This window comes from Martes martes (assembly GCF_963455335.1).
Source record: "Martes martes genome assembly, chromosome: 15".
NCBI classification, from domain to species: domain Eukaryota; kingdom Metazoa; phylum Chordata; class Mammalia; order Carnivora; family Mustelidae; genus Martes; species Martes martes.
In genome coordinates this window covers 53,715,208-53,830,611 of record NC_137903.1, presented here as the reverse complement: position 1 = coordinate 53,830,611, position 115,404 = coordinate 53,715,208, and the positions used below count along the sequence as shown (strand labels likewise).

The window sequence follows — 115,404 nt, the reverse complement described above, 5'->3', positions numbered from 1 at the left end:
TGGTGCTGAGCTATTGTTTTAGGATCTCTTTCTCCGACTTAACAAGATGGACCTCTTCGCACTCCAGCCTTTGCAGATTAGCCAGAGTCAGAACATGGCACTGACTGGGTCATAATTTACTCCTTCTGTTTATGGACACGTGGTTGTTCCAGGTTGCTGTTACGAGGAACAGTGCCACGAGGCACAGTGGTCAACGCAGAAGTTTGCTTTGGGGGCTAGATTCCTAGACGTGGAATTCCAGGATCCGGGCATGAAAACTTTTAAAATCTGATTAATTCTGGCCACATTTCCTTTTTAAAAAACTGCATCGGGTACCAAGAAGATACAATGTTTGCAGTATTTGTTTTCCTCTACTGTCGTAACAATGCACTGTTTGAAATGGTTTTGCCGGTCTACCGTGTGAATTACTGTTTGCTATGCATGTACCGATGAGATGGGACACTGTCCCCTATACTTAGGAATTCCCGCTTTTCTTCCACAACTCGATATTCACAGTCGTTGCCTATCTTGCTAATCATGTCTCTCATAATATTTTATTTTTTAAAGACTTTTTCTTAGCGGGGGGAGGGGCAGAGGGAGACTCTGAAGCAGACTCCCCACTGAACACAGGGCTGGCCACAGGGTTTGATCTCACGACCCTGCGATCAAAATCAAGGGTCTGGTGCTTAACCGACTGAGCCACCCAGGCACCCCGTCATATTAATTTATAAGAGCTCAATATATTTTGGAATCTTAGCTCTTTGCCGTGTCCTGTAAATGTTTTTTCCCTGGTTGGCCATTCACTTTATTTTTCACGACACTTGCTATAGAAAGTTTTCATCGTTAAGTGAAGAAAAGGAAATGTTTTCATCTTTAAATGAAGAAAGGAAATAACACAATTTTTAAAGTCTTTGCTTTGCCTGGAATTTAATAGGAAGAGATCCAGTCGTACTCTTTAAAATTTTTAATTTCCAGAGTGGCTAGCCGCTTACGGCAGCAGCATGGATGGACTGATTTTCCTCTGCTGATCTGAAACAGTCCCATTATCGGCCCTTAAAGAGTTAGGTTTGTTTCTGTAGTCTCAATTATTGCGGCACTGAGAAACTTTTAGTATCTAGTAGGGCTTGTCCTCCGTGTTCTCTTGGCTTGTTCTGACCGTTCTCCCATGTGTAGCCTCCGTAGTCCTTGAGCATCATTGGGCCAAGCCGCCCTTGGTCTTTCCCTCCTTCCCCGAGAAAGTGCTGTTCGGTATTTAGACCTGCACTGAGAGTGAGTGATGCGCAGGCGCCAGCTTCTCTGGAATGTGAGTCTTTCTATCCAAGAATGCGGTGAGTTTATCAGTTTGTTTTGCCTCTAAACGGTTAGGCTTTGTTTTGTTTTTTTAAAGATTTTATTTATTTATTTGACAGACAGAGATCACAAGTAGGCAGAGAGGCAGGCAGAGAGAGAGGAGGAAGCAGGCTCCCTGCTGAGCAGAGAGCCCGACGCGGGGCTCGATCCCAGGACCTGGGGACCATGGCCGGAGCTGAAGGCAGAGGCTTTAACCCACTGAGCCACCCAGGCGCCCCTAGGCTTTGTTTATATAGGTCCTACCCACGGATCTTCATTCCTAGAGTCTGTGTTTTCCACAGCTGTTACGAATGAGCTCTTTTCTTCCATCATGCTTAACTGGTAAGTCAGATAACGTTTTCCCATTTGTTTTTATCAAGATGTAAAATCTCAAAATCGACATATCTGACCCTGCTTTTGTCATTTCATTGCATGGCTGTGAATGTTTTCCTTACACTTATCTTTTGCTCTCTGGGTTTTCTTCTTTCTTAAAAAATTTCCTTCCTCAGCTCCGCTAACAGTCTGGAGATAAAACAGGAACCACCAGTAGACCTGTTTATCTCAAAATTATATGATAAGACTCTTTCTGTTGTTATCCAAAGAAAATATACCGAGTCCGTGTACTCAGTCCATGAAAGAGAAAACAAACTAGTGTATGTACCTCTTTTCATTCTGCTTCTCTCCATTTCCACCAGCACTTTGTCTCTTATCATTTTTTTTTTTTTAACGTTATGGAGTTTTTCTTTCAAGAACTGTTCATTGCTTTGCTGCCCCCGTCAACATACACACAGAACTATTTCTATGTTTGAGGAGGCGACACCCGGAGGGGCTCACGGTATTCTCACTTACGCGGCCTGGAATACGCTGCGGCCTCCGTGAGGGGACTCCTTGTGGAGCGACGAGGGGAAGTGACTGTAGTGTCCTGTTTCTCCTCAAAGGACACATACATAGCGGCCCCCGTCCTCACCAGGGCTTCACTGTGGATGTCTCCGGCAGTTGACGGGGCAAAAACATGGGCAGCGCAGCCTTTTCAAAACCTAGACAGGAGCTATTGAAGGACAAACTAAGAATATGGGTGTCCCAGAGCAGCCGGGGCCCTGCCGTTTCCATGTGGACAGTCTGGGGTCTGAGGAAGTGACAGCTGGGGGAGGGGACTTGGTGCTTGATCAGGGTTATCACGGCGCTGGGGGGAAAGATCCCTTTCTGTGTATTTGTCATTCCAAGTGATGGCCCTGGGCAGGTGCTTTTTTTTTTTTTTTTTTTTTTTTTTTTAGATAACTGACAACTTTGGAAATTTCAAACGAATTCTTCAGTATGATTGAGTTATACAGGAATGAAAAGTGGGTAGAGATAAACAGGTTTTAAAACAGTGAAAAAGATTTTACCAGATACTTTTGCCTATGAAAACAATCCTAAATGTAAAGGATGTAGGTGCTTTCATCTAATGCAAACATGTATGACACAGAAGAGAGAAGATTCAACTATTTTCTCTGGAGAAAAAAAAAAAAGTTTATTGCATATGGAAGTCAATAGATATCTTTTACAAAAAAAGTTAGAATAAAGATCTCACATTTGTAAAGGCACATATGAAACATTTTACAGCAATGACAAGGGTCGTGAGAACAAACAATATCCAACTAGGACCACTATCGAAAGACTTTATAAAAACAGATAACAGTGCAAAAAATACTGTCAAAAGTCAGTTTTACACACCTCATAATTGTGTACAAAACTGGCAAGCATAAGCTTATTTACTGATATAAAAAAGCACATAGAATAGCATGCATAGTTTAAGGCTTTCAATATTATTAAATTGAGAGAGAGACTATACCAAATTAAAGTTGTCACGAATATTAATAAATCACTCCCTGACTTAGGGAATGTCCTATAACTTTTTCACGCCCCCTCTCCCCTTACAGCCCGTTTGACTGGACTTGTATCTTGCCAGGTAGCCAGTGGCCACCAAGGGGAGAAACAGGTGGTGTCGGGACCCCCAGTCCCGGCCTGGAATGCTCCCAGCAACAGCAATCCTAGACGGCTACATTTCCAGGTCAGCTCACGGCAGCCAGCCCCGCTGGACTGACCCACCCCTAGGAGTCCCGAAGGCTTCTAGGCCTTCAGAAAAAACTGATGTCTAAGCTGGGGAGTTGTCCGCACATGGTTTCAAAAGGAAACCTATGAAATGCCAATTGTTTTGAATGATACAACAATTCACAACATCTTATAGAACACAAGACAAGGAAAGCGTCAAAATACTGAGTTAAGTAACAGAACAAGAAGTCCAGTGGAACAAACCGCGCCGGCCTGGTGTTTGATGTAACACGAATAATACAAGGTTATATGTTTAAATAGTCATCTGCATATGTAAACTGTTTTCATTCTCCCCATTTAAGAATCCTCAAGCATGGCAGCTGACGATATGAAGGAGCACAGGACAGACAGGAAATCATCTCTGATGAAGAGTAACCTTACTTTTGAAAGGGTATGTGGTTACTAGATTTTTAAGATTCCAAACTGGCAAGAAAGTTTAGTTAAGGGAAGTGGCAGTAACGTTTTACAGTGTTCACGCTGAAAAAAAAAAAAAAAAAACCACAAAGGCTCTGAATTCCAGCTGCGGGGCCGGGCTGGGCTGGGCCGCTGCTGCAGGGAGTTACTAGCTAACACTGTAGTTGGGGGGCGGGGGGGGGGGAGACCCCTGAGGAACGCGGAGAGCGCCAGGCTCCCCTGCGCTGAGAGCTACCCTGACTCCAAACCGGATTCCTGAGATTTTAGCAAAATGGTTCTACCCCCCTCCCCAAGGCACAAAAAGCCCCCCGCCCCCTCTTTTCAGCTTTCTCCTGGAAACCTGCAGTCCGGTGAGGGTGAGAAGGCATCTGGGTTTCCGGGGAGGAGGAGGCTGGGGAGAAACAACAGACAGGGCACAGAGTGGCCCCTCCTGGGACAGCGGAGAACTGATCACCAAACAACGGGTGGGTCCGGCTCCTGGCGCACCCCGCCCTTTCCCGGCGGCACCACATCAGCCCCTCCCGGTGAAGAGGCCGTGCCCCACGGAGCGGGGGTCAGGGCAGGAAGATGGACACAAATGAATCTGACCGCACACGTCACTGCCAAATGCAGCCCCTGGGAATGCACGGAAGTTCACCTCCAAAGACACAGAAAGCACCACTGCTACAATCCTTGCTCCAGACAGGACTGATGATCAAATCCATCATCCCCACCCCCACCCCCCCACCCCCGTACCGAGGAGTGACAGTGTCTACCACCAAGGCAACTTCTTGGTTGATGACAATTTTCTAAAGATTTTATTTGAGAAAGAGCAAGAGGGAGAGCACCAGTGGGGTGAGGGGCGGAGGGAGAAGCAGGCTCCCCACTGAGCAGGGAACCTAACTTGGGGCTCAATCCCAGGTCCCTGGGATCATGATCTGAGCCAAAGGCAGACAGTTTTAACCGACGGAGCCACCGGGTGCCCATTTTTCATTCGTTCTCATTCTTTCCATTTGCCAGATCTTGTTCCTTCAAACTTAGTAAGCTTTTAAAACTTAAATTTAGATTTCCTAATTATGTAATTTAGGGCAGCTTAAGAGAGTGATTCTATACAAGACTGAACTATTTTGTAGGGTTTGTGCCAAAGGGTGGGGAAAGGAAAGCCAGGAGAGAGTGGACCCATAAAGCAAAAGGAGAGGTCAGCAGAGCCTAAGCCAGCGAGGTGCTCTTGGAATGAAGGCGATGTCACAAACCAGTCCTGCCCATGCCCCCCAGTGAGACAAGGAGCCACTGCTGTCGCTGTACTGACCTCCTCCCCATTTTTGTGCCCTGATCATAAACACGAAATGTTCACCAACGGGAACAAGGTCGGCGACTGTCCCCCAGAGGGCAGGAGATGATGGCGACGCGCAGGGGCTGGGGCTGTGGACACCAGGGGCTGGGGAGGCAGGACCCTCCGCTAATGAGGCCGCACAGAAAGGCAAAGCTGCCAGCGGGCGAGGGGCGATGGCACCCCCAGGCACACGCCCGAACCCCTGACCTTCAGCGAGCTCCACCACAGTGGCGAGGGCTGTTTGAAACCACGAGGAAGGGTGAAACAGACCACAAACCCGCAGCCCCGTCTTTCCTCGGGCTGCCACCACGCGCTTTCCATCCCTCCGGCCGCACAGAGCAGGAAGCAGAAAGCAGGAGACGTTCCAGAGTTCAGAAAATTATTTGTGAACCGGTACATTTTTTTGGATAGCAACTTCAGGGCTGCTCTGAGATGCCCTCCCTCTTCCTCTTCCCGTTTATAACTTCCCTGGGCAAGCTTATGGCATCTTTGGGAAAGAATGATCCTGACAGCCCGAGCACCACAGAAGAAACAGGGACCTTCGACGCAGATGCTCGTCATGGCCAGGCCGCACACCACCTCCTGCCTTGTCACAAAAGGTCCCTGAACTTATGTTTGAACTCTGCACAGCAGGAACTGATACACACCCTCCGACGTCACTGCCCCCAACAATAAGCTATCCGGTCTCATGCAGTTGATGGAGGCCAGACACTCCATATGCCAGGCTCAAGGACATATCCATAGGGAACATTTTTTGTCTGACCTTGCAGAAGATGCAGTCCTATTTAGCTAAGAGATAAGAAAAGTAGGCAGAACACAACTGCTCAGCCACCTGAGCTTATCACCCAAACGCAGAACGTGAGCACAGGCAGGAAAAGGGTTACATATTAGACAAGCTGGCTATGGAGTTTTGTGGGATCCTATGAATAACAGTGATTTGGGGGCAACATCTTTGGATGGGCAGATTTGATTGGCTGTACCCTCACATCTCTCCCAGGCACATTGTTGTTACTTTCAAAGAAGGTATCACTAAGGTCTTTTGCCCCCAGATGTCTAGGGAGCCGAGGCAGAAACAAGAACCGTTCTGTTTTCTTGCACAGCATCCAAGAGAAGTTTCAAATGTAATTTAACATCTTAGAGATTTCCACCCTATAGGGCCAACTAAGATTATTTCCATCCTATAGGGCCAAGTAATTTGTCATCCAGAATGCTGTAGGCCACTGGGAAACTTGTGCAGTGTCCATGGAAAACCCGAATTTCTCCTGGAAGCAGTAGAAAAAGTAGCTGAGTGGCTAATTTGTTCACAAAAAGAAATCACTAAAAGCCTGAAAAATCATAGGAATAGAGCTGATAAAATAATAGGAACAAAGCAAAACAGGGCAGCAGCAGAGTCTTTGGTAAAACGTGAGGAAGCAGATTTGCCCACACAGGGCCACCTAAGGACCCCAACAGTGATTACTCGGTACTTCTGGAAATTTCCTCCTCTAGGACCCCCAAGAGCTTTTGCCAAAATGGAGGAAGAAGGAGGAACAGAGTAATAGTCACGTGGGTCTGACCCAGTCCTGTCCCTTGTGTCTCAGCTCCATGGCACTCCCCCCATCTCAAAATGGTGGACACATCTCCCCAGAAAGTAAGTCAATAGTTATACCTGCTTTCACCATCAGACATATCACCAGAAGTGGAGGAATGAGATTTGAAAGCACACACTACTTTCTGGCTGCGGACACCTTCAGGCCCACACGCCATGTGCTGTGACCACTGGGCTAACACAGATTGTATGTCAAAAGAGGGCAGCCGAAAACCCCACAGTGATGTGCCTGATGGCCAGCGCTGCCTATGAGAACATTCTAACAGCTAGGTGTACTAACATCTCTGCAAAGAGTGACTTCCCAGTCCCAGGAGGTGACCTGTGCACTGAGGGCAAAGCTCACCACAGCAAGGCCAAGCTGCCCATTTCACATGCTTTCCTGTTCATTTGCACTTCTGCGGAGAAATGACATACGGTGTGCTGGGACCTTACTATATCGGGGAAGAAAAATGTTGTATAGATTAGGTTGATTCATGTGAGTTTTCTGTCACTGTAACAAAAAATGGTCTAGCTACTGTCAATTTCCTATGGTCAACCTGTAATTAAGCTAAAAAGATGAGAGAAGTAGGCAGCTGGTAACAATGCTGACCTCCTGCACGCCCTGGAGTCCAAAACTGAACCTCAAAAGCTAAGAGTAGACAAGATAAAGAAGAGAGCACTGGGAAAGCCGGTGGTCAGGTCCCACAGGAACCTCTTCGACGGGGCCCACAGAGCCCCTCCGACCGGGCTGGTGGAAGAAGGGACCGGAGACAGCCACGTGAGTCTCCAAGACAAGCAATGAGATGTAAATCACAGGAAAAATCAAATCATAGATAAATCATGGTTCCTCTTCTTAATCTAAATCTAGGATCATAAAGTTTGTAAAAGTAAAATTCTCTCCATTTAAGCTCCTTGGAAGCACAGTGCTCAAAATATTCCATGTTGAGAGGTTTTCCCCTTTCCCAGTCTTGCTGCTGCCCACTCACTGAGAAGAGGAGCTCATTCCTCTTTCCTCTCCTGTAAAGAAATCAACGTTTGGCATCGCTCTCGAATGCAGCCAAATCCTTTTACCTCCTAGCCAAGGAAAGAGGTGCGTTAAACATAAATCCTACGAAAGGTGGTGTCTCCTTAGAGCCCAAGGGAACCAGTAGGCTCAGCTAAGCTCCGCTCAAGGATGAAGACATCAGACTCGGCCCCCGCCATCCAGGGACCACGGCAAACAAGGACAAATGCGGGCTCCCTGTGTCCGAATGAGTGCGGGCCACAGAAATGAAACATTTCCACTGGAAAACTTAAAAACCAGAGGCCCCAAAGTGGTGAATGGCTTTGCTTGCAAGATGGTCTCTCCCCCCTCCTCCTTTTTAATTTTCTCTCTTCAAATCCAAACAGAAAAAAAATAGGCCCTGACAGCTCCAGCTTCAGACTTGATCCATCATCAGGAACTCAGTCCAAAAGCTCTAACTAGATAACTAATTTAATACACTTTGCTTCAAGGTTTATTCCTTGGCCTGCTTCCCAGATATAAAGCATCTCTGTGCAATTATTATGCAGATGCCACTAGAAGGACTTTCGCCGCCTGCTGCTGATTTCACAGGAGCTGTGCTGGCATTCGCTGGAGATGGGGAAAATGAATGCAGAATGCGCGACAGAACCCAAAACATTTGTTTTTAAAAGTGAAATATGTGGAGTAACTTTCAAGTGGTTTCCTTTGGGTTTCGACAGAAACTTTGGTGAGGCGACTGGACAGCAAACCTACCCCTTCCCGGCGTTGTGTGCATTAACGACTACTCCCGTAGCACAAAGTGAGAGCAGCGGGCGGGTTGAAAGGAAGAGCAGGTGTGATGAGCTCAAAGAGGCAGCGGCTCTACATGCTGCCCACGTGAGACTCGATCTCACAGTGCCCGCGCTGGGGGCCGGAGAGACGGAACAGAAGTACTGATGATCATCCGAGAAGCCGGGAGCTGCAGACCAACTGTGAAAACATCCCAAACGGCAGACTATCCTGAGGATGCAAAAGTGTCCAAGGAAAGGAAACAGATACCTCTTTGCCTGTGGATGATCCAAGCTCCAGGTGTCTCCTGGTGAGGGTGAGGAGCTCTGTGCCGTTCAAAGTGTAGGGCAGACTCATGGTTTTCTTTTCTAGAACGCACACGTAAATTTCAGAATCTCGAGAGCTTAGTTGAAGGTACCCTCCTTGACTGATGCTTCAGACTTGGGAGTAGAAGAGAGGAGGCCCTTCCTCGCCAGGTGCTCTGAGTCCAAGTGAGAGAACCACCGCCACAGCCCCTGGCCCGGTGTGAAACGGAGCGGGCTTCGGCTCCAAAGCAGTTCACCGGGAATCCCCTTCCACGCCCTCTGGGGCCACGGGTAACCGGAGGTCACACGGGCTCGCTCTTCCTGGCTGACCTGACGCCATTCTTTCTGAACACGTTCAGCTCAGGAAAAACAAAACAAAAAAAGGCGGCAGCAGAGGAAAGCTTATGTAAGGGGACACCCACAAATGCCAATTCTAAGAACAAAGCCACGGTATGAAAGTTGCATTCAAGAAGGAACTAAGGAGAGAAGCGAAGTCCTAAAATCCAGCTAGAGGGAAAAGGTGTGGCACGATTTGCCGCGTACCGACCTAAGAAATTCAGGTCAATGACCAGCGTAGGCTCTGGAGGAGACACACAGAGGCGAGCCGTGAAGTGCCCGGAGAGGGGGGTGCACGGAGAACAGGGAAGCAGTAAAGGGCTTCGTGTGAGACAGAACCCCGCATCTTGCATCCAGTGGCCAAAAAGTGGAGGACAGGGTCCCGAGTGGGCTTAGCGCTGCCCCTACAGGCCAAAGCCTGCAGCGAGAGCCGCACAGCTGGGAGGGGCCTCCCAGCGCGCTTCTTGGCCGGGGCCCCGCCACCTGAGTGCCAAACAGCCCCCATCAATCAGCTTTTCCAACTGTTCCCTTCACAGCATTTCCAGTGACTTGGTGACTGATGGAAAGACAGAATGTACCCAGCACCTCGACCTTCACGCCTCTGTCCAGCACACAAAGCCTATTTAAATAAAAAATGATATCAAGAGCCTACCCGTCTCCTTTCTCTTCCCACTCGGGTCCATTATCTTCCCTCAATCAGGCAGGAGGCCTAGCTGCACAGATGGCCTGGCCCAGAGCCTCAAAGACCACCGGACTGGGGCCCGCTGAGCAAACAGGGAGCAGTAGTGGTGGAGGGCGCTTCCCTGGCAGGGAACACAGGCTCCGGACTCCAAGAGAAGGGAGCGCTGAGAAAGGTACAGCACAGAGCTCCTCGCTCAGCCTGGATGACGGCTGTTCCTGTCTTTAACTTGAACTGCTGAGCATGAGGGCAGAAAGGAAGAAGGGAGGCCACTGGCCATCAAGGCTCATGAGCCCCCAAATATAAGAGAATAGTGGGGGTTTTTTTGTTGTTGTTTTTTCCCTTCAGGGAAGGGCCTTGGCCCCTATCTTTTTATTTTAGAACAAATTAATTTTCTTGCCATGTTGGATTTGGATGTGAAGATCAGGCTGATGAATTTCAGGGTCAGTTACCCATCTGGCCGCAACTTCACTAGAGATGTCTTCCCTTTATGCCTCTGTACTCCAGATGATCTACCAGACAGCCCTTCCTACTGCCATATTTACAATGCAGATCAGTCAAAATAGGGTTCAAATGAAAAGTACTATATTATTGTGAAAACTGAATTACAATGATTCACAAAAGTTATCCCAAAGGGGAAAAAAATAAATTATCTCATATAAAATAATCTATGATGTTTGTGAATGCTCTCGGCTCCTGTCCTCAGGGAGCCCATGACCTGCCTGCTCTGGCCATCCACGCCCCTCAGGGGGAGATGCTGTCTGGGGGTGCCTCCCCGTCTGCACGACGGAGCTGGGTCCTCTTGCAGGAGCTGGGTCGGGGGGGTTAAATGAGTCTGGAGTTTTGGAGGAACTGGACGAGCACTTGGTAGACAAACTTGTACTGGGCGATGGTCTGGATCATGAACATCCTCTGCTCCCTGAGCAGCCGCAGCATCACAGGCACGTCCACCTTCTGCAAGAAAAGAGAACAAGCACCACATCCTGAGATGAGAAGCCGCCCTTGGGTCCCTCCTCATTCCCTCCTCCAGGAAGCTTTGGCTCACTGCCCATCTCTAGGTACACGAGAAAGTCAAGGGCCTGGCCCCTCTAGGGTTGCCCACTCAAAGACCTTCTACCAGTACCTGGAGAATCTGGTTGTCACGTGCCGCTGGCACGGGTGGGAGATGTGAAACATGCACCAGACGGTTCAAGAAAACCCAGAGGCGATCGTCGCTCATCCCGGACTGGTACTCCCCACTCCGGCAGGACTAAGTGGCAGGATTCAAGACCTCTCTGGGTCTTAGTTTCTTATTTGTACAAGAAAAATACCGATGCTTTCCTCTGACGACAGCGTGGCTCTGCCCAGGTTAGCAACACTTCCTCAGCCAGAACAGCGGGTGACCGGTCAGACCCGCCTGATGGGATCCAGCAGTGACATGCACGTAAGGCATTTGGCACAGTGTCTGGCACACACTGAGTTCTTAATAAAGACTACCCATTATTATTAATATTAATGAACTGAGAAAAATCATACTGATCCTGCCACCTCACAGAATCGTGGTCATTATCAAGTGAGATGATTTATGGATAAACCTTGAAAACATCAAGTTACAATCTCTGAACACAGTCATGTTGATTGGTTGGTTGGTTGATTTTTTTTTTCCAGTTGGTCCTTCTCTTTTTGTCTCTACGCCTCACACCCATTTTCAGAAATTCTACCAATTCCGTGTTTGGGGTGTTCTCCAGGATAACTAGGCTGCTTCTCAGCTTTTGCCTTTTCTTTCTTTTTTTTTTTTAAGTTTTTATTTAAATTCTAGTTAGTCAACATATAGTGTAATGTTAGTTTCAGGTGTACAACAGAGAAATTCAACACTTCCCATCCAACACCCGGTGCTCATCACAACAGCCATAATTAGAGTGAAAACCTTTCATTAAAAGTATCTTCTATATTAAATGAGATTGTCCATGTGTCAATTCTTCAACAGAAGGGAATTAACACAGACCAGAGGCTCAGTCGAGTCCTTTCCATCCTCCTGAACCAGCCAGAGCAGAAGTCTCACGGAGTCCGCAAAGCCAGCATGGCCGCAGCCCCCGGCCCCTGCTCTGGGAGCTCCTCCCCGGGTCGACACCAGCCCCATGAGGTCTGCAAGTGCCAAGCAACCGCAGGAGGCAAGGCAACGCACCCCCAGCTGTAGGTCTTTTCTTACTTGACTTTTACAAGCCACTTCAGCCACTTCCAAACTTCATATAGCTAAGATACAGCACATGCCAGCCTTCTTGGTCTCTCTTCTCCAAAAACATGTAATGCGCACCACAAATTTAAAAGGGACAGAGGCAAGTCCTCAGTAAGAAGGAAAGAGAAAAAGGCATGTGAATCCTCAAACTGTTAGTCAAAACCTACAGCCTACATCATAAGCTTCGAACTAGTATCTGCACGATACTCCAAAGTAACTGTCAGCGCGATGTACAACACGTGGGCACCCAATGATGAACTTACACCAGCACACGCTGCTTGGTGAGTGTTACTGAGCTGGGCGCTGAAGACGTAAAGAGAGATTAAAGCTGCTACTCCCCCATTCCCATCAAGGTTTTGATGGGGAGGCAGGGTCACACACCAGTTAAGAGCACGGGCTCGGGTCAGGCTTCATCTGCCAAACCCCGGCCTTCACACTACTTGGCTGTGGGACAGGGACATGTCCCTTCATCTACTTGTGCCTCGGAATCTCTGTCACACAGGGCATTACCAGGACCCCTCTTATAAGGTTACTGTAAAGGCTACTTGAGTTGTAAGGCTCCCAGAATGGTGGGGGCACACTCAATATAGGTTGCTGGTTGTTACTCTGATACTGTCATTGTCACTGTTGTCATCACCCCTTCCACCTCCACCACCTCCATCACTATCATCTCCTGCACCACCATCATCACATCTACGTCCCTCAGCCACCTCCACCATCTCGAGCTCCATCCACCAACGTGGTGATTACCATTTCAATAGCCTATAAGACTCAGCTCTAAAGACAGCATGTTGAAAGGGGACAGCTGTGAGACAAGACAAAGAAAGTTCCCCCATAATCAACCAGAGTCCTAGTTGCCCTGAAGATTCACTCCCAGAGTCTCTGCTGTCCACTGTCCCTAACTCCAAGGAATCATGCCGCAGTTGCTGTGTGCTCAGTTTTGTCTAGAAGGCATTTTCTCCTCTCTACTCCATGAGGAAGGGATAACATATTCAGAAAAGCAGCCAGAGAAGACATCTCATTATTTGGGTACTGAAAACCTAACCTTTTATTATGAGCTGATCTAGGGCAGAGCGCTAAATCCCGGGGGGACAAGGTAGAGGACTGCAAACCATAAAACTAGTGCTTTTTAGAAAAAAAAAAAAAAAGTATAGGCATTAAAATGTCAAGCTAACATTCAGTGACCCAAAGTGGTGGACCACGAAGACACCTGTCAGAGGAGCCTAGGAGTATTCCCTTCCCTCCCCACGTCACAGCTCCCTGACCTGACTGTAAAAAGCATCTTTATTCCAGGAAGAAGAAAAGGCATTTCTCTGACAAAACTAACACTGTATGGATTACAGACTAAAATATAAAGTACACTAAATCCAGAATCAATGGATGGGAGGCAGGGAAGTTTAGAGAGGAGAAAAACAGGACGTACAATTTTATATTTATTTGTCAAAATCTTTGGTTAAGGGACGCCTGGGTGGCTCAGTTGGTTAAGCAGCTGCCTTCGGCTCAGGTCATGATCCCAGCGTCCTGGGATCGAGTCCCACATCAGGCTCCTTGCTCAGCAGGGAGCCTGCTTCTCCCTCTGCCTGCCACTCTGTCTGCTTGTGCTCATTCTCGCTCCTCTCTCTCTCTCTCTCTCTCTGACAAATAAATAAATAAATAAATCTTTAAAAAAAAAAAAAAAATCTTTGGTTAAAAAACAAATAAAAGAGCTAAATATGTTCCACTCTTCCTTTGAAATGAGGGTTTGACTCTTACTAGCCAGGCCTGAAGCAGAACGAAGTAGAGAACTTGTCTCTCCCTAACCATCTACCAATAGCAGTGATGGGAAATGGGACAGATAAGGCTGGCTATATTTGTGCTAGGGGAAGGGAAGGGAACAATATGAGTCATCTTGCTATCTTTGAATATCAATGGGAACAGAAGTCCTTTTTGGACTGACCATGTTCCAGCAAAGAATGTTCTGGCGTGCAACTGGGCATTGAGGAAATCCACTATGTTTGGACACACTGTAGAGAATTTAATCACCCTGAGCCCTCACCAAGTCTGTGTGAGGCCCTAATGGCTGAATCCTCACTTGGCACCACACTGGCTCAGGCATGTGCTGTATGTCCTATTGGGTCAGTAACATCTGGGGGCCAATGAGCCTTCGTGTCATCACATTACTAAGGCTCAGCTTTCGGTGGGTCTCCAAAGAGCTCAGAACAGAACCACCTTCCATGTCAGACAAGATGGACAAAAGGAGCAGTGGGGAGCATAGGAAGAGTTCACAGGGAATGGTAGACAGAGGGGGACTGTGGGGAAGACAGTGACACAAGGGAGTGGTAAGATAGCTAGGGGAGGGGATGATGATGAGGCTTTCCTCCTCCTCTGGATCCCACTGTGTCTCCGGCAGAGCTTGGATATACTCACACCATATACACTACGCTTCTACTTCATCATTCTCCATCTCCCTGGCACTGAGTCGCTTTGGGACTCAATGGCAAGCTATTCAGTTTACTAGACCCTTCCAGAGACTTCTAGAAGTGACAGAGGAGCAAATAATTAAGAAATCTCATGATGTGAGACAAAAAGATAAAAACTCAAGGAAGATGACAAAATTCCTGTTAGGTAGTCTCAGCTGATTCTGCGATGGGCATTTTGCTCATCAACAGAATGTCTGTTTTTAAAAGTAGTCCACTTTTGGTATAAGCCCAATTTTACTTTTTTTTTTTTTTTAAGATTTACTTATTTTAGAGAGAGAGCACATGAGAGCATTGTGGGGCAGAAGGAAAGAGAGAGAGAAGCAGACTCCCCGCTGAGTGTGGAGCTTGATTCTATGATGCAGAGATCATGACCTGAGCCAAAACCAAGAGTCGGGACACCCAACTGACTGAGCCACCCACACGCCCCACGGATTCTACTTTTCAGCAGCACATAAATACATATGGGTTCAAAATTTCCAAAATGAACTTTATATAGGCAGAGTTTAAAAATCCTTTGAACATGTTTGAACTTGCATATTTATCATTTTTCTGGAAGTTTCAGTATAACAAATTTCGTGGGGCAATATTTAATCTGATTTTCAAACGACTGATACTCCTGAGCAAATCCATATATTATATCAGTTCTTTCACAGAACCTGTATTGTCACATTCCCTAATTTAACAACTAAGGAACCACCTCAAAAGTTTCCTTGGATTCTCCAAGCTATATAATTTACTATTATTTTTTAAATATTTCATTTATTTTTTTGTGAGAGAGTGAAAGAGAGCATGAGTGGGGAGGAGAGGAAGAAGCAGGCTCGCCGCTGAGCAAGGAGCCCGATATAGGGCTCGATCCCAGAGCCCTGGAACCACGACGTGAGCCAAAGCAGATGCTTACCCGACTGAGCCAGCCAGGTTCCCCTGTATAATTTGGGAATAGAACAAGAACCAATAGCACTTGGCATCTGCCGGCAGAGTGAAGACAGGAAAAGAACTGGGGACCAGGAACTAGAAGACCTCATTCTCACCTTAGCACTGGAGAAGTCCCTAAATTGTTTCTGGACCTGAGCTTCGTCTGTAAAGCAGGGCAGGTGCCCAGCTCCTCTACACGGCTGCTCTGAAGACCCCAACGAAGAGCATTAACAAAAGAAGTGAAAGCCATTTAAAACCCCCCAAGACCCATGTGAACAGAAAGCGGAAGAATGGTTCTTAAGCCTCGGATTTGATCTGATCTCACCTCCGTGAAATCAGAAGCCCCTCCGCACCACTCCGTGGCCTCGAGCTGCAGGAGTGGCCACACACCGCGTGGGCACCAGCTCAGCACAGCCCACCTCTGTGGGGAGGAGAGCTAGGCATGCACCGTTGCAGGGGCAGACCATGTCCGTGTGCTACCCCAGGGCCTGTCTAGAGGGCCCACAACCTCCCGGTCATCCAGTAAATACATTTTTTTGCAGAGGATTTCGGCTGAAGCACACCCCGGAAATGCAAGTCGCAGCTAGATGACCTGTGACCAGAGAACCCACCGTGGAAGGTGACCCACGATAGAACCAGACCGGCTGCAAAACACCACACAGCCTTCTGTAAGCCGACACCAAGCACACCAGGCTTTCTCAATGTTTCCTATCTCACACTTTCATCTCTTTCTTCTGTGTTATCTTCGAGTCTACGGCGGAGCCAGGGAAAGGCGGAAGATAAGAAAGGCTGTAAATGTCAGAGGCCAGCTAGGAATCGTGGATCTGGAAAAGTCTTGTCACAAGACGGAAAATGAAGTCCTGGAAACGCAAAGGGCCCCGGGGAAGGTCTGGGGGCGGAGTACATTTGTCCCCAAGGTGGCGTATTCAGGAAAGCCTCCAATGACTCACTTCGTTATGCTCCAGGCAGTAGATCATCAGCTCAGAAAGAATGACCACGCCGGTCCGCCCCACTCCGGCGCTGCAGTGGACCACGATTGGGGGGTGCAGGCTCCTGGGGCCTTCCAGCATGCTGTTGGTGTGGCGACGGACCGACTGGATCTCCTCCAGGTAGGCTGCAAGACAAAATACAGATCCCGTCACCAAAGTCCTACCTGGCTTCGCACACCAGAAAGGGGGGAAGGGGATAAAAAGAAGGAAGGTGAATATTTTCCGTTTTTTCTTTTTTTTTTTTTTCAAGTGACAATAATTTACAGTTCTTACAAGACACTAATTATTTGGCTGGTACCCGCAGTACAGTCCTGGATCCAGAAAGGACCAGCTGGGAGTCAATTAGTCCACGGGAGAATTTGTTCTTTAAATTAAATAGTTCTTTTTTAAAAATTAAATTCTGTTTTCCCCTCTGCAAATCCCAAAGTCCCCCAAGCAGATGATTCTCGACATTACTTACAGCAATTCCTACTATTAACAGACTGGGATCAGAACACCAGCGAGGTCCCCTTGAAACGCCCGCCTGTCAGAGCCAATTTCTGGTGGGAAGAGCGTCCATCTGCCCCTTCCTCCTTCCCCTCACGGAATGACTGAATGTCAACTGAGGCTTGACTTCATTTTTAGATGTAAAAATAGATGGGGGGGAGGCAGGGGGTCCTGCTTTACAGCTCCGATTCCACCGGGTTATGTCAGTAGCTGAAGAGGAGCCCTCCCCCCTCTGGAGGCAACGTGTGTGTGTGTGTGTGTGTGTGTGTGTGTGTGTGTGTGTGTGTACACGGGTCCTGTCACCTCCATGTCCCTCCTGACATCTGCCTGGCTCGGCAGGGCTGCGGCGGGGTCTGTTCCCTATTCCAGTTGGGCACGAGTGACAAATTACAGCCGTACAAGCCTTAATAACTTTTCCTGTTCATGGGCATGAAAAAAAGGAAAATTCTATAAAACGTAATCCTCAAACAGTCCAAGAAATGGAAGAAGTCCATTAGAAATAGAGATTCTATAGTAGCTAGCTCGGGGGACAAACTGACCGAAATGTTCTCGATACTCAGAAAATCTCATCCCCATGAAGCGTTGTAGACAAGACTGGGGAAGTGCTCAAAGTGTTGGAGAGAACAAAAAGGGAGCCCAAACCCGCCTAGTGACTTAGAAGCGTCTGTTTACATCCAATTACTACGAACTCCTACTTGCCTTTATGACATTAATGCAATTACAAAGTCATCGGAAGTAGTTTACCAAAGTCAACGACTACCATCATCACCACCACCAGTGACGTACAATGAGCTCGGACAAAACAGAATAGAGGGAAAGATGCCCAGACATAGCAGTTACTACGAGGGACCAACATGAGCTAAACACGGTGCATGGAATTCTCAGTTTCTCTGTGAGAGGGCTGAGAAATTCAGTGGCTGTGCACTCTCGGACAGAAAAGGCAATGTTCCCGCACACAGGAGAGGTCTTCCTCTCGTGCTAGGTTTAAGAAGAGAAGAGAAAGGAATACTGGTCCATAAAGCAGATGCTACCACTACATGGAATTTCATAAAACACAGAGAAATAGGATTAAAACGGATGCTCTCTCTAGCAGCCACGTGAATTAAGTTCCTTAAGCTAGAACTCAGCGAAGACTTCTCCAGGCTGGAAGCCAGTGCCCTGAGCCCCTGTCTCCAGGGAGTTGAATTTAAACACAGGCAAGAATCTTTTTAAAACTCCTAAAAACCCGGAAGAGCCAAGATTTCGAAGACCCCGCTCCTTGGTCCCCCAGCACACTGAGTTTCTTAGAAGTGTCAACAAATTTACATTGTTTAAAAATATTCTCTATGGCAGTGCCTAGGTGGCTCAGTCTGTTACGTGTCTGACTCTTGGTTTTGGCTCAGGTCATGATCTCAGGGTCCTGAGATTGAGCCCCGCATCGGGCTCTGTGCTCAGTAGGGAGCCTGCTTGAGATTCTCTCTCCCTCTGTCCTTCCCTCTGTCCTTCCCTCTGCCCCTTCCCACCCCCCCCACTCTCTCTAAAATAATAAAGAAATCTTTGAAAAAAATTTTTTCTCTGTTTTTCAGTAATTTAGATGGGCCTTCCTTGGTTTGGATTGAAAAAATCGGACTATAATTTTCATCACATTATAGACTCAAACGTCTGTCAGAGCTGTTTGCCAGTCATCAAACTGATCTACTTTTATTGTTTCCTTTTTTTCTGCATCTTGGAGATAATTCTGATAAGTCAAAGGCTTGGTAAGCAAGGGCTTACCAGGAAAAAAAAAAAAAGAGCACTGTTAGGAGGAAAGAAAGTTCTACAAAGGTCCCTGGCCTCCTTATGAATGTTTTGAGCTACAGATAACTGTAGATAACCTCAGTTGAGGTCAGTTGACCTCAGTTGACCTCTCTAGATCTTGCTCTCGGTCCTTTGATTCCCATCCCCCTTCCGTTCTCTCTCAGTGACACCCCCTCAAGTCCCACCATCACTGCCCCAGTGGGAAAGCAAGTACTCGCAGCAGGGAACAGGTATGCATCAGAAGTTTCCCGCTGGAACTTGTGAAATGTTCTTTTTAGGTTCTTGAAGACCTGTTCTCCCTCTCCATTCTCCTCTGTGCATACCGCAGGTTCTAAGTGAGTATCAAAATAAAATCAAGGGTTTGACGTTACGCAACATCCAGATGGTGTTCCTATACTCGTCTTCTGTCCGCAGGAAAGTCAACAACACACAGGTAATAAATCTGCCAAGAGCCCGAGGCCTCACTGGGTGAGCAAGGAATGGGGTGTCCCCACAAGTGCAGGACAGTTAAGTAAGACTTCGGAAAAGGAAGGGGGAGCACTGTAGCCATCACCAGTGTCAGATCTCACCCCCGGACTGTCCTCACTGGCCTGCCTTTCTCATGAGACTGCCAGTGCCTTCCAAACAGAAATGGTTCCCTGATTCTAAGAACCTGATCCACAGCCTGAAATGCAGTGGGGACACACTCAGCTTTTCAAATAAAATACCGCATATATTTTAGGTCAACGAGCTTCTAAGAAAACCATACTATCGAAAATATATTGAAAAATTACAAAATGATAGTTTCAAAAACAACAATTCGATTTCAATAATTCCCAGTGTCTTAATCAGAGGGTAACCGGAAAGTACTCATTGAGATTTTTGTTGTAAGGAAGGGAAATGCAGGGCTTATGAAATGCAAACCCCCATGAAAAATTAAAAATAAGTGTTTTCACAGGGTTGCATAACTACCACCGGGACCCATTCCTAGAACGTTTTCATTGCCCCAAACAGAAATTTTGTTTCAAACAATAACTTCCTATTCCCTATTTCCCCTTTCCCCTGGTCCCTGGTAACATCTACCCTTTCTACCTCTGTGAAGTTTTCTATTCTGGATACTTCATTAAAATGGAATCATACAATGTCTGTCCTCTTGTGTCTGGTTTCTGCTACTTAGCATAATATTTTCAAGGCTCAGACATGTGACATCTGTCAGGTTTATTACTGAGTACCTAAAAGCCTACATCAAGATGGAATGAACTAGTTTGCCACAGTTTCAGCTTATTTGGGTAAAAGGTAAGGGGACTGTGACAGATGACATGTATTATTCTTCTCTTTCATACATATGGAGGGACGTACACTTCAATGATATAATACGTTTGCCACTTAAGAGAAAACATCTCTTTCCATTTCGCTTCCAACTATCAGACCATGGATGCAGTTGGTAAAATACTGACTGGGAAGAAAAAACTTACATAAAAATCCTTGGACGTCCTCTGGGCAGCCGTGATCCGGCCAGTCCGTATACTGCAAATGCCACACCGTCCTTTCCTGCCCAGACAAAAGGTGCTTGACCTTCAAGCCTGTGGTTGCATAGCAACCGGAATCTGTTCGGAACTTTGTGGTGACCTTGAACTTGCCATAGGTGGCCGAGCTGTGCTTGGAACCCAGTTTGGGCCAGTATCGGTGGCTCTTGGTTCGTCCACCTTCCTGAATGAGACACAAAAGCAAAACCAGAAATACAGTCAGGGGAAGCTCTTAACCCCGCCTTCTTAAACTCTGAGGACAGAGGAAACGCGAGCAGCTTCTAGGTCACTAACGCAGGGCACCGGGCAGTCTCCATCACAGGGGAGATCCCAGGCACTGATACCAAGACCTTCGCAGCGGTAGTTACAGCAGAGAGATATTCAGAAGGCGGACAACTGTGCTGCAGTTGAACGTGAGGGAGAAGAGCCAGTGGAGAGGGCCAAGGGCAGGAACAACATGGGATCTCTGTTTCTGAGGTTTGCACGGTTAAGTCACTGTAGTGGGGAGTGGATCAGATGGTGACCTAAAAGGAAACCCCAAGCAGGAAGCGGGAGGAGGCAGAGGAGGGCTAAGCAGCAGGCAGCGCTGGGGCACTGAGCGTGGGCGCCGGGGCTGCTTTTCCGAGGAGCCCTGATGGCCCCCTGCTTACACCCGTGGGGGGCTACAAAGGCTCCTGTCCCAATTCATCTGCTCGAACGGAGTCTTACGTTTGAAGGACACCTGCCTCTTTTACTGACCAAGGGAGGTCAGTAAAGCCTCCCTTAACTTCTGTCACTCCTGAGTGTCCAAGCGGATGACAAATTCCAAGAGACTGTAAGCCTCTGGCTGCCACACAGACCACCAGGCTTCACGCCTGTCAGGCCAGCCCCTTCCGGACACCCAGGTTTCAGCTCAACAGCAACCTCCCTGCAGGGCCCACGGCCGCACGTCTGACCGTGCAGACCACTCTCGATGCCATCCTCCGTTCTGCTTCCTTTGTGGCCGGGACCCCCCTGAGCTTCCTTTATTTGTTCATTTTGTCTGGTCCCTCCCACCAAGACGGGAGCTCCCTGGGGACAGGAATCACACCTATCTAGTCGGCTGCCAGGCCCCCGGTCAGCACAGATGACACACTGTTTGGAGTTGAATGAATCCCTTCTGGTAGTGCGATTTCATAAGACAAAAAAACGATTCTACACATTTTACAGAGAATTTACTCTTCGTGGGAAGGTCTCAAGTCAGCTGAGAGAAGTACTACAGGTTTTAAGGGGCTTGAACTGACTTTCACCGCTACCTTCTTAAGGGGTGGTTCTGGAAAGCAACTACTTAGAACAGTCCATGAACGAAATGTGAGTTTTGTTTTCAGTTCGCTGCTCCCCACCCTTTAAAAATTTGTAGGAAAGGGGTATTCCTTTTCCATTTTTTTTTTTTAAGGTTTTACTTATTTGAGAGAGAGAGAGAAAGAGAGAGAGCATGAGAGGGAAGAGGTCAGAGGGAGAAGCAGACTCCCGGCCAAGCAGGGAGCCCGATTTGGGACTTGATCCCGAAACTCCAGGATCATGACCTGAGCTGAAGGAAGTTGCTTAACCAACTGAGCCACCCAGGCACCAGGAAGCGGGTATTCCTTACCATAGATACTGGTGAAAGATGAAGCTAGCTGGTCCCCTAAATGACTTCAAAACGGAAGTTAAAATTTCACGAAAGGAAGAAAAGAAAGTGGTTAAAATAAAAAAAACTGAGAACGTGACAACAGAAGAAATATAAAACTTCTTCCCTTAAAGGCAGCAAAGTCCAAGCAAACTGCTCGGTTGACCAGCGGCGCGCACCAGTTTTTAGAACACCATGCAGAGTTCTCTAGTTACAACAGAAAAACTACGTTTGACTTGGCAAAGAAAGGAAACGATTTTTTTTTTCCTCTCCCCAAAGAAGAGAGAGACCTCTACAGGAACAACAGATTCTGGTCTCTTTTCAGCTGCTAAGCACAAAAGTGTGTGGGATTGGCCATGCCCGAGGTTGGGAATATGGGCCGATCTACCCACAGCAGCCCCAAGTTCGCCCTCAAATTCCAGGGGAGCGATGATCGCTCTGTTTGGCACACAAAAGTGAGCTGGCTGAACTGAAGTTCGGTTCTTATTTGTTTGTTTGATTGATTCTAGTTTATGGCAGTCTAAGGAAAAGCGCTAATAAGCTGGATGAAAATGGGATACGACAATAAATTATCTTTGGGAAATAAAACAAATCTATGTGGGAGGAGAGAAAAGAAATGCGTGCCAGAGAGAAAAAACATTTGCAGAGAAATGGTGGTTGAGGAAGCAGGATGAGACAGCGAGGTCACCAGATGCAGAGCCGATCTCCCACCCCCCCCAACCACCCCCGGGGACAGATGGCTGTACCCCCAGTGCCCTTACCTCTTCCGCAGTGACCATGGCAATCACGTTCGCTCCCTGCTCCCACACCATCTGCCAGAAGTCATGACACGTGTGTGGCAGGGGCCCCTGAGTGGCTATGTAGTGCCATTCTGCCCCACCAACCACCACCTGGAAACCAAGGAAAGCAAGGGTAAATGAACCCCAAATCCAGAACAGCATTACCTGCTGACCATGGGTCCGTCTGTCTCTACCTGAAAACCATGGATAATATTTTAGGCCAAATGGGCTAGTGATATTATCAAAAAGTCTGGTAAGACATTCTTACATGAAAATACATTTTGTCACTCAAGCCTATTAAAACACTTTTTTTTTTGGTCTGTAATTTATAGTAATTATATACAAACCAGTGAGTGTTACACACACACACACACACACACACACACACACAAATTGCATGACTCTATGGGTGTGTATAACCTAACAGAATTTGTTACAGAAGTAATACTTGTGCTTAGTACGCACAATGTACTGATTATTTCTATTCTTTCCTCCTCTCTAGTCTAGTCTGTTTCATTTAAAACACACACACACACACACACACACACAACCTCAAAGTGGTCCTGATCACAAAATTGATCTCACATCCCCACTATTATACTGTGTCCCCCAGTTTGAGGCACAGTACTCTCCACCATCCTTTTGCACAATTAAAAAAAAAAGTGTACCGTGGAATATCATCCCTATGGAAGGGAGGTCTTTGTACTGAAGGCCTGCTATGAACTGTGCCGTCACCCTCCACTATTCCCGAGACTCCGTATGTCACGTACAGGTGTTACGAACGCACCTCTAGCAACCATGCATGCTATCAAATTGTTGACTCCTCGCTCATGCAGTACCACCGTATCCAAACGAACTTCAGAGTCATGAGATGATTTTGGATAATAGAAGTATTACCCCATGCAGCTCAGGGTGACCTTGGGAGACTAATTCTGCAGCTATAAGTATTAGTGGCAGAGAATCAGGAGTAAATTGTGCCCGAGGTGTTAAAGGTCATGCTGTCAGGGTGAAATCGTGCCCTTTGGCGGCATTCTTCCTGTGTTCCTTTCCATTCCTGTGTAAAATCGGGCCTCCTTAGACGTCCACCAGTGCAAATCTCTAGATAGTTCTTGGAGCACGAAGTGATCATTGTTTGAAACTTTTTTCCCTCATTTATTTTATGAAACTATATACTAACTGGATTCCAACAAAAACAATGTCTGTTATTGTCTCATTACACAAGACATGTTTAGGTCAAAGCTGGCAAGCAAAATCCATTTTCCAAGTACTGGTGGGAGATAACATTCATATATTGGCTGGCTGGCGAGGAGTTTCATTTATCTGTGGAATTGTGATTTTAAACATTAGCCTCTCTGGCACCCAACATATAGGAACCATAAATACTTCCAGAGTATGCGGCTGCCTGGGGCCTATCAGCAAATTCCAAGTATTGACAGGAGGGCATTAGAAACTGCATTAAAAACACAACAACCAATGCTACTGAGGTAGATTTCACAGATGTCATGATTCTACCTCTGGAGCAAATCAATCTCGGCTCTACGTTAATAGCTGCTTGGAACCCAGGGAGCAAACATTGGCAAGATCTACAGCTCTATTCGAAAAACACAAGGACAAGTTCTTACAAGCTCTACGGGTCTATTAAACGCACCCATGTCTAACCCGGATCCACAAGATGAAATGCAGGCCTTGGAGAATACAGAGGAAAGGGAAGCTTCTGTTAATAATACCCGGTGGGCGAAGCTGATGCAGACTGACAGCTTTTCCAGAGCGCAGATGGAAAACGATGAAGGATATTTGGCCAAAAGAGGAAGACAGCATGGTATAGCTGTGTCAGAGTCCAAAGATATTCTACCAAGGAGCATTTCTGCGATTTGTATCTTTGTCTGAATCATTACTTTGGCTATTACTTCCTAATCTAAATTAAGCCCAGAAAGCTGACTGGCAGCATCAGTTTACTCAAGAGTTTCCTGGGGTTCATTCTGTATCGTTTTAGTTCTCACTCTCAAAACTTAAAACTAAAATACCCAGTATGATCCACAAGAGTAACCGCTTCGTATTTTTGCACAGTACTTTCTGGTACTTAAAAATATACACGTGGTTATCTATGCTCTGTGTACAAAACCCCTACATGCAACCACAGTGTTCTTCTCCTATTCTGTCCTACAACTATTGCAACGGACATAGGCACCAGACATCTGGCTGGATTTTATTTATTTTTAAATTTTTTATATAGTTTTTTTAATATAGTGATGGCTGTATTTTAGAGACTCAGAGGAACCTACCAAAAATTCAGCTACAGTTGGAAAGTCCAATGAGGAAAGGAAATAACTCCAAACAAGGCCAGAAACAGATTTCTGAGGTTATGATCATACACGACTATTAACATGAACTGTGTATGATTTAAAAACATCCTGCTGTACTATTAGTATATGAATACGTTCTCCCACTTTGGAGGTCAGAGCCTGCAGTGACATTCCAAGCAACTACGTTCTGTCACTGGAAGACTGAGGAAGGTAAGCCATGTAGGAAACATAGGGCAACGCATCTAGAACTCTAAATTCTAGCTGGGGTCAAGCGGCGCTACTTTTAAAGTTGGTGAAATACTAAGATGTGAAGATCTGAAGTACCTGAGATACTAACAAAGAATGGAGGATACTCCCGCGCTGACGAACGCGGCCAACCTTGCACGACCCGCATCACCCACTGGCACCTTCACGGCCTGCGCTGCAGGGTCCGCTCTTCGGACCACGGCGCACCCCCGGGACTTGGGCGGGACAGCGCACGCCCCGTAACAGCGCCGGGGAGAACCGGTCCGTTTCCGCGGCTCCCAAACCCCCTAAAAACGTCCCTGCCAAGACAAACACAACGCCTGCGACTTCCAAAGTCCCCAAAGTCCCCACCGTGGGCGAATCACGACCCGAAGAGGACACCCTGAGCTTCCCCGTGCGCGCTGGGGAGAGCCGTAACTCGCGGAGAGGAAAAAGCGAATTCCTCTGCGGCGAGCGGACCGCAGGAAGCGGCGAGCGGACCGCAGGAATCGCCGGCCCGAGGTTCTTCCTGCGGCTGCGAGGCTCCCTTCTCTCCCTGGTGACGGACATGCCCGTCCGGTTGACTAAGCCGCACGGAGTTCAAAAACACTCCCTCGGGGGCTGGGGACGAGCCAAGATGCTCAGTCGGAACCCGATGTTTTGTGTTTTTTTTTTTTCTTCCTCCCTGCCTTTTTGCCTGGAACCCCGCAATCTTCCACAAGCCCCCCCGGAACCCCGCAATCTTCCACAAGCCCCCCCCTCCCCTCCTCACCTTGATGTGGGAGGCGTTGATGTAACCCGTGTTATTCTCTTTGGTCGGGACCAGCTCCACTCTGTTCTCCTCGTAGGGCACCACTTCGCGGATGCGGCTTCGCTCGGCGTTCTCCGGCAGCGCGGCCGTGCTGAAGGTGCCGTTCGCCTTCTTCTTGGGAATCTGCTCGTATTCTGTGAACACCATTCCCTCCTCTAGCTTTTTCTTCAGGGTTCTGAACTGCAACAGAAATTAATCTTCAGCTCTCCGGATTACCTTATTCAAAACCTCCAACCGGTCAGAGTCCTTGAAATCTTTTACAGTGATCGTGCTAATCGGTACTTTCGGGGGTACAGTGACTGCTGGATTATCTGGTCTCCTTATCCACCGTAGTGCTAGTGTCTCAATAACCAATCTCCTCCTCCCTCACGCTTGAAACAGAAGCGGTCAGTAAGGCCAGGCAAGAACCCAAATTCAAAACCCGTGTTTTTGTTATTAACACCTCTGTTTAAAGTCCCAGGGATAAGAAGACTGTTCTTCTCAATTACCCAAACATCCTTTTCTCCACTTCCAGAGCAGTGTTTTGTTTGGTTTTCTGTTTTTTGTTTTTGTTTTTGATAAATTTAAGACGATACTGATCCATAGTTCCCTAGTTCTGAAGATGAGATCCTGTCTTTTATTTTTCCCATGGCCAAACTACTCATTACAAACACATGGTATTCATTGGATTAAATGATTCCTCTAAAGTCCCTTCTGCCTTTAAACCTTTTTTTTGTTGTTGTTGTTATGTTAGTCACCACAAAGTACAGCGTTAGTGTTTCAGTGTTTGATGGAGTGTCCCATGACTCATTGCTTGCATCTAACACCCAGTGCTCCATGCAATCCGTGCCCTCCTTAATACCCATCACTGGGCCTTTCTAATACTTCATGTACACTGGCAGAAATCCGAAACGGGAATGCTACTAGCACTCTATTAAATTTACACATGTTTCTTAACCGGAGAGTAATTTCAGGAACTAAAGGAACACCTCTCTTCACCTCTAAAACACTAGCATGCAGCTTCTTCCTGCTTTTCAAAACCAAAGTTCTCACAATGCATTATCCTAACAATGATAAATCAGCCACGTTTTACAGCCAAATTGGGGATGATCTATTGAAAGAATTCTATGAATATCCGGGTAAGACAATCACTCCCTAAGAAAGGGTACTGGTTCACAAAATTCATAGAGGCTGAGAGCTACAGCAACGGCTGAACTTCCTTGTTTTGCAAAAAAAACAAACAAAAAAAAAAAAAACCAACAAAACAGGCCCAAAGAAATGGAGTGACTGGACCAAAGCCATGCGGCTTGCTAGGGGCAGGTCCCGTTAGGTAGGCATCACTGCATCGACTCGATGAAGAAACTTGAGATGCTGGAAAGCATCAGTTTAATACAACGCACACACCGGGTCTTGCTAATCTCAAACTGGGAATTAACTCATCAAACAAACCTCAGGGCTGGCATGTTTGGGCAAGGAGCGAGCTCTGGAACCCCAAGATCACAGAGAATGAATCACGCACTTGACAAGCCCACTGCTTACCCTCTCGTCCATGGGAACTCGGGTGGCATCGGCTCGACTGTCTTCCCGCCCCGAGACCCGGGCAACGGAGAGTCCATTCAGTGCTGCCAACATGAGCGGCCGCTTCTGTGCCTCCAGACTGGCCATCTTTTGCTTCTCTAGATTCTTGCGGCAAGAAAAGGCATGTTCTCATTGTTTATTATATGGGCAGAATGCTGGAATGTGTTTTAATCTCCCCAAATCTGTAACTCCCCAGCCAAGGAATGCAGACAATCACCATTAGTGGGGCAGATTCAAACACGGCCTTCCCATTCTCCCCACTGTGTCTGCGGAAGCCAGGTCCTCTGGGACTCCCGAGCTTTTATCTAAAAATGGATGAGTGAATGAACTAACAAATAAGTAAGAGCAAAGACGCCCTGGAAATACCCTCCTGCCACGGGGCTCACTCAGAAAGAAAAAGAAGAAGAAGAAAAAAAAAGCAAAACTGTGTACTAGCAAGATGCTTCTAGAAGGTAAGGGCTGAAGGAAGACAGGGCGAGGGAGAAACAGCCAATCCAGTCACAGTGATGGACCTTTTATACAGATTAAATGATTAAAAAGTGATTAAATGTTTATGGTTTGCTGCATTGTTAAGAAATGCAGATTCACAAACCATAAAGAAAAACCTTCCCAAGTGTCCACTCTGAGGAGCGGAGATGGAGAGAGTCAATCCTATAGTGGAGCTCTGGTCCATGGGACCGTCCGCAGTACAAGGGAGATGCCGGTGAGAAGACTTGCCAACGCCAAAGTCTCCGGTCGTCCAACGTGATCCATGAGGCATTACCCTTCCTGCTGCATCCGTGAGGCCCCAAGGAATGGGCCCCATGGCTCCCGATGGTCACGGTGGGACATTACTGAATGGGACGCAGCTATGGGAGGATATGGATTTGGGGGCTGAGCAGCCCACTCCGGGAGAGGGTTGGAGGTCTTGTTGGTGGCATTCTGATTTCCTCTCCACCCTCACCTGCACCAACATTCTGAAACGGGATCAGTCAAGGTACTGGCTGTTACGTCTAAGGCTACGCTCCCTAGTGCCCCCTAAACGGACTGAGGTAGAAAAGGCACCCGTTTTACTCAGGCAAGCCAGTGAGAGCATTTCTCCAAAATAATTCTGTCTTCGAAGACAGAAGAACAGTGGGACTTCCTAAAGCCTATGAGCAGAGGAGTTAAACAGCACTTAAGATTTTGCTCCTGACAGAAGTGAAACCACTCTATAGATCCCTCTGGATGCCACTCGGGAAGGGGTCATCTTACCCCTGGTTTCCCTTCAAGGCTTAAGGTACTTTTTTTTCCCCCTGAGTTTATTATTTATAAATTTACTCCCCTGAGAGGTTGGTGGCGATGGACCCATGGTGCTGGCAGAGGACAAGGAGTTAGCAGATTATCCCAAGTGTGGGGGGACGGGCGGGCATTCCAACCCCACACAGTCAGCCTCTCAATGTCACCCAGAGTCAGAATGGAGCTCTGGCCTTTCTGAGGGATGGCCACCAACGCGAGGCTTCATCCACCGTCAGGACCAGCCCAGCAGACAAACTAAAGGAACATCTCAGTGGGAGACTAACTGTGTGAGAAAAGTGCCGAGGTTCACCTTCGGCCGAAAGAATGGCCCCGGCTTCTCAATCCCAGGAAGAGGTTAAAGAGTCTGGATTTCAATTTTGGGGCTTTTGTTTGTTTGCTTGCTTATTAGTGTTTGTGAGAAATAATTTTCCTGTTATCTCTTTTAATTGGGAACATTTCACTTCCTCTGTGAAATTCTGAGAAAAGCAATCATTTTGGGGAAAAAAAAGTCCCTACGGTCCTCCAAACAGTCCTTCTGCTTCCCTCCATCTGCACCGTAAGGGGACACTAACAAGGCCCAAGGCAAAAAGTAACTATCTTGTCTTTCTTGGAAAAGGATTCCTAGTTACCTAGTGAAAACCGAAACCCAGTGATAAACGATTTTTCTTAGTTCCTTCTCACTTACCCTATACATTTGTTACCAGAGATTTTAAAAAAAGGAACTCAGAAATCTGATTTGGCTTTTTCTCTTCCTGGCACCCGACTTGGGGCTCAGGAACTAGACAGTGAAAAGTCCTCAAGGCAGCAGTAGCAGCCGGAAGGAGGAGCTACCACAACAGCAGGCCTGAATCATCCATCAAACAGACAAGTGGCTCCCAAATTATGGAGAGTTGCCACAGGGGACATTCCCACCATACCTGCGACCCCTGACCCCACCCCTGCCGCCCAGTTCCCCTTTGGTTAAATTTTCTCACCGTTTTCTTATCCTAGAGAGGCCTTCTTAGCCTTCTTAGCCATTCCTAACAAGCCAGGCACCAGCTGCGCATGGTTGGGGGGGGGGGGATAGGCAGAAGAGTCTGAGATGTGGGAAGGGCATGGGGGGGGGTTGGAAGTTTCTTCATCAAAAAGAGCAGATTGAGAACCACCCCACCCTTCAGGGCCACTGGCACTGTCACCATCTCGCTGGCACAGTGGCTCACTGAAGGACCTCCTAGTCCTTCTCTAAGGTCAAGACATCAGTCAAGGGCAGCGGTCCCTGAGCTCCTGAGTATATATAATCTGGAAAAAAAAAATCAATGAGAAATGAAATAGGGACGAGATACCGATGTTCCTGCGCCACAATTAAGGGATGAAATCAGTTACTCACTATTATCCATATGGATGGGGTGGGTGAGCCCATGGGAAAAATGGTGGAAACTCCCTTCCTCCTCTGTGACAGCACAAGAAGCTCTATGTAGGGAGTCAGGGCAATGGGTTTGGATCCAGGGTTTTGTTGAACACAGATTAACAGGAGGAGAGGATGAAGATGACCACCATGAGTTTAGGGGACCGTGAAGGTATCAATAAACCTCAAATCAGCAGGGGAAACAGCAGAGCCGAATGCTCCGACTGACAGGTTCTTGAGTTGTGGTAAAGGAGCCTCTGGGGCCAAAACACGCTGAAAATCCATCTCCACCAAAGCATGACTTTTTCCAAGCTGGGAAAGCTCTCCCCAGGGCGCCACCCCCGTGTTTCATTCCATCCCCCAGCCAAATGGTTTTATTGGCCAGAGGCAAAAGCACATCTTTCACAATTTTCCTCTAGGTTTGCAAAAAGTGGAAAAAGTTATGCCTGTACCAAATTCTTAGTGCGACTCTACTTGGGGCCAAATCCGGGCTGCCGGGAATGTTCTGAAACTTTGTCTAAAGTAATGAAGTTGCTGCAGATTAGATTCCTGAACCCCAAAATGTGGCTTCCTTAAAACTCTGGCCCTTAGCTGTTCTCTTCAGCTTGATTACCCACTGGGGCGCAGGGAGACTTGTAAAAGGAAGGGAGTCTAAGAAGCCCCCTCGAAGCAAATTTAACTTGGCAGCTGGCCTGGGGTTCCCACGTGCCAGCTACCTTGCGCAGAGATGTGGTACCTGCAGAGGAGAAGTCAAGAATGGTCTCATTCGTTGTAATGACGTGATTTTTCATATTTTAAGGGAGTGAAAATTTCCAGAACAAGCAGCAACAGTAATCTGAATTTTTTTTTTTTAAGTAGCAACTACAGGGATACCTTGGAGGGGTGGGGGCTCAGTCAGCAAAATGTCTGACTCTTGGTTTCAGCTCAAGTCATGATCTCAGGGTCATGGGATCGAGCCCTGGGTCAGGCTTTGCACTTGACTTGAAGTCCGCCTGAGAATCTGTGCCTCTCTCTCTGCCCCTCCCCCCGCTCACTCTCTCGCTCTCAAATAAAATAAATAAATAAAATTTTAAAGTCGCAACTATAATCTAGCAATTTTCTCATTAGGACATAATTCGCTTTGTCGGTCTGTGTGTGCACCTGTTACCTACACACTCTTGCTCGGACCATACCCGGCCCTCCAGCTGGCACACATCCTGAAAGACAGTGACTCATGTCTAATATCAGGCATCTTCAAATGTTCTAAGTGTGTGTAGATGCACGCGTGTTTTCACACGCACACGTGTGCGTTCTGACAGAATGAGCTCAACGGGGAACTGAAGCTCACTGGTGAATTCGTGACTTTACTGTCCTGTTCTTGGTTGGTGTTAAACATCTGTTGAAAGAAAATCTGAAAGGAAGGCTGGACACGTCCCGGTGCGGTCAACACCGGTGAGCCGTCCTGGTGCAGAGATCACCACACAGAGCTGCGCTCAGAAGGGGGGTCGCTCCCTCCTCCAAACAAGCTTTCCCCTGAAAGAACCAACAGGAGATGCAGGAAGGAGAGCTCCGAGCAGCTCACACAACAGGATGTCTGACCCTGAACACAGGGCACGACACCGGCCCGGACCCCGGCCCGACAACCAGCGTGCACGCAGCATCCTAAGTCTATGGCGCGTGGTGCCAAGTACACCAGTCAGGGGCCCCGAGGGAAACGGAAGATGGAGCCGAAAGGGTGAAACGCAAAGTTCTGTGAAAGAAAACAGAGCCTGCTGAAATGCTCACTGATCCGCCAACTCCCCAGGGGGGGCCCTGCACCTTCACCCAGCGCCCGGGTGCTTCCGTGCTCAGAGTCACGGCAGAGGGGCAGAGGACACTGCAGGGGACGCAGACCCCGCTCTGGGACAGCAGGACACTTACCCTGAGGGCCATCTCTCTCTCTATAATGCTGTCTTCCAGCGAGAACATCTCGGACACGGGTCTCTCCTTCACAGGCTCCTTTTTGACCCGCTCCTTCACGCTCGTCAGGTCGGGCTCAGAGATGGACGGACCGAGGGAAGGCCCGGCCGCGGCCAGCGGGTCGGCTCGGGAGACGCTGACGGCCTTGGCCGGCCCGTGTCTCAGGACCCTGGCCCTGGCCACGGCAGGAGGCAGGCTGACCTGGTCTTGCCTCAGTGCCCCATTGCTGACGCTCTTCCTTGGGCCAGGGTACTCAGGTGGGGGTTTGTTTGGGATCCGGGCCAAGGCTGCCTGTAGCTGGGCACTGTACCCCATCTTCTCCCGGAGCACGGGGATCTGCGGCACCGAGCCCGGGACCTCCTCGTCCTCCTCGTCCTCGCTCTCACTGCTGTGGATCAGCATGGTGGCGTCGGAGAAAGTCTTCTTGTGGTGGTAATGGGGAAGCTGGTGAGCCTCGTGGCCCCCGGGCACCTCCTCGGGGGGCCCCTGCTCCCGGAGGGTGTTCCGGCGAGCCATGGGGATGTTGAGGGACTTCAAGGTCATGGCTTCCATGCCCCGCACCATGCTGCTCATCACCTCCAGGCTGTGGCGCTTATTCACGGGGCCGTGGTGCTTGGTGGCCGTGAGGGGCTCGCTCACCTCCTGCAGAGACTGGTGCACCACCGGGGAGCTGTCCTCTTGGAAGGTCTTCACCGAGAGCTGCACTTTGCGGGTCACCAGGTCGGGGCTGCTGCCGCTGACGTACTTGTGGCGGTGGCTGGCGAGGTCCGGGGTGCTGGTGGCGGGGCGCGGCCGCGGGTAGGGGGGTGGCGGCCTGAAGAGATAGTTTTTGAGCATGTGGGCCGCGCTGTAGCTCTGCGCGCCCTGGAGCTGCGTGTTGGCCAGCTCGGGCGTGCTCACCGTGTGGGAGATGGCGCTGGCCCCCGGCTTGCTCGGCACCGTGCAGTTCTTCGGGTTCATCGGGTCGGACGGACTCACGAGCTTGTTACCGTAGCCGCCCTGTGGCCCGTAGGGGACGGTGTAGGGGTGCCGCTCCCGCATCTCGGGCTGGCTGTACACCAGATCCTCTGGCTGGTTGTAGGCATGCGTGTTGATGATGTTGAGGTTTCGCAGAGACTGGCTCTGGCTGTCCGCGTGCAGGACCCCCCTCTTCAACTGTCGCATGACTGTCTCGTAATCGGGGGTCGGCCGGTAAGACGGCACGATGATGGCGCTGTGCCGGTGGCTCGGGATGTAGTCCGCCCGCATGATGTCGCTCCCCGGGATACTGAGGTTGGAGGACACGGGAGAGGCCTGGACGAACGTCTGCGAGCAGCTGAGGGAGTTGATGCTGTGCGCACTACACACGCTGCCGTTGGTGACGGTGCCGTTTAAATAGTTCAAGTCCAGGCTGTTGTGAGAGTTGCGATATAAGGCTTCCTCGTTCCCGTGGACGATGCTGTCTACAAGGAGTCAAACAAAGGCACGTGAGCCCCCACATCGCCCTGATTCGACTGAGTTCCCCCTCACACTCGTGGGTGTGATTTTTTAGAAGTCATGAAAAGTGAAACCCTGGGGTCTCCACCCAAATGTTCCACGGGAAAACTAGGAATTTTGGGTGCAGTGCCAACATACAGAAGGAACCCTTGAAAGCATACTAAAAAGAAAAAGGGAATCTAATCAAAGCAAGCCATGCCCATTTGGAATAGTTACTACCTGGGTCAGTTCTCGATTTTGCCATCAGCTTTGAAATCAGGCACCAACAACGGCCTTCATGCTGGGTGAATCTGTCTTCTTGTTCAGGGTCCAGCAACAGAGGACTGGATATTTGGGCCAGGAAGTCAAGAACTTCGACAGGGCAACAGATTTGACATTACCGAGCACCTGTGGCTTAGGTTCCTGACTATGTCGGCAAAGGTCCCCTCACCTGAGGGATGGCTGAGCGTTAAGACACAAGAAAGGGATGCAGTCATGACATCCGCGTGCATGGCCAGCGTGTTGTGATGAGCTCCCAAAGGAGGGCAAAAGCAGAATCAGGAGTTCAGCCACTGCCTACAATTCTCCTCTAAAATCGGTTTCCTCACTGAGGTCAATTCACATTCCAATTAATAAGAGTCCAAGGAGATATCGAAAGAGATAAAAAGTACATTTCTAAGGTCAGGCCCATTCTAGGTTTCCGGGGTTCCTTTAAAACACACACACACACACACACCCCCTCGAGGAAGGCAACCTCTTGCTGAGACACTTTTCGGTGGGCAAAGTACATTCAGGTTCACACTATGGATTTAAGCATGAGCAAAGTAAAGGAAGACAAGGCAGAAAGGCAAACAAAACAAAACAAAACAAAAAACAAAACACCCCCAACCAACCAGAAAAGGTGACTGAAAACACTGAGCTGCCCGGAGAGGAGTGTGGTCCCAGATGAGAGGAGAGGAGCTGGGTAAGAAAACCCAGCAAAACATGGAGACAGAAGTGTTCCCCTTCTAGCTCTCGTGGGGTTTGGTGCTTTCCCACAGAAGCAGGGAAACTTTGCTAGTCTGCTTATAAAAAGTAAGTGTTTTATTAGATAGTCTTGATTATCCAAGTTTCTAATCACACACTCTGAAAGCACAGAGAAATTCAAAATCGCTGGCATAGGATAACACAGAAACTAATGATACATTTAACATATTGTCAGCCTCCCAGTTTAATTTCATTCCTTTTCTGAGATGCCGTTGGTGTAATGACAAAGAGCTCTGGCTCCTGACACCAACTTTCCTCTCCAAGCTCCTCCAACTCCCCTTCTGTATCCCACTTTCTGTATCTGCAAAATGGAATAACGATACCTATGGCGTGGGTTTATTTTGAGGATTAAATGAAACAATACGTTGCAAGGGCTTAGCACAGTGCTTAGGGAGAGGAACTGCTCTATAAACGTTAATTGTGATTATTAGAATCATTATTACTGGATTGGATTTTTCTCACACATTTTGCATGGTGATGTTTTGGGGGAGAAAAAGAGGAAGAAAAGAGACACAGACAACTGGCAGGCAATAGTGAAAAAGAGTTGGGAGGATTTGTGCCTTTCTTCTAAGTATTCTGGACGTCTGTATTCTCCGTCACCGTGAGAACCCAGTGCACTGTTACAAGCTTTCCGATAAGGGCAGTGAGGGTGAAGAGTATTCGATTGGGATTACTATCCCTCTCTCCTCTCCAAGCCCACTTACCAGAGGCAGAAGAAAAAGGAACTTGCCCCCTCCCCAAATCCCCTGGCAGCCAATTCTGGAAAAACTTTCCTCTCCGGGGCCAATGACATTCTATGCCTTTCATACATCAAAACTGCTGCCTGCAGTCATTCAGACAATGACAAAGTCAAAACAAAAGTATGACTGTCGTCTAAAAAAAAATTGTATTTCCTGCTCACAGGTACTCAATGTTTCGTCTTAAAAAGGGAAAATGGCAAGCCCCAGTTACCTTGTGAAGTGTGTGTTTCCGAGTAGTGTTCCCCACACTGGACGTGCATGGGAGGCAAGATGTACGGCTGCTGTCGGGGCTGAAAGAGAGAACACGGCAAAGCTGGGAAGGCCGCGGCACAAGGGGCCATGGACGTTCGCTCGCAGGGAACCCACCCATCACTCGCCCACACCTGCAGGAAAGCACAGCGTGGCTGCTCGGCCTGTCCACCCTTGACCTATACCTCTTTCTCGCTCCTCGGTACCTCTGACTCCTCACTAAGTTTAGGATGGGAGAAACAGGAAAGGGAGGAGTAGTGAGGCTGGTTCAAGGTGGGAGAGATAAAGAGGCTACAATGAACATATCATCCATTTCCTGATATACTTGCAAGACTCCCAATGCCTTTTTAAGGAATAACTCAGAACATGGATAGTATTCTGTTCTACCCAAGAAATAATGTAACTATGGGGGAACTCCTTTTCATTCTATTCAAAATTGGCTGTACCTATAACCCTTGTTTACAGTACATCAACTTCCAACAGGGACAAGGGAGTACTGAGCTGGATGCACTTGCAAACTCGTGTAAAAATCTGAAGGGTGACCCACAACAGTAAGTGTGTAGTTCTCAAGACCACTTCTGGACCATCCCATGGGAGAACCCAATGTGGAAGGGCCTGGCAGGGATTCCAGTTCAACCATCTACCCCCCAAACCCACCCCCTTTGGTGAAGAATCTTTTCCGAGAGATTCTTAAAGATGGCCATTTAGCCTCAATCTGATTAACTTCCTGCTTTAGGTAAGGGTGAACTCAGAGGGAAAAAAAAATGCTTAGACAGGTTCAATATTTGGTGAGCCAACAAAGGAAATACGATAAGTTGCTAACGGGATCTAGAGCAAGACATTGAACCTGAGTAGGTCTCAGCTTCTTGTCAATCATAAATCATGCCTCTTCCCCCCATGAGAAACAATAACCATTTTATTTATATATTGGGGTTCCAGATGAGAACTTGAAGAAAAAGCTTTGATACTAACAAAAAAATCTTAAAAACTTTAAGCCTGTAAACCACCAAGGAAGATCTCTTATATTGCCATTTGATTATTTTGAAATTAGCCTTATAGATACTGGTTTAACTGTTATTGCTCTAGGAAGAAAGTTGAGATCAAGCCAAAAAAATCCAGAGCCAGCAGGGGTCACACTTTCTCAGTGTCCCTCCGTAAAAGAAGAGCCCTTTCCAGAATCATAACTCATCTACCATTTCCTCTGCCATAAATAATGCTTAAGCATCTAAAGGGCAAATAAAGAAGGTGATGGAGACAGGGGATCCAAAAATGAAAAAGAGTCAGGAGAGAAGAAATGAAGAACTGAAACTAGTCTAAGAAATTAGTTCATGGTACCAAAGAAAAGGTGCTGAATCACTATGGGCTTTTCTAAATATTCCCAAATCTCCCTTTGGCTGGTTTTTGAATTATAATTTTATTTTTAGTATATGTGCTGCCGAAGCGAGCACTGAATTATAATTTTAAAATATTTTTCCTCTTCTTGGTAATACATCATTCAACTCAGTTTTTCCAGAGTGGGACAGCCAGTTTTGAGGCTTGAAACAAAAACAGTGGGAAGGGATTCATACAAGGTAGGAGAAATACATGGTAAGGCACAGTTGGCTTGCTGCCTTCTCTTGCACTTATTTTTTTAAAAATCCAATAATTAAGTGATTGTTTATGAATTGGCATTAAATGTAGAGCAAAGAACAAAATAGCAAACGCTCCAAATATCATTTCAGGTATTATTTATTCCATATAATATATATATGTATATATTCCATATATACAATGTGTATTATTCTATTTCTTTCCAGACCTGCTAATACAGAAACAAAGGAGATGCTATAACATGGGCAGCCAAAGAGCAAGAGAAAAGTAGCAGTCCTGGGTATCAGCAAGAAAGCCAAAAAGAGACAATGCCACTCATCCCAGGGAACTCCTGGTGAAATGGTTTAAGCCTAAAGGGTACAGGAAGGAGGGAAGCCTTGAATTTGGCTTCCTGTAAACTGTCTTCATCCAGATAAAATAGGAAAGCCTCTTTATCTTCTCTAGATAAGTAAGATGAGATCCAATCACAAGACAGCCTTACAGTGCTTTGCCCCCACGGTGTTTCAAGGACATAAGTGAAAAATTATCTCCCTAATGAAGACATGTGGACTCTACAGAAAAAATTAAAATAATATTCACAAAGGAGACATATAAAGAAACCAGTGCCATGAACAAATTTATTAATGCCACAAGGGAAAAGCCCAACATGACCCTTGAGATCTCCAAGGCAAGGGCCACTTGTGAGATGCTATGCACGATATCAAGATTAATAATATTCATGTGGGGACTCAGGAATGTGATGACATATGGTGCAATTCTAGAATTCTAAGAGTTCATTGTCTATGCATTTTCCAGAAAAAAAAAAATCCCCAAACTTTCCTTTTAAAAGACAAGTTAAAGATGTACTATAGGGTATACACTGTGTATGAGAAAAAAATCAATTTTATTCTATCATCGCAAAGAAAACCCTCACCTAGAAAACGTTAAAGGTCACATATTTATTTTGATATTGTGTCAGACATCACAACCTAAAATACAAGAATTATGACTTAAAACAAGTAGATACTTTAAAGGGAACTAACTCTCCTGCATCTTTTTATATTATCCTTAACTCATCCTCAAAATAAAACACGGCCTAAGATAGAACACATGTATTGAAATGAGAGTTGTGTTTCCTTATTCAGAAGAGGAGCAGTTAAAAAAAAAAACAAAACTATGTTAGTTAGAAAAGCAGATCAAGGGGCGCCTGGGTGGCTCAGTGGGTTAAGCCTCTGCCTTCAGCTCAGGTCATGATCTCAGGGTCCTGGGATCGAGCCCCACATCGGGCTCTCTGCTCAGCGGGGAGCCTGCTTCTCCCTCTCTCTCTGCCTGCCTCACTGCCTACTTGTGATTTCTCTCTCTGTCAAATAAATAAAATAAAATCTTAAAAAAAAAAAGCAGATCAATTCAGTCAATCAATTTTGTTGACTTTAAAATTGGAAGATGTGGAATTAATCTTCTCAACCGAAAACCCTACCTGAGACCATCGGCAGTAAACTCATTCAATTTGGGTTCATTTGAAAAGCATTTTCCCTCCCTTTCTTTCTTTCTTCCTTCCTTTCTTAAGAGAGGGAAAAGGGGAGGGGGAGAGGAAGAGAAACAATCTTAAGCAGGTTCCATGCCCAGCACAGAGCCGGATGTGGGGCTCGATCTCACAACCCTGAGATCACGACATGAGCCCAAATCAAGAGTTGGACGCTTAACCAACTGAGCCACCCCGGTGTCCTTAAAAAGCATTTCTGTCTAGTTTATTAAGCTCTATCTATGGGCAGTGAATACAAAAAAAATCATGGAGCTTGTAACTGAAGACATGTCTGTATGAGACAACCAAGAACAGTGAGTGATAAAACCACAGATGAGCAAGTAGACGAAAACACATGTAATAGGTTCCTCGTTAAAGAAACATGATCTCATCGGCCCTGAGACTTACTCTTAAGGGGTGAACCTTGAGCCACACTTCAAGAAGTGATGGCCATAGATGGGCACGTGGATGTCCCACATGATGGGACATGAATGGGACAACGGATGTCCACCACACCTGCTTGGCAGACTGATGCTCTTCTGGGTTCTCATCAGATCTCACCTGGTCATGGCGCCCTAGGCATGTCTCCTCTCAAATTAGCAACAAAAGGCCACTCCATTCCTAACAGTCAGACCATTTGATTGCTGAAGACTTTATACGTACCAGAGAGGATCGGCTCCAGGTGGGCTGGCGTCTGATGGGGGGTGGAGAATTTGATTGTCTAAATAGAAAGTTAAAAAAATGAGAATGATCATTACATTTAAAAGACACAGACAAGAGAGGGAGAAAAGGGGGAAACAGGACGGGCAAGTAATTTATAGCAAAATGTAAACATTGATTTTCTGAATGAAAAATGTTGATTTCCTTTTTTATTATTTTATTTTCAAAATGTTTAGAGCATATGACCCTTAGATAATAAATTTTACCAAAGAATAAGGCTTATTTCCAAAGAAAGATGATGAGAGAAATAAGCAACACTGAAAAATATCACTATTATTACATGGATTCTTAAAAATTGTATTCTTTGTATCTTTGTGTATGTGTAAAATCTTTCATAATGAAAAACAACACGTAGAAAAAATACTTTTTGAAATGCTGCCAGTCAAATGAAATAAAAAACAGGTTAAATATGTTTGAGTAAGACCATATAAAGTTCTTCTTAGATTAAGATAATATCAACTACAAATATTTATCTCATCAGATCCTTTCCAGACTGAGAATGAACATGAATTTTTTAATGTAGAGATAAAAATGTGTGGGGACGAAGAGTATTACCAAATTCTGGAGCACTGAAATCAAAGGAGCCTTTGAGAAACGGTCCCAAATTTCAGAGCAACACTTTCCCTAGTGCTCAGTGAAATCATAAAAGGACAAAACCAAACAAAACAGGACCTGTAGAGTTTTCCATAAAGCTAGAATTCTTCAGTTTAAAGCACTCTCCTTAGTCTGATAGTTCACCTTTCCTACACTTTTGTATCTTTTCTTTTATGAAGTGATGGAAGCAGTAGAATAATGTCATATGGTTTTTAACAACTGGCCAAATACAATATTGTAAGACCTAGATTATATGCTTTATATATTATTATAAGACCTGAATTTTTTCTTCTCAAGTCAAGAAATATGGGAACCGCTCCCTGGAGCTATATGTGAAGATGACAAGCAGTAGTAGCTCTGTGAGCAAAAAATAAAAATAAAAATAAAAATCGGTGACAGTCTTTTTGAGGTCAGGGTGTGGAGACCTCTAGACAAAGAGGCTGGTAAGATGACACCAGATTCATAGAACTCCAGGGGGTTATCCCAGACCTTAATGCAGCCTGCACTGAGATTCTGAATTTATTCTGTATATGGGTGTGTGTGTGTGTGTGTGTGTGTGTGTGTGTGTGTGTGTGTGAGTGTATTAAAGAGTCCCGGTTCTTATCATATAAGAGCTTAGGAACCTCTCAATGCCGGATAGGAATAGGAGAAGAATGGTTATTGCAGAACCAGAAAAGAAAACACAATTTCCTCAGTTTTCACCCTAGTATAGGATGTTCACTAATATTGGAAGACCACAAGATAAAAATACTCAGAAAATTTTATGATAAATCCACTTGCTGAGAAATGGTCAAACCAGAAGACCACAAGAAAATCCACTTCTCGGAAGAGTTTTATTTCAACGCACCCTCCAGAAGTCAACCCCAGAATTCCTGTTCGTGTCAAAGACACCCGGACAAACGAAAGGCCAGAGCAGTGCAGACCCGCACGGAAGTGACCTACAGGGAATCTGGTCGAAAGAAGGGCGCGTGCGCATGCGTGTGTGTATGTGTGTGCGCGCGCGCTCGCGTCCCCAGTCATGGCTGTTTATTTGCCACTCCCAGGTCACTGCCCGTCTCAATTTACATTTGCAAACTTTGCCGGCAGACCTGATAACTATCGCCTCTCCTTTCAGACTCCAACAGCGACCAGTTGCAATGACTGGCTTCGTGTGGAGAAGAAAGTCTGTCAGGACGTGAGGCTCCGGCTCTAAAGCAGCCGCAGTTTTCAGCAGGAACTGCTCTGGGACAATACTCGCGCGCTCTTGGATGTGTCCACTGGGGGCATGGAAAAGCAGTTCCTCGCTTGCATTCATATCCCCGAACTCTTTGAAACACAATTAAGCACCTTGGGTGCCCCAACTGCCGAATGTTCTCTGCTGAGGAACGTCTTTTGAAGGCAACCAAAATAAAGGCAATGATAGCGTGAGGCCCAGCGACGCCACGTCCAAGGTCAGGTCACGTTTAAGTTCCCGTATCAGACTCCCTCTCCCGTCTTTATTTCCAAATTAGATTTAAAAAACACACATGGACTCGTGACATCTATTAGTGTCTTCCAAGGCTTCCTGTAATTACCCTGGCCTCTCATTTACAGGCAGATGACATGACCCAGGAGCACACGCCGGGTTAGCCAACTGTGTCAGAGAAACAGGGCTGAGGATGACAGAGGCTTCTTTTCTTTCAAGTTGGCTTGCCACTCTGCTACACACTTCTGAACCTACTCTGCATCTGACACGAAGGGGCACCCCGGCAAATTGGGAACGGCTCGGCTCCTCCAAACTCCAAGCTAGAGGACGGAAAGGCACTAATGCGGGCCGACCCATCCAGGTAGTCGAGCTCTCACAGTCAATTTGTGAATTATTTTCTCTCCAGGCATATGCACTACGCCAGACAGTCTTCATCATTAAAGATCTTTCGCTCCTGCCTGGATTCAGCTTATTCCTTTAGCTTCGGCGAGGAGGGAGGGAGGAGGGCGGACGGAAAAAGCGATCTCAGCCATCTACGACATCCCTAAAGCCCATGAACGGAACATGAGCGAGCCACCCCGGGAGGCGCCGGGCTCCACGCTTACTTACTCAGTGCAGATTTGGTTTTGTTTGTAAAACTTGTGCCGTGTAGCAAACAACCGAGAAATGTACTTGGCATTTTCAATATCGTCCTTGGGAAAGAAGAGACAGGGAAAAAGTAAATATTTGTTTGACTGTAGATGCGTTTCCCTAGGATTCTCCTGAAGAGGGCCACATCCCTTCCTCCCATCAGGCCAAGGGTAAAACAGCACCCCCGAGCCGCAAACCCACGTGCCAAAATCCTACGGCGCCCGTGGCTAGGAAGCCCACCCAAGGGTGCAGACAGTCCATCAGTTACAGAGTCATCTAGGCTCAAGGCACTGGCCTTACGCTGATGGGCTGCCGCGTCTTCACACAGTTTCAAACCAACTGCTTTAAAAAGAAAGAAAGGAATGAAGACAGAGCCTGGAAGGAACACCAAGCTTCTTTGAGATGGCCCTGAGGTGCATGAACAGCCTTGGCTCTCAAGGGGGCGCTCAACAGAAGGGTGAGCACTCCATCTACCTCAGGCCCGGCTTGGGCGGTTGGAGAAGGAAATCCAGGTCAGCCAGCTAAAGAAAATGCGGGGCAACATCATCCAGGGGTTACTGGATGAGGGTTTGTAACTTGAGCCCTGAGGAGCGTGGCACACCAGACATGTGATCCACCACAAACACAGCAGGTGGAGGAACCCAAGCCCCAGAGTCCAAACTCAGCTCGGAAACCTCGCATTTTGAACAGGAAATTACCACCACTACCCGGAAATGAGTAATGATAGCACTGGGCGAGGGCTAGGCAGTTATCAGTTCGAGAGAATATTTATCCTCTCATGATACGGACAGCAAGGAAAGGATATTGTGAGGTGAGAAATCAAACAGCAAGCTGCCTGTCGGACCCTGCCCCGTGTTTCCATTTTGCTCACCGTGTGAAAGAGGGCAGTCTCTTCTTTGTTAATGAGCTCTACTAGAATAGTAGACTTGTTGTGAGTGATGTTCCCGATATCATTCCACCTGGTCAAAAGATAGGCAACTGGGTTTGCCAACGATGTTCCATGCAGCTATGAAATAGCGTAGGAGGGTCGTCTGCTAGTGGGGAGTCTCATTTGACAAATTATGATTTAACTATAGTTTTGAAAGCTTAACAGTCCTTCTCTCCAAGCAAAAAGAGTAAAACACAACATGCATCGACTTAAATACCTAAAAATGCTATAAAACATCCATCTAGAGACTGCTGTTCTTAGGGTATGGTTTCCTTCATGACTAGTGATGAGGAAAATGTTCGAGGATCCTCTGCCTTGTCTTTCACATTTCCAAACTGCAAAGCATTTCCCAGGATCCCTGCTTTTAATAATAGAGGAGCATATTATTTTAAAGTCATGTGTTTCCAGGAATCCAGGCCAAAGAATCCACACAGATTCTGTGTTGCGGCGTATGCTACAGATGGATTATGCCACCAAGAAAAAGTGCCCAGGGAATGTTTAATGTGTCTCCATTTTTGTGATGGATCATACACACACACACACACACACACACTTATTTCCGTCCTTTTCCTCATGAAGACCTTCGCTAAAATGAGACACATGAAATAACCACCAGACAAGGAAGGGAAGGGAAGCTACTGTTTCCCATCCTACTTGGAGCCAATCTTCAACCATTTCTTACTACTGCCTACCTTCTCTCTGTGCCCCAGTCTAATTCCCTGCCCACTGCCTTTTCATGCTGACATTACACTTTCCTATCTTCCTCCTTTAAGACTCAGGTCAGAAGTCACCTTCTCTCTCTTCCTCATCCCCGACCACCCACATGGGAGGAAAGAATCTGGTGTAGTCCTCTCTGGGGTACTGCATGGTATGACGATTGTTTACTTCTGTGACTGGATCCCTAACAAAGGCAAACCAGACCACAGGCCCCCTGCCTAGAGAGTCTGCTTTCTTCATCTCTGGCCTCCACGCACTGAGCGATGTACCTAGCACGCGGCATGCAGTAAATGTTTGCTGAAAGAATCAGTAGTCACAATATTGCCTCCCATCTGTACAGAGTATGGGTTCTTCAACTCTCTGAGGTAGACAAGGCAGCTTGTTTCTACTTCAGAGAGGAGACAATTTAGGTACAAATGAGGACAGGGCTTAGCCATGTTCACCCTGCACATCGGGGATGCAGGAGTTCTACACCTGGGTCTTCCGGGCTTTCCTCCAGTCCTTCCCTGACTCCAGTACCAACTGTGTTCATAGACATCTGCCGGGGCCCTGCTCTCTACAGGGGCTCAACACAGCTGTCTGCTGACTTACAATTCTGTCCGACTACATCTACATGGACTCAGAGCTAATGTTCCTCAGTGAAGGTCTCTAGAGATAGGAGACAGTTGTTTTCCTCAGGCTTCATTCCTTCAAATCACCTGCCAAAACTCTGGATCCACTCCTTACTCCACAGCGTGACTCTACCTAGGGGCCTTCTTACCATGACACTATGGTAGAAGTAAATTCCCATCCTGTAGGGGTTTTCAAGATAAGTGCTAAAGAGGTCTGGAAGCAGTTCTTAAGGAACTGAACCAAACCATGAGTGGCTTACCAACAGCAAAGTTTCAAAGGGCTACTTTCTTCTATTTAACCCCTGTAGCTGGAAGACAAGATTTGTCTACTTTTCCAGCCTCAAGGAGAAAATGAAGCGTTGACTGAGAGCCACGTGAGACAAAACGCCTGGACAACTTGAAGTGGGCATAAAAATGTAAAGTTACAACTCTGCGCAATTTATGTATTTCATTTGATTACTTCGTAATTTGTTGTAGGTATATGGACCTGAGGGAGTATGTCCAAAAGTAAGAAAGTTTACTCTACAGCCACAAAGCTCTCTCTCCCCACTCCTGACTTAAAAAGGTCTCCATGCAAAGAGTAAGAGAAAATCAGTGGACAAAAATAGTATCAGGGTGGAGACCTAGCAGGGGAAAGAGCCAATTAGGAAGCTTTTGGTGGTGGTGGGGGGGGGCCCATTTGCAAAATAACCTGCATCAACTATTTATCCAGAGGGTACACAGCTGGGCAAGATCCACTTCCAGAAGGTGGACTTGGCTTTGCCTCTAAGAGCTGTCTTTGATTATCTGCACTAGGTGCACCGCTCTGCCTATCCGATGCACACACTGGAAAGCTGTTCTTCTAGTAAACAGTCAGCCATACTGCCCTTGTAAATGAAAGCAAGCACACAGTTTTTGAGATCGTTGACACCACGGTGACAACTACGGGCACCAATCCAAGCAAGCTCATTGACACATAAGAGAGGAGACACTCTGCCAAATCCCTATACCGGTTCTCGCCTCTTCAGTGGAGACGAGGGTTTAAAAGGCGAAATAATGCCCATCACCCAATTATCCCTTCCCCTAAATGAGTGAGTGAACGAGTGGATGAATGAATGGAAAAATAAAATACAAAATAAAAGTATCAGCCCTTTAATTTGTGATAACAAATCCATTGCTTTTAAAATGCCTTTTCACAAATATAAAATGTTATATATTTAATATAAAATGAGTCTTCGCTCCTCTAGCACATGTGGTTAGGCAGAGGGTGATGGAAAATGCAAAGAAGCCAGTCTGGATTTAATGACTGGGCACGGATAACACGGACAAAGGTAACCAGCAGGACTGACTAGACAGCAGGCTTCCAACCAGACTCACAGTTTTGTGCCATTCTTCTGGCTCAGCAGGGTTCAGTAGCACCTTTCCTGGAGTCAAGTGGGAAGAAAGAGCTTCCTCCATCCCCCAACCCCCAAACACGCCTCCAGGAAAAGTGAGATGCATTTCTCGGTAACTGCTCAAATCTCACAGAGGGCTGATCTTATCTGAGTTGAGAAAAGCTCAACTCTGACCCACAGTCTAGCTCTTAACTCACTGGGATCCCTGTTATCTTTGGTGGGCTTTTCTAGAGTCCCTCAAGGGGAAAAAGGAAAAAGAGACAAGTAAGAGACTACCTGTATATTACTGCTTGTCTTCCAATTCTGTTTCTCACGAAAATCCCCATGAAGAAAATGCCCAGGTGCACACTGTTTCCATGATTGTCCTGCATAAGATCAACAGAAGAGCGGTGTGACCAAACAGATGACCAGGGGCCCCGCAGAGCCAAGCCCCTGGGCTGCAGCACCTCCCCGCCGGGGGGCGCCACACCCCACTGTCCTGTCCACGGAAGAATGAACCACAGACAGCATCAGGTCAACGGGCAACTCGGCCAGGAAGCGACTCAGCCGTACACATACATATATATTTTCTTTTCTTTTACCTCAAATTGTCACAACAAGAGAGAATTTCAGGATTTTCTCAGATCTGTTGGCAGTTAAGAGTTTCTCTTTCATGAACGTCTATGAATACCTTTTTCACTTTGGTTTTTTTAAATCAAAAGGGCACACATCCATACTCTGAGTATGTACGCACATCACATGCGTGTGATCACATGTGACCTCGGTCTGCAGAACCCAGTGGATCCTTTGGAGCCTGTTTAAAAGAAGCCAACAGCAGACCTGGCCCCACCATTTCCTCTCCCCAGAGGCACCGACTTCCACTGCATAATGCCCCTGTGAGTGTCTGTTTGCAGCCACGGTGCTTGGTGTTTCATTTTTTTTTTTCTAAAAGATTTTATTTATTTATTCGACAGAGAGAGAGAGAGATCACAAGCAGCCAGAGAGGCAGGCAGAGAGACAGGGAGAAGCAGGCTCCCTGCTGAGCAGAGAGCCTGATGTGGGGCTCGATCCCAGGACCCCGGGATCAAGACCTGAGCCGAAGGCAGAGGCTTAACACACTGAGCCACCCAGGCGCCCCTGCTTGGTCTTTCAATTTACAACCTCGTGGTCCTCAGTCCTGGGATCCTTTCTCAAATTTCCTCTGTTCTTCTTTTGGAACACCCATTATTCAGATGTAGGACATCCTGGGCCTGCCTTCTAATCTTATCTCCCACCTCCCACATTCCCTAACGTTTTTTGGTGAGATTTTATCTTGTAACCTATTACCTCTCTCATTTCTGATATCATATTTTTAATTTCTGAGAGTTCTTTTCTCTTATTTTTTTAATGTTCCTTTTTTTTAAAGATTTTGTTTATTTCTTTGTCAGAGAGAGCACAAGCAGGAGAAGGGGCAGAGGGAGAAGGAGAAGCAGACTCCCTGCTGAGCAGGGAGCCCAATGCGGAACTCGAACCCAGGATCCTGAGATCATGACCTGAGCCGAAGGCAGACACTTAACCGACTGAGCCACCCAAGCGCCCCTGAATGTTCCTTTTTAAAAGCAATCTATTCCTTTAAGGAGGAGAGATACTTTTATCTTTTTGTCTGGGAGACTCCGAGGACGGTATTTCAGGCACGGGAGTTCTCCACCCTGCAGAGTGTCTGCACCTTCTAGGCTGCTTTGCTCCCTTTGCACTGGCCTCTGTCATTCCTTGGGGGCCTGAAGGGTGATGCTCTGCCATCTGTTCATGCTCCGGATCGGGAGGCTCAGCACTGGCTGGGAGCTCCGTGAGCACAGGAGGGGCATGAGGATGGCAGAGCTGTGGGGCAGTTTGGTGGGCCCTGGGCTAAGGAAGCCCAGATGACTCCTCTTCAGTCGGTGTCCTGGTCCAGTCAGGTGTTTCCAACCTCCTGCCTGGGAGAGTACAGCCTGCTGCCAGTGTGCCTGAGAGGAGAGCGGGGACAGGGCTCGCCAACCAGGGAGTAAACTGTCCCTCAGCCCTCGGCTTTTACCAGGGACCTCCTCTTTGTGGAGTGAGCAGAGGGGCGTGCGCAACTGGGCCCAAGATGGAAAAGAAGGATCTCTGTGTTCCCCAGAACACCTGATCCCATGCGAGACACAAAGACGGCAGTGTCCCTCTGCAGGGACCTCTTCTCAACCCACTCAGCAAAGTGCACATTAGAACAGGGCAATGCGAACAGGGACAGAGAGAGGGCCGGACCACTGCTGGAGGCAAAGCAGAGAGAGGGTCAGGAGACAAGATGTGGGAAGGAAAACAAGTGCCTTGGGAGTCAGGAGAAGTTACAAGTAAATCATACTGTAGAAATATGTGTGAGGGGCGCCTGGGTGGCTCAGTTGTTAAGCATCTGCCTTCGGCTCAGGTTGTGATCCCAGGGACCTGGGATCGAGCCCTGCATCAGGCTCCCTGCTTGGCAGAGAGCCTGCTTCTCCCTCTCCCACTCTCCTGCTTGTGTTCCCTCTCTCACTGTCTCTGTCTCTGTCAAATAAATGAATAAAATCTTTAAAGTTATATATATATAAAAATTATATATGCATATTATTATTATGTGTATGTATATTATTGCACATATATGTATATAATATGCATTATATAATATATAATTATATACACACATACACGCACACGCGCACACATATATATATAAAGAAGCCAGGCAAAGTGGAGATGGGAAAGAAAATTCTGTGGAAATCCTTCCGGGGCACTTTGCCCTTAGATGGCTGGGTGCAGCAGTCTGCTGGGGATGGGACCGGGGGAGGAGTTCCCCAGGGCCAGGCAATGGCAAAAGCACAGGACGGATGCTCAGGCACCGTGTCTGTCAGAACTTAAAGGCTCAGAGTCAAACTCGGCTAAGGATGGAGGCTCCAGACACCAGCAGCCTCCCTGTGTCCATGCGCTCCGACAACACGGGAGCGACTGAGGCGACGGCCCTCCCCGGTGCGGAGGGGGAGGGGCGGGCCTGCCAGGGAGTGGACTGGGTCCTCCTTCCACCTTGAAAAATTCTGAAGAACCATTCATGGAAAAGCCCACACTACGTGGAAATGTTCTTCCTTATGACACATCCACAGCAAGCTCCTTTGCTTAAGTTGGTCGAGAAGGACCCGCACTAACCCAGAGGGGCTCCATCACTCCTCAGTCTGCCCCTGAACCCTCCCTGTCTGCAGGAGCGCAGATCTCAGAGCTGACCACGGCCCCACCCCAGCTGGCACCATCCTCTGGTCTCTGGGAGTCACGTGGTCTGGAGGTGGTCACCTGAGTCATGAACAGATACGTGGGCAAAAAGACAACGCCAGCTACGTCACACTCCCTGGCAGTGAGTCAGCAGTGCCTGTCCGCCCACTCAGACCAAGGTACAGTATCCCCCTTGTGCTCTTCCCACTGAAGAACATACCAGAAAAGTGCATCAGAAACAAGCACAGTGGGTTTCGACACTATTTCCACTGCCCCAACTTCCCACAGCGCAGAACTCCTGAAAACAGCACAAGTAAATGAGCCCAACAACTAAACCCCCAACTTCCTGGGACGGACAAGGAACACTGGGATGGCTTTTCTGGAAGTGAAGAAAAGTTTACCCTGATTTTTTAATGACCCAAAATATCATGACTATATATGGGCTGCTGAAATGTAAGTGGGATGCAGATGGCTTCATAAGGCATTATTGCAACGAAAATGGATTACAACCCTATGAAGGGCAGCCATTAGAGAAGCAAAAGAAAATTAAACAAATCTAAAAGAGAGTCATTTAGCCCTTTCCGCAAGCTGCGGCCACCCTGCTCGTTCTACTTGATGCGCATGGGCAGCTCTCATCAAGGCAAATTGCAAACGTGCAGCAGAGGGGGAACAGAACACTTATAAAACAGCCAGCGGAGCCACTTTGGAGGGAAATGTTTGTGCTAAAATCGCACCATCGCCCAAATGGCTGAAATGTGCCAGTTGCTTTAGGTTTCTGATAAAACTCTGGCTTTTGTGAAGTTGGTCAGTAGAGAGAAGAAAATGAGTTTGGATTATGGGCTCAGCTCTATAAATGACCAAGCACCATGACCCCCACCCCCCCAACCACACCCACTTCAGGAGGTGGATTTGTTGCAAAAGATGTACTGTGCTGTAACAGTTTCCTAGGCACAGTTTCCAGAAGATTCCGAAGGGGCTGGAAACCCAGGAGGCAGGCTCTATGGAGCTCGAGAAATAAAGTGTGATTGCATATAGGAAATGTTTCTTTCTGCCTCACAAGCAATTATCCCCGTACCAGCTCAAATGAGAGAAAAGAGAATAAGCAGGTAAAACCAGAGGTCAGGGTCTTTATACTAAGGCACACATGACATTAGCTGCTTGTCCTGTTGCAAAACTGCCGGTGACTGTATACATTCACAGTGCCGGATGGGCTGGTGTTTGGGACTCACTCAGATGGTGTTTCACCAACAAGCTATTCTGCCCAAGACCATGGAAAACTTCAAAATCTCTTAGTTAAGAAAAAGTGTTTGTGGGACGCATGGTGGCTCAGTTGTTTAAGCCTTTGCCTTGGGCTCAGGTCACGATCCCAGGGTCCTGAGATCGAGTCCTGCATTAGGCTCCTTGCTCGGCAGAGAGCCTGCTTCTCCCTCTGCCTCCCACTCCCCCTGCTTATGCTCTCTCTGAGACAAATAAAATCTTAAAAAAAAAAAAAAGAAAAAGAAAAAGAAAAATTGTTTGCATTCTAAAGTAATTTGGATTTGCCAACTAATGCCACGTAGTGACCAGGAAGCCAGGTCGTTCTGGCCTGCTGCCTGTCATTGCCGGCTCTCCGACTGCCTGCACCATTGTGAGAAAGCTGAAGAACGAACGGGCGAGGGTCTGCTGGGTCTGCTACCTTCACAGAGAAGATCTCCTGTCCAAATCCATCCAAACGTTCCACTTCATTGATGTACATGAGCTCAGCTTCTGCGGGCAGGATTCCACTAAAATCACAACAGCATCGAAGAAGGAAATGGTTAGGGGCAACAAAGGCAGTGGAAGGTCCTACCCTCCTGCTGGCAAATTCCAGAGCTGCGGTTTAGCTCTAGTTCTGGGAAAGGCAAGCATCACCCAACTGTGAGGACGTGGTGTATTACTCAGTAATTCATTTACATATTCCCCACTGGCCTTTACTCAACGGGGAATAGAAGAGGAAGGTAAAGTGTTTAATTAAGAGCCACAGCCCTATAAACACGAATTATTCCAGACATCTCTGTGAATAAAGTTGCCTGCTTTAAAAAAATAATTTAAAAAAAAAGTTATTTTTCTCCCACCTGGGGGGGGGGGGGAACCTCCACTGTTAAGAAAAAAAGGGGTTCAAAGGAAAAAGTTTAGGAGGATGCTATTTGGGGAGCTACGTGGTCAAGATGAGAGAGTATAGGTCCTCTGAGGTCTGAAGGGGGCCTGTTTGTTCTCCATTGGTCCCAGAACGATCCTCTCCCTCTTGACCTTGACTTTCCCACCCAAAGCCCCTCTTCAGGTCTTCACACAGCTCAAGCGGCCCCCCAGCTATGGCAACAGAGCTTTAGGAAGGTCAAAGAGATGCGTTCTCCACGTCTGCGTGAGCCTGCTCGTGGTCAAGCAGGAAAGGAAAAAAAGGAAGGAAGAGGAAGATAAAAGAGAACAGGAGAAAGGGGCGGGAGGGCAAGGGCAGAGTTTTCGGATCTACCCGCGTGTTGGAAGACACCCGGGGCGGGGGAGGGGCTGACTCAGCCAGAGGCCACGCTGGGAGCCATCGCCTCGGCTGGCCTTACCTGTGGGCTTTGTGCTCCTGGGCTACCTTCTGTGTGAGCTCCTCCAGAACCGCCTCTTCCAGGGCCAAATCCTATCAACACAGAAGCAGTTAGGGCCATTTACTGTTCTGCGTATAAACCTTACGAGCTCTCGGGGCGCCTGGGTGGCTCAGTGGGTTAAAGCCGCTGCCTTCGGCTCAGGTCATGATCCCAGGGTCCTGGGATCGAGCCCCGTATCGGGCTCTCTGCTCAGCAGGGAGCCTGCTTCCTCCCTTCTCTCTCTGCCTGCCTCTCTGCCTACTTGTGATCTGTCTGTTAAATAAATAAAAAATCTTTAAAAAAAAAAAAAAAAAAAAAAACCTTACGAGCTCTCTTCTCCAGAACACGTTCCTGAGCAGCCTCCCTTCCTCGAACTCCCCTGCACTCCTTCAAATCAAAGGCTGTCCACTGTAGGACCGAGGGTCCACAGCTATTTCCATAACATCGCTCTCCACAAGAACCCAGGCTCCCGGCTTATGACTAGCACGCCTATTTCAAGGCACAGTTTGGGTCGCTGCCTATATTCTGCAGGGTCCGGGAAGAGCGCTTTTTTCATTTATCTTCTTCCCTGTCTGCCCCTCAGACTCACTTTTATTATGCTTTGTCAGTACTCATGTTTTTTGTTTTTATTTTTTAATTTATTTATTCTATTAGAGAGAGAGAGCATGGGGTGGGGCAGAGGGAAAGGGAGAATCTCGAGCAGACTCCCCGCTAAGCATGGATCCTGACACAGGCCTTGATCCCAGGACCCCAAGATTATGACCTGAACTGAAATCAACAGTCAGACACTCAATCAACTGAGCCACTCGGGCACCCCAATACTTGCATGTTGTTAACAATCGGAGTATAGGCAAATGAATTTGCAGCCCCATTACCCTTTCAAAAGCTGAGCCTACAAAGGGATCTGTGTCCCACCTTTTCTGTCCACCACCATAGCATCCATGAGCTAATTCAAGAGCTACCTGAAGGCAGAGAAGGCTCATTCGGATGTTACTTGACAGCGTTGGGAGCAGAGGAGGCCATGCGGGCTGAAACCAGGGAGTCCTGTAAGGTCACAGTGCGTAGCTGAACAGCTGCTTTCTCAGCCACCTGACTCCAGGCCTCTGGGACCCCTGGTGTGCTGGCTCCCAAGCGCAGAGAGCCAACCGCATACGCCTCTCCCCCACACCCCTTCAGAGACAGCGGGAGCACATCAAGGATCGTTAAACGCAACACTGTCTGGGATGGAGAGATGATCTGAAGGCATAAATCCAAGACCGGGAGACCAGAGCAAACAGGCCCTGAGACCTTGACAGAGCTGGTGATTCCGGAGCTCCTCGCACCGCTCGTGGTAACTTGGGGGGGCTCAAGTCAAGGGCCAGCTGCCTCGGACCCTCTGGGGAGGCAGCTTTCATGCGCCCTGCCCCAGGCGGATAAGCACTGAGGAGGACACCGATATGCACCATTTCCCTCTGAGCTCCAGACGCGCTGTCAGAAGGGGCTCTGAGCGATGTGTCCGGCTGAGGTCTTCCGAGGCTCGTTGTAAACATTGGGGGTAGGGGGCTGGGGGACAGCACCCCCAAGAAAGCCCACCTCAAATGTGCAAGAAAGAGCCCTTCGAAAATCAAGAAAACATGAAAAATCAGTTTCTCTTAACGCTGGAAAACGAGGGTGTGACTACATGCTGGAAATCCCACAGACGGTCCCAAGCAACCTCAGAGAAGGTGCAGGAACTCCTGGCAGCTCTGAGTTTCCACGCGTTAACGGATGAATGTGCTGCTTCCTGGTCAGCAGCCATCCGCCGGCACGACTCAAGCCCGCGGGAGGGGATACGCTCAGTTCTACGTCGGGGAACAACAAGGACCGCGTAGCCTAGAAATGGAGTCCCGAGCGCGCCCCTAGCTATGGAGTGGAGGTGATAACCCGCTACTAATTTTGGAAAAGCTAATGAAAGGCATGTGGCCATAGAATAAAATAAAAACAGGTAAGTGAAGATTGGAAAGTGCTCCATGAAACCCCAGCTTCCCACTTTTAGAGAAGATAAAGTCCAAAAGTGCCCCTCTGATGTGTACACGATTCAAGCGCCTCCGTCTGCGCCCGGGGCCCCCGTGAAGTATGTGCCCCCCCCCCCCCCCCCCCCCCCCGCCGCAGAGGATGCGCGCAGGAATGGCCGAGTACGTGCCTGTACACAGCCGCACACCTGTGGAGGGCCCTGGGTACTTAACTTTGTTCTTTTCTCTGCTGCAGAAATGCCATTTGACAAATTCGGTTGCTTTATAAGATCAAACGAGGCCATTCATCCCATCTTCCCTCCCCCACCAAAGGAATGCATTCTTTTCTTTGAAAGCGCTAGTGGAACCAAGCAGAAAGTTTACAACCTTCCATGGCTCCCCACTGCCTGCTCAATTAGGTCAACACCTGCGTCGGGCATTTAGACCATTCTTCAGGGTGACCCAGCCCTCCCCCTTCCAGAACTCCGCTCTCAAGGGTTCAAGGCTTCAGGCAAACTCCTCCTCCTAACAGAATGCTTGTACGTCTCCTGACACACTCACGGTGACCCTTCCTGGGAGAAACCCCTGCATCCGAGGCCCATCACATGGAGTGAAATGTCACCCCATCCTTCAGGTCCCATCCCAGGTCCCGTTCCCTCGACAGGGCTCTCCTATTTCCCCCAAGCTGGATGGAAGCCGATGCCCTTCCACGCTGGGTGGGGCTCCTACGGCCCTCACCACAGTCTGCCTACGGTCCATCTTACACAGTTGTCTGGATGCTCATCCCATCCTGTACCCTTGTCACCCTCCCTCTGCTACATGATAGGCACTTAAGGGTAAGCCGCTCTTCACATCGCGGCCGGGCCCATCCCAGGGCTCTTACACAATGCCGGCTTACACGCGCTCCGTACACAGGAAGTGATCCAGAAACACTCACTGAACTGAACCCCATAAGCAACGTGTAAGTTTCACATGCTCAGACTGGAGTTTCCCTCATGCAGAGCCGGTTAATGATCGTTTGTACCCTCTGCCTGTCCTCTGCTTCCATTTCAAAATGCACGCACTCTTGTTGCCTGAAAAACACTGTCTTGGGCATCCTTGACCTTGCATACCAGAGACGGAACCGTCACGCTAACAGTAGGATGACAATGACAGCAAGGACCAACACAAAGAATAAACACTGAGAATTCACCATGTGCCCAGTTATGTCACTTGCACCCTCTCCTTTCACTCTCACAACCGGAGTAGGCTTGCTATCCCCATTCTTAGATGAAAAAATGGACACTTTGGTTAACTAATTAATTAAATTTTAAAATAAATGGAATTAAATAATAGCCCGAGTTTGCACAGCTGTTAAGTGGCCCCGCCAGGACACGGACACAGAATGCTTGGCTCCTGGAGCCTGAACCACGTGACCGCAGGCCACAGTGTATCCAGGCTATGGCATGGGGTGGAGTGACATGGCAGAAGGCTGGGAACATTCCAGATTCAGATATACATGCTGACAACAGTGCTATCCAACAGGACTTTCTGCAATGATAGAAATGTTCTATATCTGAGTTTTCCAGTACAGTAACTACTAGCCACATGTAGCTACTGACCGTTTTTTTTAAATGTAGCCTATTTAAATGTAGCCTATGCAACTGAGGAACTCAATTTTTAATTTCAACTTTAATTAACTTAAGTTTGAATGTGAATAGCCACCTGTCAATATAAGTAGCTAAGGCCCCAAAGAGGGAAGTTTTTAAATTTTTGTTTATCTTTTTAAAGACTTATTTGAGAGAGAGAGAGACAGCAAGAAAGTGGGGAGAGGGCTAGAGGGAGAGGAAGAGAATCCTCAAGCAGACTCCCTGCTGAATGGGGCTCAATCCCAAGACCCCAAGATCATGACCTGAGCCGAAATCAAGAGTTGGCCACCCAACCGACTGAGCCACCCAGGCGCCCCCAGGAGAGGGAAGTTCCAAAAATAACACATCCATATTTGTCTGTCCACAGTGAGATTTCATAAGGTCTATGCTGTTCAAAGTATCTAGGTTGCTCAGAGCCCAGTGGAGAACAGTCTCATTCTGATAAAGGCATGGCATACAAAATAACTCCTTCCAGCCTTCACAGATGGCGCTTGGACCTGTCAAAGCATTTTAACATCTACAAACTCACAAAAAATTATAAATGGCACCCATGCCTGGCCTCTGCCTAAAGGCTATGTGATTAAGACCTTTATGGAGAGAAAGTAGGAGGAAATGTAGAAAATTATCAACCCAATTCATTGCCTCCACTGACAAAAAAATACACTCTTTCTAAAATTCTAAGGTATGACCTTCACTTTCCTCCCAAGCCCAGCGGGAAACCTCCCAATGATTGAGGGGAGCCTCCGAGACCATCTACGTCTAGCCTGTTGGCACCAAACCCTATGAAGAACGTCTCTGCTCAATAAATACATTGATCTCTTTGAGTGCAGGTCGATTTGCCGGGCAGAATTAACAAGGCATGAAAACGACAGACCAATCGGATAATACTGCCGTTTCCTTGGAGGGAAGAAGAATAAAGATAGAGTTACTCACGAAGAACACAGAGATCTTACGGTGTTTCCCCCAGCAATAAGAATGAGATGAGTCTGCAGCCATTTAAGATCATTGCACACTCTGATGGGGAACAGTAAATGCAGCTCTACTCATGCTAGGCTTTCAGACCTGACCCACTGTTACCACTCTACTGGCTCCCATATGTCACAGCCCCCTGGATGCCAAGTTTTGCCCATTTTACCTCCAAAATATCTCTTGCATTGCTTTCTTGTTTTTACTGTCACTCGTAACACCTAAATTACCCCTTTGCCAAGAGCACCACGCAGGTTCTCATCCAACCTACTTTCCCAAATGGTCTTAATGCTCTAATCCAGCTGTTCTCAAAGTGCGGGGTCTGCACATCCACCGACAGAGCCCAGGTGTTCTCAGTCCTGAGATGTTTCATCCTCTCTGCGGCCCCTCCCCTCTGCCACTCCAGAGGACAGTCAGCCTCACCAATGACCTTCGCAATCTCTCATGCCACCTTAGCCCTGCTCTTTCTCTCTCCGTCTAGATCATTCTTGCCTCCCTCTTGTCTGCCTGCTGCAATCCTGGCCACTCTTTGAGCTCCGACTCACACACCATTCGTCTTCAAACCTTCCCGACCCCCCCCAAGCGGATGTAACTTCTCCCCATGTAGAATCCCAACTGCCCTTCATTACACTCGACCTTGCCTTCTCTTCTGCAAACTTCCTATTTACTCAACTACTCTGCGGCCTCCCACTGTTTCTTAAATAACTTCATCCTCTGGGAGTTAGTTACCCAGGTTAGTGCTTTGAGCAAAACAGTCGATTAAAAAAAAAACAAACGAGGGGTGAATGATCAGGGTTTCTAAAATCAGAGCCAGGATGCTGGAGTGGGTATAGCTTTTCAAACATTTTAATCCCTCCTCATAACTCTTCTCATTTACCCCAAAGCTACCAAACACACACACACACACACACACACACACACACACACACACATTCCCCAGGGGTTAAAACTTAGCCTCATTCCTAATTTAACCCAAGATTGGACATTTGACTTCATTGACTCATTCAATGAATATTTATGCAGGCAGCCTTCATGCCGGACAACAGTGACAAGACAGAGAGGGTCCCTGTTTCAGGACTTTACAGCTGCATTTCTAGCTGACAATCAATACTAAACCTGTTTAGATACTAAAAGAATTACGAAGTCTATGCACGGGAAAGGTGATTTAGCAGGAAGTCGTGGATGGCTGGCGTCTATCATACAAGTGATTAAAGAAAAGGACTGCCCCTCGGAGGAGGTGATATTTAAATCAAGACCTCAACATCAAGTCACAGAAAGATCTGGGGCAGAGCACTGAAGGTACAGTAAAGCCAAGACAAAGGCTCTGGGTTAGGAGCAAGCTTGACATGTTCAGATAGGAAGAGCACCAGGGCTCTGGAACGTAGTAGAACTGGGGATCGGGGGTAGGGGGTGTCGGGGGGATGGGCAAGGGTCTTGAGGAGGTGGGAAAAGGCACATTAACTTTTCCAGTGTTTTTACAAAACATGTCCCTACTTTATAAATGCATGGACTTGCCTCCCCAGGGAAAACGTGTACGGAAAATCCTCTGAGATTTTCAAAGGGAAGACTTACACAACCAAAGAAGGTAGAAAATTAATTAAGAAAAAGGAAATTACACTTACCATAGGAAATAGCACATATTCTCTGAGGAAATCTTGAGAATCAAACTGATTGTAGTCTCCAAAATCAGCTGAGAAGAAAGGGGGGCGGGGATTGAGTAAGTGAAATTAAAGATGGAATAAAATAAGAGTAAAATTACTGCCACATTTATTATCCTACTTCATCTTATTTCCGCACTAGTAAATGAAAACTGTGCCACAATGTGTTTGATGTCGTTACCACTTTTACTTAGCAATACTGTAAATATCAGCATGTAAGCGCGGTTACACAATTTTCTAGGGGGAAAAAAAAAACGGGGAAATTTGAAAGTGATCCCTAAGCTATTTTAAAAATTTGAAACAAACCTATACTTATGTTTTTGTTAAATATGCATCAACACATATCTTAAGAATATCTGCCAAGGGGACTTTTTAACTCAAGGTTAATTAAGAGAACTGAAGAGCCAAACCGATCTGCATCTTTTCATATATTTGCAGCTGGAAATTCCCACCGTAAATCACCCTTGGCAAGCAACCTTGCAAATTTTTACACCTCCCAAACAAGTTCCCATATTGCAAGATGCCAGAAATTCTGTTTTGTCCTGTTTTCATCTCACGACGGTATGTCTGAGCACATGCGAAAAACACAGTGAGTCCGTATCGTCGATCTGGAAATGTCTTGCTTCTCATCCCACTGGCTCCCAAGAAGGAAAAAAAATCAAAACAGCATACAAACTTAATTTCATGTAAAAGATCTGGCATCTAACAGGAGATACGGAATGCAGGAGTCCACACGGAAGGCCAGTGAAGAGATGTTGCTGAGAAGACAAGGACGTACCTACTAAACTCATCACATTAACATTAACATTCAAGACAGGCTGGGGCGGGGGAGTGGAGGGAGAGGGTGGCTGGGTGATGGGCATTGGGGAAGGTATGTGTTATGGTGAGTGTTGTGAATTGTGTAAGCCTGATGATTCACAGACCTGTGCCCCTGGGGCAAATGATACATTATATGTTAATAAAAATAATTAAACACACACACACACACAAAGACAGCAGAGATCACATGTGCAGCTTGATTTCAAGTTTACTCATCAGTTATCTATATTTTATCTCAAGTTACAATTCTCCTGCTGGGTCCAACTACCCCATAAGGGTTCTCAGGAAAACCATTCTACAAACACTGTAGCTGGGGGAGATTCCCTCAGATCGAACAGCTAGCCTCAAGGACCCAGCGAAAAGGGAAGCCAGGCTACGTTCACCAGCTTCCCTCAGCCTGAAAGCTATTGCCAGGGTCTTCCGATACCCAGGGTTTCTGTAAGAAGCCCCATGACTGAAAAGTGAGAGGGGTAAAAAGGGAGCAATACAGTGAACAGAAGAGAAAGCTTTTTGAAAGGAAGAAGATCTATTTGCAGATGAGGGGCAGAGTGCATCTTGTCTTTTTCGTATTAAAGGTGCCTTCTCTGTTATTTTGATGATTTTTCTGTTCTATTAATCATTGTGGGCACTCTTCCTTTCCCTTACAGTCTGTAAGTGAACAGATGGGATCCAACATATTTTGTGTATTTTCATCCACAAGGTAACAGCAGCAGCCACTGGTAGGAATCGTACGTCCAACAAAAATCGCTAAACTGCTAATACCCCGGGATGAAAGAGATCAAGGGAAGGCTGCCTCTTTAGACATTCCAGACCCAAAAGGTTCAACTTCAGTTCAGAGTCTGGGATGGGAAGTTCCGCTCACAGCTTCTACGACAACAGTCCACACAGCAAGGACTCAGCGGCTGGCATTCCATTTGGACGGGAACTGATTTTAAGGAAAAAGAATGACTTGAAAAAATTACATTTTGATCTTCTTTTCAATAATGATTAAAGGCCATTAAGCCACCACTCAATAAAGAGTAATGTATACATCTATGTAAAAATCATGTATGTTACATAAAACTATGTAAAAGTACATGTAACAATTTAGAAAGATTAAAAAAAAATAGCTGTCTGATAAATCTAAGTAGGACAGATTGAAAGGCAAATGAACTCAACTCTGTATCTGTTGCTTCATATTACAATCGTGCATTTTATTTTTATTTATTTATTTTTTTAAGTACTCTCCAGGCCCAGCATGGAGCCCAACACGGGTCTCGAACTCACGACCCTGAGATCAAGACCTGAGCTAAGATCAAGAATCAGACGCTTAACCGACTGAGCCACCCTGGCACCCTACAACGATGTATTTTAAATTTTTCTCTTTAACTGTGTGAGAAGAAATTATACTACAATGTTTAAAGCTATCACACTTGAAAACTGATGGGAAAAGTCTCAGTCATACCAGGAAGCCACAAAATCTGACCACATGGGCAGTGCAATAATTCTGAGAAAATGTTCCACAAACCCTGAATGTAGCTTTAATTAAAGGCAGGATGAAAGCTGCTATTTCTCCAAATAAAACTAAAATTATACAAGCATGAACGATTTGCAAACAGCTTTCAGAAAGCCACCAGCCTGCCACCAAAAAAAAAAAAAAAAAAAAAAAAAATCACTATTTTGGCTTTTTTTCCCCCCTATTTTTGCATTTTTAACATATCTTGGAATGAAAAGTAGAGTTACTAAGGGATTGTTTAAGTAAACTCAGTTTTTTCCTCCGAGAGGCCAGCAACACTGCAGTCAGAGAGAAAACGGGACTCCCCATGGCGGCTGTCGCGCTCCTTACCTTGCACAGCCAAGCCGGCCAGCCGGATCACCTGTTCCAACGTACACCGCAGCCGCCCTTCCAGCACGTCTTTTTTGACTTGCAGGTAATACTGATATCTGTCCACGGGAACAGAGAGATAAATAACCTTAAAAACACATACTTGGAATATGTTCCCACAAGATCAATGTCTCTAGATGTAAAACCCCGTGTACACAGCAGGACACACAGGTGATGCCGAGAAAGGTCAGCTCCATAAAAGACGGGAAGCGCCCTCCGCTGTGTTTATCTTCGTTTGATGTGGCAGGTGCCACAGCCCGGGCATTCTCAGTTGGAGAGCGTTCTCATCCAATCATCTCATTGTAAGTCACCTGGATGAAACACACCCGATAAGGACCAGTTCTTCCTAACAGAGACCGGGAAGGAAATGCTCTTCCACACCGGGACACCCAGGGCAACACAGCTGCCCAACCTGCATCCAACAGCCGTGCGCTCCTAAAACCACTCTGGAAACACTCCGTTTTCTAAACTCAACAGTTTGGTGGGGTGGATCACAAACAGGCCAGATAGTCTGGCCTTCTGCTAGCGGAGAGGACATAGCTTTTCAGAGCGAGGCTCACCCCACAGGTCTGGGACTCAACAAAAATCCAACCCAAGTATGTCCTCAACCCAGCGGATGCAGAGAAACAGAGTGTGCCCATGTGCAATGTCCTGGCTCAGAGAGGACCACGGTCCTCAGAAGCCAGGATGATGTGTTGGGCTCTTAGAGTTACCTGAACATTTAGAAATCTCCTACCCCGAACCTTTCTTCCTAGGACTCTCCTTCCCTTGACCATAGTCTTAAAATACAGTCTCCTCTAGAACAGACTTTTCCTAGCATTAATTCTTGGCAAATGCTAACAACCTTTCTCTTCCTGGTAACCGTTAACTCTACTTTTTCTAAACCGGGACATGGCAATTCAGGGAGCTCAAGAGTGATCCAAAACTCAACTCTGTTTTACAGAGGGGCAGTCAGCACTGAGAGCTAATTATTGTCATCTCTACCTTGATATTATGGATGTCATTACATAGCAATCTAAAGTCTATTTGAGGGAAGGACTCAGGGTCTCTGACCCCTCCATAGAGTCTCTACCTCCTCTCTCTTCTTGGGTCGACTGGACAGGGGTACAGACGACCACGTCAGTCTCTGGTGGGACAAACCTATATTCCAATCAGAAGGACCAACGCTGAGTTATTTAAAAATTCCTTTTAGTAAAACTTAGTTTGTAATAGAAAAACAACATGCTTTTCCTACTCCGGCCCCACCTTTCACCTAAAACTATCCATAATCATTTTGTAGCCTCCACTACTGAATCAGTAATTGTACTTCTGTCCATATCAATTGATTAAATCAATTATAATGTATATAATAAGCATCTGTGCTGATTTTCAAAGACAACTCCCTGGTATGTGTAGAGAAGCTTTGTGCCCACTCCGTGCTCTGAGATCAGCGGACACGGCTCCACCTCACCTAGTTATTCTATCCTTAGCTGATTAGGGGCATCCTGGGTTCTAAGTCCTGATACATAAGAACATATGGCCAAAAGTCTTTTGCTGGTAATGAAGGAGCAGTGTTGCTGTTTCTGAAAATGAACAAAATACTAGGCAGGATACTTTTAAAGACCCCCTGAAATTGAAGGCATGGCCTGTAGGGGGTAGGGGGTGGGGAGGGGGGCTTTGGGCAATCATCTTCCATGGAAGGAAAGCGGAAGTCATAACCTGTCTCTTTATCGGTCACAGGAGATAATGAGAGTAAATGAAATATTTTGAAGTAACAATTGTGCATGAATTTAAAGAAACACCAAGAGTAAATCAAAATAGGAAAGATTCAAAAAATCTGGTTTGCTACTGTTACAATATGTCTCATGTTATCTTCTGGTTCCTTTTTTCACCTGATCACTAAAGTTAAGTCCCCAAGCTCAGGTGTATTCAAGCTCAACGTTTTCAAACGTGTCGCCCAAGGTGAGTTAACACTACAGAAGTGTATAGTCTCACGCACTCCCATAGTACAGGTGCTGCTTTTCTTCCATTCCAAGGGGGGACAGACAGCAACTTGGCCACAAGGTGAGTGTTAAGGCTCTCAGGTTCCATGGTTTTATCTGGAGCTCCAAGAACTCCAACTGAAATGGTTTACATTAGCGCCTTCGCTTCAAGGACTGTGCCCCCTGTCAATCACGAGCAAAGCTCAGCTTTTACAGCCTTACCTAAATAACATATTTATGTCTAAAAGTATAACCTGATGCACACTATTGGATCACCTCCCGGGAGAAAGCTCAGTAAAACCTGAACTAGGAGGAGACACGTGGGCTTCGGAAGCCTACTTCCCTTTCCACGTAGCACAGCACACTTCCTGTTTGTGTCCCCTCTCCTCCAGGGTCTTCTTCAGCACCGACTGCCATGTTCTTTCCTTGTTCCCCGGCCTGGTTCTTGGTTTTCCTCTGGCACCGGTCTTGGGCCTCTGGGCCCGTTTTCAAGGAAAGAGTAAAAGCTCCACTCCTTCGTGTAAGTCACTTTCCCTTCAGGAGAGTGGGAACTACCCGTGAGCCTTTTATGGAAGATCCTTCCTGCTTCTAACCTAGCTGGTTCTTAGAAAGGACAACGCCTCCTTGTGGAAACTGGCGCAAGGAAGGGGGCCCTAAGTCAGCAAAAGATCTTGTAAGTGTAAAGAGTTCATTGTGAAAACTGATAGATCATTTAAAGAACAGCCACTTAAAAGAGTCTCAAGACCATACTTTCGAAAGTGGGAGAAGAAGAAGAAAAGAATGATGAAGACGTGTTACTTCATTGTGTCGCCAGAGGATCCTGCTGTGACTTTCTACAGAAAAGCGAAAGGATATCTACACTAAATAAGCAAAACAACCGAACAACAACAAAACCACAGAATTTCGAGATAGGAAGGAATCCTAAGTTTACTGAAGAAAGGTGCAAACGGAATTCTTGAAAAAGACCAACCAACCAACCAACCAGAACACCCAATTTCAAGGTAGGGAAAAGTGGTAGAGTTCACCTACTCCTCTTAACCCTACAATGTCAAATCCCTTCTATATGCCATACACTCCTTGCCATCTTTTTTTTTTTTTAAGATTTATTTTATTTATTTGAGAAAGAGAGAGAGCGAGCATGAGAGGGGAGAGATCAGAGGGAGAACAGACTCCCCACTGAGCAGGGAGCCCAATGCGGGACTTGATCCTGGGACTCCAGGATCATGACCTGAGCCGAAGGCAGTTGCTTAATCAACTGGGCCACCCAGGTGCCCACTCCTTGCCATCTTGAGTGGACTTTTTTTTTTTTAAAGATTTATTTAATTTAGAGAAAGGGGGAGGGGCAGAGGGAGAGAGTATCCTCAAGCAGACTCCCCACTGAGCAGGGAGCCCCTCAATCCTAGGACCCTGAGATCATCACCAGAGCCAAAATCAAGAGTCAGCCGCACCCTCTTGAGTAGTTCTGACTTATTTTCTGCTCTCCAAGTTCAGAAGAAACATGGATATTCACACTTATTAAGCACTTCCTGTATGCGGAAGTTGGTTTAATGCCGAGGGACATCCTGGAGAGGTTTACAACAGTCTCTGCCTTGCGAGGACCGTCGTCCTCTCTTGAACCCCTGACGTCATGGTTCTCTCTTGAGCACGTTATTAAGGGCTCCATTTTTAAGAACCAACGAGTAAAACATTTTAAAAGGTGTTAACCCTAACATTACCTGCTATGGCTAGAGCCTCTGATCAGCTGATACCTCTGGGAATATAATCCATGGGAACCAGCAAAACAATTATTATAGCTCTCTTACCGTGCTGATTCCAATTTCATCTACAGCTACCACTTCTATAACACACGAGGGAGTTTTAGAACAGATTCGCGCCGGTCTAGGCAACGGGGTGTCCTAATCCGCCAGCAAGGAACACCAGGATCGCTCCTGGTCACTCAGGTTAGATGTAGGCTTGTACTGGGATACAAAACCGAGGAGCTGAAGAAAGCAAGAGCTCTTTCCTGGAAGCCATCCAGACTACAAGAGAATCCGAACAGCGTTAATGATATGTTACGACAACCACGCGACACTGCGGAGATGACGACGTGAGATCGCAGAACCGAGAATGAAATCTGGAACACTTTGGAAAGTGTTTGGTATGTTCTTGCTTAAAAGGCGCTTTTGTAAAGTATAATAATTCTATCCTATATGAAGATTAAATTAGAGAATATGAGCTGAAATTCTATTTCTAGCATGTTTGGGTTTTGCTCATTTTTGATTAGAGATTCAATGCTAACGGTGGTAAAATATAACAGTGAATTCTATTTTGGAAACATGTAATTTCATGGACGTGTACTCCACCCTGTCATAGCTCTGGGTGGAGGGGAAACACACACACACACACACACACATACACACACACACACACACACCAATCCTCATGCCAGGAAAGTAACTGCCAACTTTCCAAAGAGATCCTCTTTGAAAACCCAAGCTCAGAAGGAAAACTTTTTAATACTTTTCTTTTCAAAGACCTGGAAGTCATCCATCTGACTGCTGGGCTCCAATGAATAAGGTTTTAGGTTAGATTTCTGCTCTCCCTCTACCAGCTGGTGACTATGACTATGCTTGTTGTGTAAAGGTAAAATTTCTATTTTCAACATTTTTTTCTGTCTTGTTTTTACTCCACAGAGATTAAAATTCAGGTTTCTCTACAGGAAACAGAAAAGCTTCCTGATAGTCAGTGCTATTAAATATGACAACTGGAAACTGACAGATAATATGAACCAGCCTTGGGATGTCTCATCTGTCTGGAAGAGTTCCAACCAAGCTCAAGAAAATAAGTGACTTTTCCATGTTCCTTCCTCCCCCTAAGATTCTGAAAAGGAAGTTTGAAAAAAAAAAAAAAAATGCCGCACCGGGTCAAATCAATAGAGCATTCAGTGCTTCTGACAGTCATATCAAAGAACTCTTTCAAAATTATACCCTGTAACATTATCCTCCACATTTACAGATGTACCGCTCAGATGTTCGGTCTCTCTTTTCCATTTATATATGGGGGATTTATCTCAGCACTTATGCAACTCGGCTCTATTTGCAGGTCTGTTACTACTTCTCAGATTGAGACATTCCATGTGGTGTTTCGAAAAGGATGGACTGTACCACCACAGAACCACAAGGACGGCGAGAGGAACGCAGACGCCGAGGACGTGTTGCTTTTATGGTGTTTCTCCCTCCCCTCCCACAAGTGAAATATTCATTCCAAGGCCAGTTCAGCAGAAGGGCCTCCAACAGAGAAGAGCCACGAAGGTATAAAAAGCCTTAAGAGCTGATTTTGGTCATGGCGTTCAAGGGCTCCACGTTCTCAGTGTAAATCCCAGGATGGCGGAGACAGGAGAGGGGGTGGCCATGATGACTGCTCCAAACGTTTGCTCTCCATGGAGCCTCCCCACTCCGTCCTCCCCCTACCTGCCTACCTACCTCATCACCTCTGCAGGCAGGCTCTGGGGTCAAGGGGAAGGAGCGCCAGCCCGGGAGCAGACGCCTTCTGAGCCATTTGTTTCCCTTTGCCCTGAGACCTGCAGAGTCCAAGTAGGACTGCCCCTCGGTTGGCCTGAGCTCCCAGGAAGGCAGGCCGTGTCCACTGTGTCCACTGTGTCCAACAGTGGATGCGGAACGTGGGCAAGAAACAAGCCTCCGGTTATCTGAGGCCACGGAGATCTGTGGGTCATTCGTCATCACGTGTGATTTAGCCTAAGCTATTTGACAAGGGAAAGATTTCAAAAATCCAAGTCCTACCCTTTTGTTTTTAGAGAAGGAAACAGTGTGGAGGGAGGAGAATGACTTGCCCAGGGTCATATTGCTCTTGGAGGCAGGGCCCGACGGACCAGAGCCGCAGAGAGCCAGAGAGTGGGATCTGATTCCCAGCCTTTGTGGGCAAGTCACTGGTTCCACTGAAGTCCAAAAATGAAAACGAAAATAAAAATGCCACTACTTGGTGATTTGGGGGGATCCCACGGCCTCTAAGGAAAGGCTTTGATCACCAAGCAGGCTTCCGCCCCATCCGACTGCATGTGCCACAACATATGAGTGAGGCAGACGCTGGCGCAAGGAGCTTTTCTGTCAAAACATAGGGCAGGACAGTCGTAAGGTAATTCAGATCTGGTTTGTTTTTTTTTTTTTTTTTGTCCCAGCAGCGGGCTCTGGGAAATTTCAGTTTCCAGAGGTGGGTGGAGGGAAAGGGGACCAAGCTGTGTATTCTAATGACTCGCTAACAGCATCGTAAGATGCACAGAGGAGCAAAGTAAAATCGAGAGAGCAGGGTCCCTAATGGTAGGCTCCTACCTAGAAGGAGAGGCTCCAGCCAGAAGTGGGTACAAACAGCCCTCAGATGTATTTCCAAATGTGGATTTTTTAAAAAAGCAAACCGCAGTTCATCCTGTGTCACACACCGTCTTTACTGACTCTTGGCTGAATCAAGGTCCTTCTATGTTATGGATCGTAAAGAAGGGATCTGGACTTCATTCTGCTGCTAGCACACTAGTACCACCCGGGGAGCGGTGTGATTGGCACATATCACCCGTGCGTTACTCCTTATACCCCCACTGCTCAAGAAGATCTGAGAAAGAAAATGCTTTCTCATAGTTAAAAATAGGTTAGTGAAAGCATTCCATAAGCTGTAACTATCGACCTGCCTTACCACTGTTATTATAGGGCAGCTCCTGTCTGCCTCTCCCTTCTCTGCAGGTCAAGGTCAGTCAACCCAGCTTCTCCCTTCCCGTGTGCATGGTCGGTACAGATGTGACAACTTAGAGAGAGGGGAGCATGTCAATACTATCCTTACATTCCTCAGTCTGCGTAGGCTTTTCAGCAGCTACTCCGGGGGGAAGGGCAAGAGAGAGAAAGCCGGGTTGTTGTTGTTGTTACGAAGGAAGGAACGTGTTTCCTCACTAGAAAACTTCCTTCACAATCAGCCACATCGGAAGAATCTTGCTAGAAGGTACTAGAACCTAGCTCTCCCAGGACAATGCAGGACGTACTAAAGCAGTATCATTGCTCTCTGGCTGACGTTACATGGGACGAGTAAGAAATAAATGTACAAGTTTCTTTACTATAAAAGACAAGAAAGAGGTGACAGAGGACAGGCTGTCCTAGAATTCTGGGGTACAGAACAGCAAAGGAACATACTTTTAACACTGAGATTGACAGAGATACCAGCAGGAGAGAAAGGGCACATTCCATCCATTCCGAAGGGTGTGCACCACTGTCAATCCAGATACTGGGCAGGGTGGCCCACCCCGTTCTCCGCCTGCCAGGACCAGATAAACAGGACCGCCCGCAGGCCTGCGACCAGATAAACCTGAATGCCTGCCTCCCTCTGTCCCTCTACCCTCAAAATCCTTGAGAAGATTTCAGTTGATGATTATTCACGTATAATAATGTGTTTGCCGCCTGACCCATGCACCCCCTGAATGCTTTATGCTTAATGAACGTTCAAGTTGACAGTCCATTAAAACTCTGCATTGTCGAGCCGAGTACAAAGCCAAGGCTCCTGCCACTGTGCAAAATGGAAACAACCCAACAGGGGAGAGGGGGGCCAAGGCTAAAACTCTGACTCGACAAAGATAACCTTAAAAGGGAAAGTTTGTCTCCTCGCCGTTTCACACCACAAGCCAATACACGTGCATGCGTGAAGACACAAACATGTGCATATGCTCGTGCACACACACACACACACACACACACACACACACACAAGACTGTCTTGGCAAAAATTCAATCCCAAAAGTTCTTAACATTCACCGATTGATACCCTCTTTTGCCACAGACGCCTAACTTCTTATCGAGGCTCCTTAAGTTTCAGTGAGTCAAAGGATTGCAATTCTTTCCTAAAAAGGATAATGTTTGTTTAAATGCACACAAACACACACAGGCCTTAACTACTAGTGAAAAAAGGCCAATGATAGCAAGGTGTTGCAAAAGAGACGAGCATGCCACAACCCGATCCCTGCTTTCTGCTCTTGAACTCCTGCATTAATTATAACAAATTACAGGGAATCCAAGTACAGTTTATAAGTACAATAAACTCCCTAATAATAGCCTATAATTTAATCAAGGGTTCTCTTTTAAAAAAGAAAAACTCTTTCTCTACAATACATCATAGAGGGAGAGAGAATACCCCGACAGCACTTTTTCTGCCACATTCTAGGCTAGTGGGTACAGAGTCCTTCATGACAGTCACAACGATATGATTAAAAAAAAAAAAAAAAAAAGACAGGTTTCATGGCTGTGGGCTGTGATGCCCTGAACTAGGAAAACATAACAGAAGTAGAAATACCTAGTCTCGAAAGAAAATACAGTCCTAGAGTGTGTGATGCTTAAAATAGAATCCGAGTCTGTTTTGCTCCGTCTTAAAAATCTCCAATGACTTGGAAAACAGTCTGGCAGTTCCTCAAAGTTAATTATGGAGTTATCATATGACCCATAGTTCCACTCCTAGGTATATCCCCAAGAGAACTGAGGCACATGTTCACACAAAAAGCTGTACACAAATAGCAACAATATTCATAATGGCCAAAAAAGAGGAAACTCTCCAAATGCCCATCAACTTATGAATGGATCAGCAAGACGCAGTCTGTCCACGCGATGGGCTATTTTTTTTAATATTTTATTTACTTATTTGACAGAGAGAGAGATCACAGGTAGGCAGAGAGGCAGGCAGAGAGAGAGGAGGAAGCAGGATCCCCGCTGAGCAGAGAGCCCGATGCGGGGCTCGAGCCCAGGACCCTGAGATCATGACCTGAGCCGAAGGCAAAGGCTTTAACCCACTGAGCCACCCAGGCGCCCCAGCGCAATGGGCTATTATGTCACAAAAGGAATGAGGTACTGATACCTGCTACCATGAATTATGAAAACATGCTAAATCAAAGATGACAGACAAAAAGGTCACATATTGTACAACTGCAATTATATGAAACGTTCAGAATAGGCAAATAGACAGGAGATTAGCGGTTGTCAGGGGCTAAGAGAAGAGGGGAGGGGGGCAAGAGGAGGCTCTGAAATCAGATCTTGCCGATGGCTGCACAATGTTGTGAATATACCAAAAACCACTGAATGGTATACTTTAAAATATTATGTATGTTATATGAGTTGTCTTTCAACAAAATAAAACACCTAGTAACCTTAATCGGGAAAAAGTTCACACTCCTGATAGAGCATGGGAGGCTCCCCGTGATTCACTCAGAACTTCTTTCTTTCTGACTTCGTTGTCTCCCTGCACACCACACACCTGAGCTGTACTCAGTTTACGATGCTTCCCCAAACCCACCACGTTCCTTCCCGCCTCCTTACTGCTTCTGCCATCAGACTGCCCTTGCCCACCCTCCTCCATTTGACCATCACCTACTCATCCTTCAAAGCTCAGCTGAAATTTATCTCTTCCTGTAAAGCTTCCCAAACCTCAACCAATTAATGGAGCCTCCCCCCAACCCCCGAGGTGCTTCGCCCGGGTCTCTCCTGCAATGCCCTCCACACCTCCCCCGTTCCATCACGACCTCCTCACAGACTGGAGACTGGGGTCTTATCATTTAATGTCAGTACCTGTCACTAAATAGACACTCAATAAACATTTCCGAGTAGATGAAATGCGTTCCCTACAGGGGAACGCATACAGACAGAGGGAGGGAGACTAATCCCCTCACGCTAAGATTATGAGATGTTCTTTCTGTGGTATGAAAGAGGCTCCTGAAAGTTTCCAAAATGTAACCCATCACACACTGAGCAGGGAGGCTTAAACTCTTTGCTTTTCGGCAAAGGGAAAAAAATGTTCCTTCAAACACCTGGAGTAGCCAACACCATATCGAAGGAGAACAAATCTGGAAAAATGACACTACCCAATTTCAAAACATTATAAAGACAAAGACAAGACAGTGAATATTGGTGAAAAAAGATCAACAGAACAGAAGGGAGAGAGAGCCCAGATGTAAACCCTCATATACAGAGTCAGCTGGTTTTTGACAAAGGGGCAAAAGCAACGCAATGGGACAAAGACAACGAACCTCTTCATCACATAGTGTTGGGACAACTGTGAATCCACATACCCCGCCCCCCAAAAAAGAACCTAGAAACAGACCGTATACCCTTCACAAAAATAACTCAAAATGAATGACAGACCTACATGCAAAATGCAAAACCATAAGAATCCTAGAAGATTATAGGAGAAAATCTGGATGACTTTGGATATGGCAATGACATTTTAGATACAACACCGAAGACACACTCCATGAAATTATTGCCTTTGCCAAAATTTAAAACTCTGTTCTGCAAAAGGCAATGTCAAGAGAATGGGAAGACAAGCCATGGACTGGGAGAAACTATTTACAAAAGTCACATCTGATAAAGGACTGATCCAAAATAAACAGAGAATTCTTAAAACTCAACCCAGTTAAAAAATGGGCCAAAGATCTTAATGGACGCTTCATCAAAGAAATAAGTAGATAGCAAATAAATACATGAAAAGATACTCTGCATCATGTCATCAGGAAATGTAAATTAAAACAACGCGATATGGGGCGCCTGGGTGGCTCAGTGGGTTAAAGCCTCTGCCTTTGGCTTAGGTCATGATCCCAGGGTCCTGGGATCGAGCCCCGCATCGGGCTCTCTGCTTCGGCCTGCTTCTCCCTCTCTCTCTCTGCCTGCCTCTGTGATCTTTGTCTGTCAAATAAATAAATAAAAATCTTTTTAAAAAATGAGATACTACTACACAACTATTAGAATGGCTAAAATCCAGAACACTGACCGCCAAATGTTGGCAAGGATGTGGATCGACGGGAACTCCCATTCACTGCTGTGGGAATGCAAAATGGCACAGACACTTGGGGAGACAGTCTGGTGGTTTCTTAAACTAAACCTACTCTTACCATATGATCCAGCAATCATGCTCTTTGGTATTCACTCCAAGAACCTGAAAACTTATGTCCACACAAAAGCCTGCACAACGATGTTTACAGCAGCCTTGTTCATAATTTCCAAAACTTGACAGCAATGAAGACGTCCTTCAGCAGGTGAATGGATAAACACACCGGGATACAGCCGGACAATAGGATGGTATTTGGAACCTAAAAGAGATGAGCTATCCAGCCATGAAAAGACACGGAGGAAACTTAAGTGCACATTATTAAGTGGACAAACCAATATAGAAAGACCACATGCTGTATGACTCCAACTGTGTGACATTCTGGAAAAGGCCACCCTGGGAAGAAAGTAAAAAGATCGGTGGTTGCAGAAGGGAGAATGAACAGGCAGAGCACAGAGATCATTAGGGCAGTAAAATACTCTATATGACGCTATCATGATGGATGCATGTCGCTAGACATTTGTCCAAATGCACAGAATATACAACACGAAGACTGAACTCCCTAAACTGAACTATGGACTCTGGGTGATGACGATGTGTCAAGGTAGGTCATTCTTGATAAAACTTCTGATACGTGATGCTGATAATGGCAGAGAGGATGCATGTGTGAGGGCAGCGGGTATGGGGACATCTCTGTGCCTTTCCCTCCATCTTGTAAATCTAAACTTGCTCTAAAAAGAATAGAAGCTTACCAAAAAATAAGGAAATAAATAAATTCCTTCAGTGTGGCCCATCTGTTTACTTGTTGATGATTTATACTGCTTTCCGAGCTCCCAAGTAGCAAAGAGAGAACTCAGGGCTGAATCACAGTCAAGGACCAACCACAGCATGAAATAAGTCCTCGTGGAGACAAACCATAAGAGACTCTTGACTCCAGGGAACAAATGGAGACTTGGGGGAGGAGAGGGAGGCCGGGGAGTTGGGGGGGGCGGTTTGGGGGATGGAAAGGATAACTGGGGGATGGGCAATAAGGAGGGCACATGATGGGACGAGCACTGGCTGTTATATGCAACTGATGAATCACTAAATTCTACCCCTGAAACAAATATTATAGTATATGTTAACTAAATTGAATTTAAATTTTTAAAAAAGTAAGCAAGCAGCTCTCATGGTGGGCAAAAGTTCGTATCAAGGAGGAACAAGGCCCCATGCACATCAGCACGACCCAAACTCCTCCTCCGCATCGCCACTGGAAACTATGGCGCCTTATCCTTCTGATACTAGGAGTAAGTATATCTTGACTCATCGGCTCAAACTATATACCTGCCTGCCCCCCAAATCATAGGTTCAGAGTATTACCTATAACTGCACTGTGGGAAAGGGGAGCTTAAATTACATCTGTAAGCTGGGTGAGTCAACTCTCCAAAAATCTGTCTACCTGGTAAAGAGCCAGGGTTGTGGCTAAGAAGTCTGTACAAATCCTTAAAAATTTGGGGAGCTAGCACATGGGAGGGTAGGGCTGCTGTCAGCTATCTGCCTGGTCTGAAGGAGAAAAATAAATAAAAATCAACGAATATGAGTGAGAGGTCATGTCTGTGGATGGCCACAAATTCTTCCTTCGAGTCCCAGAGTAAAGGTAGCTGCTATATTCTCACAAGCAAACAAGTGCCAAAAGCAGCTAAGTCTTCTCTCCAGGAAGTTATGTCCCAGAAGTGAGTACGATGGGCTTAGCAAATGTTGGCTGAATGGATGATGGAATGAAACTAGTTCATTACACACCCCTAGAGAAACAGAAGAGAGAAACAGAAGTTCCCACCCTATATGAGGCCACGTGGCTAGACACACAGGGTATCTAATCAGGACTGGTGACCAGGAAGCTCGGTATGGGTGGAGACGAAATCAGAAGACCCACTGGGTACTAGCATTCTACCCTCTTCAACCCGGCTTCTGACCATCGCAGCAGGTCAGAGCAAAGCAGAGGCCATCCTCTGCTCTTTGAAATGGAAGGTGCCAGCTGACCCAACTCTCACATACCCGGTAGACTCAAGAAACAACCAAAGATTCTATATTGGTCAAAAGTCAAGTGACAAGCCAGGCCAAGGGAATACCTTCCAACTGTGGGGGCCTCCAGCCTACAATAAGTGTTGGAAAGGAGTGAGCTGTCCTTGACTGTGACTTTCTTCTGTTCAGGGTGATGGGCTGAGAGTCCTGCCTGCCTTTATTTCTATCTACAGTTAGTCCGGTCTGGACTCCCGACACCTGAAGACTCTGGGTGAACGTCACCTTCTACATCCCTCCCTCCAGTATCTCTGTCATCAAAACCCATGACCCCACCCAGGTTTTGTCTCTAAAAGCTAGCCAAGTCTAATTTTACACTCTGGCTACTGTTTTCACTTATTGACCAATCTAAGTTTTAAATATGTCTAATCACTGGGCTTCTGGGGTTTAGTGTTGAAACTCTGCAGGTACCCATTCACTCTGTGCTCTCTTTGTCACTTCATGTATATTTTCTCGTAGTCGTGGCTTTAAAATGTCTAAGTACTGAAAAAATTACCCACATTAAAGTATATTTAAAAACACTGAGAGAAACAGATACACACACACACACACACACACACACACACACACACACAAGCTGGATGGGAAATTTATCAGAAATAGCAAAAGAACTGCTATTTCTGCCCAGGAGTCAGAAATACAGGAGATCCCTTGAGATCCCGCTGGGTGACCTTTATTTCCATAGAATGGACCCTATTGGGAGCAAACTGCTCGGCCCACCCCACTTTGAATCTGGCCTGTAAGATCCATGTTCAACCTCTCACCAATCACAGCTCCTCAGTATCACAGATTCTATATATTTCTAATGATGATAAGCTCACCCATCTCCACTGAGCCCACAAGTACGTTGGGGGAAGGAACCACCCCTCTTTGTTCAGTAATTCACAGATCCAGCAGAGGATCCTAGACTTGGGAACCGTGCAAAAAAGCATTACAATCATTTACTGACTCAGAGAAACCCAGTGGTCAAAAAGAATGCTTCTTTGGAAGCTAGCCATCCACATAGTTGGCATATGATAACACTGGACTCAGCAGCAAAACAAAAACCCAGAATCACCTAAACTCTAGGTATTGCACAACATAAAGCTTTCCCCCAGCCACTGAATTAGAATATTTCATTCCCTCCTCTTTGCTCCCAGTGCATTTTGTAACTAACATGGTACTGACTAGGCAGTTAGTTTCATTATGAATATTTACTTTGTTCCCTTGGCTATTTTAAAAGCTTGTTTTGTTCATCTTTCTATTTCCCCCTCAACACCTAACACAGAGTAGATCTTACTGCACATGTACGTTAGAGCAAGACATCATGACAGCCCTATGTGACGTGGCCTTCCTTAAGAGCCAGTTAATTACAGACTGGCTGAAAGAAACTCTCCATCGTTGCTAGGTTATACTCTGCAAGAAATAATAAAAATAGACCACAATGTCTCTCAAACGCTTTGGAGACTTGAACTCTCCACGACTGAAATTGTCATCAATTTCTCTAGATGTTAAGGAATTAGATGATTCGAATCATCCTTCGTTGCAACGATGCCTGAGATTCACGGCATCGTTTTCCGTGTGTTTTCAGGCGCAACAGTTCATGTCATTTCATATTCACAGAGACTCTCCGAGACAGCGGGTCACACACTTCGCGTTTACCCGTGAGGAAATGCAAACTCAGAGAGGCAAGGTGACTTGCCAGGTCGTCTGATTTTAGAGTCAAGTGCTCTTTTTTTTTTTTTTTTAACTATTTATTTATTTATTTGACACAGAGAGAGAGAGAGAGAGAGAGAGATCACAAGTAGGCAGAGAGGTAGACAGGGGGTGGGTGAGGGGAGCAGGCTCCCCGCTGAGCAAAGAGCCCGATGCGGGGCTCGATGTCAGGACCCTGGGATCATGACCTGAGCTGAAGGCAGAGGCTTAACCCTCTGAGCCACCCAGGCGCCCCAAGTCAAGTGCTCCTTCACTATGACATCGTGCCTGTGCAGTCAACCGGCATGGTCTGTCGTCTCTTTCGGCCTGGAGCGTAAATCCTAAAGGAAGAACTGGAAGCACGAGAAAAACTACAGAAAGTTGTAAACACATTACAACATGAACCCAGGGACCACTCAGTGGATTTTCGCTGCTGGAAATGAACACTCTTCTTCTGCAGAATCTTCAAAAGCCGCTGAGGATATCAAGTGTGGCAGCCACTGCCAAAGATAAAATACCAAACCAGCAAACATCTCACTGCCCAAGAATCTAGCATCTTCCTATGCTGCGCTGTCTGCCAAGATTACGCTTGACATTTTCAGGCATGGAAATGTCTGTCTACAATTCTTCCTTTCAACCCCCATCTAGGGCTCTAGGATTAAAGGAGCAGATACTCCTTTTGTTGGATGCAATTTAAGAAATACTTTTGGATGCCCTTTCTTCTTTTGGAGTGTGGTTTTCTAACTGCCCCAGTCTCTAAAGGCAGTCTTTCATATCCCCCAACACACAGGAAACTTAAAAGTAGAAAATGCCATTTCCGTGAAAAGAAAATGATGGTCTACAGAGACAAGAGACTACACACAGGTGGAAAGAAGCCCTTTGTCTAGGTATGGGGACAAAGAAGGGGGATTGTCAAGCAGAGAACTGTAATTGGCATGTCAGAGAAAATTCTTCATCTCTTCCATCTCATGGAGAAGGCTGCTGTAAACATACCCCTCTTCATTCTAAGTTTAAGAATCTAAAACTATTTCATTAGTATAGGAACACATCAAATGCCTCTTTAGGAGCCAAGAACTCACAGGGGCATAAAACCAAGGAAGGGTGTCCATTCTAGATACTCAGTGGCTATACAGGGCATGCCCGGTGGGCATAACTCCATGTTCAAAGGACAAGATTCCTATACAAGAGAAGTGCTCAGTCAGTACTCAAATCCCCTTTAAACGAAAAGCTCAGGAGGCTTCTCCTAAAAATTGAGCCTGCAGAAAATATATGGCCTTCCATATTTAAATATGTTCATGAAACCAGCCGAAAATCCATTGGCTAGAAATCATTATAAAAGCTGTCAAATTCTAGGACTACAATGATTTCTTAGCCTCTGCACTTCTATTTAAAAATTACACCAACTTAGACCTCCTTTACTGGCAAACGATTAGAAGTGTACTATTAAATATATTCAATTATTTATTTATCCACTCGTCAAAACTCAGTGAGCACATAGTATGTGCCAGGAATGGTTCCCAACACTAGGGAGGTAGCCGCGAACTAAAAATGGCAGACCCTGCTCTCCATCAAGGAACTTACATTCCAGTGAGGACAATAAGCAATAATTAAGTAAATACATAAGTTCACTGAGATAAAATCAGATAACAGCTATGGAGAATAACAAAGTGGGAGGCGGTCAAGAAAGGTCTTTCTGGTAAGGTGAACTCCGAGCAGAGACCGGAAAGAAACGAGGAGCTCGCCTTACCAGCGTGTGGAGGAGGGATGCTCGGTTCAGCAGACACAGGAACTGGGAGGAACAGGTGTCCTGGTGTGTTCAAGGATGGTAAGGAAGCCCTTGGAGCACGGAGCAAGCAAGGGGACAAACAGGGTGGGAATGATGTGGGAGAGGTCACAGAGGCAAACTGTGATGGAAGGATCTGGACTATTCTGAGTGAGGTGGCAAAGCAGCAGAAGGGGCAGAGCAGAGGAGCCACGTTAACTGACACACACTGGAAAGAAAGGCGCTGGTTGCAACCTCGCCACTGGCCCGTGAGGGGCTAGAGTGGAAGTCGGGACAGCAGTCAGGAGAAGGGGCAGCGGACAGAGCGGAAGAGCAGCAGTGCGTGTGCAGGAGTCCGTCAGACTCCGGACGTGCTCTGAAGGCTGGAACGCTCAAAGACACCAGCAAGAGCTCTGGCCTGAGCCATGGAAATAAAAATTTTATTTTTAAAATTTTTTAAAGATTTTATCTATTTATTTGTGAGAGAGAGAAAGAGCGCACACGCGCGAACACAGGCAGGGGGAGCAGCACGCAGAGGGAGAAGCAGGTTCCCCACGGAGCAAGGAGTCCGAGGTGTGGCTCGATCCCAGGACTCTGAGATCGTGACCTGAGCTGAAGGCAGAGGCTTAACCGACTGAGACACCCAGGTGCCCCATAATAAAAATTTTAGGTAAAGACTTCTCCTTCTGGGGAAAATAGACTGAATTATTGCTTTGATAAAATTATAACCAGATTATCTTCCACTAAAACTTGTAAGTTCATCAAACCACTTCAGTCAAACATCTGATCTCATCACTTTTTAAGTTGGGGGGGGGATCTTTTTGATACATTAATGGTTTTCCTCTTTTGTTCATCATTCTTCTTCCTCCTCCCTGTCCCCTAAATCCTCTGTTTCATATTTCTGTATAAGACATAGCTTTACAGAATGAAGCTCATAGATATTTCTACCTGTTTTCTATGATACGAATTTTCCATGCAGACCAAGATAAGTGAGGAGACCTGCATAGCAAGTGTGAAATGGGCAAAGGTTAAGTGGTAGGAAATGGGAAATGAAATACTACTTTCATTCCATCTTTGGCAAAACCTCTGAAGAAGCCAAATCATGGCCACTTCCCATGTGATCTCCATTAGAAAACAGTCATACTTAAACAACCACAACAACAAAACCCCCCAATATCATCAAAGTAAAGAATAATAAGACTAAAAATGGTCTTTGCAGTATAACTTGACCCAAAAACATGCCCCAAAAAATGAGAAAAGAAAAACAAGTTTGTGTAATTAATAGTTACAAGTCCATGCGTTTTTTAAATTAAGAATTTTATTATCTTTATGAAAACTCGTTTCGAGTCACTGTCACCTTTATCCTGGAGACAAAGTCCTGTACATGGCACTAAGTCCCAAGTATTTCTCCACTTTCTCAAGTCAGCACATTCTGTGTAACTTCCATCACTTCGGACAGAAAGGCATGACTACGCTTATCCAGAGACTGCTTTTCTTGGAAAAGTCATGATCACAAAGTTTGAAAGTAAGTCTAAAGGAGAATTTGATCAAAAGCATATGCAAAGGAAGGGACGCCTGGGTGGCTCTGTCAGTTAAGTGTTGACTCTTGGTTTCAGCTCAGGTTGGGATCTCAGGGCGAGCCCAGTCCAGTGGGGCTCTGTGCTCAGCAGGGAATCTGCTTGTCCCTTTCCCTTGGCTCCTCCCCCTGTTCATATGCTCTCGCTCTCAAATACATAAAACTTAAAAAAAAAAAAAAAAAGCATAGGGGTGCCTCAGTGGCTCAGTCATTGAGCTTCTGCCTTTGGCTCAGGCGGTCCTGGGATCAAGCCTGGCATGGCATCTGGCTCCCTGCTTAGCGGGGAGCCTGTTTCTCCACTGCCTGCTGGTCCCCCTACCTGTGCGCACTCTGTCTCACCAGCAAATAAATAAAATCTTTAAAAGAAATAAATACATAAGTAGATAGGTAATAAATATTAAAAAATAAAGCATATACAATGGAAAACATCTTCACTTATAAGTGCTTATATAAAATTATAAATATGTTTATAAATTTATAAACATATAAACTATATGTTTATCACCTTCTCCAAGGAGGGGATCTGGAATAATTAGCACATGAAAATAAACCATTATCTGGGAACTTGAACAACACTGTTTCATACTCTTTTTAGAGACTACAGTTCAGTATCTAATTTTAATCATTCTGATAACTAGGGTACCATATGCTCCTACGATTCCCAACCAGAATTTTATAAAAATGGAAGAAGCCACTCAAAAGCTACTATGAATATTTTTAAAAATGTGACCTTCAATGAGGGCAGGGATTTTGTCTATTTTGTTCACGGCCTTATCTCCAGTACCTGGAAGATTCCTAATGCACAAAAGACGTTCAGTGAATACTTACTGAAGGCGTAGACACATCTGTGAATGAGTGAATGAAAATGCCACAGTGGCTGGCACACGGCCCAAAACGGCTGTCCAAGTGAAATATCGATCATGCAAAATTATCGTACACTATATTAATTATTCAGTGTGAAGGATAAGTATGTAATATTTAACAACAAAATACTTATAGAAAGTACTAATGGTAGATAACTTTTTAAAAACAGGGTTTTGGGGCACCTGGGTGGCTCAGTAAGTTAGGCAGCTGACTCTTGGTTTCGGCTCACGTCATGATCTTGGGATCGTGAGACTGAGCCCCACATTGGGCTCCATAGTCAGCAGGGAATCTGCTTCAGGATTGTCTCTCCCTGTGCCCCTCCCCCTCCTCTCTAAAATAAATAATCTCAAAACATAGGGCTTTACAATGAGGAGAAAAAGTAAAAAAGAAGAGCGGTCCCTCTATAATGAAAATATTGGGTACTCTAGATGTGGAAGGTAATATTTTTCCTTAATGAATCACCATTTGAAAACTCTAATTTAGTTCCAAGATGCAGAACAAGACTTCATACCAGGAATCTGTGACCCAATAATAACAGGTAAGTCTTGTCCTTCAACAAATCCTTTTCCAAGAAATCAAAACCTTATGTAAAATGATTTAATTATTTCTGTAAGATAGAAATTTTCAAATTCTGCTGTGATAAAGGAGCTCTTTAACAGATTGGGGAGATAACAGAGATGCTAACCGGCTTCCCCAAGGTCACACAGCAAGTTATCGGGGGCACCAAAAGCAACGCAAAATTGCTGGCCCCTGGTTTTCTCTATTTCTTGCTGAAACCACATTGATTCAATATAAATGGACAAATAGATATGTCTGTGTTGGCAGAAGGAAGGAATAAACTTCATCATCTCCATTTTCTACATATGAAAACAGGCTCATGGATGGCAGTCAGCTTGTACACAGTTATGCAAGGAGTGAAGGAATGTAGCCAAAACATAAACCCAGGGCTCTGTCTGCTACACTTGGCTCCTTCCCACCACATTCTAGGACATCCATGAGGTGCTTACACTCCAATTTTCCTCTCCTCAGAATGTTTTCTCTTCATACTTCCCACCTTCACCCATCAGTGAGCCCCTGCTACTGGGGGGGGGGGAGCGCATTATCTTACCCTTGGGGTATGTTGGGGGAGAAAACAGGCTTAGGGACCCTCAGCTGGCTCGTCTTTCCTTCCAACAGTCTTGATTCACTTATCATAGTCCAATGTCTTCTTCAAAGCCCAGTTCAACAGACACTTCCTGTGACGGCTAATTTTCTATGTCAACCTGACTAGGACCATACTACCCAGATAGTTTGGTCAAAGATTACTCTAGATGTGTCTGTGGAGGTAATTTTTAGATAAGATAAACATTTAAATTGGTAGAATAAAGTAGATGACTCTCCATAATGTGGGTGGACCCCATCCAGTCAGTTGACAACATTAAGAAAAAGACTGACCTCCCCCGAAGAAGAGGAAATTCTGCGATCAGACCACCTTTGGACTCAACCTCAAACTCCTCCGGGGGTCTTCAGGTCTCCGGGCTGCAGAACTACCTTGTGGATTTTGGACTTGCCAGCTTCCATAATCATGTGAGTCAGTTCCTTAAAATAAATCAATGTGTGTGTCTGTAGATATATATTGCATATACTGTTATCCTGTTAGATCTTTTTCTCTGGAAAATCCTAAAATACCTTGCCAAAATTTCTCCTCACCACTCCACCCATGAAGGATACCCCCAGTAGGTACCAATCTTATACTACCCTGTCGTGGTAAGTATATTTATGTGACCATCGAATCTTCCTTAATAGAGTGGAAAACCCATTCAGGACAGGAATGGCATTGTAGGCCACTCAGCATCTTACAGTGGCTTTACAGTTAGAAAATAGTACATGGGTGGACTGAATGCCCAGAGATGAGCCTAGAAGGCAGAGGAGGCTTCCTAGACAAAAGGCAAAAGGAAAAGAGAGATACCTCAGTGACTAGCAAAGACCCCAGGAAGGAGAAGCCCAGGGTGCCGAATACTGACTAGATCAGATAGAGAAGTAAGAAGGATTTGTGGGGAAAGAGGGCAAGAAGGAGGATGCAGACTTGCAATGCTTCCAATGCCTTTGTATGCTTTTCTTTACCTGCCAAGAAATGGTAAATCATTAAACTTTTTTTTTAAGATTTTATTTATTTGTCAGAGAGAGAAAGAGAGCACAAGCAGGGACAGCAGCAGGCAGAGCAGGCAGAGGGAGAAGCAGGTTCCTTGCTGAGCAAGGAGACTGACACGGGACTCGATCCCAGGACCCTGGGATCATGACCTGAGCTGAAGGCAGGTGCTTAACCAACTGAGCCCAACCCAAGTCATTAAACATTTTTGATAAAAGAAGGAGATGATGAAAACAGCATCTAAGGAGGATACTTAGAGTTGGTGTGCACACCGTATTTTCTAAAAATTTGAGAGAGAGAGAGAGAGCATGCGCATATGCTTGAGCACAGTGAGGGGCAGAGGGAGAGGGAGAGAGAATCTTCAGACTCCTTGCTGAACGCGAACGCTGATGCAGGGTTTGGCCCCACGGCCCTGAGATCATGACCTAAACTGAAACCAAGGGTCAGATGCTTAACGGACTGAGCCGCTGAGATGCCCCTGGCATTTACCCTGTATTAACAGATGGACTGTAGAAACACAAGAGGCCAAATAATAATGGGAATGGTGGCCAGGCACTATAGAGCATGCTTTTCCATTTACTACCCAGTTCAATCATCAAGGATCCCTCTCTTCATGGAGAAACTGAGTCTTGGGAAGGACCAATAACTTCCCTGAGGGCAGAGAGAGAGCAGGATTCATATCCAAGCCTAATCGATTCAAAAGCCTGTGCTCTTACCTACTTCACTGTATTTCAGGATGGAGGTGAGAAAACACGCAGGAGGGGCAGAGTAGGCTAGAACGGACTTAAATAAGATACGTAGAGCATTGTGGGAAACACGTGGATTCTCGGGCCACACCGTATAGGTTCAAATCACGGCTCTGTCACTTACTCATACTGTGATGGTGGGTAAGTCATACCACCTCCCTGTGTCTTAGTTGCCTATTCTGTAAAATTAGAATAATAATAGTGCCAACTCCAAAAGTTGTCATAAGAACTAAATGACTTCATACATATAAAGAGTTTAGAATTGTGCCCTGCCACAAAGTACATTCTCAATAATGTTAATAGTCACCGTTATTGTTCCTATTAAGAAAGATCAATAATCCTACTGATCTGCAACTAAGTGCCCGAGCACTGGCTTTTATGTTTGCAGATGTAGCCTAAGGGCCTCAAACACGCAGGCACTGAATAAATATTTAGTGAATGACGAATTCAATATAGGGAGTCAAAGGACAGCAACCTCAAGTCTCTAAAAACTTTAAGCCTTAAAAATGTGCTTTTTATTTTGCTGGCAGTAATAAACATTTTGGAGAACCATTGGGTAAAATTTGTGTATACATACTCAGCAGAAATGAGTACATGCATCGAAACCATGTGCAAGGATGCCACGTGTCCATAGGACACGCACTGGGATGCCCGTACGACGTACTAAAAATGTAAATAGCAGCATAGTTCATAATAGCTCCAAACGGAAACAATCCAATTGTCCTTCAACAGCAGGATGAGTAAAATGTAGTGTACAAACTTTTAGCTATAAAATAAGTAAGTCATGGGGATGTAATATACAACATAAGAAACGCAATCAATATTGTAATAATTTTATATGGTGACAGTCTGTAACTAGACTTATCACAGGGAACATTTCATAATGTATAAAAATAATGACATCACTATGATGTACACCTAAAGCTAACAGAATACTGTACATCATCAGTAACACTTCGATTTTCAAAAAAATATAATATATATATATTCCTGTGCTGGAATATTATGCAGCACGGAAAATGACCAATCTCGGGGCACCTGGGTGGCTCAGTGGGTTAAGCCTCTGCCTTCGGCTCAGGTCATGATCCCAAGGTCCTGGGATCGAGCCCCGCATCAGGCTCTCTGCTCAGCGGGGAGCCTGCTTCCTCCTCTCTCTGCCTGCCTCTCTGCCTACTTGTGATCTCTCTCTCTCTGTCAAATAAATAAATAAAATCTTAAAAAAAAAAAATCTTTAAAAAAAAAAAAAAAGAAAAGAAAATGACCAATCTCTAACTACACATGACAATACAGATGACTCTCAAAAAATGTTGGTCAAAGAAGACACCAAAGAGCACGTGCTCTATCATCCCACCTTAAAAGCAAAACCAATTTATGTTGTCAGAAGTCAGGATAGTGGTCACTCTCAGAGGACAGAGGTTGAGAGGGAACATGAAGAAGGATATTTCAGTTATTAATCTAGGCATTGGTTGCAGAGGTGTATTCATGTTGTACAGATTCGCTGAGTTGTACACTTTGATTTCTGCACCGTCTGTAAATTCAACAGTTTATCTAAAAAATACTGGTAACAGAAGGTGACAATGTGATTCCAAGAGAAAAGTCTACCAGAGCTTGGTGGAAAGTATTTAGGGAATAATTTAAATTTAAGGTCAACAGAAAGTAACAGGAGGAAAATAGTTCATTGGTCTTTCTGCTTCCTATGAGGACTGGTTGAGATAGAGTGAACAAAGTGTCCTGTGTAGAGATGTTCAACAAATGGTAGTGGCCATCATCACCCAAAAAACCTGAAGCAAGAATGCGACACAGAGCAGTGGGGCTCACATGAATGCATCCTCCTGGAGAAAAGGGTTATTATCTTGTGTATACTTCTGGTGTCTTGTACACAGTAGATATTCACTATATGAATGAATGAATGAATGAATGAGTGAGAGTGAATGGAAGACTGTCCTGCCAACAGGAAAGTAGTAAGATGTGGGTACTGAATCAAGACGCATCTGTCAGGAACTACTCCTAAAGGCTGAAAATGGTTAAGGTCTACTGCAGATCATATATAAAGAGAAAAATATTTAGGAGGGCAGAATTCTGGCAAATTGGGGATCAGAAGATGAAAAGCAGTAGGTCCAAGACCGGATGAGGCTTGACAGGCACCAAAAACGAAGGAGGAGGTGGATTTCAAGGAGTGGGCTCTTTCTGTCTAGTGCTGACCGTGAGTGAAGAGAACAGAAGAAAGAAAAGGCCACTGGTTCAGAGGTGGGGTGTCCTTTGGCAACCACCAAGAGGCCAATGTGAGCAAAATCAGTTACATAACTTTTCAAGGACTCAAAGGATCCAACAAACAAAAAATGATGGAGGCAGCTGGTAAATACATAGAAAACAAGCCAAAAACCAGACATCTGAAGGTAACAGAGATAGTAGTAATTAGGATGTATAAAGGTGTATAAATATACACAAGTACAAATACTTTGTGGTTAGTATTTAAGATAGAGAAAAAACCATCGTTAAAACAGAAGGCAAGGAATCTATGAGAAACAGATATTAAAGACATTTGAAAATTACGGGATACTGGAGTAAGCCTGGGTAAAGATTGAGGATCAAAAAAAAAAAAAAAAAAAAAGGCAGAAGGACGAACTTCCTTGCAAAGAACAGACACCTCCCCAGTCCTTGGACTTCCGGAAGTCGAGGTGGAGGTGGGAGGGGTGCGGCAGGGGCTGGACTGTGTGGAGCACAGCATACAGGCATGGGGAGCACCAGTCTGGAAGCTAATGCTCCGGCAGGCTCTGATCAGGCTGGTTTCACACAAAGGAGTCAGATTTGATGATTTGTAATGTCTTTTATCATTACAAAATTCTGTGTTTCTTAAGTGAAAATCATAAAAGAATCCATACAATGCCCAAATGAGCCTCCATCATTCCAGCAGACACTACTGTAGACAATTAACTATGTATACTTCATTCCCCACGGTCAGAAAGCTAGATTGATTCTCTCTTCTATTTGAATAGCCTCTAATGCAGTTACTTGAACACCAAGTCAAGGGTAAGGAGGGTAAAATGTTTTAGGTTTGTTTTGTGTATGTGCTTTCAGGTAAAATGCAAGTATCACAGAGCAATGGATAAAAATCTCTGTAATTCAATTCAACATTCTTCTACTATCTATATGTTTAAAGCTCTAAATGCATTTCTAGTTATATTGTGGTTATAATTATACAATGTTATAAATTAGCAAATAATCACGTTAAATGAGGAAGGAAAAATGCCTACTTTGGGAGAATAACGGTTAAATAATCTGGGACACTCTTTTGAACATGAACCAGGTATAAAGAATACAGTTTTCCTATCTCTGGTATTTTCCAACTTCCTGTGGATAAAATATTTCCAGGCCTTTAAAAAAAAAATAAACATGGAATTTTTTGGTGAAATACTGTCAGAGTATTAGCTCTCAGGGTAACACATTCACTACTCATAACAAGAGGGAGCACATCACAAAATCATGGGAGGGATTACGTGTGCATAAGCAACACAGAATATCTCCATGTATATAAGGAGGGGGTCGCAAAAGTTTGTTTGGAAAATTAAGATAAATCCTATCTGGAACAGAGCCTTTGTATTAAAAAAATTTTTTTTTTTACTTAAATATATTGTGTTTCTTATTGGTATTTGGAATCAAAGATTCAATGAACCAGTCTAGGAAGATAATATATATTTTTTAAAAACCGATCATGAAAAGAAACTAATATTTTCACAGCTTTAGACCTGTACTTGTCTGAAATGATCTTATTCCTGTTTCTCAATTTACCTATTGTTTCATCTTTTATTTACCTAAATGCACTAAAAATCAACAAACCAGAGAAATCCAAGAACAGAATTCTCAATTTTGAAAAATTCTCCTTTTCTTAAATTTAAATCTACAATGTCAAAGTCTGGGGAAATAGTGGAAAAGGTCTCATTTAAGGTTCTAGAGTACTAATATAGTATAATTCAGGCCAGTTGTTATTACTGCCTTTATTACAGATGCACAGAATACTAAACATTTGCTACAGTACTGCCCCTATAATGCAAACCATACATTATGTATAATCTATAATGCATTATCAACATTTACCGAATTAAAAGATTAAAATGTTACATATTAAAGTTGAGGAAATACAAACTGACCAAAATTCCTGCAGAACCTTGGGTTCCCATTCTGTATATTCGAGGATTCCATGAAGATGCCCACAGTTATTCTGCAAATAAGCCCACACCATCCATCCTCTAAATTTCCCAGCCTAAACCACGTGTTCTGGACTTTGCAACTCTCTCATTCTGATCTCACTGCCTTGAAATCCACCCTGTTCCTAACATCGATACACTAACATAAAACACCAGTGACTGCTGAAAGAACACCAAGGTCTAGCTGCATTCCATTTAACCGAACTTCAGTAAGTCCAAAAATCACCTGAGGCACTAAATCAAAACAGATTCTGATTCCGGAAGTCGAGAGCAATGTAGAGCAATCTGAATTTCTAAAGAATGCCAAGGGCAATTCTGCTAAGGACCACATTTCAAAAGTCAACGGGCTCCCAATATCTCCATTTTGCTTTGTTTTTTTAAAAAAATAATCATCACTTGGGGCGCCTGGGTGGCTCAGTGGGTTAAGGCCTCTGCCTTCCGCTCAGGTCATGATCCCAGGCTCCTGGGATCGAGCCCCGAGTCAGGCTCTCTGCTCAGCAGGGAGCCTGCTTCCCCCTCTCTCTCCTGCCTGCTTGTGATCTCTGTCAAATAAATAAAGAATCTTTAAAAAAAAAAAAAACATCACTTACCAAGGGTCTATCAATCATCTTCTTAAATAATCTTTAATTGGAATCTGTTTATCTTCTTCAGACTACACCCTCTTCAAGTTCCAAGGACTGCAAGATTAGCATCAGGTCGGCCTGGTCCCTCCTGCTGCAGCCCAGCCTGGCTTCAAGACCCTGAGCAGCTGCTCTGACCATCTGTGAAGCTGCGAGGCCAGGCCTGCCTTATCCTCTTCGCTCATGCCCATCTGAGAACGTCAGCAGAGCGAGAGGACCAGCCTGGGCCCTCTGGATTAGATCTGCTCCCCCATGTGTGGGGTGAGGATGGAGAACTTCCTTGGGAAGCAGGTATTTACGATAACAACAGTTTTTGTTTGAATGAGTTTTTGCAACTCTATCTTCACGCAGTGTCCAAGGAAATATGGGACAAATTTGAAGTTCTCTTTAACCACATTAAAACCTTTACCTTTTGAGAGTAATTTTGTCTTCCAGAACTCACGAGTCAGTACCAACTTTGGATGCAACAGCACTGAACGGTGATTTGGACTCTGCTAATCATCAATTATGTACCAAGTAAGTCCTTTGGTGGCTCCTCAATGTTTCAACTTGGCTAGGCTGAACTACATTTCCCAGAATGCACCTCCCTGGGCGTTTCCAGGTGGTGGGGGCCAGGACTGATTTGGTCAGGTGATTGTTAAGTTACCTGCAACAGCTTCCTGAGGGATGTAGCAATCTGTCACTACCTCCTAACAGATCTTGTTTTAATTTAAAAAAACAAACATCTGGATACCTACTATGCACTGAACGAACTGATAGGTGTTTTCTGAAGCGAATATGATTTCCTGACAATAAACACAGAAGGTGAGTTTTGAGGACTTACAGGGCCTGACCAAGAAACAAATACCTGAGAGTTAGGTTTTCTGACTTCAGGTCTGTGCTGCTACTAAAGTCATTTTGTTTTTGAACAACATTTTATCCCCCCTCCCCTTTTTTTTTTTTTTGGAAGATTAGACCAAACACCAGTTCTTTGCTGATTCCATCCATCATTCTAAATACATAACACAGCCTGGCAGATATAATAACCCGCCTTTGAATTCTTCCATCAGGATCCACAGTTGGTCATTTATTATGAGGATCCAAGTTACCGAACTTTCCCAGTTTTCCTCCGATCTACCGGTTTCCTGCTTTAGTCACCATCATAAATGTCTTGACTACCTCCTTCACAACGTCTGTCCTGTTCAAAAACACACGTGTTCCTAACATTGCTTTATCTCCATGAGTTTCTATTAAACTATCATGTTTCCGACTTGCTTGTAGTTCAACTTACATAAAATTTGCTGGGCTTTGCCCTGAATAACAGTAACGCATTCTCATGCTGCCCAGCCGTCTACTCTCTCTCCCCAGCTGCAGGCAAAGATTGACGGGCTGACCTTGAAAGAGTTCGGCTGGGGTGAAATGAAACATGTTGCAACATGTCCCCCCACGATGACTCCCGCTCCACTTGCTTTCCCAAACTGCACCAGAAAGGAGGATCATTATTCCATAGTCGCACCTGGTAACTTGACACCACCTGACACCTTTCTACTGTTTATTTCCAATGTCTCAATTTTCCACTCTTCTAAAGGGCTTAGTGTCATCTGAAAGCTTGGCACTTTCCCTCTGTGCCCAGGGCTGCAGATGACTGATAAAAACATTAAATAAAACCCATCTTAGTTCCAACCTCTACATAATGCTCACTATTTAAATGACTCCATTCAAAGAAGTGCCTGTTTTCTTCTGCTCTTTGTTTCTTCTGTCTGAACTACTTCCTTCCCTTGGACAAAACTCATCTCTTCCAGTTCCAGTGTGTCTCAGCTGTCGCAGGGCAAGGGAGAGAAAGATGGGCAAGGGTTTCTGGAAGTTTACACAAATCCCATCCGTGGGCTCTGCCATGTCTGCCTGCTTGGTTCACCTAAAACCATCCGAGCACCTCATGAAGAGTCAAGCTCTGTCGATGGGCCAAGTGGGACAACGGGCAAAGTCCCTTTATCTCGTTGGTTCTGCTTCTTCATCTGTAAAATGAAGCAACTGGTCTCTGTAATGTGTGATGTTCTATGCTTAGATATAAACTACAATTCTAGTAAAGCTTGATCTGTCTTGATAGAAGAAAAACTATACTTTCTCAAACAGACCACGTTTGCTTACGATCTTGGTGACTTTTTCTCTGTTGGCCTATAGAACATTTGGTACCTTTCTTCTGGATGGAACCCTTTATGAATGAGGCAGACGCTGAAAGCAATAAGGAGAAAACTCTGGAAAATCTGAGCTACATCTCCATAACAGAAAGTACAGGGCCATGTAATCTAGCACCCCGGAGTGATTTTACACAGAAACAAAGTTTTCAAATGAGGGCTTCAAGGAAACGATCCTCCCATATCCAGCTACAGTCTCCGGAGGTAGCCAAAGGATTCAGATGGTGAGACACCGAGTGGCATAAAGCCAACTGGGCCAGTGAAAAGGTATGCGTTGACCCGAGTACTGAGAAGTCCTTCACGTTACACAGACAGTGGCCACAGTCTGAATGCCTACAGGACCAGTCAGGTCACAGGAAGGAGTAAATGTCCACCGTAACACTGTGGGCAGGGTGGGAAGCGGGACAAGCTACAGAGGACATGCCTACACGTAAGGCGTCCAAATTCAATTTTTTAAAAAATGGTCCAGGTGAAACAAAACCTACTGGGAGACGAGAATCCACCCAAACGGCAGCAGCTTACCACCTCTCACCTCACAGGAGTGTCAGCTGTCTGGAATTCTTTTTTGACACTTCCAGTAAAAATTAAACCCCGTTACTTTGGGGAGTACGGGGACATATGGACAGATGTACTTTGCGGGCAACGTAACATAAAAGTCAGTTTGATGGGTGAAATCTCCACTTATTAGTAAGAAAACTTCTGTTAGGAAAACAATCCTTTTTCTGAAGATAATAAGAGTGCCAATTCATAGGTTCTGGTGAGGACTGAAAAAGATAATGGCTGAAGATACTTAGCGCAGCACCTCCCACACAAATGCTGGCCAGCGTCATTATTACTAGTATTAAATTATATCATGTGATGGAATGTGAACTACGTTCTTCCACAGAACCCCACAGAGGAGGTCTGGAAGCCCGGTGTGGGGTCAGACAACAGCTCTATGAGGCACAATGAAGGCTTCTGTGCTTTCCAGATCCTGCTGCTGCTCGGGCCTGTGGGTCTCTGTCATGCGTGAAAACACGACATCTGTCTCTCCCTTCCCCTCCTCCACACCCATTTGACCCCAACCTGAGGTCCCAGCCCTGAGAGTCCAGGAAAAAGGTAGAGCAAAGGATTCTAAAACCTCTACTCCCTGTGCTTCCCTCTCCTCCCAAGATTTTCAAAAACCCATTTCCAAACTACCACACCGTTGGTAATCCCACCCATTATAATGATACCCCTACAAATCCGAAGAATCCGTCATAAGGAAGTGGATGTCTTTAAAATTTCATAGAGCGTAGCTGGCATGCCTTGGCATGACCAAACACCCCTTCCCATAGCTTCTGTTTGTTTTCCCTTCTCTCCACTCCCCGGCTGAAGGTAGACACTGCTGTGTGGGATCATCATGTTCTACTCGGCTTCTGAAAAAATAGAATATGCTAAAATTTGAGTTCATGCTCGATTCCAAATCTTTGATAGTCCCTGGGTCGAATGTGGAACCTTTCTCAGTCTTCAGCAACGTAACTCTGATAAAGAACTATTTGGAATCGACTGAGCAAATGAACAAGTGAATACATTTATCTTTGGAAAGCAAGACATACACAAAGACTGCAAATATGACCCTTGCTTAAGAAATTTTATTTTCAAAACGGCTTAATAGGAACACGATACTTGTTTGCTTTTGAAAAGTTCAGGATAGATCATCAAATACTGACAAACACACATTAACTGTAGGATTACAGATGAGATCATTTTAACACTTTAAAAGCAAAGGCTTTTTAAGGTATACTATTTCATCTATTTTGGGGAAACTCTGCTTTACTCACGATTAAGACATACATGAGTATATCTTGCTTTTCAAAGGGTAAAAATCAGATGTCAGAGCTTCTTTTGAATTATGAATGATGCTTCCAATGTATTTCCTTTTGAAAATCTTATTTTGGGGGGCACCTGGGTGGCTCAGTCAGTTAAGTGTCTGCCTTCAGCTCAGGTCATGATCCTGGGGTCCTGGGACTGAGCCCCACATCGGGCTCCCTGCTCAGCGGGAAGTCTGCTTCTCCCTCTCCCACTCCGCTGCTTGTGTTCCCTCTCTCGCTGTGTCTCTCTCTGGCATATAAATAAATAAAATCTTTAAAACAATCTCTTTTTTCCATGCATTACAGGACACCTACAATGAATAATATTGTCAAATGATATTACTAAAATATACTGAATTTTTATTACTATTTGTTTTCTCTTCCTTAAAGGGAAAGAATTTTTTAAAAAGCCACAAAGATTATGTTGAAGGGTTAACTTCACTTTATTTGTCTATACTTTGTTGTTCTAATGGCAGTAGGTTGCCTAAATAGCCAACAACTTCCCCGCATGTCTTGCAAACTGTATCTTTTTCCTGGAGCAGGGAGGTTAGAGAGTGGGGCAAGCAGGCACCCCCCCAAGCATTCAGAAGACCAACAATTAAGTAGGGGCTAAGGGGTGCCCTTGATTTAATTAAGAAACATATAAACTTTGCAGAGTCATCTTCACAGTAAAATAAGAAGAAATCCTAGATGAGGAATGAGATACACTAATCAATCAGCTTCCCTAAAGGAAATTAAATTGATTTTATAACAGCTCCCGGACTGTGAAGAATTTTCCTGTGAGTCATGTCCAGGAGCAGAAATGGTTACCAGGGCCACGTTTGTATTTTCGTATTTGGATAGATAGTGAACACTTTATTTTTGTTCCACGACAGGTTTTTTTTTTATTATCATTATTTACTTTTTCTCTTTGATCACGCCCATAACAGTAGACTCAGATCCACCCATTACTGAGAACAAATCCTAAGGTAACATCAAAACAAAAAGAAGAGAATGAACAGAGCTAGAAGTAGGAGGCTCTCCCAGGCTGGACTGGCAACATAATTCAGAGAGTCTAGTGAAAAATAAAAATGCAGAATCCGCGGTTCAAAAATTATTAAGAATTTCAAGAGGGCCACAGCAGAGCTTTAACCCAAGCACGGGGCCTTTCTGAGCTCAGGGCCGGGCAACCCACCCCCTGGGTCACAGGCCCATGAAGCTGGCCTGTGCAACACACTTGCCAGGCTCTCGGGGTTTCTGCGAAACAGTGAGAAGGCCTCCCCCAGGAAGCAAGCAGGGTCAGCAGTGTTAGCTTTAAGGACGAACTCTAACAGCAATAAATCACATACATGGAAATGAACTAAAAACTGCTTGGAGATCCAGCTCTTTGCAGAAGAGGGGGAATCGAGAAGATGTGTTGGTTCTTACACGCCCTCCGACAAGCAAAAATGCCTGACACTGAACAGGTGCTTCCTATCGGCAGAAATGCAGAATGACACAAATGGCAACTACCATTTTCATCAAGTCATCGTCTTTTGGGGAGCGGTTCTTCCCTTGCAGACCGCTCTGCTCTTTATAGACATTTTCCTCTCCTCTCATCAAACAATACATCACCCACACAGAATAACGCTCAAGGTTAAATCCCAGGAACAACGGCATCTTAAAATATCTAAGATATCTGGCAGAAACAACCCCATTCTCAACCATCAACGGAGAGAGAGAGAGAGAGGGAGGGAGAGAAAGAAAACAAGTCCCCATTCACCAGCTGGAGCTGCTGGAGGAAGATCTGCCTTTCTCAGCAAATTATATTATCTACGGGGGACTCACACGGAATCTTAAGTCTGAGTTGAAGGGAGTCCCTATTTCCCAGCCCACGGGTAAACTTTAAATAGCCATTAAAATGACATTTCAAAATAATAAAAGAACTCAAAGAACCGGAGGAACAAAATAAATGGTGTTGTAAAAGGAAATGGAAACATTACCATAATTAGAGCTTTTAAAAGAGACACTTTAAACATTGGTTGAAGGCTGACTTGTTTACAATAGCACTCAAGGCACGTTGCAAGAGCCTACCCTACCCCCGGAAAGCATCGGTATTTACGAGAAAGGGGAGGTGAAGAAAGCTTCTGTAAGGTCACTGGAACTACTTCCTGAAACCTAGTTTAAAAACAAAACAGAAAACAACAACAACACAAAACCAAAACACCATTCTGGCCTTCTCAGGGATGTGACCTGGCTTCGCCATCAATACGCCATGGGCCCCATCATAGTCTGCACATGTAATAACCTCTCTCCCTTCTCACTCACCATCACGAAAAAAACGCACCCCCCCCCTTATGAAACCTAAACGGTGCGGTTTCCAACGTGGACATTTATTCCCAGTGAGTGAAATGACACCCTGTCCCATAAGTGTTTCCCAGACAGGAACCTCATTTAACATAGAACCCTACCCGGGCCCAGGCAGAGATGAAGTACTTTTTAAGTCCTTCCGATAATAATAACTGGCAGGCGTAACTGACAGGCTAGAATTCAGCCTCGTTGTCCAGTACTTGAGAGAAGATAGCAGGGAGACGGAAGAACTGCGAGTCTGAAAAGGAGGGAGACCCACGGAGGCCGCGAAGTGCAGAAAACAGAGGCAGCACCCACTCGACCAAGGGAGCTTGGAACAGAGCCCACAGCCATGGAGAGGCCACCAGATGTACCAGATGTGCTAAGACTGTCCTTGGCAAGGGGAGTGACCGTGCTGGTGAGAGCAGGGGCTCTGCTTCCCTACAGCACTTGCCTCTAGGACAGCAGACAGCACCCCCTGAACAGGCAGGCCACAGACCTGTCCTGGGTAGGAAGGAAAGGTTACCTGACTTCATTAGGACAAGCAGAAGCTCCTTGGCACCGTGCAAACACACCCACCATTCACCAGGGAGTGATACAAAGACAGACGTGTTTCGGTAAAAGGAAAATGTCCGGGAATGAAAATTTTAGAAACCATGGCATACCATCAGTAGTTTATACTGTGAAATCTAGATTCGCCCTGAAAAAAACAAAAAAAAACAACTCTCTTCGAAGTGTTCTCTTTAGTACTAAGAGCACTAAATAGGTACTTCCTCACTGCAGAAAGACTTGGAAAAACCCCAGCCCGAAACTAAAAGCAGTCACCTCAGCCAGCAGCTTTCTGGCTTCCCCTCGCTGTTATTAAGGATCCTTCTGTTTGACGGAGGGTTTCTCCACCTCTCACCAACCATCTTTTCTCTTTCTGTGTCCAGAAAACTCTGAAAACCCCGTGTTTATACAGAGCCCGTTGCTATGCAAATCATTAAAACACATTACAAAAATCTTTCCTTTGAGTCAGGAGGAGAACATAATGGGGAAAAGGGAATCGCTAGCAAGAGTCCCTCTGCTGAACAGAGAAGCCAGCCGAAAGGAGCTGGAGAGACAAAGCAACATGGAAAAAATTATGGTGGTCCCATCCCTTGAGTCATTTTAACCAAAGTGGGAAAACTGACATTTTCAAAGCCCCAAGGTAATGCGTCTTAGTTTGGAGTGGGGTTAACAAACCCTGGTCTTAATCTCTGTAATTCCTATGGTCTCATGACTCATCTTCCATCTGTCTACCAGTGTGTTCTTTGTCTCAGCTTTTTCACACTTCTGTAAGAATATCAAGAGATTTTTTTTTTCCCTTCTATGTGGACTCCTGTGTGTGTTCTCCTTTTGATCTCTTTCGTCTTCTTGTTCAATTATCACCTAAAGGGAGGGCCTGAATTGCCCATTTCTTCTCCAACTCAATCACAGCATCTTGGAAGATGTCCTTCTCTTATGAAGAAATTTGCTCTTCAAAAATCATATCCAGGCAATGAGATGAAACGCAGTATGTCAAAATGAATGTCAAAAAAAAAAAAAAAAAAAAGCAGAGCTTCTCAATGTTCTAATTTTAAAGAGTCTGGATGTGATCATTTTCAATTTTCTAATCTAAAAAATCTGTCCCTGATAATTTTAATAAAGTCAATCACTTTCTGAGATAGTTTACAATCAAGATCATTCCCCAGTTTTTGTTGTATTGTTCCTAGTAGTCTATTAACCTGCAAGTTTTCAAGGGTGGGATTGTCTGGGGACAAGAGATGGAATATACAACTTTTATTTTTTTATTTTTTTAGATTATTTATTTATTTATTTATTTGACAGACAGAGATCACAAGTAGGCAGAGAGGCAGGCAGAGAGAGAGAGAGAAGGGGAAGCAGGCTCCCTTGCCGAGCAGAGAGCCCGATGCGGGGCTTGATCCCAGGACCCTGAGATCATGACCTGAGCCGAAGGCAGAGGCTTAACCCACTGAGCCACCCAGGCGCCCCGGGATATACGACTTTTAAATACGTCCTCCTTCCACTGCTATGGGTCATATATGTGGGTTCACATACACCCCTCCCCCAAAGCAACCAGAGTACTCATTCTAGACTCTTTGCCCTTATTCAGAAAGCAGAAATGGCTGGGCCCTACTAATGCTATAGAACCTATTTTACTCTCAAGTAGAAGTGGCCAAACCCTTGCAAACATGTGTTGGGTGAAAACAAGTTTGGTTGGCTTCAGACAAAGGCTTATTTTTTGAGCACAGATGGTTGAGTGGCTGCCTCCTCCAACGGGCTGCCCACAATGAAAGACAGACTCCCATTTCTAATCTATGCAAATATCTTACTCTGCGGGGCATCACAAAGACGAACTGTTCTGCGTCTGAGTGGCAGGTCCCAGGTGCTCTCCCAGATGCCAAGGCACAGCTCCACCTGAGATGTCTGGTAACTGGGAGAGCAGCGAATGACCGAAGAGTTAGTCACTAGCTGCTCTGTCACTAGCTGCTCCTAATGAGCGCTGTCCGGGCCTTCTGTGAAACATGCCTCTGGAATGCTGCCCCCCCCCCACCACCACCGTTTCTTCCTTGGCTGCTCTGCCTGGAGGACGGTTTCAGTATCCAGTTCGGATCCCAATACTTCTAAAACCTCCCAAGAAGGCTCAGATTCCCAGCTCCTAATGACCATGAGTAGCCTTCTTCAGCCTGAGTTCGGCTTGTTTGTTGGCCATAATACCATTTTAAATGCTCAGGTTCCTGGGTTTGGTGTTAGAGACCAAGCCAGGTCTCCTTTGTGCTCTTATCTAGTCCGTACACCCACAACCCAGGATACGTCTCCTGAATCACACCTCCATCACTTCCCAAGGATATGCCCTTCTCTCTCTCTCCTTTCTCCATCAATTTTCCTTTCTGTACTTAACAACTTCTCTCTTATTTCCTCATCGCCCCAGCTAAAGTCTTTCCCTTGCTCTGACATCCCCGGCACATTCTAGTGGGTCCCTTGGAACAAGAATAATTTCTGCAACGCTGGGGAAAAAACCCAACCAAACAAAACCCCACAACTCCTCATGCAAACCTAGCTCCTAGCTATAAACATCCTTTACCATAAAGACAGGGATGTGCCTCACATCTACACAGTTCAGTTCCGAGTTTAAGTCTAAGAACATCCTTCACGTTTTATTTTCTTTGTTAGTTGATCTGCTCAGACAATAACAGAGTTTGCTTCAAAATCCTGGGTTGGAAAAGATTTCCTTCACTCCTTATCGAAACTCATCTGAAATGAACCAAACCAAGTGAGCAAAAAGACTATTCTAAAGAAAAAGATCTCCAGTCTCAACTGGAGATCCTACCTGATCTCCAGTCTCAACAACTCCTACCATCCTAATTCTTAGTCTGTACATCAGTTTTTCAGATTTAAATACTTTCTGTGTCAGCCTGGGAATGCAAATATTGACAGTCAAATAACGTGGCATGAAGTCTACTTACCAGGAAAATCTTAAACTGTAACGAGCTTTAGAGGTTAACTATTTTGTTAATTACCGAGTCTGGATGAATATCAGAACCACCTGAGAATATTGTTTATTTTAAACCATATATTCTCCCGATCCCTAGCCCCAGACAACCCAATTCAGACTTCTCTAACCCACTGAGCCACCCAGGTACCCCATAATTCAGACTTCTCTTACAGCCCTAGAACCACATTTACAGGAAATGCTGCAGGTAATCGTGATAGAGCAGGCCCTGGTCTCTTTGAGAACCACCGATCTGGTCCAACACCTTTCGCAATGTGGGGGTCTCCTCTGCAAGAGACCACCCTGTCTGTCCAGTCAGTGCCACACCACTAAAACCAGGGCACTCACCCTTTTGTAAGTCTGCTTGTTCCACCTTTTTATGGCTTAAATTATTAGAAAGAGCGTTCCTGTGTGGAGTCAAATAACCAAAGTCTTTCAACTCCTTGTACATCACTTAGTACGGGCCCAAATTTTGTGCTGCAGCGCTAACAGAATCCCCTTCCCACAAGCGTCTTCCAATTTCCAGAGGCAGCTACGCCACTCTTGCAAGCCTTCATTTTTCTAAGCTTAACCAACATATTTCGGCTTCATAAAGCACCACTGCTGAGTCCCTCACAGTTACTTCAACGGCTCTTCCTCAACGACAGTCCTTACAGAAGAATGTTCTGGACCCTGTCCAGAGCGGCGACACTTCGTTGTTTTCTTCCAGACCGAACTTTGCCCCAGATGTGTGAACTCACAGGCCGTGTTTCATCCTCGTTACCTACTGCCTTGTATTTCATAGTCTGAAGCTAACGTCATCCTCCCGACCTTGTGTGAGGTACTGAAGGCGGACTCAGAAGCCAGGGAAAATGGTCCCGTTCTGAGGAGTTAATAACTTCCTGCCCGGGAAGGAACCTACGTAAGTGAACAAACTTGAAAATGGAGCACAGCGTCCACCCAAATGAATGACCCTTGGGAGACTGAACACGGGTTTCTGGATGAGGCTGTGAGCTATTTCATGGCCTCTGCTGACAGAAAGAGCTCCTAGTTAATAGTAGTTTTTGATTTTAAAAAAAAAAAAGAGGATGCCAACTATTACCGTAAAATGTATACAAAAGTTTTAAATGCCTCCTTGTCTTAAAAGTTTAAAATCTAAGAAACACGTGCGGTAGTCAAGACTGTTCCTTCCTTCTTAGAATGTCGCTAGCATTGCTTCCCAAGTACTCCGAATGCCATCATCCAAGTAAAAGGTGAGAAAGAAAGGGTTAATTCAATTTCCTTTATTACAGAAAGAACTGTTTGATGAGGAGATATGACCCCTCTGCATATTTTAATGGAAAACTACGACCAATAAGGGAACTGCACTAACACCAGCCAACACCAACTGTTTCATTCATGGAACTGCACACTTAGCAGAACTTAAGAAACACAGGAACTCCCTCACTTTACAGATGAGGGAAAAGTGCCATTTCAAGGAAGACAGCCCACGAGCAGGAGGGGAGGCCCGATCCCAGGTCTCCTCTCTACCAATGGCTTCCTGTCCCTTCTTCTGTGACCAAGGACAAGCAAAAGTCTCGCCCTCTCAACATCCTCCTCGACTCTGCTCCCACCGTCAATTACCTTCTCAACTCCAAAATCTGTTGCTACATTTTGCTTGGGAGCTTTTTAAGGGAAAGGGAAGACCAAACAAGTACGAGGTGGTTAATTCTTTATGAAATCCTGGCACATCTATTCTACCCACAGTGTCCAATGCATGCTTCTACACGGCTGGACACCACAATCAACCTCATTCAGCCTCAGGATCCCTGCTACCTTAGTAGCATCACAGGGACCGACTGGGGTTATGAGCACCACGGATTCAAACCACAATTCTAAAGCTGCAAAGCAACCGGTAAACAATCCCCAACAGCTCCCCACTCCTCCCCCCTGCACACCTACACACCCCTCCATCAACCTGCTCGTCGACTTCGTCTGAAGCCCCGCGGTTAATTCACACCCTTACCCGGAACTCAGGAAGAAATGCACCTACCTTGTGGCCTCTTGCTGCAACCATGACACATTTGGCACATAGAACATGACTCCGAAGAAAAGCAGAGGCTCATTAGCAAATTTGTCCAGATGTTTCTTCAGAGGTTTCTCCAGCTCCACCCATCGTGCTTGCTGGCTCTTGCTGAGAAACCAAAGGCCAAAGTAGTGCGTCTATAGATAAAAGGGTAAAACAGCATCAGTTTCGGCTTGTGGGGGTGGTGGGAGGTAGCCCACAACGGCACAGGAGAGCAGGACTCCAGCACCTCGTGCCACATCTGGTCTCCCAGTTTACACACGAGGATCCAGCTTTGAATTCTAACTTCGGGGCAAGCTCAAAGAAAGCACACGCACACGGTCTACACCGAGTATCGTACCCGTGGTTACTGCTGGACCACGTAGGTACCGGTGCTCCTGTGTTTGGTAAGGGGGTGGGGGCAGGGTGGGGGCAAGTGTTGGCTTTTCTCCTAGGCTCCCAACGCTGACTTTCCCATGCCTTCTGAGCGCCTCGCCGTCTCACGCGGAACATGCTGGCAAAGGCAAACACGTTTCTTGCACCTGCTGCAAAGTAACTTATTACTCAACTCCTAAGACAAAACCTTCTGCCAGCTGAAGGCTTCCACATTGTAGGCTATTTCCACACACCAGTTCCAGAGTTTAACAGAAAACGGATTCACTCGTTTTGAGTTTTATGAAGTACTTTGAAAAACATCGGCCGCTCCCACTTCATTATACATGAACTGCAGCTAATCTCTCCCCCACATCAAGCTCTGAGAATGGAAGGATGTCTTCACAGCTGCCACAGGAGCCCCTGGTGGCTGTTCTTGGCAGATTACGGTGGGATTTGATAGATGAAAGTGAGATTTTCACCCTTAGACGTGAAGCCTCAACCAGTTTAGTTTTGAACAACGTGCTAAATGATTAAAACGGGTACTTTTATGCATCCAATCCTGTCTTTACATTAATTCATGCTAGGATTTCAGGATTAGCACAACAATCACCAAAAAATAGATCACTGCTTTTGAAATATTCTTTTATATTTCAATTACAGCTTAGGATGGTTTACAGCACACCTGGAAATCTGCCTTCAAAAGAAGGTTTTCATTGCAATGCTAATTTCCAAAGGCATTCTTGTGCCGATGTTCCCACCGCAGCTGGCTGTCTCCTCAAGGAGACCACAGATCAATCCTTGCCACAACCCTACCAAAATCTGTAATAAAAGGTTGGACTCTGACTTCACTAGAAAACCAAACATGTCCTTGCTTAAAGGACCCACATACTCTATAGGACATTTGCAAATGCACATGCATTCAGAGGAGAACAAGGACTTCATCAGCTTAACTCCGTGAGGTTCTAAAGGGCAAGTTCACGGGAGGAGTCTATGCATTTCTTGAGCAACAGAATGCCAGCAAACAGAGCCAAGGTTTCATTTCCATCAGCTTGGACCAATTGCTTGAGTGAATTCTGACCCTACCATTCACTTTCCAGCTTCAAGGGAGTCTGTTAGTTGTTCCGATGTGATGGATGATGTAGAGGAAATGAAATGTGGCTGGACAGAAGGAGAACAGGCTGTGAAGCCCATTCCTCTCATGGCGCTTGCACTCACTATCTTAATAACTCCATACAAGTTGCTGCGACTCCAGAGCGTCAAAACTTTCTCATCTGTAAGATGGGGATGATGCGTACAGCCATCGCCCACAGGCTGTGAGGGGCATAAATAAGATCATGTCTTGAACTGTGCGCACAGCACACGTTAATAACTACTTCAGCAGTGGAGCTGAAGTGGAACTTCCTGTCACTGCTACTGCTATCATCATCACCTTCATCACCACCATCATCACAACCACCACCACCACCATCACCACCACCATGACCACCATCAACACCACCATCACCACCACCGCCATGACCAAGATCATCATCACCACCACCACATCATCACCATCATCATCATCACCACCATCATCACCACCACCACATCATCACCACCACCATCATCACCATCATTATCATCATCACCATCATCACCACCACCACCACAACCATCACCACCACTACAACCATCACCACCATCACCCCATCATCACCACCATGGGTAAATGGAAGCAGGCAAGCCTCAAGAATTTTTTCACCAGCTCTCCTGGCATGTCTATGAACCATAGAATTAGAAAACAGAAGTTATCTGAAAATAAATGAGAAAAAGCAGGCAAAAGGAGAAGCTGGAAGGCCTATAAATAACATAAAAACCTAAAAGGTTTAAGAAAAAAATAAATCACAAAATAGTGCCTCCCCTAAGATTTTATTTAGAGGCTTATGGGTGTTAGGGAATACTGGAATATCACCCTGATGCTGTCCTAGGGGATCTATGATATAGGATTAAGCCAACCTGAAAATGAGGTAATCTGGGTACTTATTTTAATAAACTGTCTGGAAAGGGTCCAAGGCAATTCTGCCTTCTACTGAATTCCTGTATGGTGCATAGGGTATGCCACTGCCTTTCGGGTGGCTAGGAGTGAGTGCATAGAATAAATGAGGTAATATATGTAAATAGTTACATGCTATGTAATAGCTATTTTCATTGGAAAAGAGCCCTTTCATAAGCCTGGGTGGAGAAAGGGAAGACAAGCTTTGCAATTGCTTAACAGGTCAAACCATGATTTGTTAACTTTCACTAAATGCAGTCCTGACATTTGGGGGTATAATTTCATGATCCATACTTCATTCAAATGACAACATGCACTCCATGCAAATAGAATGGGTCTACTGCATTCACATTCTACAATCAATTTTGCCCCCCTCCCAAAACAAAAATTTTTTTAAATTTTTACTGCTCCTGTGCTTTCAAGGCTAGTGTTTTAAATTTCCTTTTCTCATTCCAACCCACCCAATCATTAAATCAGACCTGATCTTCCCCCAAAAGCACACTAAGAATGTTCCATGGCAGACACACGCACTTGCATGTACACAGACACAAGCGCTCACATGCCTACGATGAAAAGGAGGATGAGGTACAACAGAAATCACAGTAAGTCTTGAGCCACAACAAACAGCACAGAGCTGTGAATCACGACATAAACCACTTCTGCAAAAACCTAATTCATGGCATAAAGTGTTTTTGTTGCTGCAATGTGGTATTTTGCAGAGGACACAGAATATTTGAGTGACCCACTATGCATTTATCCAAAGAGATAATTACATAACTACTCAAGAAATGGGGTGTCCAGCACAAGGGTGAATTGAGAAAGGCAGGTAACATGGAAGATACCAGAATAACCTAATTTTAGAGATGCTGAACTCTGTTACCTCGTGGGAAAGGAATTCCATTGACCAGGTCCCCACCAGGCAACTTCCTCCATTGCCACCGTACCACCTCCGCCGTTTTTCCTCTAGCTATATCCTCCCCTGGAGTATTCAACAGAGAAGAAAGATCCGGTCTCAAAGTTCTCCCTGCATGGGTTTATGCCGCCATGTCTACACAGTGGCTCCCAGGAAAAGGCACAAGAAATGAACATCTCCCTGAAACTAGCAAGGTGCACTGATCAACCTCCTGTGTATTAGCCAAGGGACCATTAATCCCATCAGGATGCCCAGCTGGGACCACACCAGGCTGGCTCATAACTGACTTGCCAACTTAAAACTCCCGCTGAATCCTGAAAGCTGAGTTCCCCTGCTAACCACCGCCACATAGTTCAGGAGACCGTGGTAGGGTGATTCCAAATAGAAACCACCTCCTCCCTGACCCAGAGGATCCCATCCTCTCGCCCCAAGTAAGTCCCCCAGGTGCTTTTATTTCTCTCTGAAGGTGCAAACATAAGCCAGGTCCAGCTAATCCTCATGATCTTCTGGGTGAGCTATAAATCCCATTTAATTCCTCTGGTTTTCCTTGGAAAACGGGTCTAGTGCTTTGGGTTCTGCAATGAACTCACTGCAATGAGGGAAAAAGACAGAAGAGCCAGTTCCCAGGGAAAGGAACCGTATCTCTGAAGCAAGGACTAACACGGCACTACTAGGAAACAGTGTGAGGAAAGACACACTGACATGACATTTTTGTACGAGTGGTTTCCTGGTCTATTTGGTTGGGAGTTTTTCACTTTAATGGAGGAAGCAGAAATGTATGCATGCAATCAAAATATGCTAGTTTTCAGGGGCAGATTGGTGTGTGAGTATTTTAGGACCAAAGGAAGATCCCTCTTCAGTACCAAGAAAAAGATTCTAGTGAAGGAAGGCCTTTAAAAATAGTTTGGGTTTTTGTTGTTTGTTCATTTACCTGGAGAGATGGTGGTATCCCCCACGTGAGCTATTATTAATAGGGAAAGATTCTTTGAGGATTTTGTTTTTCCAGTTTTGCGACCAATGGTACGGCTTTGATGCTATTTGCAAGGGTTACAGATGCAGCCTTGGCAATTACCAGGGATTAAACCCATGATCTTATCTCAAGCATTTTGAAGAGTTAATCATCCAGAAGCAAGAGTTTAAAATATCTTGCATTACGTTGCCCATCATAGCCAGCACTTTGGTTGTAAATTAAGAGAGAGTTGGTATGCCTCCACATAAAATAGATGGGAATTACACACCAGCATTAAAACTTTCACTGAGGCATGGAAAATGCTTCAAAAGATGACTAGAAGCAGACTCTGAAACAGCACCTGATGCCATTTCATTCCAAAGGCTTTGGAAAATAAACCGTTGGACAGGACTTGGAGGACGGCAGCGAACAGCCTGTGTGTATCCACCTCTACTCTGGGCAGGTCTGGGATTTCTGTAACTGACGCGTCTGTAATTAACAACCTCCCCATCTTCCTTTGCCTCGTCCATCTTTCCTAAAAGTATGGGAAAAGAGACTGTAGAGTAGCATGGGCCCAAGAAGCAAACCTCACAGCCAAGGGGTGGGAAAAAAAATCACTCTTCCAAGGCTGTACGGCTCACTCAAAATATCCAGAAAGATGAAGACTTGTACGTTAAGACGGGAAAGTATTTCACCTGCCATCTCTCTCTGTCTAGAAAACAGACACTGGTGCCAGTTTGCCTCCCAGAACTGACAGTATGCGAACAAGATCTCACGTTATCATCTTCACCAAGACAAAAAGCAATACAAAATTCAAAGGCCAGAGATCTCCCGGCAGTCTAGTCTTCAGCTGATTCCTGGTCGGTGGGATTTTAGTCCCGAGCAAACGCAAACATATACGGATATGGTGAGGCTCAGGCTCTCAGATGCAGCCAACCCCGCTGTTCCCAGGCCAGGAAACGAGGTATTTCACTGAACTAAATACTCGCATCATCGCACGTTATGTGACCAATGCCCACAAAATTCGCGTAAAATCAAACCACAGAAATGTCCTTAATGTAAGTTAGCTTAGGCTGGTTAAGATTCAGTATCTTTACAAATTCTAGCCATTAGTGAAAACAGCAAAATGTGGAACATTTCTCCTGTAGTCCATAGCTTGGGACAAATCACCTTTTAGTAAAAACGAAAACAAATTTGCAAAAGAAAAAGGGGATAAATCTGAGGACCATCATCCACCCTATGATATTTTAGGGCTTTTTTTTTTTTTTTTAAGTCTCCTTTAGAAACCAGGTCTCTCAGTCTAGCCATAGGAGAGGGCCAAGAGTTATTGAATTCGCCATTCCCAAGAGCAAATTTCCTGATAAAGCAATGGTTCTGTCTTGAATAGAGTTTAGCCAGGAAGGTACCTTTGTGAAACTACTTATTCCTCCTCCATTTATTATTCTTTGGTTAAAAGCAGAGTCAGGAGGGGTGTCTGGGTGGCTCAGTGGGTTAAGCCTCTGCCTTTGGCTCAGGTCATGATGTCAGGGTCCTGGGATCGAGCCCCGTGTCAGGCTCTCTGCTCAGCAGGGAGCCTGCTTCCTCCTCTCTCTCTCTGCCTGCCTCTCTGCCTGCTTGTGATCTGTCAAATAAATAAATAAAATCTTTAAAAAAAAAAAAAAAAGCAGAGTCAGGAATATCCCTAAAGGAAATAATTCCAGCATATTTCTACATTTTATTGGAATTCTTAATATTCTAATACGGCTCTTAATATTCCTTATTCTTATTAACATGGCCTCCTTGCCTTTCTTAGAAGAGTACTGTTTAATAGAAATATAATGTAATGCCCATATTTGATTTTAAATTTTCTAATAGCTACATTAAAAAAGTACAGAGAAGTGAAATTTTAATACATTTTATTTAAAATAATATAGTCAAAATAGTATGCTTTCAACATGTAGCCAATATAAAAGTGATTAAAGAGCTATTTTAACTTTTATCGTACTAGATTTTCAGAATCTGATGTGTATATTACACTAACTGCACATCTCAGTTCAGCCTAGCCACACTTCAAGTGGTCGGTGGCCACATGTGGCCAGTGGCTACCATATTGGACAATACAGTCTTAATCACTGTTCAAGAAATCGAAAGATCCTGGCTCAGTGTATGATCGCAGTTTCTAACAATTCAAGCCATCTAAAAGTGAAACAAGCAGACTTAAAAAAGGGTAAGAGCCCACTCTTTGGAGGTGTTGTGGCAGAGTCTGGAGAGCCCATGTGGTATCTCACAGAGGAGACACAGTGAGTGGTTCCCATGTGCCAAATTTTGTAATACTGTGGCAACACTACAAAAACTAACTCTTTTAATCCTCCCCAAAACTCATGGAGGTTACTACCCTCACCACCTCTACTTACAGAGGAGGAGACGGAGGCCCAGAGCCGCCAAGCAACTATCCAAGATTACCAAGGTAATGAGTGGCAGAGGCAGGGCTCAGACTCAGGTCCCACTCACATTCACAGCCATCAACCCCGCTGCTTCTCCATGCATTTATTTTCTAAATATGAGAGTCAGACATAAGATACATTGTTTTAGCTACTTCTCTCTTAACCTAGGTCAGTGATTTTCAACTTGTACGGGAAGGTAGGAAGGGCGCAAGGAAGGACACAGGGTTGCAGGTATCCAGCCCCTCTGCAAAAGAACAGCTCCATATGATACACTGAATTCCACCTACGATCTCATTTGAAGATAGGAAAAGGGTGACGTCCATAAATCCAAACATGTTTTAACCATATTATCAGAATTCTAATTTTCTGAGTCTCTTTTCCTTAATAAGAGTTCCTAGGGGCCCCTGGGGGGCACAGTCGGTTAAGCAGGTTAAGTGTCTGCCTTCGGCTCAGGTCATGATCCCAGGATCCTGGGATCAAGTCCCACATTGGGCTCCCTGCTCAATGGGGAGGCTGCTTCTCCCTCTCCCTCCTCTGCCTGCCTTTCCCCAGGCTTGTGCTCTCTCTCTCTCTCAAATAAATAAACAAAAACTTAAAAAAAAAAAAAAAGAGTTCCTAGCCAGAAATTCATACCTAATTTTTTTTTTCTGAACTTAAAACAATTTAAAAAAAAAGGTTTTTTCCTAAGGAGTCCATTTTATTTCTTCTTTGCAGGGCTATTGTTCAGTCCACCCAGCTAGCCCTCTGTCTCTCCTGTCACCCCATCCTCATTCTCTTTTTGCTATTCGGTACTTTTCCTAAAATGCAAGGTGTTTATGTCACGCTCCGCCTTGAAACCCTCAGATGGCTTCGCATCTCACCGCAGCAGCGCTTTATTCTCCGAACGGTTCAAAGAGGATTTAACAGGAGGCTAAAATAATGGTGAAACACTGAGTTCAATACCTTTTTTAAAAAATAGCACGTATGAGGGTGTTTCCCAAAGCATTTCGCCACGGCTCCTTTTCTGCGGCTACACAGGCAGCCTGGGAACTCGAGCGGCAGAGTCTGCCCATCTGGGTTTGAGGCAGCCCCGCACGGCCCATGGGTCACCCTGTGCTGCGGTGTCCCTGTCTGTCCCATGGAGACAGCCACAGGAGCCACCTCACGGAGTTCAGAGAGCTCGGCGAATTGACATGGGGAGGGTGCTCAGCCCAGGAGGCGGCCGGTTAAAAGACGGCGGTTATTTTAATTTTCTTGGTGACACATTTTAGAAACAGCATCCAGTTGAAACTCCCCAGCCACACACATCAAACCGCTCAAAAGCAGGCTCCCGCCTGCTTTCCTACACTCCTACCCTCCCTGCTGGGACCCCTCCACACGCAGGTGCACGCGCAGGTGCACGCACACGCGCACACACAGACACAGATCAGCGCAAAATGAACTCCGCCCTTCCCTGAAAACTCCATGTGCTTTCCTGTTTCTGTACCTCAGCATGGGCTGTTCCCTTTGCTCTGTTCCTTGTTTGTCCTCATCTCTAAACTCCAGGGTTTCTGGGAGCAGCGACCCTCTCCCACACAGCTTCCCTCAGGCCTGGATTGCGTTTGCTGACACGACGAGCCTGGCCTGGGTCCCCTCGATGCCTTCCGAAATGGCAGCACATCGGTCCATTCAAAACCAGGCGTGGCTCTCAAAAAGTCTGCCATATGGATCCGGGTCCTTATACACTCGTCAAAACCCACCGAATGCACAACACCAAGAGTGAACCCCAACGTAAACTACGGAGCCGGATGCTACTGAGGTGTTAACGTGGGTTCATCTGATTGTAACGTATGTTCTATTCCGGTGTGGGGGAGGGTGTGGGACTGGGGGACCAGAAGGTATACAGGACTCTCTCGGTTTTCCCACTCAATTTTGCTATAAAGCCAAAACGGCTTTAAGAAATCAAATCGAGGGGCACCTGGGTGGCTCAGTGGGTTAAAGCCTCTGCCTTCGGCTCAGGTCATGATCCCAAGGTCCTGGGATCAAGCCCCGCATCAGGCTCTCTGCTCAGCAGGGAGCCTGCTTCCTCCTCTCTCTCTGCCTCTCTGCCTACTTGTGATCTCTGTCTGTCAAATAAATAAATAAAAATCTTTAAAAAAAAAAAAAAAAGAAATCAAATCGATTTTGGGTGCCTGGGTGGCTCAGTGGGTTAAGCCTCTGCCTTCAGCTCAGGTCATGATCTCAGGGTCCTGGGATTGAGCCCCGCATTGGGCTCTCTGCTCAGTGGGGAGCCTGCTTCCCCCTCTCTCTCTGCCTGCCTCTCTGCCTACTATGATCTCTTTGTCTCTCTCTCTCTCTGTTAAATAAATAAATAAAATCTTTTTTAAAAAATCAATTTTTTAAAATGATAAAACAAAGTGACAAAACAAATGATAATTAGTGCAGATCAAAAGTTAAACAAAAATTAATTTTCCTTTCCTCATATAAAGCTAATCTATACATATTGGTTTTTTAAAATATTTTATTTATTTATTTGACAGAAAGACAGGGAGAGAGGGAACACAAGCAGGGGGAGTACGAGAGGGAGAAGCAGACTCCCCACTGAGCAGGGAGCCCAAAGTGGGACTCGATCCCAGGATCCTGGGATCATGACCTGAGCCAAAGGCAGACACTTAACGACTGAGCCACCCAGGTGCCCCAGTATAAAGTCTAGGATACATCCAGACTCCAGAACACTTCTAATGGCAAAGCCAAATAGGCACCATAATCTGGTTTCCAAGCCTTAATAAAGACTAAACATTTTGCTATATTTTAGATGGATTTTTACTTCCTCCTCTCCATCAGCTCTATTTGGAAAATGACCTGAATACAAAAAAAGTCAAGTGAGCAGAGCAGACCCTATGTTCATCCCCTCCTCCTCCTGCTTCTGGGAGAACACATTCCTCCCCAACATGTGTGTATGTGTGTATGTGTGTGTGTGTGTGTGTGTGTATGTGCGTGTGTATGGGTGTGTGTGTGTGCAGATGAAGAACACAGCCATGGATTGCTTGATCTAACCTTCCGTTTGAGAACACCTATAAGTATTGTCTCACAAAAGGCCAGACCTTCAATGTCATCTGTCACAGAACAAAAGCACACAATTAAAAAAAGAAAGTGATCTGCTCTAATGCGGATGCACCCATTTAGAGCGTGTCAAAATAAAGCCCGTGTTAACTGTCAACCCCACCGGAGCATCAGAAGATCAATCACACTGCAACCCACACCTGACAGGAGAATCTGGACTTCACCGCTTTGTCCTTTGTGACAACACAGTTGTGGGTTAATTCGGGTTTCACCTTTGCCCTCTCACTGAGCGAAACAAAAGTCTGTTCAGAGTAATTATTACCCTACACGTCTCCAGACACCCTCCCCTGGCACCTCAGACTCTAGCTCTACCTGGTGATTCACGGACATGCCTTCTTAGCCCCCAAGAACGGCACCTGTCCTTCTGAATTCTTGCATCCTCAAAACCCAACTCCCCATGCGCTGGATGGCCTTGCTTCCTTTTCCACCTGCTGAAGTCCTAGGCATCCTTCAAGTCCCCATTCAGAGAGTGAAGGCTCTGTCTTTCGCCGAACATCCTCTCCCCCTCCCAGGGCTGCCACGGTCAGTGGCACCAACTGTGTACTGCACAACACTAAGGGGAGCTATTGCCTTTCAGGCCTGCCCCTGCACTGCCTTTTAGCATAGATCACATCCCACCTCCACTTCACTTAAATGCTGGATTCCCCTACTCACCTGTGCATAGCTTGAAGACAGAATTAAACCCTATTTAACTTCATTCATCAAGTCCTAACCCAGTACTCGGCACACTGTGGTTGCTCAAGATTTTCTTCAATCAAAAATTTTTAAGACACTAAAATTGAGACAATTATAAATTATTAGATGCAGCACTATGCATTTCCCATACTGAAACTCTTTTATTATTTATAACAGCCCCCAAATGATACATAAGGCAAGCATCATTATTCTGCTTTTATAGGTGAGAAAACGGAGGCCCAGGGGAGGGCAGTAACTTCTGCAAGCGCACCTAACTCCTAAGTCACAGAACTGTAATTTGAGCCCAAGTTCAAGACGGGAAAGACTGAGCTTACAGCTGCTCAAGTGCATGCTGTAGCGTCTCTTGGTACACGCGACAAATGGCTACCCTAATGTGAGTTACTGAGAATACTCAAAAGTGGAATGGTCTATAACTAAACTTTTCGCAAGAAATTTAGACCAGTCTTCTCACCAGCCGGTCTCCAGACTTGAGGTTTCTCCTTTACGCCATGCATATATTTAAATATGTATACCCAAATGTGCTCCCGACAAGCAAAAAGGAACCAGCGATCAACCAGCAAGGTCACACCACTTCCCATGTTTTTCCGCTGGGTCGGCTACCAAGCTGCACGTATCTGTGGGACGGGGGAGTCTCCGTCACAGGAAAATACACTTCAAAGGAAGCCCCGATCACAGAAACCAAAGCAAGACTGGCAGGAGACAGAAGTGCTCAGGTGACACAGGCCCCTGGAGGACGGCAGTCGGCCTACGGAAGACGCCAAGGGGAGAGAAGACCTTCCGGGACCCCAATTCCTGTATGGATACAGTGAGAAGGTAGACCCCGAGGGATGTGCGGAACGACATCAAATCCCATCACTTCCAGCAGGCCCTCCCCCCGCATACCACCACCCTGACGTGGCGGGTGACAGGGCCTAGGGGGGCACAGGGCCTAGGACAACCACAGAGCTTCTCCTCGTCCTCAGATCTCAAGGGCTTGCAGTCCCTTCAGCGCTGGTAACACTGTATCACGTCACCTTACCTCCCCGCCCGCCAGCCCCCGCCTCTCAGGACACACCCACCGGGGAGGTGTGGGGAGGTTCTCACCAAAGCCTCTTCTCCCGAATGTCCCTAAGGCTAGGCCAAGCGGGGCGTGCTGGCATAAAGGACATACCCTCCTAGGAAGAGTGATAACATGAGCCTTCACGGTCAATCCTGGCTTTGCCTAAGGCCCGAAGGAGTCTCACCAACGGCGCCAAGAAAAGGAGGGTCCGGAGCATCTCGAACAAAATGCCCATTTACAAGCGCCCACAAAAAGCCTCACTGGTCATGCTCCTTCTAAATGCCTTTCCAGTTTTGCCCCCTCTTTGAAGAGGAAAATATAGAAACAAACAAAAACTACAAGCAGCCGCATCCGTCCCCTCCGTGGGCGGTTTCCCCCAGACGTGCAGCTGGAATGCCAGACCGCCAGCTACCCACTCGAGGGTTTGAAGGAGGGACAATGACTTGAGACGCTTCCCCCCAAAACCTCCTCACTGTTGGGAACGAAAGGGCAGCCGCGACCCCCTGCAAGCTCTGGGCGGGGTCCCTGCTTGTCACAGCAGGGCACCGGGGCAGGCCTCCTGATGCACGGAAGCTGTGAGACGGAGCAAATGCCACGGACAGCAGGATCCTTCTACACCCGGGGCTGGGGCTGGAAGGCCAGGCAGGTGCCAAGGGCAGGTGGCCGATCCCCTCCGTGAGCTCTGGCTCAGATCCCCCCCTCCCTCCCGCACACGCGCTCTTACCTCCCGCAACTCCAGCCTCTGGGCCACCGCCTCCAGGCACTCCTGCCCGGTGCTCTCCACCGACAGCGTGCACTCGATCACATTGCTGTCCAGAAGGCGGATCCGTGTGACAAAGCAGTTCTTGCTCAGGACGTTGTAGCGCCGTGTCCGGCGGAGCTTCAGGCCGAAAGGCATGGCGATGTGGCCCCCCGACGCCGCCTTCCTCTCCCGGCGCCCACGTCCCTGGGACGGCCTTAGCAGCTTCGTGACTGGTCGATGACACTACGGCACGTGCTCCTCCAGACGCCAAGAAAGGTATCCATGCCCAGCGCGGCCCTCCGGAGGACGGCTGCAAACGGAAAAGCAGCAAGGTCATTGGCCGCAAGGGAAGCTAGAGGTGCCGGGCGCTTATTCCGCACTCGCGAGCGCACAGCCCTAGACGGGGGAACATGCGATTCAGGAACCAGCAAGTTCTGCAGCTCCCAAGTGTCCTGGCGGAGCCCACGCTCTTTACCTTATCCTACTTTTGGGGGGGGGGGGTGCAACAAAATCCACTCGACGGCTGAGGACACCAAGAGTCAGAGAGATGAAAAGAACTCACCCAAGGATGCAGAGAGTGAATGGCAAAGCCAGAATTCGCACCAATGTCTGTGCAACTTAAACTCACATGCCTTTTTCACGGCACCATCCCGTCCACTCAGGAAAGCAGTAGGAGTAGAATCTGAGCACTGTTTAACTTCTAAATAGATTATCTCATTCTGATCTCACTAACAACCGGTGGTGTAGATTTTACGATCCCCCTTTCACAGAAGAAAGAAGTGAGGTTCGAGGATTTCAGTGACTTGCTGATCCTGAACTTGGGGTCTTATCTTGTTCCTCCTCCCTCTTTGCAACACTGCCTCCTTCTTTCATTAACAGGTGTCCTTATTTTTATTTTAATACTTATTCTGTTAATTGGCTTTACCTTCTAATTTACTTTATAAACTTAGAACGGAGGATAGAAAACATTTTAAAAAGTTTCAAACACGTGAATCCTTTTGTGTATTTAGTATCACAATTCTTGATGTTTTTCTTCACCCGACAGTTCGATGGGTGGAGCCACCGGACCATCATTTTGTTCTCTAACGAAAGGCTTGATGCAGAAGCCTGGTCACCAAATTGCAGATAATTTAATTTACTAATAATGAGATATACTGACAGCCTGATGTCCCACCAAAGTTGACTGACAACACGACTGTCATGGAGAACACGAGAATAAAAGAGTAACAACAAAAGTGCATTTACCGGTCCACCCTGAGCCAGTTACGCTCCACTATCTTCCAAAGACGTCAGGAATGTCCAGGGCGCTTTTCTGTTCCACTCTCCCTTCTCCGTTGAGCTCGAAAGACCATCTCCTGCTCAAGTGATTGCTCTGTGAACTTGATTCCCTAACTCAAGGAGATTCAGCTCAGCCTGTCTTCACCCTCTTGGTCTACAGAATTACCTCTGAGCCTCTGGACACTTAGATGGGCAAATAAGGATAACTACCTAGAGAAATTCCTGAATTAATAAATAAAGTGGCTTTAATATTTAGAAACCACTCCCTGCCAGTACCCGAGGCCTTACCGAGGTTGTCAGGGCACAACCCTACAACACTGCAAAACACACTCCCCAGACTCCCTCGGCCAGTCTTTGATGCCTGCCCTCCGGCACATTCCTTAGCATGACAGGTATGTTTTATGATGGCTTAAAATACACATGCTAGAGACTGGGGCTTGGTAAAATCTATTAACGTTTCTAAATCACTTTGGGTTGGCAGACTGTCATGTTTACCTCTAAGGCAGCCAACCCGACCATCTGAGAGTTGCAGGAAAGACAATGTAGGGACCCACCCAAAAAAGCAAAAAAGAGAGAGCCCGAATTTAAATACAAAGCCCTTGAGAGTTGACGACTCACACGTTTGTTGCCTCACTCGTTGAAGCAAAGACCCCGAGATTTAACTCATATATTAACCAGGGAGCCTCAAAGAAAACTATTTGCTCTGTGGGCACAAGCCACATTTCTAGTCCTGGGCCAGGTACTTTATATTTGGGTGTGTCTCACCTTAAACACCTATGAAAGAATGTGGCTGGCTGGGTACACGTTGATCCCAGCCACTATTAAAAACAATCCCTGCTGTATATTCCACAGGACGCCATCCATAATGCACAGTTAGTGAAATAAAAAGTAAACATACACAAAATAAAGATGATTCCAATTTTTATAATAAACGAGAAATGCAAAGTAATGGGAAAGAATGTAAGTTCACTAAAAGGATGAACAAGGGCTAGCTAGTAGAGGTGATATTAAACAGAACCCTCTATACTGTATACATTTCTAAACAGTTGTAACATCTTGCAATTGCCTTATGTTATTTTTGCGAATAAAGATCAGCATATTTTAAATACGTTAGCTACGAAAAGTGGTAGGTCAGAAGCAACACCTGACAATCTGGCAATGTATCTCCTAGGAAGTACCTATTGTAAAGATTTTTAAAACTATTTAAATCTTCAATTTGTAAGAAACTTGCCAGGTAAGGTATCAAGAAAAAAGTTATAAGAAAACTTGTCTGAAAAGTCAGTATCGTGAAACAAAAGTACTGAATGGAGGTAGAGTGGGGACCCTTGGGTAAAAGAGATTTAGGACTTCTAAAAACAAAAAGCAATGTGTGAACTTTAATCAAATCCAGGTTTTAAAAAAATTACTATAAAAGACATGAGACAATTAGGGAAATTTGAAATAGGGAATAGAAATTAGATGACATTAACATATTACTGATCATTTTCTTCCATTTTTGATAGCAGAATTGTGCTCACCTAACAGAATGCTTCAGGAGATGCCAGTGGATACATCTGGGGTAAAAATGTCATAATATCTACAACTGACTCACCAATGGCTTAAAAAAAAACCAAACCAATACATATATATACGAATTCAGAGTTGAACAAATATGACAAAACATTAAGAGTTGATGAATCGAGATGGTGGGTGTACAGGTAGGTATTCACTGCACTGTTCTTTCGGCTTTTCTGTATACCTAAAAATGTTCATAGTCAAAAGATTAAAAAAAACAAAAAAGGCAACCCTCAATGCCAGTACTAAGCTTAGTCCTTACCGCTCCATTGAAATGCAGCTGCCTCTTTCAATAGATTTCTCTGATCCCTCCCATCAAAGTATTCTTTCTTTGTCTGAACTCCCACATCATTTCTGTGTATTTTAACATACCAATCAAACCTGTATTAACAGTGTGGAGATTCCCTAAGAAATTAAAAACAGAGCTACCCTATGACCCTGCAATTGCACTACTGGGTATTTACCCCAAAGATACAGATGTGGAGAAAAGAAAGGCCATCTGTACCCCAATATTCATTTCAGCAATGGCCACAGTTGCCAAACTGTGGAAAGAACCAAGATGCCCTTCAGCAGACGAATGGATAAAGAAGATACGGTCCATATATACAATGGAATATTATGCTTCCATCAGAAAGGATGAATACCCAACTTTTGTAGCAACATGGACAGGACTAGAAGAGATTATGCTGAGTGAAATAAGTCAAGCAGAGAGAGTCAATTATCATATGGTTTCACTTACTTGTGGAGCATAAGGAATAACACGGAGGACATGGGGAGATGGAAAGGAGAAGTGAGTTGGGGGAAATCGGAGGGGGAGACAAACAATGAGAGACTGTGGACTCTGAGAAACAAACTGAGGGTTTTGGAGGGGAGGGGTTTGGGGGGATGGGTGAGCCTGGTAGTGGGCATTAAGAAGGGCACGTATTGCATGGAGCACTGGGTGTGGTGCATAACAACGAATTTTGCAACACCGAAAAAAATAAAATAAAATAAAATAAAAAAAGAAGAAGAAGTGTTAGCACGTTTGACTCTAAACTCCTCCAGAGCCAGAGACATGTTTTCTCCACGTTTCACACCTACATCTTTCACCTAAATCAAAAGTTCGTGGCATTTACCCCCAGGACTTGTGCAGTCGTCAAGTTGTAACCCTGGGAAGGGCTTCCAGGAGCTCAGTTCAGACACCCCTCACCTCTAGGATGGGCTCCACCCAAATGATTTCAAGTAAACAATCTATGGGACCCTCCTCTGTAAGGATAGGGTTCAAGAAGATGACCTCTTCGCCCCTTTCAGTTTTACCATCTTAATAGTCTATGAATTATCTGCCATGTTTAGCGCTCAAAGAATCCATAGCACGTGTATCACGACTCCATCTTGTAACCATTTATACAGGCACGGAGTTCTTCATCACATGTAACCCAACGCCTTCTGTATTTTAAGCCTAATTCCTTTGCTTTATCCTTGAGAGCCAGAGGGAGCAAGGATTAAGATACACCCCCCGACGGTAGATGGGATGTGAAATCTGTAAAAAGCAAGTCCTCCTGGTTAAACAGTCTCGCTCTTGGCACTCTGATGACTTTGCCCATGTGGTTCTCTGGGGCGTCCTCATATTTACTGTCGCACGCAAACAACATTATAAAACCTAGAACTAAGTGCCATATTCTCCTAAAAAGGTCACATGTTTATGATGCTTTTGATTTTCCTGACGGAACCGGGTTTTCAAAAGAGATCAAATTAGGGGGTCATCATTCTACTTATT

At 45.7% G+C, this 115,404-nt stretch overlaps 1 protein-coding gene across 1 annotated transcript; it reads right to left on the bottom strand.

Moving 5' to 3' along the window:
• Positions 1 to 10,123: 10,123 nt before the first annotated feature.
• Positions 10,124 to 110,987, bottom strand: PTPN14 (protein tyrosine phosphatase non-receptor type 14). Its single transcript, XM_080823821.1, has 18 exons — positions 110,799 to 110,987; positions 98,555 to 98,724; positions 60,249 to 60,346; positions 57,569 to 57,636; positions 51,365 to 51,435; positions 50,467 to 50,554; positions 45,861 to 45,949; positions 42,827 to 42,914; positions 41,935 to 42,017; positions 39,231 to 39,288; positions 35,439 to 35,517; positions 31,968 to 33,448; positions 27,389 to 27,532; positions 25,832 to 26,050; positions 22,514 to 22,642; positions 20,075 to 20,309; positions 16,320 to 16,483; positions 10,124 to 10,737 (listed from the first exon to the last, which is right to left on the bottom strand). The coding sequence occupies exons 1-18, from the start codon at positions 110,970 to 110,972 to the stop codon at positions 10,609 to 10,611; spliced, it is 3,567 nt and encodes a 1,188-aa protein (XP_080679947.1). The 5' UTR covers positions 110,973 to 110,987; the 3' UTR covers positions 10,124 to 10,608.
• Positions 110,988 to 115,404: the final 4,417 nt, after the last annotated feature.

Excerpts from the sequence above, each read along its gene's own strand:
- PTPN14 (XM_080823821.1), bottom strand. The coding sequence starts at position 110,972 with ATGCCTTTCGGCCTGAAGCTCCGCCGGACACGGCGCTACAACGTCCTG. Across the intron at positions 39,289-41,934 it reads CAAAACCAAATCTGCACTGA|ACAATCAAATTCTCCACCCC; the intron begins GTAAGTAAGCGT and ends CTTTCTATTTAG. Across the intron at positions 16,484-20,074 it reads GGACGTCCAAGGATTTTTAT|CCTACCTGGAGGAGATCCAG; the intron begins GTAAGTTTTTTC and ends TTTGTCTTGCAG.